Genomic DNA, 128,707 nt, shown 5'->3' with positions numbered 1-128,707 from the left:
TTTGAATATATAATTTATCTTAATTTATTATTATAATTTTTTTAAATTTTAATATAAAATATAATAAATAATTTAATTTTTTTAAATTTTAAAATAATAATAATAATAATAAATAATATTTTAATAATATTTTTTTAATTCAACTCATTTTAACATCTAAACGTGTTTTAAATATTTTTAATACAAATTTAAATACTTTTTTTAGTATTATATGGTGTCAAATCAAATGTGTCTTTTCATTATTCGAAAAGGGCAAAAAAGAAAAAGTGTTTTTTCTGTTTGTTTTAAATGGTCTGATACAGACAGACGGTAAAAGTATTGATATTGGATTAGTTATTTTATTTTTTAAATTTTAATTAATATATAATTTTTTTATTTTTAACTAATTATTTAAAATTTAAAATTTAAAATTTATATTAAATTTGTTATTATATTCTCTATAATAATAAAATATTATTATTTTTTATTTTTTTATTTTTATAATTAATTAATTCTATTTTCATAACCTCTTATAATCTCTAATAATCATATTCATTTTCATTTTTACAATCCAATAAATAAAATTTCATCACACGATATCAAGGAAAAGAGCCGCAGGAGAGAGAAGGAGTCGAAATATAATAAATAATGGGTTTAGACTTGCTACAGGACTTTTCATCTTTAAAAAGAAAAATAAAATTACTGTAGCTCATATTTAAGATGAAAAATCTTTGGCTAATTTAATATGGTCAAGTTATTGTTAAAATTAATCAAATATAAAGATAAAAATACATTTGGTCAATCCAATATCAATGCTCTAATATAAAAGTGAGACGAAAAGGACCATTTTCATAAATTAAAAAAAAAAAAAAAAACACAGAGAAAATGACAATTGAGGTGCTATAAATTTTGCTATTTGGTTATATTTTTGGCACGTCTCGCTTTCGACTTTAGAGGTTCTTGGTCTGTGTATGTAGAAGATGTGTCTATGTCAAGGGAGCTCATGAATCCTTTTATTAGCATTATGTTCGTGTAATTATGGCTGATAATGCAGGTGTTCATGATTGTCTCGTGGTCTCAATTTCAACGTCTTTTCCCGATTACCCAGCTCACAAGGAACAACAAAAGTTTACGAATGAATTTAAAATCAACTCGGCTTGTTTTATTATTTTCAATTATATATATATATATATATATAAAACCATATCAATTATCTCAAATTAATCATTAATAAAATCTACTACTTATTTAATTTTTCATAAAAAAAATTTTAAATTCATTTCAACTTAATTCATACATTTTAAATTAAAAAGTTAAACGCATATCAACAGGATCTATAAAATACTATTATTCACAAATCAACTCAATTTTTCTCAATATCCAAATGTAGCCTTAGTAATCTATCATACATGTATATAAGTTGTTGGCAGCCTGACCACTCAATGGCAGGTTTGGGGCATAAGATGAGTCATAAAATTTTCATTCAATCACATTCCATCTTATTTCTAAACATAATTTAAATACAAAATTTTTAAATTAATCATTACAACTTTTTTAAAATTTTAAATAAAAAATAAAAAACAATTACAACTTTTTTAAATCCCAAACAAAAATAATATTATAAAACTATATTCTTATAATATTTTAACATTATCATATTTTTTATTTAACTTTTTTTTCTCTCATTTCTCAAAATCTAAAAAATACTCAACTTAAACTATCTCACTACAATTTACAAACTATCTTACTACTACTTACAAAATTCTCGCTCATCTCAACTCAAACTATTTTTTAGGTTGTCTTGTAGCAAAGATTGCAATAACATTCCCCACTAAGCTCCACAATTTAAATTATGACTCTGTTAAATATAACATTAAATCAGAATTTTTATCTGATTACTATCCCGATTAGATTTTATAATTATTAAATTAAGATATTTAATTTTCAAGATATTATCTTCTCTTATCTCAACATAACTTTTTATCTATACTTTGTACTCTAACACACTTAAAAATAGAAAAGATGTAAACATCAAAGTCTTTCTCGCACTTTCTCTTATCCATTTTCTTATCCATTATATTTTATTTTTCATCCGACTCTAACCATAAATGTTAGACAAGTTGAGTTTTTAGAAAAAATTTATTCTCACTCTATCTTTGTGTAAAGCACACCTATTAAAACGCTTACAAAATATAGTTTAATTTGAAAAATAAATTTAAAATTTGAATCTTACAAATCAAATCTTACCATTCAAGCGATGTGAATGGTGTGCTCTATACACCAATTTAAAAATTAAGACTGGGCAAAAACTTTGTAACTCCAACTTCGTTCGACACCAGCTCTGATTTTGTTAGAATCGTAAATCGGAATCAAAGTCAGAATTGGAGAACGAAGATGGTGGCTGAGTTCAAGAGAGAGGTGAGATGAGTTTCATTAGGCCGAGAAAATGGTGTTCTCAGAGATGCTATACATGCAGTATCTTACTATCTAGCATGATAGGCATCTTTTTAAGTTTTCCCTTCTCGCTGGTTTTGTACACAAGCAATCTCGGTTTTAATTCCCTTGCTTTACATTGGAGCAATTCATATTCAAGTATTAATATGCTGTGTTGGTACCTAATATAGATGCCAATGTTTTAAATCGCCTAATTTAATACCTGCAAACCTCTTAGCAGGGAAATATATTGTTATGGACAATTAATATTAGTAGTCATTGATCATCGTCATGTGTTTCTTAATATTGGAATTATATCCTCAGTAGCTTAAATTCATCTTTTATCTCTTGATCAGTACAACTGAAATTTATTTTCAAGCTTTTTGTGTTTGAAAGAGTCATATGTTACCTTTAATAACCTAAGTTGATAATTAAATACGTTCATATCAGGGATCCATCATCCCGCTCGTAACACATATTTACTAAAAAAAAAAAATTGCTTTTGTTTTACGTGATTGTCACGTGTAACGAAATGTGAGGTGGATAGCTCTATGAGGGAGATAGTGACTAGGGACGGATTGGAATAGACTAATGTTTATTTAAAAAACACTACATGTTTTTTTAGTCAACAGATTAATATTTATTTCTAAACATTAGAATGGACAACCGGAAGACAACCATGCATGCACCCACCCACCATTCAAGAAATAGAACTTTTCATCATGAGTCCAATTCAACTTTATTACTTTGATTGGTTAAGCTCCACTTATCGTGTAGAATAGACATTTTTAAATCGTGATGGGAAGTGTTCGAACAAAATGAGAATATATGATATTCTAATCATTAAAGTTTGTAAAATTAAAACACTATTGTAAATTGACTAAACACGTACCAATTTAAATAAATTAATAATTTTTCTAACTTCCAAATTCAATGGTATCATGCCATGTAAGATTCCAAATTCAATGGGCCTGCTACCTACCCGACAGGTAGCAACGGCCGGCCTCCCTTGCTCCTACCCTCTTGCATTTGTTCTGTTGCATGAAATGATAGATAGGAAGGCCATTAATCATCGCCGAGTCTTGCTCCCTAGAATCATTTAAAAAAAAAAATTTTCCTTTCGGAATTAACTTATTATCAGCAGTTAAATTAAAATTGAATTAGCAAAATTAAAACAAAAAAAAAGTAACAACAATCACACACATAATACTAAAATTTAAGTGATTCAATTCAGTGTAAGCTTATGTCCACTATTAGGGTCGGTTTTAATGAATTCACTATTAACAAAAGTGGAATACAAGAGATCAATAACAAAATCTTCAATCCCAGAGCCCCAATACACCCAATAAAATCTCATAAATCTTATAAAAAGATCTCCTTTTCTCTCTCTGTAAATCTGATTGCTCAAAATCTCAATACAATGAAAAATAACATGTATTTATACTGTACAACGTGGAAAACCCTAATTACGAACATTCATTCTAGCGAAATTATCAAGTAAACAATTTACGTAGCGTTCATTCGAGCTAATTATCCAGCGAGTGTTGGGTGAGCAATCTGCTTGGGTTCGCTCAAGCGAACTGTCGAGCAGACGTCGAGAGAATAATTTGTCTGGGGTTTGCTCGAGCAAAGTGTCCAGCCAAAGTTCACTCGAGCTGAGGTTGAGCCACAGTCAAGTCAAGTATCTGGAATGACGTTTTCAACAGGAATCAATCCACACTCAACAAATCTCCACCTTGACTTGAAATCCGTCAAGCCTAAAATAAAATTCATTAAACCAAGAGCAAACCCCCCCTCCTCCCCACCCCCCACCCCCCACCAAATCCCTTAAGGGAATCACAGAACCCGAATACCAATCAAGTCTAAACAAAGGTTGAACTTGTATACTGAAATTAGCTTCATCATCATATCTGCTAGATTTTAAGTGGTAGCAATCTTCTAAATTGTTATCACACCCTCTGTAACAACCTCTCGAAGAAAATGAAATTGAAACCTTATTGTTGCAGCAAAACCTTTATCTTTATGTGTCATAAACTGAAACTGTTCTGACTGTCAAATTTCTTTACTTCAAACTTTGGCATAGCCATCTCTCAAGATCTCACACAAAGTCTGGCGCTCTAATACTGGTTTGTTGGGATTAATTGGTTATCAACGGCTATGTTAAAGTGAAATAGCAGAATTTTTTTTTTTAAAAAAAAAAAAGATAATCACACACAACACTAAGATTTAAGTGGTTCGGCTTAGTGTAAGCCTACATCCACTGGTGGAGTCGGTCTCAATGCATCCATTATCAACAAAGGTAGAGCATAAGAGATCAATCACAAAATCTTCAATTTCAGAGCCCTAATACATCCAATAAATTCTCAGGAATCTCACAAAATGATCTCTCTTTCTCTCTTTGTATTCTTGCTCAAGTCCCAATATAATGAAAAATAACATGTATTTATATTGTACAACGCGAAAAATCATAATTATGAGCATTTGCTCGAACTGTGTATCAAGCGAACAATATGCCTGGCATTCACTCGAGCTGACTGTCGAGCGAATGTTAAGCGAACAATTTGTCTGGGATTTGCTTAGGCAGACTGTCAAACATATGTCAAGCAAACAATCTGTCTGGATTAAACATAAGAGATCAATGTAAGCCTACATCCACTGGTGGAATTGATCTCAATGCATCCACTATCAATAAAGGTGGAGCATAAGAGATCAATTACAAAATCTTCAATTCCAGAGCCCCAATACACTCAATAAACTCTCAAGAATCTCACAAAATGATCTCTCTTTCTTTCTCTGTATTCTTGCTCAAGTCCCAATACAATGAAAAATAACATGTATTTATATTGTACGATGCGAAAAACCATAATTATGAACATTTGTTCGAACGGTGTGTCAAGCGAACAATATGCCTGGCATTCGCTCGAGCTGACTATCGAGCGAATGTTGAGCAAACAATTTGTTTGGGATTTGCTCAGGCAGACTGTCAAACATATGTCGAGCGAACAATCTATCTGGATTAACTCGAGTGAAGTGTCGAGCCAAAGTTAACTCGAGCGTCGAGCCAGGGTCGAGCCAAGTCTCTAGAATGATGTTTTCAATAAGAATCAAGCCACACTCAATAAATTATATCCATCATTTTTCAATTATTATTATTTTCACACAATCTTTTTATTTAGTGTCTAATGATTGAATGATAAGCAATGAATGGTAAATATTTAATACTACATTAATAAAAATAATGATATATAGCATTTGCGTTTCTCAGAAAGATTGCACGTGATATATGTGCATTTTAAACACCAAACAAATCAAACCTTACAAAAACCAAACGATACCACATGTCTAGAATCCAAACAAACAAAACCATACAATTTCCAACCCTAATTCAAAACATGTTATTCACCTGACCATGAGAGATGAGGCTGACAGCTAAGATTTTAAAATCATGGTTGACACGGCACAAATAAATTCACTATGATAGGAAAAAAATTAACAATTAAATAAAATATGATTAAAACAAATCACCAACCGTAAGGATAAACTAACCTTTTTTAAAAGTGAAAGAAAATATTAAAACATAACTTTTTATAACACATTATATAATTATGTTTTAAAATAAAAGATAGTTTAATAAAATATTTTATAAAAATAACATCATATTATAAAAATAAAATTATTTTATAAAAACGTTCCTCATTTTAATATATTATAAAATATATTAAAGTGAAAACCCGTCGGTGACTCAAGAGTTGTGCAGTGTCGTGTGTACCCAAATATAAACAGATCGTGTCGAAAGGCGACTCTTTGTAGAAATTAGGGTTTTCAGGTTCTCATCTCTTTCCATTGCAGACATGGGAGGAGGCAACGGGCAAAAGGCAAAGATGGCACGCGAGAAGAACTTGGAGAAGCAAAAAGGCTCTAAGGGTAAAATTCTTTCGCATCCTTAGTCCCTCGTTCTTTTTTTGAAGTTTCTCCGTTGTACTATGCTTGGTTTCTGGGAATATAACCGCAAATTTAAACAAATTAGACATTTTGCGTCTTAAGTTCTCACTTTCTAACACAGAGCTGAACTTTGTAAGAGCATATATAGTGGGTTTTACTGGGCAATCAAGATAACGTGGAGAATTAGTAAATGATTTTTGTTTTTAGATTCCTTTTTCAATTTCATATAAAAACAGCCGTTTGGGGATCGTCCATTTTTCAATCTAATTTCAAAGATCTAGATATCTTTGCTGTGCTTAATTGGGTGATTTGATTGATTTTCTCAGGAAGCCAGCTAGATTCAAACAAGAAGGCGATGTCAATCCAGGTATTATTTGATTGATATCTTTATCGAGGCCGCTCTAGTCCATTTATTAGTGCGTAACTATTGAAATTTAGACCTCTCTATTGTATACGTCTTGTGTAAATGGTAATGCCTATCATCCTCATCAATAAAGTTTTTATTACTTCAAAAACCTCTCTCTACAAGTTGTTACCTTGATTTAAGAATTTTTCAAGAAAATCTTTAAAACAAACCTATCTTGCTTTGAGCTTCCCTTTTTTGTGTGTGTTTTTTCTTTTATAGAATTTGAGTTTGTTACCAATCTCCAGTTACTGTAGCTGTGGCTGATACTTTGAAGAAATGATTATGTGAAATGATTAGTGTGGAATAACTTAAATCAGAATAAGTGCCTATTTTGGCATGAGTAGTTTTGAGTCTTTAGACAATAGCAGCATTTTATTTGGTACATACAAGCATCCCAGGTTGATGTGAAATTGTAGCTTTTTGGGCACGAGTAGTTTTTGTATTGCTCTTATTAATTGTAGCAAATCAAATTTTCCTGCGCATCTGGAATGCATGAAATCGTTGCCATATTCCCTCGTGGGTTTAAGGTGAAACATTGCAGTACTAGTTATCTCTATAACAAATCATTGGTCGAGAATATGATCTATTGGTGCAACTGTATCTTCGCTCAGCTAAAATTGTCCTGCATATCGTACTTCCTTTCAATTTTTTGGTGAGTCAGTAATGTTTTTGGTGAAATGTTCAATGCAGTGCAAGGTTTGCATGCAGACATTTATGTGCACCACTACCGAGGTGAAGTGCAGGGAACATGCAGAAGCAAAGCACCCCAAATCTGATGTTTATACTTGTTTCCCTCATCTCAAAAACTGAATGAAACCAACAGAGGAATGTGGAGATGGGTTAAGAATATGTAAATCTTTCTATTACAATTGAGTTAAGTCCTACAGCAAGGTTGCTTTATGCATGTTGTATTACTGTCTGCATGAGTGAGGGAAGTGAGTGATGTATTTGTTGATAAAGTGGAATTGAGTGTTTAATTGTCATTCGTAATGGAAACTTGTTTAATTATGATGAATGAGTGCCATTGTTCATGAAAGGTTGGAAGAGTCTGTATTCGATCCATGCATCTTCAATAATGAAGTTGGGTTACGAAGCCGAGCGTGGCTATTATTAAACACTGATGGGTAAAACATGATGTTGTAATTTCCTCCTCTTAGTATAAGAAGGCATGTATGATTGTAGTCTTCTCTGGCACATCTGAATGCATTATTATTTATATCCTCAGCTGTATGAGAAATCATCATTCTTTTCTGTTTCAAATTTGCACAGGATTCAGGAGGTGGCAGAAACTAGTCTTTATAATCTCAGCCACTCTGTATCTCCACTCAAGGAAGGCTGGTAGACATTTTCCCTTCTGTAGTTTTACTAGAACCGGTTATACTTGACTGCCTGGCATGGCTGCCCGCGGCCCCGCACCATTGTTGCTACTAACCTGGGTTGGTTTTTCAAAGTTTTGTTAGGCAACTGATTTGGTTCCAGTTTCAATGATAGACCCATTGAATTGGTGTTATCCCATATTCCCATGGATATGTGGAATAAATCCTGTGCATCCATCTTTCTTGGAATTGGATCCATTCCGGATTCTGTTCTGATAGGTTGTGCCACAAACATAGACATCCGACTCTTTTAGGAATACGTTTTTTTCTACTCACTTAAAATAAAAAAGAAAATAAAAAGTGAAATAACTAAAGAATTAAACATTAAAATAAAGATTGAAAGAGTAATGATCGCTTCTTATTCTACACTACGTCCGTCTAGAGCAGGCCGGTTGTTGCCACTTCCCCCGTGGCCCCGATCATCGTGCAAGAGGGGGTTGACCACCCGTAAATTTCTCTACAAAGGGGACCTTGACCAATCGCATGATGGCATATTGGAATTGAGAGTATTGAAGGATGAAGTATAATTCTTTCTTCTAATTCTTGGATTTTGGGTTTTTATTTTTGAAATTTCATTATCTGATGAGATAATATTGGATACGCGGAGCTGAGTTGAGATGGAGATGGTTGAGGATAGAGCTTATGATTCCATTGACGTTTACGTTGATAGAGACTGAAATATTGTTCTGAATCAAAATGAAAAACAACGTACCAACCTGTGCTTAAAACGGATTGACTTTTCTAAAATTGTATAAAACCCAATTAAATTTGTATATATTTTAAAATCGCAAATTCCATTGCAGGTTAGTACTACTAACCTGATCCGGTTTCATGATAAGTATTCATGTACTTGTTCCTAATGAGGGCTTGACAAATTGAACGGTTGCTTTCCTATTTCACCTTATAAACCCCCGAGTTTGAATGTTAGCAGGTACACTCATTAATTGACGACAAAGTGAATGGTGAAGGGCTTCAAAGAAAGACAATAGCGAAATTGTAAAACTTCCGATATCAAGTAGAGGCTTGAGAACACAGATTAATTCAACCGAAACAACAGACTTCACAAAATCATTTAAGAACCCCTCCCTCCCATACACAAGTTTCACTGCCTACTTCCAGTGAGAGGCAGCCATAAAACTTTATAGGCTTTATGATACATATTCCATATAGCATGGCCTCTGGTTTGTTTACATACGGACTCCATACGATCAGAACCTACTGCGTTCGCATCCTGCTACTTTCTGCTGCCCTCACCTGAGAGAAATATGGATGTGACTGCAGTACCAACATAAGCATGGCAGCACTAAGATTAGTTTACCCAAGAATAATACTGAGATTACTGAGCTTGTCAACAAAAAATTCGCATGTCAGGGAACTTTCAATCAAAGGAACATAACAACTATTTCCCACTCGCTCCAAAACAACAAGAACAGCCAGGAACACTCCCTGGCAATATACTATTTCTATTATAGCATGGAACTATATTTTGATTGAACCCTTTTTTTGATTGGCACCGGGTGTCTAGGAACAGCGTCCCAACTAATCTCAAGGGTGCATAGGCCCTTGGTAAGGAGTTTCTGCAAGTGCACCTCAGGTAATTCAAGGGGAAAATCCCCCAGTCCGATGGCCCCTAGAAATTGTTTGCACCCAAGGGGATTTGAACCTTAGACCTAGGGGGAGCATACCCCCAAACCCAAGGCTTTACCACTTGAGCCAACCCGTAGAGGTTTGAACCCTTTTTAAACCCTTTTTATAAGTATTTAATTGAACCCAATGAAGGCATTTTTTTATCAGTAACTGAAGCCAATGAAAGCATGAATTATGTTATCAATTAATATCAACGAAGGAAAAAAAAAAAGAAAAAAAGAGAGAGAGACACATAGTAATGAATTAGAACAAACAGAATTACCATGGCTTCTCTTGCAGTTAGCCTGTCTTGATGATCATACCGGAGGAGCTTATCAAGAAAATCGATGGCCTGCACTCAAATACATTTTAAAAAATCAATCAATTACCTTGATAAGCGAAAATTTGATTCATATAAAAGAAAAAAGAAAATGACCTCAGGGGAAACTAGATGCTGATTATCTGCATTAATAAATTTGGTCCAAGGCTTCCTGCTGTGCCTGCAGAAGGTATTGGACGTATTAATAACAAGTGACCACAGAAAGTTTGAGGCTGCATGTGATGATTTATTGAATGGAAGGGACTTCAATCTTTTGTGTTAATTGCAGCACTTCTGAGGCAAAAATGGACCATTAAATATTATAAATTCTTAAGGAAGTCCTGTGTACTTGGGCTTATGCCTATTCTTGGGAATAAAATCTCTTATTACTTATAAAAAAAAAAAATTCTTATGGAAGTCATGGTTTAGTGAAATTATCTTTTACCAAGTAGCGAAGAACTGACTCCACAAGGTTGAGAAAGCTCATCCCAACTTACCTCCCAACAAGTGCATCAAGTTGAGGATCAAGCTCCAAATGGTACTTATTCAGATATGCATTTAGCTCATCAGTCCCAAGAACCTGGAGAGCAAGCAACTAAATTCATACTGGAATTCTTCTGGGGAAGGGAAGTATTGTAACATCAAAGATCATTTTAATGGAAAGAAGAATTACTGTTTAGCCAAGCCACTTAAATCCCATGAACACCAAAAAAAGAAAAAAGATAGTGAACAGGAGTCATAAACACAGTAACTGCTAATACATTTTTTTCTTTTGATAGGTAAAAGTAAAATTTTATTGATATAAAAGGCATTGCCTAAGTACATTGGTAGTATACAAGGAGCATGCCTAATTACATCTAGGTAGTAGTGAGCGATACAAGCAAGTCATGAAGATTGTCCATATTACAAATAATGGTTGAGGCCCAAGAAAGTAAAGTATTGTAGAAGAATTGCTTCAGCTCATCCACAGTAACAGCTAACACTTGATAAAAAATAATTTAATTTTCTTGTGACAGATGTATATAAATTCTATTTTTTTGCCAAATCAGAATAATCACTACCTTGGCAATTTTGACAAGTTGATCATGGTTGTCATGACCATAAAAGAATGGCTCCTTGCAAAATATCTACATAAGCAGAAACTGAAATGATCAAGCTAACTATATAATACTCTTCTTCAAAAGCGCAAGCACAAGTACCCAAAGAACAACATGCTATCCAAATGACATTTTAAATGACTTTACACCATATGTATTTTACTAGAATCCAGTCATTGTAATTCTTACCATTCCAGCAAACATGCAGCCAAGGCTCCACATGTCCAAGGAATAGTCATAGTCTTGCAAATCAACCAGAAGTTCCGGACCCTTAAAGTATCTGAAAAATAAAATAAGAAAATACTCAATCTTTTCAGAAGGATGAATTTTCAATCTGGAGAATCAGCTTAAATTTACATTATGGAACACTTTTTTAAACATTTAAACCCCTTTTGATCTTTTGCTGTGAACACAGTATCAGACACTAATGCAAATTTAGGTTAAGCATAACCCATAATGAATACACTGCAATTCTATTTGTGCATCCACCCAAAGTATGATTTATAAAAGATGTTTGTGCACTCATTTGTATCTAAAACCACTAATTCCATTTAATATTATCACATACAAGCAATTGTGTTTTATTGTCAATTTGAATTTTCAATTTGAACACTGAACGATATACCTTACATTATATAAGAAAGTTCAGACTATCTTTATTGTGTTTTGTAACAGGTGTTCTATGTACCAGATATTCTCCTCATGTTCCCAGCCAGGTTTTAGACACAAGCATACCCCACATCCTTCTTACAAATGTTCTATAATGAAAACTTACGGTAAGATCATTTAGGTATCGTTTGGATTTGAAGATGAGTTAAGATGAGTTGAGATGGGTTGTGAATAGTAATGAGATGAGTTGTGAATAGTAGTGAGATTTATGAGTTAAAATTGATGAATAATAATGAATAGTAGTGAGATGAGTTGAGATGAATTAAAATGAGTTGAGATGACTTACGAATACAAACTGGGCCTTAATGCAAACTTTCAAAAGATGCATGTTTCAATTTGTAGGAAATTATTAATGTCTTAGAAAAGTACCTTGAAGCCACACGGACATTATATTCCTTGCCAGGATGATAAAACTCAGCAAGACCCCAATCTATCAAGCGAAGTTTTCGCAACTCATGGTCAATCATAACATTGTGAGGCTTGACATCTCTGTGCATTATTCCTTGTGAATGGCAGTAGTCCAAAGCCTGCAATATAAAGTTATCAGAATCAGTCCCGCTGGTAAAAATGCATTTACAACACCAATGGAAGGTCACTACTTAAAGGAAAACAAGTTAAAGAAGTGTTTCAATACATAACAATGGAAAAATTAAAAAAGTGGAAATTTTTTAATCTACAGCGCATTTTCAGTTAACGTTGATGGACAGAAAAATAACAAAAGTTCTCTTTCTAATATAATCATAACATAGGGGTTATTTTTTCAGAAAGATAACAAAAGGTTCTATTTCTAATCAAATCATCATCAGGGGTTATTTCTAAACAAAATTGCTAAACCTATGTATCGCATAGCACAGGGGGTGTTAGACCAAATTTCCCCCCGAAAAAAAACTAGCCACATAATGACTTCACATGGATGAAATAAGGGAAATTTTTTACAACCAAGATCCTGTCAATTATGTCCTCTCAAGAGATATTAAATCCCAAATTTCCCAAATTAAGCAACAAAACTCAAGAAGGGAGCTGGAGAATGCAAGTTTGAACAATCAGCACTCCCGATTCTAAATTTAATGAACGTGATTCCTCTCCTCCCACAAAGCTGTTAACCTTCTATAGTCTTATTTCTTTTCCCATAAAAAATATTGCAGCATCTCAAGTAAGCAATAGATTTACCAGCAAGATTCATAAATGAGCAATTGTGTTGAAGGGAGAAAGTGTGAGCGCATAAATTACCTTGAGAAGCTCATATATGTAGTAGCGTATGTCATAATCAGTCAATGTGGGGTAAAGAACTTTGAAATCTGTACTGTTCACATACTCAAATATCAAGCTAGGAGTTTTTGAGTGCTGATCTCTGACAATATCAAGAAGCTTGACAACATTTGGGCCCCCACAAAGGTTCTGAAGAATTTTTATCTCTCTCTTTATCTGCAAAAGGAAACATAGGCACATCATGCTTGATCCTTAATTGTTATCCGCCTACATTTACAGAGCAAAACCACATGAATGGCAAACAAGAGCAAGCAAAAGAGTACAATATCTTTGTTTTTTGTAAGTAAAATATCTAAATCAATCGATAGATGATCCTCTACAGCTCACACATTTGTTACGAAACACTATGTTCCTCTCACATTGGCAAGGTTGGATTATGATAAATACAACAAGATAAAAAATTCAAACAAAGTGCCAAACCGTGTAAAATGTAGTACTTTAGAAACAAACCAACTCTGCTGAAATGCTAACTGTCCTGAAGGATAGAGTTTCCAATTAAAATTCACCTTCTTTTTCTTGACAGGCTTGAGTATCTTGATTATGCACCGCTCGTTGCTGTTGACATTTAAGCCCTCAAAAACTTCGCTGTATTTCCCCCTTCCAACTTTCCGCACAACCTCATAATCATCTTGATCACTGAAAAGAAGACAGAATTTTCTCAGATATTCAAAGGATCACTAACATAACCACGAAAGAAAGAAAAAATGCATTAACAACGAAAAGTAAAGATACTTCAGCATTACATGAACAACATTAATCATCCCCTTCTCAAACCGAATCACGCCAAATATTCTCTATATACCAACCTCAATCCGATAAATAGAACTTTCACAGTTGGAAATTTTTAAAACAATACCTGTAACTTCATAAATTCAAGTGCTGCCTTCTATAATTCTTTTTTTATAAGAGCGGTTTTTGTGATTATCGAAACCAAGAATTAATCAATTGAATCCATTCCCTTCACACTCAATCTGATCACATCAAGGGGTTTCTCATCTTATTTCACATAGGGCAGAAGATATAATCGAGCTAGGCTAACAATCATAACACCTCACCTCTAGATGCTAATTAATCGAAGAAGATACATAATAAACTAAAAATCTTACGCTCTGCTTGGTAGTTATGAAAAATAGCAAAAACAGAAAAGGATCTTTACTACCTAATTTTAAAAATTAGAAGCTCAGGTTATTAAGACATAAGGCCTATGATTTAAAATCTTAATCTTTTCTGTAATCACCATTAAAATTTTTTCTAACCGACCAAACAAGAGGGCCAATAAATAAACAAAATCAAGAGGAAAAAAGGGTTTCATATTAGGGCTTCCGAAATTTTATACCCCCATTGAACGGAGAGAGACTCGTAATCCCAGTACTCTTTGGGCCGCACGACATTGACTTCAGAGTAAACACGGGCTTTGGACGACATGGCTCCTCGGGCGCGAGAAGACGAGATCTCGATGAGGTTGGTAGTATCGACCTTATTGCTGCCGTTGCTGGAGGAGGAGGTGATAGCTATCGCGTCGTGGGTAGGGTTAGGAAAAGAGGGGTTGCGCAGGATAGGGGACTGCGCAACCGGGGAAACCAAAGAAAGGAGGGTGCAGACTAGGTGGAGGCGGGGGAGGGCTAAAAGTGCTGCATCTCTCATGAGCCGCGCCAGAAGCCCATCACTACTTCCACGTTGCACGATACCAAGGGCAGAAATTATCTGGATTAATGGAATTTATTATTGGATGTTGTCGTTCGTGCTGGTGTGAATAGGTTTGAACTTGAGAATCTGCTGACGTTGGCAAGTGATTCCCCATTTCCATGAAGCTTTTTTTTATTTAAATTTTGAGAAATTCTGTACGTCAGCGATTATTCATTTTTACACTTTATATTTATAAATTTTTTTTATAAAATGTGAAGATATTTTTTATAAAATATAGAATAGTAAATAGTAACTGATAAGAAATTTCTTAAATTTTAAGATTTAGAATTGAAGGGAGAAGATAGATACCAATATATATATATATATATATATATATATATTTAAATATTTATTGAGTATTTTTTATTTTTGCAAAATTTAGATGTATAACAATAAATTTTATGAAAATTACTTTACTTCTCCAGATCCCAATTAGATTTTAAGCGATTTTATCATGCTAGAAGCTAGAAGCTAGAGATATTCTAAACTAATCAACAAAATAAATAATAATGTTTCTCTTCATCTTAAATCTTTATTATTATCAATCATATTTGTTGATATAATGCAATCGAAATAATTTTATATTTCAATCACTACCAGTAAATAATGGGACAAAAATGATAAACTTGTAAGGAATAACAATAATTTTTAAAAGAAGAATAAATAAGTAAAAGAAAAACAGTTTAAAAAGATAATTTTCAGCATCGTATAGGAATTGGACTCCGTTTAAAAAAAAGATATTATTCCATTCGTCATACTTCAATTTTCTTTTTGGAGTTTTGTCAACTTTTATGTTTGATCTGTGATGGATATGTTAAGAGAACAACCCTTTTCACGTCCAGCTGTTATGATATTAAAATCGATTGTCAACCCTTCGGTGGCGTTCACGGTAATACCTAACCCATAAAAATGCTGCTAATCTTCTAATAACAACAACGTCCAAACAAAAAATAACAATCCCTCAGGCGCTTTCGCCTATCTTTTTTAGACGAAGAGCACAAGAAAGATATAGCCTTTATCCTCACAAATTGAGCTTGAAGAAGCTTTTCACGTTGGTCCCGAAGCTTGGGTGGTATGCTCCTTTCTTGACACGCCTTCTATATCTAGCAATCAGTCTTGGGGTCCAGATTTGTCAGGAAACAAACAAAATGCCTACCCGAAGAAGAAATTTTTTAGAACCCAAAGCTTTCATGGCACTTGAGTTTAAAGCATTTGATGGAGTTTGAAATAACCAACCAACATTACTTAAAAATCTACATTACATAAGCCCTGGCTAAGACAAACTCGAACTGGATCTACAACAAGCTGTGGATGGAAGTATACCTCATTTCTAAAAAAGGGTCAAGTCTGTAGAGAATGCAAATGCTTTCATCATATGTTACCCTGGATTCCCATTCGTGCCCTTACATCTTCATACGGCTTTAGGCTGGACTTGCTCAAAATCAAAAACCTCAAACATGAGGCGTCTTACATCGGGCTTCCCGTAAACAGTGTATGCTAGCCCATGAAGGGCTTGTTGAACAGCAGTAGTAGCTGGGTTCCTTAGTCTTCGATTGTGCTCGAATGCATCTTGAACCTGCTCAGAATAAATGATAAAGCTATGGAGATGCTTGTCCCTCAAATACCTCCCACAGAACTTGTTCATGAGAAGCCGCCGGTGCCTCTCCTGTAGCCACAGACCAGGGGCATCTATATGCTTCATCAACAATTTCTCCGCCATCACAAGATCCTAAACCAGACAAAGACACACAAATATCAAGATGTCTCGTTTCCTCCACATTATATAAGGGTAAAGCAAAGTCTGGATTGTGCTTTTAAACCGAGCGATAATGCATTGGTTACTATCATGAGGATTGCATTGCAGTAACATTTATTACCTGGATCTTCTGCCCAACATATTCTAATCGCTCGTAGCAAAAGCGTGGATGCTCAAACTTGTGCTTTGACGGATGTAGAAAACAAAGCTGTATTTCAATGAGAAATAAACGGTACATCAGGATACAGTAGCTAAGTAAAAAGTAAAATTTCACAAATGTCAGACAATTAACCATATATACATAATTTAAACCAGGTATTCGAAAATTAAATTGAATTGACTTCATATATACATATATACATATATATATATATATATATATCAAAAAATACCAAGTCGAAGTTCTGAGCCATATACGAATCATGATGATTGGGAGTTTAAGGTGTTGAGAGATGGTTGATAAAATGGTTCACCAAGTGTACACCACTGAACTTTATCTGTGCATCAATTGTATGGCACTAATCATAGAACAACAAAACAATTGTAAAGGACATCAGGCAAGACAACTTTATCTACAAGCACGGTTGCTTATATCATTTTTCCCTAAACTTCTTCTAAATTTCATCAGAAATGCATTAAAAAAACAACATGCTACAATCAATGGGTAATACACGCATGTGTTTAAGAAGAATGAGGAAAAGTGAAATAAGAGGCAGCAAAAGAAGTACCTGCAACCCAAGTCCAAGTTCAATGTTCCTGGCTTCAGTGATACCTGGAATTCGATCTTTCATTGCTAAGGGGTATCCCAGTGCTTGCATAACTTGGGGTCTGCTCTCATAATCCCATATATTGCCTCTGAACCGATGCATGCCTGGTGGAACGCAGGCCCTGAAGAGCCTTGGGTGTGCAAAAAGAGCCTCTTCTGGAGGCTGTGAAGAGATTAAAAAGAAAAATTATGTGGGATTCCTTCCAACGTGATTAGAGTTAACATTTCAACATTCAAATTGTATTCAGCAACCAAATATATGCAAGACTACCTACTCACTTTAATATTGATTAACATAATTAGACTACAAAATTACTTTCCTTTTATAATTAAAAAATCCAAATTCAAAACGACCAAATCTAGAAACTTGTCCAGTCTAAAACATCTAGTCCATAGTCCACATCTGTCAACCTTGGGTGTGCCTATAATGTGCACAAGATTAGACTCCGTGTTTACATTTGGTGGAGAAATAATACAGAAACAAACTATAGCTTACTTTATAGGCTGCAACATCTTGCCAGCTGAGCTTTTTGCCTTCAAACTCAACAGAGACATAATCTACATCTTCCAGTTGTCTTCGTAATTTTGGTTGGCAGTCCTCATCTTCTGGGTCCATGCCAAACACTTCAAAAAGAACCCGATATACTTCGGGCATACCGAAACAAAGATATATTGCACCAAACAAAGCCCAGAATACAAACCTGCTCCCATCATACCAAAGTTAGAACTCAGTGTGTTTTGCCCGTCAATTATGAGCATTGAACAAATAAAAAATCTATCTTCTGCCTGTCAATTATGAATTCTCATGGGAAAAATCAAACACATCATGGTAAATGATTTTACTACAGCAAACAAAAGACTCATAGCTAACTTTTAATCCACTGCAGGAAGGCAAGATCTTGCTCGACTGTTCTCATTACATAATAGTTACATGACATTTCATCCGTCAGATAGGGTATTCATAGCCCTCAGCAAAAGAATAACCAAGTTCATAGCATAGAGTACTGTACCATTGATAAGTCTAAGTTGAATTTCTATTGACACATTTTTTCCAACAATCAAATTTCCACCTCCAATGGATGGGTAGGAAGTGATTGACTTGAACTAATTCTGCTACCATCACATATACAGTTCTGACGATAGCAACCTCTTGCTCATTAGTTGGGACTTTGTCCTGGACACTTGGTTTCAATAACAAAAAAAAAGAAATATATGGACACTTACTTTTGTTTTTCTATTTCTGATAACCGTGTCTACAGAAACTCATATGGGGTAAATATGGAGCATAAAGAAAAAAATGCAACCATCTCAATGCTCCATGCCATCAGCAACCATATGCCTAATGTACTTGGTTAAGGCATGCCATGTTGGAAGGCAAGAATGTACAATCTCAGAGCCTAACTGTCATTTCTGAGCCTATGTTATTGCTTACTTGATTTTGATAAGAACGATTGCTTATTTGATGCACGCATTAATGAGCTTTAGCTTTCAAAGTTAATGGTTTCCCATTTCATCGAACACTTTGAAATGAATTTATGAGCCTATGTGAGAACGTTTCAAGGCAAGAGTTCTTAACACAAGCAGGTGTATATCTGGGCCTATACTCAAAGGACTAGTCAATGGTACAATTGAAGCCCCTTGGATGCATCATAAAAAGCAAGGACTTCTCCCTCCCAAGCAATGTCGAATCTTATTCACCACCTATACTCCTTAATTCACGACCGATACTCCTCAATATGGGGAATCATAATCTCCCCTCATAAATTCTCAACATCCTCATCGAACCATTCTATCATATAGGTGGCACGGCTAGAATCCCACATTTTTGGTTGAGATTGGCTTTGATACTATTTTGTAATGTCCTAAAGAAGGCCGAAGCCACATTTGAGTATACTCCAAAAGGACTGGTACAATTAGAGCCCTTTGAATTCATTATAAAGAGCAAAAAACTTCTACGTCCCAAACAATGTGAGATCTCATTTACCGCCTGCACTTGCATTAGGCATCCCTATAAAAAGGTGCAGGCATCTGTGAATCAAGCAACACTCTTAAGATTGGCACTCAATTAGAAGTAAATTTATGGGAAATTCTGGCAAGAGACACTCTTAACCTCAATTACCATTACGACCAAATCAATGACGAATCAGATGCACAGCAAGTCTTCAATACCTTTCTCGGCCTTTTGGCTTAGATCAAGTGTAGTATCTGTTCTTATCAGTCTAATATCTGATACGTGGTCCATCAGACCACATCATTTTAGCCTATTCTTGGTAATAAAATTTTCTTATTAACTATACGGAAAAAAAAAAAAAAAAAAAAAGCACAGTACCCACTTCTGGAAAGACTATAACTTTCAACTTCAGTAAGACACCCACTCAATTAATTACCACATTGTTCAACAGCGAAAGTTTTGCATTTGAACTAAAATGAAGAGCAGTAAGAAACTCACTTCGCGGGCGGCTCGCGCTCCTTCCTCTTCAACTTATCCATATCATCATACGGAAACACCAAGTTCTGCAAGCTCGCGGCTTTAATCCACTTGGGCAGGTTCCGCTTCCCAATCAACCCGAAAACCCTCTCTCTCATCGGAGCCGGGGACTCCCTCGGATACCTCTGCAAGAAATATTCGGCAAACGCCAACTCAAGCACGTACTGCCCCAAGAACAGAAGCCTCGAGTGGCCCGACCGAACGTGCCGCGCCTTAGTCCTCTCGCACGCGGGGTGCTGAAAGGCCAAATACAACAAAGTATCAAATTGCTTCGCCGGGTTATCGTCCCCGAACCGCTCGTCCGAGGGCTCCAAAGGGTACCCCAGAGCCTGCTTCGCCTCGAGCAGGTACTCCTCCATCCAGGTCTTGTCAGCGAAGTTGAGCCGCGAGGACGGCAAACAAGAGCTTAACAAGGGGAACGATTTGAGGGACATCTGGGGGCTGTTGAGGAACCGTTGGGCTAATCTCTGATCGTCCAATGGGGGCCTCAGAATGAACCTCTTAGGGGGAAACTTCTTCTTGGGAGAAGTGGCTCTTTTGCGCTCGGCCAGCTCCTTGAGAAGCCTCTGGGGACTGTTCTTGGGGAGTTCTTGTTGTGGGTCGACAGCCACCGCATAGATACGAAGGATTCTCCGCGTGGGGTTGGTGGAATTGCGGTAGGTTTGGATTGGGAAGGGGGAGAAGGAGGATGAAGAAGAGCAATTGTTGCATGTGTGAAAGTGTACGAAGGAAGATGAAAGTTCCATTGAGTAGGGGAATCCAAAGTGTAGGAGTTGAGAAGAATCAAGGAGTACGAATTACCTGATGCAGTGGCATTGAAGCGAAAGGGTTTTCGGAGGCAGTGAAGCAGAGAGGGTTTTGAGGGGGCTTTCGCAGGGATAGCGGATAAGAAACGACTTGATGATGCTATCTACGGGACGGTATGATGGGAGATATTTTACTCGAGAGAGTGGCAGTTTGGGCGAGAGAAACGACGCCGTAATTGAGGCACGTATTTGAGAGATGCCATTCAAGTTCAGCCATATTATTAGATTTTTTTTTTTTTTTTTTATTTATTCGGGGAGGATTCGAATTCAATACCTCCATTTTAAAGATTTGAGTGTTATGCCATCAAGACCTCCGTGATATTATATTTGTTTTTTTAAACCATGCTATTTAGATGTTAAAAAGAAAAATACATCTTTAACTTTTTCTCATTCACATATTTTTTATATTACATCATCAAATTATCAAAAAGTCAAGAGCGTGCATGTTCAATTAAAATTCGGTAGTTAAGATTGTATCGTTTCATTTATCTTTCATCCACTCAAATATGCTAAAATTGATAAATATGCTACTTTGACAATGAATGATAGTTATGATAGTTAAATGAAAAGATCCTCTATACAACTCTCCCTCCCTCTTATCCCCAAGCTTTCTCTAAAGCCAAAAATCCCATCCCCACCCACTTTTGTTGTAAAATATCCCCCATTTGAGGACTTCTTTCTCCCTTCTCTCACACTCTACATCCCTCATCTTCCCATCTTCTCCACTTCCCTTTTCTTCTTTCTTTGCTCTTCTATGTCTCTAATTTCTTTTAGATATTAGATGTTATCAATGTTGCTCATACACATCACTGTAGAAGACCCCACCTACCAATTCACAATACAACATCAAGTGGTCCTTATTTTTGTTGGTGCTTGAAATCCATCTGCTATCCCATTCAGTGACTATCTAGTTTTTTCATCGTAGATCGATATCTTACCCTCACTCCCAATAAAGGTGGATTCGAGTTTCTCTTTTGCTGGGAACTAACGAAATTCATGCTCTCCTATATGAAAATATGGAGGATTTGGAAGTAGAAACATTTATATACCATTGTAGTGCAGTTAGAAGCAACATATGATACCATTTTTAATGTAATATCCTCTGTCTAAAACGTTTCAAAGTCAGCAATCATCTTTATGTTGGTCGCTTTCTGTTCAGTATCATTTTCAGATTTACTTTCCTTATATGCTTTATATATTTTGTCCCGAGATGTATATTTCACCTTACATTTATGTTTCTAGTTTTAATAATGGTAGTTTGCAAAAAAATTATGTAATACTCGGTCCAAGTACAGAGGAAAGCCTAGTCCAGGTGTGAAGTACACCGTTTAGTTCTTTTGCAAGGGATTAGACTATTCTTTTTATTTCCTCTCCCCTGCGCCGACACCCCCTTCCCCTTTCCATTTCTGTTACACCCGTGCCCCATTACCGTTACTTTCATGTCGTACTTTACCCTCTCCAATCCCCACATTCTTTGTGCACTGTTTCTCCTATTTGTGCCCTCTCTCTCTCTCTCTCTCTCTCTCTCCAACAATTGGGTTTTGTGCTACATGCCTCCACCTCCTCCTCCTCCTGCTGCTTCTCGATTTCTTGTTGTCGACAAGCTCCATTGTCGAATTTTTGTTGAACAAAGGTAAGTTTTTCTCTCTCACACTTTTTGTTCACTCTCTCTCTATTAGTACCCCTCTCACAATTACTCTCTCACTCTATTAGTACCCCTCTCACTATTACTCTCTCTCTCTCTCTCTCTCTCTATTTGTGCACAAAATCGCAACCTGCGGCCCCACGTCGTCCACCAATCCACACTGCCACCATATTCCTCTCGTTGACACCGACAAGTTTTTAGTTGCCTCTGTTCATGCATCTTTGCACCAATAAATTTTGTTATCTGTTATTGCCAACACTAATCCCTCAATTTCCCTACCACAGACATTCTCTCGCTCTTTGTTTCGTGTCACGACTGACAGAGGCCACCTGAGTCAACGTGCGCCTCTCACCGCCAAGGGATACATCGATTTCTCTCTATCGTTCGTCCGATTTTAGTTCCCACTACAATGTGTTATCCCACTGTATGAATTTGGTTTTTGAAGTCATTTCTCTATATCACAGGACATCTCCAATGCCACTAGACAGTGTCGCATTGCTTTCTAATTCAACGGGCCACCGCACGAAATTAGGTATGGTAATCTGAGTGTTATAGTCTCGCTTTTTGCACTATTTCTTTTGTGGCATGTATGGTTGTGTTCATTGGAAAATTAGATAGTCTCTATTTGTATAGTAGAACCTGAAGGTTATGTGATGTGGTTTGCTATTTGGATGGTCTCGGGACTTTAATATTATGGATGTAGGAAGGGATGAACCTAAATTGTAGGATAGTGCTTGTTTATCATGACAGAAGTTTATGAACAGTAGGGTGCTAATGGAAAATGGCGAATTCAATGAGGATGGGCTATTTCTTGTTCGGGTTCAAGGTTTAGATAATACACTGCAAGAATCAGGTAAGCAGTGCTCTTATGCTAGATTTTGCCTAAAAATAGACTGAGATTTGCTTTATAAAAACTTGCATGTTTTGTTATGAAAACAACCTTGATCGCTTTTCTGCACTATTTCTTTGTATCTGAACAATAAAAGAAAATTTTTTTCTATCATGATTGGTGGAGGCTTAAACATTTTTGGTATTTTGTTCTCCACTGTTTAGAAGAGCGAGCATTAAATCTGAAAACTTGTATATGATTATATGATATTTAACCGTTTAACACCCTGTTTTGATATGATATGTTGCGTTAGAAAACCTTCTGGCAAGACATTCTGTTTCTGCTTCCATCCCGACCTTACCACAGGTGTAAAATTGTGGTCCCTGTTATTGCGTTGGTACCAACACCTTTGTTTCTGAGTTGTCTTTACTGTGTGTACACTCGGCATGTTGAGAATATAAAGGGAAGATTTCACTTTTGTTTCTACTTGGTTTGACCACTTGGGATAGCACAATTTTACCACGGAGTTAAATATGGAATCTGTTCTCTTATGATGCTGCTCAATTATGCTTATGCTAAAGAACTTTTTGTATATCCTAGAATTAAATGTTTCTTAACTGTCGCTCTAATATTTTGATAATCTATTTTATTCTGTATTCTGTAACTAACTTATGTTTATACATTAATATATATTCACTACTTACTGAATTATTGATAACTCACACAATACCTTTAATATTTTTCAGATGGTTATGATGGTTCAACAAAGAATCAATAATAGGAAGTAGGACAAGATTAGTTGTGCGTAGTAAAATAAGTACCAAAGAGTACAATAGTTTATTGGCCTGAGAGGCTTACTTGGAAGTTTTGTCACTTTCTTGGATTGGTATTTTGGAATCTTGATGGTTTTGTTGAGACTTTATGGAGTTCTTTATTATTATATGTTGGAAGAGTTCGTTGATGTTTTATTTGTGAACGTATACTTTTGACTAGTACTAAAAGGAGTTTTATGTGTTATAAAGTTGTTTCCCTGTGTTATTTGGAGTCTATATATAATTGTATTTGTTGGGATGTGATTTTAGCGGCAGAAACTAACTCCCTAACTCTTCGGATACGAGACAATACAATTTATATAGCAAGAAGATCAGTTTCTTAATTAAGATGACTTTTTAACCTTAGATGTGACCATGATTTTTTTCCCCTCAAGAGATGATCTTTTCAATTTGAAGTTGTAATGAATCCCTCAATGGTACACAAGGATCTTGTTCCGATCAAATACCTAATGATAGATGTCCCCGTCGCCATCACCCCTACATAACACAATACAAAATTGCATCTTCCATGCATAGGTATATATAGTCAACAACCCCCATTACTGATCAGGTCCTACATGACTCCGACCCATCAATATTAAATCTAGCTACAAGTATTGTCATACCAGCACCAACAAGTCGAAAGCAACCGCATGCATGCAATAGTGACGAGAACAACTGCTTCAACAGTATGCAATACTAAATCAATATATAGAAAGGAGATTTTGATCATTCTTTAAATGAAGCTAGCTAGCATGATTACCAAAATACTAGGCAGGCCGGGCCTTAATTTTGTCTATCTGCAACACCCACGTACACTTCTACTCACTACTTACTCGATTCAGAACCAACTCCGTTTCTTGATTTGATTTCTACGTTTGTTGAGACACGTTTTGCAATATTAGTTACGAAAACTAATGAATAGTTGAAGATATGCATGCATGCATATAATATCAGATAGACCTCATGAATCACACGGACATACAAAGACACAATAGCTAGCCACACTCTTCCTCCTTATCGTTGCTAAACTGAAGCTAGACATGATTTGTGTGTCCACTACATTATACATACACACACATAAATATATATATATATATATATATTAATATATCTAGCTATCTGTCTTAGATTCTCCACCACTACATATGTAGATGTAAAAGTTTAGCCAGGATTAAGTGACTAAGTTGATAAGTTCTGGTAGAATTAGGTGTGTAAAATGATAGAGTTTATCCTATCAATAAGTTGGTAATTTTAGATGAATGTAAATTATTGATTAACTTTATCTATAACAATATTAAGTTTATTTAGGAGGTATTAGAGGTTGTTTATATAAGCCATAAGTGGAAAAATTAAGTCCCAAGGAATCTGCACTTATCTAGAGAAGAGGCTGATCTGAAATCTGTTACTGCAGTGAATAGTTATGCGAAATGTCAGCATTCCGTCAGGAGACGACTTCGCGACTGTCATCAGAATCCTACTGAAACTAAAACTGCTTTCAGATTGTTTATTTAAAAGATCCTACTGGTTAAAATATGTAGAAATTCAGATATGCATATTTTCTAGAGTACTTTCTAGTGCACATTTTGGTGAGAAAATTCATTAGAGAATTTTCATACTGTTTCTCTCAGAGAGTGGTACTAGAGTGTGAGAATCTCTTCTCTAATGTTTTATTGCTCATTTTGAGTGCGTGCATACTCCGTGTCGGAGTTAAGGTGATCGAGTTCAGCCACTGGAGTTTAAGGAGAAAAACCAATGTTTGAAGATCATCAGAAGTTCTGGCTGCTACTGCGGTAGAAGACAAATGGGTCATTTGTCTGGTCAAGTAAGAATGTCAATTGACAAAAGTTTTGTAATTAAAATTTACTTATAATTGATTTTCAAATAATAAAATTGACTTTTCTAGATTTAACTGTCCCGTAAGGTTTTACTTTTAAAGAGTTTCCATTCGATATCAATCTTGATGTTGCGCACTTTATTTATTTTATGTATTTGATTGTTTATCAAATTAATTACATATATATACTTGATAACTAACTAATTTATTAAGTAAATTGATAGATATTTACATTGCATTCGTAGGTAATTGGATAATTTCAACGCACATGATAAAAGAAACAGCTTGCAGCTAGGGCCGTATGTTGGCTTCATTATTATATATATTTGTGTGTCCGATGCATAGCCTTTTTTTCCTTTCTGCTATTTGTCGTATCGTGACTTTGGAGTAGTCTCGTACGTAATTCAGTATCCTTTTTCAGAAAACCACTGAATTACAAGCAAATATAGTGCAATGTGAATTGCAGTACCGTAGCTTCCAGGGGACATGCATTCGAATTTTGTGGTGTTGCTTGGCTCGGTTTTGATCTCCTCTTGACATGTTCCATCTTAGATCTTAATTTGTGGCTGAGATACTTTGAAGCAATAATTTACCCAAGTAAAGTAACTAAGCTAGGGGACATAAGCTGCTGATCTGAGGTGACAAGTCCGGGCCATATCATCAGCAATTGCCTGGTGGATAGATTCTACACACTGAAGGTGCCAAATCCTAAAGTCAGCAAGAATCTCGATCGAGTCTATGGAGCTTGTGAAAATTATTGCCTTGATTGTGGGCCTTGTGTATTTATTATTTATACTATACATATATGAATTTTCACACGTCTAGCTACTAATATATAGCTATATAGTTGTCGGATATGCAAATCATAATTAATTTATTGACAGTCCCAGTTCCATGGTCCCTAAGCCTCCACCCGCACATAGGGAACCATGTTTATTATAAAGGGAATCTAACTTTCCATGTAGGTCATGATACTCGTTATCCTGTTATACGTACTTCTAGTTATAAATTGGATTGCTAGAATTGTACTCCCGCGTCAATTATAATATTCCTCTCCCGGCCTGGAAATTATGAAGATCAGGATCTCGACATTTTGATATCTATATCTATATATATATATATATATATATAATTAGGTTTGTGATGATATTAAGATGATACATATTGATGAGAAGTACTTGGTAATTATTCATATATACATATATAATATATAGTTCAGAATATTTTGATCTATTCATTTTATTTATTATTTTTAATGGTGTGTACATATTAATATATATATATATATATAATACAATTTTTTTTTTTTTTTTTGTGCATACTAAATAAACAATCAATATTATTTCGTATAAGTACATTAATTCTTGAGACATGCATGCAGCTATAATTCGTGAAGAACATTATTATCAAAAGAGTAAGTACAGACATATTTTGACCATATTAACATCAATAGGCCCACTGAAATAAGGTATAACATGCTAGCTGGGCTGAAATATTCATTTTATGGACAGATCAGATCATAGATATTGGATATATATTGAAATATAATCCGTCCGATGATCAATCGACATATGAAATAGATAGGCCTTAAATTGTATGATGTGAACGGGCATCCCGGAGTGAGGCCTTTGATGTGTACAAGAGCTTGATCCGTTTTAATAAATTCAAGAACCACAATTATTTATTGAGGAGGGACATGCTATCAGTACTGATCTCTCCATCTCGATCCCTCTGCATTAACCTTGCATGCATGATGGTTATCAAAATTTGCTAGCATTCAATTCTAAATTTGCTACCCTTTTTGGTTGGTGACGGCCATGGGGACACTGGACACTGTCAAAAACTATGCTATATAGCAGTAGAATTTAGTACTCTTTCCCATCTGGCCAAAAACTATGTTGTTGTTAGAGAAATGATATTTGTAGTTATAGAGTGTACAAACGGACACTTTATTTTAAAAAAAAAAAAAAAAAGTAAATATGATATCTAACTCTTTTTTAAAAGGAGTACAACGTTTGCCAAACTCATAGTTGTATATTGTATTACTCATGTTTTTGTCTATCTCAATTTGGACAGGATAAGTCCAACCAGCTGGCCATTCTCTCTCTCTCTCTCTCTCTCTCTCTCATTTGATTGTGTAATTTGTTCTGGCCTACCCTCCCTTGAAGAAGGTTTCTCGGCCACAGAGAGTTGCAAAGCATTTTCGTGAAATCAAGTGGCTTGGCATGATAATTAAGTTCCAAATTAGGATACCTGCAAATTGATCAGACGATAATGATGCCCATTTTTTTTTAATCTCCAAGGGCTCTGGTGTCTGCAATTTAACCCCATTAATTGGAGATGGAGAAGTCTAACTTGTCGGTATATTTCAATCCAAAAAAGTCATAAAACACATGTATGATGTATATTAATTCATATATATTACCCGACCCTTCAAAAGAAAGTTTCATTCCCTCAATCATTCCCTCAATGTTGATAAGAACGTACAAGTACATGCAGTTGAAATCTGAATAATGACAGATGAGTTGTTGGGTTCATGGTATGAAGTCACAGTTTCCAACTGGTCATCACAGTGATCACCAATCAACCCCCCCCCCCCCCCCCCCCCCCCCCCCCGGCGCTCTCATCTTTCTCTTTCAGCATTCTCAAGATCGTACTAAAACCAAAGTTAATTAAAGAGGGATTCATGAGTTTTACAAGGTCACGAATATAACATCATTTACTAGCTAGTCCTGAATATTTGAGTTTTTTGGTTTTAATCATTCACTCTGATTAATATATGTGTTATAAGATTAATGATAACATTTTTTTTTCCTACGCTCATTTCTTAATTAATACTGACATTCAGTCCTGTATGGGTAATCGTAGTTTGCAATGAAATTGCAAGAATGAAAAGAGGAATAATTGGAGGATCAGTACCTTTGTGGGTGAGAATAATTCCCACATGGAAAGTCATACTCGTTAGCCGCCAATTAGCATGCAACTAATCTCATCCCTTCAACACAACTCTATGAGCCCCTCACCACACACTAAAATCTACTGGTTACCCCTGTTTCTAGTAATAATGCCCATACTGCCATTCCTTTCCCTACTTATATGACATCTTTATCAAAACGCAGGAGGCCAATTTTGGGTGATTGACCAAATGGTGAAACGTTGATGATTGTTATTGTAGCTGAAGTGGGATAATGCAGTTATTAGAGAAAGGAGAGCTGCAGTTTCAGCCTCTATTCTTTTAATTGCTGCATAACAGCTCAGTCGAACTTCTTATTGAAAGTTTGAAAAAAGTGTCAAAAAGAAACAAAAGAAGTACAGGGGATGACATGCTCATGGGAGTTGTTTCAGTACCGCAACCTTAGACAGGAATTGCATCTCAGTCTTTCTTTTCTCTTCCTTGCTTCGTCATCCATTATATTATGGAGAGTTGACAATGAAAAGAGGTGCCTCAGTTTCATCGGCTATGGCGGATCTTGTTCAGGAGGAGACTGCAACCACCACTGTTCACATGTCTTCTAAGAAGGAGCTTCTTTCCACTGCCCTGAAGAGAACCAGTGAATGGTTTGCTTCTTTTCTAAATGTCTTCCTAATTGGTTTACTGGGTTTGTTCTAAAACAATGCGGAAATCATGTCTGTCATATCTTCACTGTTTGGTGGATTTTCTTGAAAAGGAAATTAGGTGAAGAAATATTAAAGATGGTGTCTTAAAACTTTTTACAGGATTTTCTCCCAGGAGATCCCAAGTGATGTTACCATTCATGCTGGAGAAGGCTCTTTTTCCTTGCATAAGGTACAATCCAATCCTAATTCCTGCTTTACAGTTTCAAGTACCAGATTATCTTATAGATTCAATAATATGAAAAATACTCGGTAGTTGAAGCAGAACATGATAACAGAAGCGTATTCGATGGCCTAGCTTGTATTCCTTCTGCTGTTTTTATGCCTTTATAACTCCAAACAACATGAATCTAACATAGAATTCCATTTTAATGCACAGTTTTATTGAGTTTTTCTGTTTATTACTTACTTCCATTGCAGTTTCCATTAGTCTCAAAGTGTGGATACATAAGGAAACTGGCATGTGAGTCTAGTGATGCTGACCATTCTGTCATTGAACTCCATAAACTCCCGGGCGGGGCAGATGCATTCGAACTTGCAGCTAAATTCTGCTATGGCATAAATTTTGAGATAACAACAGAAAATATTGCTGCACTACGATGCGTGGCAGAGTATCTAGAGATGACTGAGGACTACGCTGTTGGAAACTTAGTGGGAAGAACTGAAGCCTACTTGAATGAAGTGGCGCTCACGAGCCTCGCAGGGGCGGTTTCCGTTTTACACACGTCACAAAACCTCCTTCCAATAGCAGAGAGAGTAAAATTGGTGAGCCGATGCATAGATGCCATTGCATATATAGCCTGCAAAGAGAGTCAATTCTGCACGTCAAGTAGGGCTGAGGGTGTCAACGAGGGTATCATTTCTTCTTCAGTCTCTCACTCAAAGGCCATTCTTGATTGGTGGGCTGAGGATTTAACTGTTCTTAGAATTGATATCTTTCACCGAGTTCTGATTGCAATGATGGCTAGAGGTTTTAAACAATCTGCTCTCGGTCCAATAGTAATGCTCTATGCACAGAAATCTCTACGAGGTTTGGTGAGATCCTACTCTAAATACATCAAAATTGTTCCACTTCTGTCTTTGTGGCTAACCTCAATTCCAATTTGGTATAGGAAATCTTTGGAAAGGGAAGGAAGAAAATTGAGCCATCACAAGAACACGAGAAGAGGATTGTATTAGAAACAATAGTAAGTCTTTTGCCGAGGGAAAAGAAGGCAATGTCTTTAAGCTTTCTCTCTATGCTGCTTCGAGCTGCAATATTTCTTGAGACAACAGTTGCTTGCCGGCTTGATTTGGAGAAGAGGATGGGCATGCAATTAGGCCACGCTGTTTTGGATGATCTCTTGATTCCTTCGTATTCCTTTACCGGGGACGCATTGTTTGACGTGGATACAGTGCAGCGGATCCTGATGAATTTCCTTGAATATGAAATCGATGGGAACCGCTTGATCTACAATGCAGATGATGAGTATGTTTCTCCTCCACCAAGTGACTTGGAACGGGTTGTGAAGCTAATGGAGAACTACCTTGCTGAAATAGCCTCTGATCGAAACTTATCTGTTTCAAGGTTCATTGGTCTTGTTGAACTCATCCCAGAACAACCGAGGGTGACAGAAGATGGGATCTATAGAGCTATAGATATCTACCTAAAGGTGATATCTCTCACTTTCAAATTCCTTCTTGTACAACATGGTCGCTTTATTTGCTGTTGCTACCCGATTTTGGGAAATAACTGCTCTCCCACCCCCCTCTCTTTCTTACAGCAGCTTCTTTAAGATCTCAAACGATTAAATATGATATAGACCTTAAAAGGTTTAGACGCTAATTAGGTGGTGATCAAAGATGTCTTCTCAAATTATAAGAAAAAACCAAGCAAAGAAATCTGAAATCTAGTAGCCTTATCAATCCACCATTCTGTTTGCACTTTACAGGCTCATCCTGCATTAAGCGACATGGAGAGAGAGAAAGTTTGCAGCTTGATGGACTGTCAGAAACTATCTCGGGAGGCCTGTGCACATGCTGCTCAGAATGAACGCCTTCCTGTTCAAACTGTGGTTCAAGTGCTTTATTATGAGCAGCAACGCCTTAGAGATGTCATGAGTGGCGGCGGCGGCCTCATGGGTGCAGATTCCCCTACCCTACCTTCCAAGTTAAACTTATACTCCACTGATATCCGCCCGGTTGAGGATGAGCTCTCCAGCTTACGAAGAGAGAATGAGGGCTTGAAAATAGAGCTCATGAAAATGAAAATGAAACTGAAAGAAATCGAAAGGTCGACACATAGTTCATCGGCAAGCAGTCCAATGAAAAACGGTCTGCCATCTGCAGATAAGCCTCCCCTGCCTCGAAAATCTTTCATAAGCAGTGTGTCCAAAAAACTTGGGCGGCTTTCTCCTTTCATACGAAGTGATGGTGCCACTGCCAATACAATAGGTCGGATGAAACACAACAAGGATCGCCGGCACTCCATATCTTAAGACATTAGTAATTTGTTTCTGAGCTCTGTTAGTAGTTTAGCTGTGATGTTTAGTGTCATTGTTGCTTTGTTTGCTTGAAAAGAGGACTAGCTGCGGCTTCTGCCTGCTTTTGTTTTCCTCTTTCAACTTCATTTGTGTAAAATCGTTGTAAATTATGTCTGATGTTTTCCACGAGACTTTAAGTTTATAATTCAAAGCTGGAGGATATAAATGGTGAAATTTTTGAGTGTAATCTTACTTATATTCCCATCAAGCTGATGTCTGTTGAAGAAATATCATGTTGGCATATTCACTGACAAGATTTAGCCCCGTTTGAATACAAAAGTTTTTGATCTTATCTCATTTCACCTTATCATTATAATTTTTTTAAATTTTCATATAAAATATAATAAACAATTTAATTTTTTTAAATCTTAAAATAATAATAATATTAAAATATAATATTCTAACAATATTTTATTCAACTTTTAATTTTTATATCAACTCGTTTCATCTCAATTTATTATTCAAAGATTCCAAACGCACTCCATGACCCTTTGGCTATTAAATTCTAAATAAAATAATTTTTATATATAGCTAAATATATAAATATATATAATTGAAAAAAATAGGTTTGGTCCTATTTAAACTAAAGAGACATATAGCCCACAAACTATTTGCAAAAAAGGAATGTAACTAGGGTTAGGTATGGAACAATCTCCCTTATTTACGTCACTTGTAATTTTCACATAAATTTCAATTTTATTGAATTGTTTTATTCTGATAATTGATTAATGTAGTAGAATTTAGACACCATAGATATGGGTTGATTTTATAATTGTGTTTCGCAAAATTTCAAATTTGATTGATCTACAATATATAGAGAAATAATTTATACAAGTCTTAAATAGATAAATTTTACGCAGACCTTTGAAAAAAAGTATACCCCACCTTGAAAAAATAAAAAAAAATAAAAAAAAAATAGTGAGACCCACTTAAGAAAGATCTAGTTATCATCCCCAACACTACACACTAACATGTGATTTGTTATTTTTGTCATTCTATTTAAACAACACATATAGATGTGTAAATATGCGTGTTTAAATAAAATGATAAAAATGATAAATCACATATTGTTTTGTAGTGTGCAGATGATAAGTATCATTTTTTACTTTTTATAAAAGACTTACACAAAACTTATCTATTTAAGATTTTTACCTTGCATTACTCAATAATTAATAAAAAAATGGGTCGTTCTACAGCAACCAACCATTACTCCCACTTGCAGATATCGCTTGACATGATATGATACAAGGGTTTTTTTTAATTTAAAAATAAATTAAAAAGAAAAGAAAAGAAAAGAAAATGGAAACGACATTTCCCTCGTTTCTTTCCCTCTTCAAATCCAAAAACCCCCAACGCCCTAAACCTCGAAGCCTACTCCTCATTTCCCTCCGTCCGGTACCGGCATCTGATGGTTTGTCATTGTTGATGGAGGCGATGGAAATAAGGAAGACACGTTTTCGGGAGTGAGAGGGGTTTGAAGAAGACAAAAACAATGGAGAATGGAGAGCAAATCTAGCGACTGGTGGTTTGCCGTTGTTGATAGAGGTGACGGAAACAAGGGAGAGATGTTTTCGGGAGAGAGGGAGGCCTGAAGAAGATAAAAATAATGGAGAGAGCAAATCTAGTAACTGGTGGTTTGCCGTTGTTGATGGAGGCAACAGATTTTACAAGGGAGAGAAAATCAGGAGAGAGGGAGGCTTGAAGAAGATGAAAACAAGGGAGAAGGGAGAGCAGATCTAGCGACTGATGGTTTATCGTTGTTGATGAAGACGACGGATTTTACAAAGAAGAGATATTTTCAGGATAGATGAAGCATAAAGAAGATGAAAGGGAGAAAGGAGCATATTTACTTTTTTACTTAAAGAATATAAAATTTTTTAATCTATTAAATCATGCCACATGAGATGCCTGGCCAAGTGGAAAGGGCAAGTTGGGCGTAACTTTTTCCCTAAAAAATATTCAAGAAAAGTTGGTGGCTACCTCTATTCTTTGATTTTCGAACTGAAAATGGGATTGTACACTGTGCTCCCTAAACCCATTCGGCCCATAGGGTAAAAAAAAAGCTCTGATTTCTAGATATAGGCCTTGCATTTATTCCCCAAGTGTTGGAGGCCATTCCATTTTATGAAGAAAGTAGTCATGCAGGAAAACAACCTCATAAGTCATAATCCTAGAGAGAGCGCATGCATCTCTAGCCCAAAAACAAAAAGGCTATTTTGCCTCCCGTAACGTACCACCCGTTAAATTTTTTTTTTTTTTTTAACTTAATGATTAAAAAAATAATTTTAAGTGTATTGATATATTTTTATTTTATTTTTTACAAATATTTAAATCTATTAAAAAATGTAAATAAAAAAAAAATTAAAAAACAATAAGCGGTAAAGTGGAGCAGGCTACTCTGAACGGTAGAATAGCCCAACTCAAACAAAAATTAGGACCCGAGTATTGATACCTTCAGAACACCCTCCTCCTCTTCCCTCTTTCTCTCTCACTCTGATCTCCATCTCTCTCTCTCTCTTTTTGTGTTTGAGAGTTGTGTACGATGGCATATATATATATATATATAACAGCCGGCTAGTAAGTTCTGCAGGTGCATCAAATGAAGTCCCTTATCATTTCTGAAATTGCAATATCTTACATGAAAATGGTAATTAGTCACACACACCATTCGCCTATCTCATGAGTTTAAGTAATTAATAGAGCAAGACGTGATATCAAAGATGCACGTACGTAGATATATAAGACGTAAGCGCGCATTAGCTAGTGCCGTGTGACAATTACGGTACCTAGGTAGTGGGGTCTTTGTTAAATAAATTATTATAAGTTTGCTCACTGGTGATTGATGATCTTTAGGGTTTTGTTTAATTTAGAACAGATTTTTAAGATGAGAAAACGATTGATTCCTTTGATGTACGTCACAGAATTTTCAAAGTGGTTCATTTATATAATTTCTTTTATATGATAAAAAATGCTGACACACTCACCATCTTAAAAAAGTTATTCTATGAGAGAGGCTAGGGCCGGACTGATGCTAAAAGGAAATTTACACTCTAATAAATTTGTGACATGTATATTTTTAACAAGTGAGAAATAGAAGTAAGTGTTGGTTATCAAATCCTGTAAGCTCCTCCCGGTGCTCTATTTCTCTCCCTGCCCTCTCTCTCTTCCTCTGCCCTCTCTCTTTTCATCCAAAGGTCTGATTTTTGCCCCACCCTCTCTCTCCCTACAAGCTCTCACTTTCTCTCACCCCTGTAAGTGCTTATAAAAATCTCTTCTTTCACAAATCTACCTTCTTTATGGGTCAATCCCTTTCATTGCTGACAAGTCAATTGGAGAAAACAAATAATCCACAACAACATCAAGCAGTGGTTGAACTCCCTTATTTTTTAAAGTTGAGCCGCATGATTTAAATTGGGACAAAATTACTTGAGATGGTTCCCTTCCTAATTAATTTCCTGATATTTTTCTCATTAGGTTCAACTCATTCTAGGTAGCTCTCCATAGCTTGATCATCCAACTCAACTATGGTTTCTATCATTTGTGACCGATACTCTTGTGCCAGTTCTTGAAGATCTGCTGGTATATCCTCGTACACAAACTTAACACCCAACTCTTCACCTAACCAAATTATAGCTTTCATCTTCACAAGATCAATGACTCCATTCAAATTATCTTCTGAACTAATTGGTATTTGAATCACCAGTGGTTTAGCACCCAAATTTGTCACCATCAAGATTTTTTTTAAAATCGGTTTAGCTACTGTGAGATATTGCAAATGAGAATCATAACATCATATTCACAACATCAGATTCATAACATGAAAATCACAACAACCTAAGGGGTGAGAGAAAATGATAGCTTGAGGAGAGAGAGGGGGGACAAAAATCATGCGGCTTGAGAAGAGAGAGAAAGAGAGGGACAATTTCTTTGGTCGACTTCAGCAGAGAGGAGAGAGAAGAAAGAGAGACGGTGATTACCTGCAATCGGTTCTATTTTTCTATTCATAGAAAGTATACGTGTCGCAATATCATTGAAGGGTGTAAATTAATCTCTACTTATCATCCATATGGTTTGAAGTTTTTCTCTTATTCTATATATTTTCAAGTCAATGTGTATCGCATACCATTTATATTATTTAAATAGTACTAATATTTGATTTGTAATATTTAAATTTTAAAATTTATTTTATAAATTAAATTATAGTATGTAATTAGCAGCTGAATAATGTAAAAGTTTTAGAATAGCCGTACTCATGTTAAAATCAACCTAGTGACTATATACATGCCGGTAAAAGATGAAAGGCAAATTTATAAGTTCATCGATACAAGGAATTAATGCACGCGCAAAAGGATTGAATATCATGATATACATATATATATATATATATATATAATAATTGTGGTCCCTGTAGGTAGAATATATATCATGATGTCCATGAATACAGCAATTACAGATCACGAAACATCCTTGCATTCAGGTAGATGAATAGGCCCTACTCGTGTCTTCCTAGGTGCGGCCGAAAGAGCAATTGCTAAGATATTAATTTAACCCAACCCAACCTAATTTTGTTTTAGCTCTGCAAGGAATAATTAGCAATATCATCAACTCATCAATCAACGATATATTTAGTGTCTTGGCAGTATTGATGGTGTTGCATGGATTATATGCCTGGTTGAAAAACTGAAAATGGGTCACTTTGCAAATGGTGATGGGTTTTCAAGTCAGGAAAAATCGCTTTACACAAAGAGACTCCATCAGTACACATGCATTATGCCAAAAACTAAGCAGAAAATTCCACACAAACATTAGTCATAGAATTAGTCGCTTGCCAAGAAGTTTAATCCTTAAACTCGATCACCTCAACTTGGTAGATTTTTTCAAGTCATGTTCAAACTCAAGACTTGGAAAAGCCAAGGAGCCTGGTTTAGCCTCTCTTGTCTTAGTTGTTGTTCTTCGACATCAATATTGTTTTTGCTTCTGCTATGGTACCCAGATGTCATGTCGGGCACCTTGACAAGCCCCAGTTCATAGCCATTTAACTGGTCTCTTGCCATCTGATGGATCCAAGAACTTGTTCTATTTATCTGACTGGATCCAGTTGAAGAAGAAGAAAAGCTTGGTCCTGAATCTGAGGTTAATGGAGTCTCGGGTTTCTTCCATCTGTTGTAATTTGATGGGCCCAGAGTCAGCTCAATCTCACTCTCCTCTATAAGCTCTAGCACTCCCTCACCATCATCTGGTTCTGCAATATAGTCCTCGGCAGGCTGTTCCAGATCAAGTTTCCAGCTTTGTGGTTTGTGTTCTGCATCACGCTGATGATGATCATTACTATTCTGAATGAAACCAAGTTCATTCCTCAAATTCGATAGCTCTTGGCTCCTTCCAATATTAGGCCTGTTGCTCCTAATGTTTTTCATTAACATCTTCTGGATCCGATATAGACGATGAAGTTCACTTACCTGCAAGGAAAAAAGAAAATCCCTTTGAGGATAGAGAACTCTCAGCCTTACAGAAAACCCCTTCGAGGAAGAAAAGTACCTGCTCCTTGAATGTTTCTTCATGTTTTATCATGGCCATTCTCATGCATTCCCTGTCATATTGGTTAAGAAGCTTCTGATCCATTGAATCTCAAGTTAGCCTTCTGCAACGTTAGATTGCAGCTTCTACCCGAAGAATATGTGCGTAAAGTAAGACTGTACCTGTGAAGTGAGTAAAGAGGTTCAAAGCTAAGAATGCATCAATAATTTGTTATTTATTTACCAAAATAAGTTGTGGTAGCATTATCGAATAACTTTCAAACAGCAATGGATCATACGAATTGATAAGATTAACAGCTTTCCAGTAAAAGCTGTCTGTTTCTTTTCCTGTTCGTCGACTGAGACATTTTGAGCCACACCAATAACTTCCCATATGAAATATCTTCCAACATGACACCCTATCACATCCACCACCACAGTAATGCCTGCATCTCGAGTACCTACTCGAGACTTTCTTTTTTCTTTTTCTTTTTCTTTTTTCTTTTTTTTTGGCCCTTTTTATAACATATATCCATGGTCAAAGCTTTCTTTTCTGTACAAAAAGATCATCGTATACTGAAGGAACTGAACGAAATATAGGGTACGTATAACGGCATTCATAAATATTATGAATATTATGCTTTAATCTTGGAAACAATTTACAATTAATCTAGACCATTCAACTACTCCGCCCGTTATCTGCAGGCCGCGAAGTAGCTGGTTTCCATTTTTTGCTTCGTATACCAATGAATATCATTGAGATTAAACCAGGCCTGTGAAGGATTTCAAAGAAATGATATCACCTTCCCGATTCATTAACGTTTTAGAAAATACTCCATTCTTGCACGAGAAATGTGTTCTGGTATATGCCAAGGTAGACCCTATTTTAGCTAATACATCTGAAAATTAAAACATATAATACCTAAAAACGAGTACGTATACCACCGGAAGAGAGTTATAACAAGAGAGAAGACAAACTAATTTCATTCATTCTCATACGAGTCTTTCATGTTCAACTAAGTACGTAATCTGCGCGTGTATTATTTATCATCTTTCGTTGTGAAAGAAATTCCAGGTCGAAAGTTCTGTGGTGCAAATTCAGCAAGTTAAACTATCACGGAAATAACGATGGCTGAAATTTCGTCTAATTTCTATATACTTATAGATATCCTCCTGGACACAGAGAGAGAGAGAGAGAGAGAGAGAGAGAGAATTAATTTCCTTCTGAGATGGACTGTCTAAGTTGTTCAGAAGATTAAAACATTAACGCGGGCACACACAAATGCATGATAATTTTGAGGAGGATTGAGCGAGTGATCTGAACATGAAGTTCTTTTATGCCCACACTGTATCTTTTGATCCTATACTCCACACCATTGAAGTGATCATATAGAAAAGGTGGCTAAAATGGAGATAAGATACTGACCCTTAATTCTGACCTGTAAGAGTTTCTTGAGCTGATCAGGAGATCAAAACTGATCTCTTGTGTTGTCCAGAAGAAGAAGATCGAAGAAGAAGCAAAGCAAAAAGGAGTCTCTGATCAGTGAAAGAGTAACATCTGATCCTTGTCACAACCCAGCTGCTTGAACAACATGCAGCTTTCTTAGATAGAGAAAGATCACCTTGCCTTCACATTCCCCATCAGTACCAACTGCGCCAAAAGATAAAAATAAAAATATAAGAACAGTTGAAGGATTTAAGATTCTCTCCCCCCACACAGAAACCGAAGTGCTGTTGCATTTGGGGTTTGAGGCATGCGAAACAAATCTCAGTGTCTTTAGCCAATGTGCTTAAAGTATTGTGAAAGATCAGAGGCCAGAGACAGGTCCAGCAATGCAGATATATTAAATTGAATATGATAACAATTAGTATGTCCCTATTAATTATTAATTATATCTAGTTAATTAATTATATAATTTTGAGGATCACAAGGCGGCCTTGTATTGCTCAAGACAATCATCAGAGGAACAGCTTAACCTGTCAATTAAGGCGAATCACATGCACCCTAGAATTATAAATATTTATGTAACAGTTGTCTCAATAATGTGACGTTGCATATAATATATTGATGCACAATTATTATCATCATTATTATGATCTGTATTATATTAATGTCATTAACTATTGGATACATTTAAGTTTTGTTTATAGTACTATACAGTAATTTTATCTAGATTATAATTAAGATATATCGTCTTATTTTCGAAATTAAATTATATGTTCTCTTTGTACTTGGTTAATTAATTTGTATATCAGAAATTTATATAGAGCTAGCTAGTGACAAATTAATAAATTAATAAATTTAGAAACTAAAAAATTTTAAAAAGTATAAAAAAAAATTTAAAAAGATCGTGACTAATATATCAAATTAAACACATCAATTTATAAATTTATTTTTCTGAAATTTTTTATAGTTATAAAAGCATTTAGATCTCCTTTTTAAATAAGGAATTGGATGCGTGGCCACCCGGCCTGATCTCTTGACAAGGAAGTGACTATATATGTACGTACGTATATAGCCTATTCCCTCCCTACATTTTTTTTTTTTTTAAATTTGATTTTCTTTGTTAATTTTTTTTAAGAATTATGCCGCATTCGTGTGAGTTTAGTGACTAATTTGGAAAGTGTCGTACTTTTAGTATTTCCCATATCATATATTATTCTTTAATTATAAAAAGGAAAACAAAAATGTTGAACAAGTTATCAATGAGATAATTCCCAATATTTCCAAGGACGTGCTCCCTGAAATATCAAGATCCTCCAAATTTTATACATATAATATATTTCACAATACATATTATAAAATAATATTATTTTTATAAGATATTTTACAAAGATATTATTTTTAAAATATTATTATGTAAAATGGTATAAAAAAAGTGATTTGTATTTATCTTTTTCAAATTTTAAAAACCAAAAGATGTGAATAAAGCTGTATAGTTTATTAATTATGAATATGATCTCCATTAATTTGAAATGAATGAAAGAGCTGAAGGTGGTGGTAAATCTGGCCCGCCGACAAATAGATCAGGACTGTACGATAAGTGGGAACCTGTTGGAACAGTCCAAAAGTGAAGAACTGGCCACAGGATCTAAAATCAAACGTACAGTTCAGGGGCTTTAAATTTTCATTAATATATAGAAAGGAAAGGAAAATATTAAGGAATAAATTAAGATCAGCATGAATGCATTCTATCTACCTAATTTACAATGTACGATGGATGTATAAGTGATTGGGGAAGAACATGCCAAGTGGACCTTTTCCCTACCCTTGGGGAAGACCCCCCACCATACTATACCTTAATTGGCCACGTTGGGTGTCTAATTATCAATGGACGGTCCAAGCTGTAATTAGTGGTCCGCAGCTAAGATTTTTTATTTTTTATTTTTAAAAAGAAAACTTGTCTATATAATTCTATACACTACTTTTCTAATAGTTATAGGGTAAATTATGTTTGATATTATCACTTAATAGTTATATTTTTTTTTAAAATAATTATATAATATTTATACATTCACGACTGCAACTATCATTTCTATCTTTCTGTTAATGTTGCTCCCCCAATCTATTTATGTTAAAATTGATGATGATTTTAATGATTATCTCTTTTGACTTGGAAATAAAATGCGATTAATAATTATCCCCAAAAGCGTTACGTGGGAATTAATGGGATTTAACTGATTTATTTTTTTAAGAAACAATTTGTCATCGTTAAGATCATGTATGTGCATGTACAGACAGATTGGAATAATAGCATGAAGATCCATCTTAGTCTGTGAATTTGCAAACAGATGGATTTGGTTATATACTAATTTCTTAAAAGTAATTAATAAGATTAATTATAAACAAAGCAATTAGCATATCTTCTCGTACATATCGAGATTAATTAATGAACACTATTTTTTTAATCTTCAAACTAATATCGAGAAGGATGATCACATGATGCTTGTTAGAATAAATGGAATTGAACTACTGCTTGCTGATCAGAAGAACCCTACAATAATAATCCATTAGGGAAAGAAAACAACTTCAAAAAAAAAAGAAAAAAAGGATGGAAAAGAAACAGGAAGACAGGGAGATAGAGAGACACAGAGGCAGTTGGGTGGACATGGAAGCACGCGTTGTTGGTGTGGAGAGGTGCAGTCGTATGGGGCGGTGGGTCCATTGGGTTTGGCGAAAAGGCTGAGCCACGAGCTTGCGCTGTTCTTAATTTGGTCCCACCTTTTGCAGAAAGAAACTGGCGAAAACATTATAGGAAAAGGGAGGGAAAAGAAGGAAAAAAACACAAAAGCAATTGTCAATTAGCTGTGTTTTTAACGTCTACAGTTTCTTGGAGTACTGAGGACGGAGGTCCAGGTATTTTTAATTGTTTTTTTGCGTGCGTCTTGTTTTTTAGTAGCATGACGCAATAAATAGATCAGATGCTATATATATATATATATATAAAATTATATACACCATATTATTATCTTATTTTCATCTCATTAAATATGATATGGCACATTTATCACCATTAAATGATCATATATTTATTACATGCTTCTTTATCATCTAATGATGATGAATGTGCCACATACTACTTAACATGATCAAAATAAGATAAAAATATGATATATAGTATTACTCATATATCTATATATATATATATATAAATATGTATAGCTGCCATACATGTGCATATCCCTGTTTAGATATTATTCAAATATGCTGGTATATATTTAAAGTAAGCTATATATGGTTGTTAACTTCTGTTGATTATATAGGTTCGTACGTACGTAGCTTAATTAAAGAGTGAAATGAAAGTTTTGATTGTATACCTCTTTGTCCCTACCAAGTGTTTCTTTTTAATTAATTCTATTTTCTGGTAGTTGGTTCTCCATTTTCGACCCTAGTTCTTTTAATTAATTGCTTAATTTAACGCTGTATAATGTACGTAGGTAGGAGTTGATGATAGCCATGAAAAGAGAAATATCGTACGTTTATATTAAAGGATTAATATTTAGGACCCACATTAAATATCAACAAGCTGTCATCAGCATTAATATTGTGAATATATATATATAGGAAATTAAAAAAAAAATCATATAAAATAGATAGCTTACAACCCACTTGATGCGACAAAGATTTAAGTTATGTACATCTTGCAATTAATATTTATAGCAGCTTCTATAAAAAATATATATATATTTATGGCAGCTCTCTTGAAATCTAAATAAATATGGAAAAGAAATTATTTATACAAGTGATCGATCACTTCATCATGAAGTGCTATTGCCGTTTAAGCAATCCGGTACTACTGGTAATAATCCAAGTTTCATGCTTGCATTAAAAAAAAAAAGATCATTGATATATTAAAAATTACAAAATTTAAATTTAAAAAAATTAATAAAATGAATTTTGTACATAAAATTACAAGTAAGATTATAAATATATATATATATATAGTATTACTATTCACAAATATATATAAAATAATTCAATGAAAAATTCTTTCAGTTGGATTACTTAATTCTCGGTTGTTTCAATGTGCATCCATATTCCTTAACCTAATAACCAGATAAAGCAAAAAAAGAAAGAAGAAAAAAAAAAAATCTGCAAGGTGGGGCAGAAGGAAAAACAGGGTTCAGAGGAAGAATCAAGTGGGGAGGATGGACCCACAAAACTTCTCTATCGATCTCAAAACAACTGGAAGAAAAAGGACAGCATGTACGCCTTCCTACACGCTTTCGTATTAGCACTATCAGGCATTTTGGAGCTTGGACACTAGCCCACCGTTCTTCTCCGTCTTTTCTCATTATTGCTGCTTCTTCTTTTCTATTTTTTATTTTATTTTTCCTTTCCATTGAGGCAGAGACATTATATTGTGTTTGGTTGTACGTTGAATCAAATTCTAATTTATCTCAACTAATTTTAAATAAATTATTGATGAAATTTATTATTTTTTTAATTTTTTATAAAAAAAATTAAACTCATCTTCACGTCATTTATACATTTCAAACTAAAAAATTAAATCTATCTTAATCTAAAAAAATTAAACTCATCTTCATAAAATTCATAAAACATTACCTTTTATAAATCAACTCAACTCATTCAAACGTTGAAAGGTAGACCTCATAATTTATCATGCCTTGGAACCCTTTGTAGAACCCCTCGTCACCACCAGTACCTTTAGCTCATCAAATCTTAGCCACACATTTCCCCTCGTATCATGTTTATCACATTTCAGAGTTTTTTTTTTTTTTTTCCCTTTTTTTTTGTGGGTTTAAGATAGTGGGCTCGCCAACCTTTTTCTTTAGGGACAAATAGATTAGGATTGGCGTGATCACATGCATGACAAGGACCATAGAAAATTCAATTTGGTCGGTTGTTAAGGCCTCTGACTCATGCTGCACCTTCATATATAAATATCTATATATATATATATATATATATATATTACCTTAACGAATATATATGTTAGCCATGATCAAACTTGAGTTTGCAGGCATTTAATGTGATAAGGCCATGCAGTACGAGCTAATTCATTTATTTATTTTTTCACTTTATCATCTTATGCACGTAAAAATCATGCAAATGAGAACACATCACAGTCTCACAGACAACAGGCCTAAGACGTGATCAGTGGCCTTTAAGAACTATAGTCTAGCTATTTTGAGCATACGCGACCCAAACTTTAATGGGCTTGGCCCAAGGATGTGGACCCCACTCCAAGGACTCCACTTCAATCCTCTTAACAGTAAACGGGCCGAGGCCCATTCTGAGTTAATGGGCCAGAACTTCGACAGCCTTCCATCAAGCTGTTTTCATCACTGCAATAACCAAATTGGGCTGGGTCGGAATCAAGTCCGGCACCAATGGGAATGAATATTCGTCACCCCAGGGCCAGTCTTTCTAGCATGCCACACACAAAAGGAAACAGTGCGTTTTTCTTACAAAATGAAGAGTTGGCCAGGTGGGGTCGAGCGGGAGACGAAAATAAGAAAGGAAATTTCATGACCAGTCCGGGAGATGAAAAAGGATGAGAATCTTTCTTATGGTTGCTCGGCATCCATTGACCAGTCCGGAAACTTTAAATTCCAGAAATCAAAAGCATTCTCAGAGAGAATCACCAATTTGAAGTTGAAAATTAAGATTTTGTTGTTTAGGAGGCCAGACGCTTTGAGCTAGTTAAATCCTAACTGCGACGCAATGTGACTCAAACTTGTGCTTTGGGATGAGTCGGAGAGAATATTTGGAGCGAAGTTGTTGTAAGATAGGGAAAATAAAGCAGTGAATTTGCCCATTTGAGAAACTCGAAATCCTATCAGTACATCAGAGCTGCAAATTTGAAGCTGAATCGAAGAAAGTGTGCTCAAAATGCAAATCCATGAGATTTTCCCAGGTTGGAGAGAGAGAGAGAGAGAGGAGTACAGAGATGGGAATAAATGTAGCTCGCAGAAGAAATTAGCTAATATGTCAAGTTAAAGATTGAATACTCTGGGTGCGAAAATCTGGTTGCAAAAATCTGGGTACAATTTCTTTTTGTTGAATACTTAGTGTGCGAAAATGTGATTTGGAGAAGATGAACAGGTTCACAAAAATCTGGTACAATGTCTTTTTTTCCATCCTCTGTCTTTTTCTTCTTATTTTGTTTTTTATTTATTTTTAATATAATATAACTGTTGATGTCAGAGGGTGTGCAGGGGGTGCGCCAATTCGTCTGTACGTAGAAGCACTGTAAAAATAATAATTGAAAACAAGCTAGGGGATTGTACGTAGACTACATCTGGCAGGCAAGCACATGACATGCAAATCAACATGTGGGTTTGAACGTTGACGGATTGACATTTGGTGGTTCTTTGGCTGTTTGAATCATACTGCACACATAATATATAATTGTGGCAGCTCACGAAATACTTGATGAAATACAAAAGGCGAGGGTCGTTATCCACTTGCGCGCACAAGACTTTGTCAATCGTATTAATTAGGAGCGTTGGGCTTTTATTTAGATAAAATATTAGAGACATCTATCGACCAATGCCACCTCTCAAGTCATTGTCACTAGGTTTTCATTTTTATATATGTCAAAGAGATGCTTATCTTGCCATTACCATTAATTAATTTTATTATATATATATATATATATATATATATCTGTCAAACCGTTATTTTACCTCATTAATTACCCACTAAATTCCTATGACATATCTCTCTATTTATCTCAATATATATTACGTAAGTTAAAACGATGAATAATTTTTTTTTCCTCGATATTATGACCTTTGTGCACACATACGTGAAAGAGAAGTAGTATACATAAAAAAAAAATTATATAAAAAGAATTTACAATATAATATATTAAAACATTTGTCCCGTCAAAATTGATCACCTTGTCCTTCTTCGTAGGGCCCGCCGGCATGCACATGCATAGAGAGTCAGTTCTTCTAATCATTGCTACCCACAATAATTTTCTCAAGAAAAAATTTGATTGGTATCAATTCATGTATTAATATTAATATATAATATATATTTAATGAAATGATATGAATTAAAGATAAAAATAATTTTTATGATATAAAATTTTTTTTTTATTTTTTTAAATTAAAAAAATCATCGATATCCGATTTGATATACGAACTTGCTTGTATCTAATAAAATTCTTTTTTTAATAGAAAATATTGCTCAACTGTATATATTTTGTTTTGAAGCAAAAATTAAACAATATATACTATAAAAATGAGATAAATAATTCATTTATGTGATATTTTTTAGTTGAGAATAGATGAGTTGAGATGAAAATTTAAAGTTATTAGATTATTATTTTTTAATATTATTATTATTTTAAAATTTAAAAAAATTGAATTGCTTATTATATTTTATATAAAAATTTAAAAAAATTATAATGATTAAATAAGATAAATTGAGATAATTTTGAATAACCTAATCTCGAGGAGAAGTATTATTTCTCATGTGTAATGTGTTAATCATAGATACATTGCATTTTTTCTAATGAAAGTGTCCCTTCGAGACTCGATCGCTTAGCTTAGTTAAAAAATATAGCCATCACGTGGTGGAGCCCAATGTTTCTCCTTCTGCCTTTCATGTTTTCGTTGCACAAAATGAAGAAATTCAATTGTATAAACGTAACAGTACCGTATCAGTCACCTCCTATGATTATGTTTATATAATTATAATGTGTATAAGTATCGTGTAATTATTTTAAAAAAAATAGAATTTATTATTAAAAAATTAATTTTTTTTTAACGTGAATCTCGTATTTATTTATTTTTTTTAAAGTAATTGCACAAACTTTATGTACTCATGACTATAATTATCATTTCTCTTATAATTATAAGGAGCAAATAATTAGGCCATGTCATTCTCATTCATTACTACATAGTTAATATATAATATGTAAGAACCTAATTAAGTATTATTATATAAGTTTTCTTATAGATCATCTAAGCAATTGCATGGCTCCGCCTACCCACAATAACTTCGCCCCTAGAGATTTACTTCTTTAAATATTCATACATATTCTTAATTAGACCGACTCTGGTCTTGTGTACGTTCGTATTTTTTTAATCGACCGCCACAATAATCGTTATGGTTTTGGAATCATATGCATGAGAAGAACATGGTTGGTGTACATGTTCTAGCAAATAAAATAAGAAGCAAAAAAGAAGAAAGACATGGCTGCTATGCTTTCTAAAGTTAGGAAGTCCCCTCACCGCTGGAAGCTGCATTCGTAACGTGGATGCTATGTTCTTGTAGTTGTTGAGGGGTGAAATTCACTTTAGCCATCCCATGATCTGTCTCTGACGCTTACACGTTTCTCTTTGGACCACTTTTTGTGAGATATTCTCTTCTGGTACAGAGACCATGTTTTGGGTTTTTCAAACTTCTCGTGCTAAACTCAAGCGTCTGGACAACAAAGTAGTGGTCATACTTGTGGATAAGACATTCGAGGCGGCCAAACGTTGATACACAATAACAGAGCTAAAAATAATGTCTTAATCAAACTCACTACTTTAATAATTATTGCAATAATGATAAATGATAATATATACAAATGTTTCTTTGGCTACGTGAAGATTCTAATCCAAATACATGCTTGTACCCACGGGCCACTCTTCCAGTACTTCTCCTATCTATATATACATGATCCAGTCTTTTCACTCCAAACAATTAACTCGTGGGAGACACCCATATAGTAGAATATAGGAATCTCTCTGTTTTTTTTTTTTTTTTTCCGATCTTCCTCCTGCATAATCAAGCTTTCGGATTTTGGCCTATCAAATGGGTGCTCGGTTTCTTCTCATAGCTGTGTGGTCACTTTCCATTGGCTTCAGCCTCTACCCTCAAACAGCGTCAGCACAATTAAAACAAAACTTCTATGCCAACATCTGCCCAAATGTCGAAAAGATCGTTAGAGATGCGGTTCAAAAGAAATTCAAACAAACTTTCGTCACAGTTCCTGCAACCATCCGTCTCCTTTTCCATGATTGCTTTGTCCAGGTAAAGTACTTTAAAGAACAACGCACGAAACGAAAAAGATTGAGTGTTAATTGAAACCAACCCATTTGTCCATTATGGATTTTATATATGGCTGTGTTTGATGGTTAACATACGTTGTTTTTGTCCAAAACCGTTAGGGCTGTGATGCGTCAGTAATCATACAATCCACTGGAAGCAACACGGCAGAGAAGGATCACCCTGACAATCTGTCGTTAGCAGGAGATGGATTTGACACCGTGATTAAAGCCAAGGAGGCGGTTGATGCGGTCTCAAGTTGCACAAACAAGGTCTCGTGCGCAGATATTCTGGCCCTGGCAACCAGAGATGTCATTGCACTGGTTGGTACTCCGAATTCCAGAACAGCATTTTTATCGTTATTATTCAAACCTCCTCATGTATATGCAACTTAAATGGACTAGGTTTTAGGAGTGTCGTTTCATTTGTTTGCATTTGATGTCTTGACGTGGCATGCAGTCAGGTGGACCATCTTATGCTGTAGAGTTGGGTAGATTGGACGGCCTGAGCTCAAAAGCATCAAGCGTAGAAGGGAAGCTGCCTAAGCCCACCTTCAATTTGGACCAGCTCAATTCCATGTTCGCTGCCAATGGTCTCTCCCAAACGGATATGGTTGCCCTCTCAGGTACGCAACGCAACGCAACACCCTCCAATCATTGATGATGAGTTGACATCGGAGTTGCTCGTCACTTAGGTCCCCTATGCAGGAGTGAGTACGTACGTGGGTTACTTCTGCTAGGGGATTTCTGGCCTCTTATTTTTGTACTAATAATTTCTTGCATCTGTTTAATGATTCGTCACGGGCTAAAGTAATATATGACAAGTAATGAATATCTAATCATTTATAAATGATATGTTTCTTTCAGAAAATGTTACATATATATATATATTAAGCGAGAGAAAAAATATTTGCAATCGTGAATTGTGTAATTCTCGCGTAATAGTTTTTAAAGAAATAAATAAAATATAAGACCCACAAGAAAAAAAATTAATTTTTTAATAGTAGACCCCACTCAATTTCAAAACGATTATGCAACGGTTGTAAAATTCACAGTTGTATATAGAATTATTCATTAAGTATTTAAATTAGTCAAGATTAAACAATGACGTCATAATTTATAATTTTTTTTATATATAGTTGAAACGCACGTAAAACATATCAGTTTTCTTATAATTTGAGATGTAAATTACATGTTTTACGTTGATGGAGCGATGGAAGCTTGGAAAGGGCAGGTAGTTAATTAGCTACGTACGTGTTGATCATATGAATGTGATCATAAAAATGATTTACATGTTTGATATATATATCTATATATATGCAGCTGCGCACACCGTTGGATTCTCTCACTGTAGCAGATTTGCGAACCGGATATACAATTTCAGCCGTCAAAACCCGGTGGACCCATTGCTGGAGCAGAATTATGCGACCCAGCTGCAATCGATGTGCCCGAAGAATGTGGACCCCAGGATAGCCATCAACATGGACCCAAACACGCCCAATAAGTTTGACAATGTCTACTTCAAGAATCTTCAACAGGGAAAGGGACTCTTCACCTCGGACCAAGTTCTGTTCACGGACACAAGGTCTAAGCCCACAGTAAATAGCTGGGCAAGCAGCTCTTCTGCCTTTGAAACTGCTTTTGTCACTGCCATTACCAAGCTGGGTCGTGTTGGAGTCAAGACTGGCCGGAATGGCAATATTCGTCGTAATTGTGCTGCTTTTAATTGATGCAACCAGTCCCACAATATTCAAAAGTCCGAAGCTTGTATGAAGCTACATGATATCAAATCAAAGGAAAAGAAAACAAATAGAAAAGCAGACATTAATTTCATTATATTTGTAACTTGAATAATACGTAATGTCGACTTTCCTTGTAGTTGGACTAGTGAAGTTGAAGACATTTCATGCTGGGCTTCCATATTTATTAAGAATTGTATTACATATACTTACAGTTTTACTTATATTTTTACTAACGAAACTTATTTTATTAATTTTTTTTTTAATTCAAATTTTATGATTTTTAGCATATCAATAACTAACATGTGGAAAAGTAATTTTTTTAAGTACATTTAGTATTTTTCTTTTATTAATGATGAAAAAAATATTTCTCATGTTCGAATTAACGTAAATTAAATTGAAAAATAATATTAAATACTTAATATTATAAAATACTATTCATATTTTATCTCTATCAGACACCAGATTCATGTCCCAATTACTTCAAGAATCCTTTAACGATTAAGCTCAGTCATCTTATCATTACTCTTTTTTTGTTTTTTTATTCCCATTTTTCTAACGTGGACATAAACAAAAGAACAAAAGAATCATAAGAGGCTCGAATTGTTCAACGCTTGACAGCTCAGATTATTGGCATATTGCGAAATAAAGAACATCGAAATAGTGTTATTATATTTGTTAAATCTATCCAAAGACTTTTCCGGATGCGATATAGCAAGCAGGTGGACGGCAAAAGATAGGGCTGCCCCCTTCCCCCGCATTAGTATCATTCATAAAGAGAATATTTGATAAAAATAAATTTATAAATTAACGTATTTTAACCTATATCTTAAATTGTATAATTTTTTTTACTGTAAAATAGATTTGACATATTATATCAAGATAAGAGTAGTACTACACTTACCGAAAAAACATCCGGAATTTACTTCCCGAATAGTATATTTTCTTTTCTTTTATTTTCTTTTTTTTCATATATTTTTTTAATCATCATAAATATTTTTAAAAAAATAAAAAAATTCACAACATCATTAAAAAATATTTTCTTAATCACTAAGCAAAAAAAAAAAAAAAAAAAAAACTCATTTGGAACACTTTTTGTGTCCCGAATTCGGGAGGTTTAGCATTTCTCATCAAGATAAATCAATTTGTTTTTATGAAATCCCTATGTGAATCTATCATCTAAAGAAAAAGATAGAATAAAATCAAGAGAACTGGAATTTTGTGTCATAAATACCTTCACAACTCAAAGATATTGGCGACGGGGCCTGATAATTGTCATGGTGCTTTCTGTCATATGTCTCATTAACCTTTACTTATATTTAATACCTGTAGCTACTCTGCACAGAGATGCATTTGTCGCACATTTATGTTACCCCCGTTACACGCTAAAAATCTGTTTCAAATCTCTTAATTAACAAGGCTCTGTCGCCATGTGCAATTTGACAATGACAAGGTCTTGTTGTATTTAAAGCTGCCAAATTAGTTCATGTCTTGGTCAAATATTGCATAATTTCTTCGATCAAAGAGGCATGCAAGGTACTCTTGATTAGTATGTTCTGGCTGGTAAAATAACAAAAATGCTACTCTCGCCGGCTGTTGGATCCCAACTAGATTTTTATTTATTTATTTAGTGATTAAAGAAGTATTTTTTTTCTAATGATATTATAAATTTTTAAAAAATATATATAAGTATATAAAAAAATAATAAGAATTTTTTATTCTTATCGGGACCCCCTCTTGCTAAACCCTCGGTGGGTATAGCACTGCTAGTAAAAGAATTACGCCTATAAAAAATGTTAGTAGAATCCTTTAAACTTATAGCTCATATATTTTAATTTTTAATTTTTACTTAATATTAAGAAAGTGATTACAAATATAATTATATATTTTTTTATTAATGACTAAAAATTTTATGAAAATACTTGAAAAAAAATCAAAAGAAAAATAATAACAAATTTATAACTCGCGTATGCCCAGGTTTAACGGCGGCCCGCTATCACCATCTTAAGCCTATACAAGTGGTCTGCAATTACAAGGAAAGAGTCAATATCAATCCCAAACCCATCGATCACGTCCATGCCAAGAAATGGACCATAGAAGACTTCTAAAAGTCTTCGAGCATTTATATTTTTGCTTTTTCAGTTTTCACTGTTACAACCATTTCCATTAAGATACGCGTATATGCATGAGCTTTGAGGCACCAGCCATCCGGTAAAAGGGTGCTCATAAATATGAAATATCAGTGACTGAGTCTTGCATTCAGTCATTCAAAGGTTGTCAATCCTACCTTGCAAAGCTGTATACAAACGAAATTTTATGCTGCAACCTCGAATATTGAAAGATGTGCAGTGCTTGATTGAACATAATGCATCAGAACACACCATGGAATTTTTGGTTAAGGCAAAAACTTGACAACGTAAAGTTAATTAACTTACTGCCACGCACACGTCTACACACACGTGGAAGGAAATGCCCCTGCTGACTATTTGGCGAAATATGGTGCTCAGGGACATGGCCGAGTATGGCACAATACCACGCAGCAGCAACCTAGGAAACTCGGAAGTTAGTCTTTGGAGTACTTTGTGTTACGGTTGATGTTTTAGGAGTACTTTGGTTTTTGGCTTCAGTGTGGGTCTTGTAAACAGGGCTTCCCTCCGCCTTAAGTGAGGCTCTATTCAATAAAAGGGAGGTGCCGTCCTCATTTCTTAAAATAAAAAAAAAAAACATGTGTCTACACACACAAAAATGGATGAGTCTTCTCTGGATTACACTCATCTTTTATGAGGGCAAGGCTTAAACTGATAATCCACACCGTTACAACTTTAATGACAAGTTTTCCTACTTCAAATTTCACAAAGAAAATGAGTCAAATGTACAAGCTAATAGGATTGCAACTCGATTATATATCTGCCGGGAGGAGTAGAACACGAAATTGGTGACCCAAATTACATGCACAAATTAATTAATTTCTAAGCCAGACTTTTAGAGATTGGATGTAAGGTTTTTCTGAAAACTTTTAACTGTTTTGAAAAGTTTTTAGAGATTGAATTTTATGGAGCATTGTGAAAGTTGTGGGATACATCCAAAATATGTTTGGATTAAGAAAGTTTTTTAGACATGTTTTTATGTGGGTTTGAAAAAGTCGCAGGGTCCATAAAAAATATGTTTGGCAAGAAAATTTTTGTTTACGGAAATTAAAGTAAATCCTCAAGATGAAAAGGGGAGGAGGTACAGTAGAACCGATCAATTGTGTTTAAGTGCTTTATTTATCTTCATCCCTTCAATTTTACTATGCAAGTTAACGTCAAAAGAATCTTTTTCAAGCAGCCAGTATAAAGGGTAATTAGCCAGCAAACAAGTTCATGGAGTTGAGGGATATCAGTTTTAGAGCATTACAGAAATGATCCACATGAAATGCTTCAAGAAAATCTGTAAAACAACCCTGACAAAGTGCCTGGTACAGTAGAATATCCCCAAATAATAGTGTTCGAGTGCTTCTCCATTTATTTTTCTCCCTTTAACTTTACTGTACAAGTTAACATCAAAGAATCTTAATCAAGAAACCAGTATAAAAGATAACAGCTTTAGAGCATTGCAGAAAGGATCTGCATGAAATGCTTCAATACCTGGCATTGTGGACAATCTCCCAAAGATAAGTAAGCCATTTGATATAGGGAAGCCTTTTAGGTGAATGAGCTTTAATAGGGAGATAGAGAATAAGGCCTTGTTTGTTTTCATAACTTTTCTCAACTCATCTCATCTAATCATTACAATTTTCTCAAATTCTCATATAAATAAAATAAACAATTCAACTTTTTCAAATTTTAAAACAAAAATAATATTAAAAATATTTTATAATAATATTTTATTTAATTTTCAACTTTAATCTTATCTCATCTGCGAAAACAAACGGGGCTTAAAGGTTCAGTCACAGGCTTGCATATTCGGTACAGCACAGCTTAGCCATGCTGATGAGGATTTGTAAATCTTTGCATCATTAGAATTCCTTCTCGCTTTCCTGCAAAGCCAAAATCGACCAACCAGAAAACGCATTATAACTCTTAACCTTGTTTTATCATACTCTTCAATATCCCAATGCTTTTGATCATTAACAAAAACACGGGCACGAAATGGAAATAGAGGCAAGAGTGAAAGAAACTTAATCAGCAAGAAAATTCTTGGCTATACTTAAGATTGTTCATCCGAGCCAGATTTTATTAATGACATTTCTATTTTTCTTTTCAAAACATATTTGAAGCAAAGTTAGCTCGGAAAATGACTGAAATACACTAATCTAAAAGTTTGATTAAATTGTTCAAACAACATCAACGTTTCTTACAGTAGCTTCCCTTGGGTCCCTAGGTTCATGATATAATCACAGCCCTGCCAACAAAGAAGATAGAGGATGCACATAGATGCCAAATTATGAGCATGGTTTCTCTTATCTTATACCACCTTTTGGCACTTTCATTGCAGTCATGTTTCAGTCTTATCAACAGTTTTTCAGATAGATGATGCGCGGGAATGTTCCTTCCAGGTGAGTCCTCGAGTAAATACTTCCTTTTTTTTTTTTTTTTGGATAAGTACTTTCTGTTATTAGAATGTCTAAGATCTAAATGAATTACAACCTGTATAGTGAAGCAAGCTAATAGATTAAGAAACTGTTGCATAGAAATTCATCATTGATGCTTGACTAATATGTAAACTGTAAACAGTAAAATCCTTCAACTCTCTTGGTACAATCAATTACCAAGAAATTAGCTTAGAAAAATATTTGTTGTTCATTTGACTCAGAAATGACAGAAAACAAGTTCATTTCAAAGTTCAATAAATTGCTCATTACCACCGCAACTTTCCTCTGCACCAGCACTTTCCCTTGCAGTGGCTTCATTTTGGTGCCAAGATTTGATCTGATCACTGCCCTGCCAACAAATTAGAGAGAGGCAATGCACAAGGGTACCCAACCATGAGTTTGTTTTGTCTTATACAATACCTTCTGGCAATACCAAATCAGTTTTCGGTCTTCTCCAGAGTCTCAGATGGATGATGTGTAGCAATGTTCAGTGCAATTGTCTTATAGATTAAATACCTTCTGTTATGTGTATATCCAAATTCTAACTAAACTAAAACTGTATAGCAAAGCATCGGTAGATTTGGAACTAATATGTATGGTTTACAACATAAAAGATTGCCAGAAGGAAATAGGACTAACGTGACTGAATTCAGCTGCTCAATCGTGTATATTGAAACATGCAGAAGCATATTAAGTTTGCTGTGACACTCAAAGCTGGATGCTTTCCACCACCTAGAATATAGTTTTGCTGCTGGCATTCAATAGGCACAGGGCTGTAAAACAAACATCTTCCAGATGTTTATATCCCTCGGCATCTGTGTTTTCGAGTTTCAACACACCTTAACCACGGACTACTTGTATCAGCATCAAGGTTGAATTTGTCCTCCTGGGTTTTTTCTTTACATCCTTTTTTCCCTATTCCCTTGGGTCTGATTATCTTGTACGAATTATTATGTTTAGCCTTTTCTTTTTGTTCCCTCGTTAGAAACTAAATTTAGCCTCATGAGAGAAAAAAGATGGAAAAGGGAAGATAGGGGGAGGCCGGGGGGTTTCAAGTATGCAGCACCTTAAAATGGAAGGAATGAATGAGAAACATTATAATAGGGTCTAAATCTTCACCCTCAACTTCTTCAAATTAACTGCCCAATGTATGTGTGTGACTGGGAGTGCATATGAGTGAGAAGAGAGAGATAATAACACTGAGCTGAATAACAATTGTCAACATGGCCATCTATCGGATCTCATGGGATCAGGAATCACAGAACAGTAGGCTGAAAACTTCAAAGGTAAGTTTGATTAACAGGTTAAGAATAACAAAATGAACTAACAAACTATAGATATTAGTCAGAAAAGACGACTGCGCTAGCCATTATAGCAAGATTCTTCCAATTGTTGATATGTTTATACTTTACCATCGCCCCCCCCCCCCCCCCCCCCCCCCCAAAAAAAAAAAAAAAATCATTGAAAGCTATATACAATCTAATCACCCTCATCTAAAACTTCCGATAACTTGTACTAACATACTTGAACGGTACTTATAAAATTGGTAATTTCAAGCTCACTGTTAAGAGTAGATTTTACAATTGTGTTGAGATAACTCATCGAACCCAAGCTTATTGCTTTACCGAAATCATGTGCTAATCAGTTCCAGTTCAGTCTTCTGATGCACGCAAGCAAACCTTCTCAAGTTCTGTTGTCCAATCTGCTCCAAGTATTCGGGGATTCAACTCCATTGCAACACAAAAGTCTGACATTGATGCAAAAAAGGGCCGACTTTGGTTTTGTACATATCTCATGGGCAACGTTCTCCTCACACCAGGTATATCACAATCATGTCTTTGATCTATGTGTTTCTGTACAGACCTTGAACCAGCAAGATCCAAACAAGGCTTTATCAATCTCTTGAGATATACATCAAGGCAATTGTTCAATAAGTTGGCACAATCCACCGAGATGTTTATTCCCTCAGTCTCCAACTTCTGCTCCAAACTCTTCCTTAAGGAACTGGTATCAGGTAGCTCACCACTATTCTGACAAGTCTCTGTGAAAAATGTAGTAGCTGATCCACTGCATAACACCTTCCTTGTTCCTTTAGTATTCATGGGGATGCCAAGAGGAGCTCTAACAGGGCTTCTACTATAAATACTTGGGCTTTCAGCAGCCTGATCAACCTCTTCACCATCTTCCACAGAGCCAGGGGGTCTGCTACCCAAAGAAAGCAGCTCAGTAGCACTCTGCTGCTCTTGAATTTTGGGGATTGAATCTTCACAAGCAACACTATGGTTCTTCCCATGAGGCCCAAGAGGACTCGGGCGGTCCCTAAACTTGCGATCACGAATATTTGGGGTCCTCCCCTTTCGAGAGGATTGTGGAATATCTCGGCATAGTGACTGAATACCGCTTCTCTGATACCCGTTTTCCACTCTAACAGTGAGAGAACCTTCTAACTTGTGGTCCTTTGATGGGGGAGTCTTTGAGAGAAATGCATTGCTTATGATTGATCTAATGAGATGGTTATGAAGACAAACATTTTCTCTCCCAATTTTGTCAATACAAAGTTTATCGAAGTCGGATTTGCTAATCTTAAGACTTAAAAATCTTTTGAGAAGGTCAAAATACTCCTCTGCCTTCGGGCGCCCCACCTTCCTTTCTATACGGGTCTTTAGCTCCAAAGTGTCTATTCGAGAAAAATGCTGACGCACTGGCATTTTGGTCTCCAAACTCCTCACTGTCACCAGATGAAATATCTTTTTCAGCCATATATATATATACAAATAACCATCATTTCACATCCAATCACAAAATCTAAAACCCTAATTTCAATTATCTTTATTGGCAAGAAAATTTCAGTGAAGAACGTCAGCATTGCCTGCAGACTTGAACTAAATTACCCAACTTTGAGACAAGACGATCAACACCCTGATTGTAATAAACCCACAACAAAAGCAATCAGCTAACTCTATGTTGATCATTTAATCATTCAATTCTTTCAATTACAGACCGAATTTTGAGGATATCTACAATCACTCCGAGTCCTCGCCGCTTAATACCCATTTCGCAGAAATAAACATAAAACAAAACAATAAATTACTCTAAAAAAAACTAAGCTTCAATAGGTTTGAAGTCAAGTACAAGACCGTCTTCCGAATTGAATCAGGAAAAAAAAAACGAAAAAAGAAAACCAAGAAATCAGCCCACGCAAACGAAATCAAGAAACCGATAAAACAAATAAATAAATAACCTGAATTTACCATCTGCGTGTTCGGAGCCTCAATGTATTCAGAGTAATTCTTCGATCACTTCCGCATTGTGTTACTATACACAAGAAAGGAAGAGGGGGGGAAGATTAGGGCAAGAAGGGAAGACGGCCGCTTTTTCAGAAGCTTCTTATTATCAAGTCTTGGGGGTCAAACTCAAAGGGCACGTGCGTTTTATAAGTGTGAGCAACTACGGACCTTCGTTGTTCTCTCGACGTGCCAGACACAAATTCCTTTTTTCTCTTTTCCTTTTTCTATTTTTTTGGGGAAATTAAGATTGAAAGATCCAACAAATAAAACCTCGAGGAAGTGTAGATCAGATTTCGTGTTAGAGTAGTTTGAAACTTTGAAGCCCATAACGTTAACACCCGCAGACAAAGTGCTATTGCTTGGTCACCGGCCTGCAACTTTCAACATTTTTTTTTTCTGTTTTCGGCAAAAAATAAAAATAAAAATAAAAAAGGGTGCGTTAATATTCGTGTGGTCACCAACTCCCAAGTCAACAAAAATGCTTTGAAAGTCAGCGGATTGGGTGTGAAACTGAAATGGCAGTTGCTTCAAGTCCACGGGGGCCAATACATTCATGATGAGTGGGGCGGGGGATCTAGTCCTAAATAATTGAATTGGTTGTTAACTCGTCAATTTTCCTGTCAGAGTATATTGTTTTTTCGTTTTTTTTTTTTATGCTGTCTATACGGAGGAAATATACTTACAATCTAACATTCATATAATCACTTTATAAAAAAATAAATAAAATATAAGATTCACATAAAAAAATTAATTTTTTAATTATAGATTTCATTTATTTTTAAAGCGATTACGCGATAGTTACACAATTCACAATTATATATAAAATTACTCGTCTAAAAATATTTGAAAACTATATTAATGTTTATCGTATCGAAGTTATCGTCTTTTTAATATAAGATCAGATTTCATAAATACAAGACAATACTTTCATCTATATTCCTTAATACAAAATTACCGATCCGCATTTGTTACGGCTGATGTTTATGTTACATTAAAGTTGTCCTTTTTTTTTATTATATATAGTAACTTTTTGTTTTATCAGGAAAATTTACACTCTTCACCTGTGATTAACTATCATTTATTTTTTCTTTTATTTTACAGGTCTATACGTTAAGATAAACAAATTAAACTGACCACGTGGCATAATCTTAACATCAAATCTTTAATTGATTGTACAGTTGAAAAACTATAGATAGTTGAGGGTGTAAATATAAGTTTCTAATCATTTAGGGTGCAAGTTAAAAGGTTAAAAGCTAGTGGGTGAAAATTGTATGTCTCCCAAGTGGATCAAGATGATTTAAAGTTATTGTCCCAATTCTAAGATCTCAAATAAAAGAGAGATAGATGTATGAAGTGGGATTTACAATATTTATTGTAGAAGAGACCGATTGATACGTATGAGATCTCTTAAAATTTTTGTCTATTTTGAGAGTATCAATTGAAAGAGAAATAAATTCATGAAGTAAACCTATTTTATGTATTGATTTTTATCTTAAAATCCTTAAATTCGAACAAGAATTTACTGAAATTTTTTCTTCAAGTAGCTAGCAGCTGATAACTATTATATATTTGCGTGATGTCTTTTAGGTCCTCCAACAAGTGGTGGACTTAAATATCACATCGTAATTTTCAACTACTTATTTCTTCTTGAATAAAAAATAGAAAAAAGCTACAAACAGTCGCCTAGTATAAGCGCAGGGGGCAAACGACGACTAATGTAGCAAAAATTGAAAACACACCGTTTAGTTTAACCCCCATAAATTCCAGTACTCTGTTCTTGTTGGAATCATCTCTTTTGTATTTGAACAAATATTCTGAGAGTAGGAAATGCAGTTAGGGATGGTGAGCGCATTGGAGACACTGTGTGGTCAGGCTTTTAGGGCAAAGAGGTACGACATGTTGGGCATATAGGTCATGGATTGTGCTCTTCCTCTATTGCATTCTACTCTTGCCCATTTACATTTTTGCCGCTCCAATTCAAAAACTCTTAGGACAGTCCGACGAAGTAGCAGAGTTGTCAGAGTTGGTGGCTCTCTGGCTCTTACCGTTGCTCTTCGACTTTGGGTTTCTGTTCCCAGTGCAATAGTTCTTGTAGTCCCCACTCAAGACCTTTGTGATTGCTTGCGCGTCTTTGGCAGCTTTAATAGTCAACCTATTGAGTACATGGCTCGTCGTTTATGTGTGGGATTTTGGGCTTGTTGCTATTTTTGTTGCTTTGGACATCTCTTGGTGGGTTTTTGTCCTTGCATTGGATGGATACGCCATGTTTGGTGGATATCCTCAAACTTGGACTAGATTCTCTTTTCAAGCCTTTTCGGGTCTTTGGGAATTCATCAAACTCTCTATTGCTTTGGAAGTCATGCTCTATGAATGATTTTCTTTAGTTTTCTTAGTAAGTTTTGCTTCTTCATTCTAGGTTGTGATTTGGGCATGTTTTAGTTGATTGTATCATTTGTCTTTCCAAAGTCACAATTAAAAAAAAGAAAAACTTTAAATTTCTGGCCTCTATTTCTCATTAGAAAGAAGCCCCATTCTCCAACTCCAATTTGAGACCTCAGACAGATCTCATTACCAACATTCGCATTGGCAGCGGCAAGGGATTTGAACTGCGCCCCTGCAACAAAGTTTAGAAGCGACCATTTGCCCTCAAATGCCATTCTGGTGTCTATGGCTATACTGGGTGATGTAGACGAGAGTGAGTCTAGTTATGACAATGATATGAGCACTAGTTCAGAGGAAGAGGTTTATGAGAGCAGATATTCTCTAGATTCATCGCCACAAGACGAAAGGATTCCCAGTGGTACTACTGCTCATAGATACGGGAACCCAGAGCAGAGGCTGCCGCATTATGCTAGTAAAGGGATGGAACCAGCTCAAACGAGCATGAAGACGAAGAAACACACGCAAGATCAAGATGATCGAACACGAAGAAGAAACCCACCTGAAAGCTAGACGAAACACGAAAGCTCTGTTTTGATTTTTCTTATTTCTTATTTCGGGCATTTTGTCTTTTTGTCTTCTTTTTTTTTCTGTTGATGTGGCATCAGCAACTCCCCACCTCTTGCGCAAGCGACTGTACATAGAAGAATTGTAAAATATAAGTTCAAACATTCTATTCTAAATTGCAATATTCTTGTACGTTCTATTCTAGTCTATTTTACAAGTAAAAGAGAAATACAAAGTGCAGGAAACATCTATTCTAAATAGCATCGTTTAGTTTTATTCTTCTCAATTCCGAGTTTACAGTACCACAATATAAATTAATTGTTTCGCTTTTTCCATATCATATATATTATAACTTCTTCCAGCGGAGAGTTTATAGTTTCAACGTGAATGATCATGTCCATTTTTACAGCATAGAAGATCTTAAATAATTTATAATGCTGTGTATAAATTGATTAGAGCTAGCTAGCTAGCCCTTCGTACGTTAGCAATTGTAGCTAGGATGGCATTTATAATTAATCTTAAGCTGATTTTTTATAGGCAATAGTAGCATATATATATATATATATAATGTAGAGAAGATCAATAAATAAAACTATTATATTTGAAAAGCGCAATAAGTTTACTTAGGATGTCAATTAATTATATGTGCAAAGATGATAATAATACTATATATATATATATATATAATCCGTTCAAATAAATATAATGCAAATATGATCTTTATTCCTTTTAATTTACAGTTTCATGTATAGATTAGCCATACAAGTAATTATCTCATTATATCATATCCATACATCATTGCAAGGCAAAACTTGTTAAAATGGATTTTTAGACAGATGGACTGGCTACGAGCCTGCAGATCTCCTACAAAATAAGAAAATGATGATCAATATTAGAGTCCGACGATTTTCAATTGTGACTAAGACAATATGTAATTAAGTTATAAGTTAATTATTCTCTCTAGCATCTTGATGCCGGATAAAATAGAGATTAACTATGACAACTAGTTCCAACAGATGATCAGCACAGAAAAGACAAGAGATTCTTCCAAAATACAGAGAAAACAACTCTAAATAATATTAATTAATAGTAAATTTTGAAATTTTCTTATGAAGCCCACAAGTCGGACTTAAATAGCTGCAAAATTTGAAATTATGATATTTTTCAAAACTGAAAAAATATAAATTATTGTATGAGAAATAAACACATAAATAAACAAGAATCTTGCCAAATATTTGGCCAAAATCGAAATCAGAATCACTCCTAAAACTTGAAATCAAATATTTACTAATAAAGCAAAAATGAGCATATACAAATATAGGATTTGATGAAAAATAACTAATATGGCCCTTAGTCCAAGGAATATGTTAAGTTTTTCCTTCTATATTTGTATAGATTCATCTTCTTAAAATAACTTCAATGCAATCAACGTAGAATCTTATCTGGATACCTCATATCAATTTGGGTTTGTATCATTCTCACCAGGTTGGAGAGATTCGTCCTTGAATTCTAAACTTTATTGTCTCGATCTTTTGGGTGTCCAATTAGACCAATCTTTCTTTCATTTTCTTATATCATTCCGATAATCATGAAAAAACTCAAAATGATTTGATCGGATCGAAGTAAAATAATATTGAATATCTTATACTCCAAAATTAAGTTTATTTCCCTCATCTCAAATCCAAAAAAAAATGCACAGGAGAAGTTGAAAAAAAAAATCTTCAACTCCAAGAAAATCAACATAGTTAATTTTTTTAAAGTTGTTTCCTAATGTTCAAACTTCAAAACTTCACCACCATTTTCTTTTTCTAAATTTTCTATATTTTCAATAAAAATAATTACCTCATCCACTAGGTTATCTTCATCAGGATATATATATATTTATTTATCTTAGATTGGTATAGAGTTCCACTCTATGGAAGAATATCCATCCTCAAACTCTTCTTCCTCAAAATAGTAAATCCACTCAACCTCATGCAATAAATCAATGAAACCTTCAGCCTGTAGAGTACCAAAAAATTCTGGTAAATCAACTCTGAAACCAAGGTCCCCATAACGCTCTTCTCTACCACGGTACTCCCAAAATAAAGTACACTTGTGATATGGGTTCTCAAAACTAGAATTAAAATCATGATCTTCCATCTCACGATCATCGATATCCTGCGCCGTTAGATACCGAGCTAACTCTGCAACCTGTCTTTGTAAATTCTCAATATCACATCCTGAACGCTACGATCAAGGTGCAGGACTTCCTCATTTGGAACCTGCCCATGATGACCATGATCACGACCACCAGCCATGGAAACTGATGAGATATCACTCCAAGAAAGATGTTGAAGCTCTAATGCCAACTGATGCAGGACAAAATAGAGATTAATTATGACAGCTAGTTCTAATAGATGATCAACACAGAGAAGACAAGAGATTCTCCCAAAATACAGAGAAAACAACTTTGAATAATATTGATTAATAGTAAAATTCAAAATTTTCTTATGAAGCCCTCAAGTCGGACTTAAATAGCTACAAAATTTAAAATTGTGATATTTTTTCAAAAATGGAAAAATCTAAATTATTGTATGAGAAATAAACATATAAATAAACAAGAATCCTACTAAATATTTGGTCAAAATCAAAATCAGAATCACTTGGAAAACTTGAAACCAAATATTTACTAATAAGGCAAAAATGAGCATAAATATAGGATTTGTTGAAAAATAACTAACATTGCCCTTAGTCCAAGAAATATATTAAGCTTTTTCATCCATATTTGTGCAAATTCATCTTTCTAAAATAATACTTCAATATAATCAACGTAGAATCTGAACCTAGATACCCCATATCAATTTGGGTTCGCCTCATTCTTATCGGGTTGGAGAGAATTCGTCCTCGAATTCGAAACTTTCTTGTCTCGATCTTTTGGGTGTCTAATTAGACCAATCTTTATTTCCTTTTGTTGTATCACCCCGATGATCATGAAAAAACTCAAATTGATTTGATCGAGTCGAAGCAAAATAATATTGAATATTTTATACTCCAAAATCAAGTTTCCTTCCCACGTCTCAAATCCAAAAAGAATATTTTGCTTAGGAGAATTGCTCATCACATCTAAAGGCTAGGCTATAGTCTCACCCAATTTGGAGCTGAAAGATTTTTGTTGGGAGGTAGCTAGGAGGGAAGATGGATAAATTGCGAATGTTGAATGATCCATCTTTAATGTAGGAAGTAGTAAATTACAATATAAAAGCCAGGGAAGGTTTGGATGTTTGGGTTTGGAAGCAATGATGGAAATTTCAATGAGGCCTCATTCAAGCTAATTTATTCATTTTTAAAAAAAAAAGTGTTATATATTGAACACCGTCTTGCCACTTAGAATTTCAGTGTATATTTGGAAATTAAAGCTATGGAATGGTGCTATCCCTTTTGATAATAAGATACAAGCTTGTGATATCCCTTAGTTTTTAAATGCAGTTTGTGTTCTATAGCTGAGGAGTCGGCCGATATTCATTTACTTAATTGGTTCCTGCTTATATATTGTATCATCCATTTGGGTTTATTTTGCACAGATCTTTGAACTTTCAAGATGTGTGACTATGGGATGGAAAGATAAACTTGGTACATGGTAGTCTTTTTTAAATAATGGCATGCAGTCAGATCTCTTTCCATGCATGCACAGATGGCTCAATGTTTTCTTCTTTGGGAATTGTACGTTGGCCCGAGAATCTGCTCGGCATAATGATATTGTTAACCTGACCTCTGTCATTTATATTTAGAAAGTTAGAAAATGGCTACATGATATTAATTTCTTCATTAAGCCTACAAAAATTATACGTACCAGCAAGATGCTTCCTATCTTATGATCACTACACATCTCAAATGTTGAAATAAAAGTAAGGAAGCCATTGCAAGTTAGTTGGATGTTTTCTCCTTCTGATAACATGAAGTTGAACGTAGATGGTGCCTCAAAAGACAATCCAGAGCATGCTGGATGTTGCGGTGGTGTTATTAGAGACTATCATAAAAAAAAAAATTTACATGGTTTTTCTTACCAACTTTAGCTAGTAGAGAGTGCTGCATTAATGCTTGACACAATGAATTTCGATTACCCTCGATATTAGGCCGAGATCAGACAAATTAAGACAGATGCCTAGCTAGTACTTTAAAGTGTTGATTAATTGTCTTGTCGGAGACGAGCGAGTGCAAGGAAAACAAAGAGACCGACAGGAGCTTCCCGAATTCTATTTCATGAAAAGATAGTGGGCCCGAAGAAGTGACTTCTAGGGTCAAATTATTGAAAGAGTACAGATGATCAGATATGGAAAAATCTTATTGTAAAGAATTTTGCGCATCAAATCGTAAATTAATATTAAATATAAGGTATGATTTTTTTTTATTAAAGAGATTATATAAGTACCGATATATATCATATATATATATATATATATGTATGCTCGATCCCAATCCGGCCATGTCCCGATGTATAACTTAATTAATTAGAAATGTCTTAAAATTGGAACATGCATGGGCCGAGACCCTCGTGCTCATGATTACATGTATATGCAAACACCTAATCAGTTTTGGAACCATTAGAAAAGTAAGTGTCCAAGATTCTTTGGACGATCTGTCTTATTATTTGCCCGACCACGTGCGATGAAGAAACTTGGGGTTTTAAAGTCTTATTCCTACGTCCGGCAACCTCGATCCATGAGCATCCACCAGTAATTCACCACAAAGAAATTAAAAAAAAAAATGAAATGGATTAATTTGGTCCTGAGCAGAGATTCCGACAGAAACTTATTCAAGCCAACTGGCATGCTTTGCTAGCCAAAAACAAAACAAACAGAAATAAAAGGATCGGAGGTAGCTAGCCATTAGAGATCTAAAAGGAGCTCATGTCACCGAGCGGCCGCTAAATGCATGCCAATTAATTAATACTTGCTCAAAATTGAATCAATAAAAGCTCCAATTAATAATATTACCTCGCTCGCTCAATATTCCTGCATATATATATATATATATATATATATATATATATATATATATATATTCAATCTAAACGTGTAGCTACCAATACATGATGCATATATGATGCTCAATATTAGAAAAGGAAAAACAACAAAGAAATTAGGAAACCGAAATAACTAGGAACTAGTCATGATCATGCATGCATGTAACAAACGATTAAGAAGCTGTTGTTTTAATAAAGTGCTTGTAATATATATATATATATATATATATATATATATATATAAAACTTTTGGCTATATATGTTTAATTTAATTTCATGCAGACTAATGAATTAAGGGAGTCGGTTTAATTTATCATGAATTAAGGGGTTATACAGGATGCAGTTTGATGATCAAGACATGAAGATTAGATAATGATGAGTCTGATCATGATGGCACATGCATGATATATCATGATTGATAAGATTGGCACATGATACACCACAGTCTGCTTATAATTAATTAGCGCCTGACTTAAAAGAGTAAAATTGGCTAGCTAGCTAGAATATTAATGTTCTTACCACATGCAGCTGATCATTTACATGCACCAAATTGTCTTCAAACAAAAAGGTCTGAACAATTACAGTACGCGGCCATGCATGCTCCTTCGATCTCTAAGATTTTGCGAATTTCGTAAGAATGAGCAAAATCATGTACAGGAACCAAAAAGATTAGAGATCTATGCATGGCCGCCGGAGATCGACTTCTTTAATTAATTAGCTAGGTTGCTGGGTTATAATATAGCTACAAGAAACCGTATCAAATAGATGATAAAAACCTTCATGATCACAATGAGCTAACTCTCATCTACTCCAAAAATTAGGTGTACTAGATTAAGATTTAGAACCTAATTTAAAGAAGAAAGAAGAAGATTAAGATTAAAAACATGATGAAAGCAAGTCTTCAAGCTGCAGGCAACCAAGCAGTGGCAAACACAACATTATGTCCTTTCCATGTAAGAACAAGATTGTCTTCTTCCTTCTTCAATCCCCACCCGGCTGCATGCTCGTCTAGCATGGCTTTTACCTCCGACACTGCATCCTCCCCAAAAGAGATGCCACGAAAATCGGCATTTCTCATTCGTTGCACCCACTGGCTTCTAGTTTCAGGCCGCTCAACCCTGTGAAAACCCTCATTTGCTATCACATTCTCAATCTTCCAGCAAATATTTGCTTCGTACCACTGCCTCTGCTTACTTCCCGTAGGAAGAAATGTATCCATACTATCATATGGTATCCATAGATAATTAAACGCTGACCTTAGCCTAGACACCACATCATTTGATGTCAAATCCGCATCTTCGTCTACTAGAACTACAATGGTTGGGTCTAAACTCCGAAGCGATTTGAGAAACATTGTCCGAAAAGAGGAAGTGGTGGAGGAACATTCAAAATCATAAGGGTTAGAGTTTGCACTAGGAATTGCAACGTTAACGGTTTCTTCTGGGATGTAATGAAGCATCATTTGGCAGTTAATAACTAGTGCCTCACCGCTTTCGGGGTATACTAAATGTTGAACCCGAAGTTGTTCGATCAAGGTGGCAAAACCGTCTTTGTAACTTGAAGGACTCACTCTAAACTCCATCATAACATTCTTGGACCTTGCGAAATTAACCAACTTTGAGCCCAATTCCTCATACGAAAGGTCGAGCTTTGGTGGGACGTCTTCCATGGCTGTAGCTACGGTGAGCTTGACTAGAGGAGGGACCTCGTGACGATTAGCTATAGCATCAATCAGTGTAGGAATCTGCATGCAATGCGTCAAGCTTAAATCAACGATGTGAATGATTGAGTACCCTTCAACGGCTTCTAAAATTGCTGCGTTGGCTGCTGTGAATCCAAACCGATGCCAAGGGGTCAAGTCCACAAAGCTAGCAAGCTCAATGATTGAGAACTTGTGCGTGTCTATAGCAATATTGCTATGAGCGTTGGCCATGGCTGCCAGCATTTTGCAACTTCCAGTTTTGGCTGCGCGTGCAATAAGAGCTCGGAGGAAGCCGCAAGTAAGGCGCTGATTTGAGTCCCCATCTGGGGTTGCTATGTTGTTTAAGACCCATAGGATTTGTTGGGCTAGAGTGGCATCGTTGCTTTCAATTGCATTGGCGCAGTGTACTAGTAGTTGCTCCATGCAATTGGCATCACCGAAACTCCTCAAGGACTTTGATGTGGGAAATCCAGGCCATGGCCGAGTTCTATGAAATTGGCTTTTGTTCATGGTGGAATTGGAAAATGGAGTCATTTGGTGTAAGGATTGTGGTGGAGCCTCAGTGAATTGCATCGTGGAGAGAGAGAGAGAGAGAGTACAAAAATATTATGGAAAGCAGCAGAAATGAAGAAAAGAAAAGAAAAGAAAATGGAATTTAGAAATCAGAAATGAGCAGAAAGAGAGAAAGTGACGAGACTAGTAGTGGGTACCTTTGCCAATGGGAAACGACAACAGTGGTAAATTTTACTAGTACGGTTTGGGAGAATTCTGCAAGTGAATCGAATACAAATTGACAGTACAGCTTTTTCTGTGAGGATTTTATTGTTCTTCCTTGGGGAAGAAAAAGGGACTGCTCAGAAGGGGGAAGCTCTCATCCCAAAAAATCTCTGTGGAAGTCAAATCGTGCAAAAGATCAAACGCTTCCCGTGCCAGCTATATCCCCAGGCTTTTCAGTTGCCATGCAGGGATGCAATGAGGCTATAGAAGAAGTGATTGAACAACCTCTTTCAAGGCTACAAAAGGGTCTTATCTCTCTTATCGATCAAGAGAGAGAGAGAGAGAGGTGTGGTGTAAAGGAGAGGAGATGGGAGATGAGGAGGTACTTGTGTTGTGTTGGATTTTGGAGGCATGTGAAGTAGCCGGCCAGGGGCTTGTCTGGTTGTGGAAGTTGAGATTTTGTCCTGTAATGGTGTGGTGGGGATCGGAGGCAGTTCATCTTTGGCTTACTCACTCACTCACGGGGCATCTTATCATGACCAAATCATTTTAATGTTCTACTTTGCTAGCAGCTAGCTTATGCAGGTATATATGAATACTGTTTCCCTTTAAAGTTGTCTGAACTTTTTTTTCGCTTTTTTAAAACTACTTTCTATTTTGCATTTGCTTGATTTCTGATTTCCCCGTCTAGGTGTTATTGATTTACAATATGGACATATACTCATTGTCAGAAGTAATTCTACGTATAATCGAGAAGTATATAAATATCATATAATTTTTTTAAAAAAAAATAAAAATTTTATATTTTATTTATATTTTATAAAACGATTACGCGACGTTTACCTTAACGATATACATAAAATTAGTCAATAATTTTGGTTGGCTCCCCATATTCTAGAGAGAGAGAGAGTGTGTGTGGTGTCATTGTCAAAGCCGGCCAATTAGGATGTTGGAATATTAGCTTTCGATCTCTTTCGTTATTCCCCCCCCCCCCCCTTCTCCTCTCTCTCTCTCTCTCTCTCCAGATTTCTGAGATCTTATCCACGATGATCAGAATTCACAATAGAAATGGAGGACCAGTTTTTATAGTTAATTAGGATATTCACTAGAAATTTGAATTTGGGATATTAAGATCACGAGGAATATATATATATATATATATATATATATATTATATAATATCATGGTCCCTACTCCCTAAATGTTGTATTCCTAGGTGAAGGGCTGATCGTGTAGGTCACATGCATTTTATGTATACCATTTTGTTCCCTTACTCAAACACTTGTTCCCCTCACAACCGCAGCCCCACTTTAAATAGACTACTCAAGTACTACTCAACCATGCCACCTCACACACAATTAACCATACTATATATATATATATATATATATATAAGATGATAATGCTGCCGACGATCACAAAAATAATAATGTATTTTTTCTGAGCATTGATAATAATATATAGCAACAAAAGGAAATTTAGCTGACTTTAGAAAGAAAGGACCTGATCCTTTTCGGCCTACCCAAATTAGCTTGAACAAAAAGACAAGTACGACTTACCATCTTTTCCCCATCGACTTATTATTGTTACTTACTATTTAAGACTTACAAGTATCGTAGATTCATAGTCCAAACTAAATTGTATAATCACGAACTGCATAAATATCGTACAATCATTTTTAAAAAAATAGAATTTATTATTAAAAAATTAATTTTTTTTATGTAAGTCTCATATTATTCACTTTTTTCAAAACGATTATACAAGTACACGATTACACAATTCACGATTACAAATATATTTTCTCCTTATAATTTATACAAATCATTACTCTAATTCATAGTCTCCTTTTCCGAGAGTTATCTGCATAGAATATAAGTCATGTCATTAACTAGTTTCCTGTTTTTTATTTCTCAATCCCTTCTCTTTTAAACTAAATCCATGTCTGATTTAGTAATTAATATTCTGTAAATGTCTCAATATTTAATTAGTAGTTCTCCATGATCCTTGTTTTCTTACCATAGTAATTTTCACACTATATACAAAATTTTCCCTGTTCTAAGTTAGACAGTTTGTCTGTACGTTATCAACGAGAGTAGACGACAAACTTTTCCATTCTTTTCACTGTTCAGTGCAACAAATAATAGTTAATCGTTACGAGGAGCTAGCTTTCAAAAAGCTAGCATGCATACAGCTAAAGGCCGCTGGAAAATATAAAAAGAATCCAGGTGAAGAGAATAAGGAAAACCATGTAAGTTAAATGTAGGAGTGATTTTAATAATTCTGCATGAGAATTTTGAGAAGGATTCCTAAGCTCGCGGTACAAGGACTAGAGGACATATGTGCAACAGCAAACATTTCAACCAGACTTTTTGGAATATCCGATCGAGAGGGGAATTTTGTGGTATCCATGCATGGTCTTCGGCTTTCCATCATTAAGACAACGCAAAATCCAAAGTTGTAAGCATGAAAATAAATAATATTTTTAAGTACCATGCATGTGCTTTAGCCCTAGCTGTAGATACCCAAATTTGATAACAAATTAAAGCTATAAGCATTGTTGGGTGTGGAGTCTGGTTCTTTATTCGAGCGAAGGCAATTTAAGAATTCGCTCAACTACATATCGTTTGAGCAAAATTTAGGCAGAGAGTCCATATTCGAGATTCGTTTGATAGATGGCTTGAGTCAAGATCAAACAAAAAGTTTGCTCGAGTCTCACTCGAGTGAATATCAGACAGAAAGTTTGCTCAAATCGCACTCGACACCTTGCTCAAGCGAATAACTTGGAAATTTGCAGCCTTAGGATTTTCACTACGCCGTATATATATATATATATATATATATATATATATATATATCATTTTTATAAACAGTGAAATGTGATTTTTGTGAGGCAAACGGACCAAAATGCTTCAAAAACTGGATAGACGTGCTAGAGAGAGAGGGAGTGATTGTGAGGAGAGAGAGATCTTGTATTCTTATTGTGTACTTCAACTTTCTTTTGAATAAAAATCTTCTGTAACTCCGTGAATTTAGACACATTACTAAACAACGTAAATTTTGTGTTGTATGTGATTTTTCAATAGCTTTATTTTACTATTTTCTTCTTTTCCTTTTTCCCAACAATAAGCACACTCATGAAATAATTAGGTTTATATATGCTAGTTTATTTAAGGAATTAAAACTTAATGACCCGGAACATGATATAGAAGCGCCAGGGTGTAAGACTACCAGCTTCGAACATTGAATGGCAGGAAGGACAATCCGTCTCTTGTGCAAATTTCTTGACTGAGCTGTCAAGATTTTACCTGGTACGTTCTATACAAGTTGGAGATATAATTGAAGTAATTAAATTTATTTTTTTACATCACTTCAAATTTTAAGATAAGTTGTGATTTAACGTACGTATATAGTATCAGAGTATATAACTGGATAAAATTAATTCTACTCAAAGGAGTTTCCTAATGACTGAACTGATCATAAAAAAATTAAACACCGCGAGATAGATTAGAGTGATCATTTGTATGTTAATCCATTAATCAAGAAATTGTTGTCTTTTTGTGGGAAGAAAACTCTATCCTGAACATTCAACTTTGTCATTCACATATTATATATATATATATATATATATATATATATATTATATATTATATCAACGATCTAATTAATTGGACAATTTCCACATGTTCTGGGAAATAAATTAAAAAAAATGATGTTTTTTAAACTACGTATGTTTGGATGTTGAAGTAAGTTGAGTTAAGTTGTGAATATATTAGTATTTTGTGGGTCCCATTGAGATGAAGTTTAAATTTTTTAGATTGAGATGGATTTAACTTTTTTATAAAAAAAATTGAAAAAGTAGTGATGAGTTGAGATGAGTTGGGTTAGAGTTGGGCAACGGAGCCCTGCATCCCCTTTGCCCACATCTAGAGCTCCTAGCGGGGGCGGGTGGCTGGGAGGGCCCAACCCCTCTCTGCATTTCCCCTGCCCCGCCCCCACTTACATATATATATATATATATATATATATATATTATATGTAAACATAAATATATATTTATATTTTACAAAATTATGTATATATAAATATATATTACAATTTGTTAGACTTGTTTACAAAATATGCATTAGCAAATTTAAAAACTACATAATTTAAAAATTAATACACTACAATTTACACAAAATATACACTAACAAATTTAAAAATTATATAATTTTTATATTTTTAATTACTTTTGGACTTAAAAATAATTTTTAAACCAAGTAAAATGTAGTATTTTTTTTTTTAAGTGGACGGAGGCGGGGAATCCACCCTCACCCCGCATCCCAGGGGCATGGGACGGGGGTGAAAACCCTACCCTCTGCCCCATGCGAGGAAGGGGTGGCCCCTCCCTGTAGGGGACAGGTAGCACCCCTAAATTGAGTTTGATTCAACAACCAAAGACAATTTTAGTGATTCTTCATAGAATGACAGAGATTGGATAATATATAATTATTCATGAGGCACATTTTTATATGACTATTTTGTATTAATTCCTTCCTTCATTGCTGCTGCTGTAAATCTTTTTGCAAACACTCATTTTTTTATATCTCCTATCACTTTTGTTATCTGTAACAATTCACGATGGGGTGATATTATCCATGAAAATTTATTTTTCTAAAATAATAAAAAAAAAGATAATCCAAGAGAAGTTAGTGTGGTTTGTAGGCTTGTAGCATTATTATTTTGCTTCTTTTTTTTTTTTTTTCTTTTTTTTTGCGTGTGTTTTTTCCTTGGGTTGCCAGAATCACGCCGGAACCTGGGCCAACATGGCTCAAGTCATTAATGTTTTTTTAGTTTTCACATTGGTATAGGCCCAACTAAGCCGTACGTGTTTGATGACCCGCCACAACCTTTCTTTAGGCCGTGCCCATAACAACCAAAGTAGCAGCAGGCTTGGATGGGCTTTGTAGGCCTACTTCTCAGGGTGAAGCACTGATGCTAAAGTCATTCACCCATCTAAAGAAGGCCCCATACGTAAAGAATTTTAATGACCAAAATGGTTGGCCCATAACAAGTAGTAGAGACTGAAATAAGGATAAGATCAAGCTTTCAAAAAGAGACACAGACCAAACTCTCTACACTCGACTGTAAAAAAAATAAGAAATTCACTCAACAGTAAAAAAAAAAAAAAAACTATAGTTAGAACTTAAAAACCTGATAAAAGAAAGACACTGCACAGAGGATGTCATGAACAAAAGACCTCTATTGCGTGGAGTTTCTAGCATTCTAATTTCTAACAAATATTTGAGACTCTTGTCCTGATCAGATCGTACGTATTTGATATAGCTTGAATGAGAGCATTCAGAGCACCTTCAGATGATCCTTTAGTGAATGATCATCAACTGTCCCAATGAAATTCCTTGTCATAATTAATTTGCCTAGTTATGTCAAACCCAGTTTCAGGATTCCTATACATAATTCTGTTTTTAAGACAACTGATCTCATGGAAAAGGTACGTACGTACGTACGTGCATGGTCTCTAAAGAGAAAGCTAGTAATGATCTTGTCTATCTGCAATATTGAGAATGGATGTATTTTTTCTCAATTTTCATTGTTTTTGTTTGGGTCGTTTCAATAGATCTGTATATATGGATTAGCCACGTACAATTAATTTGAAATTTTACAGAAGCTAAACTAGTTAGGGTAATGAAAAATTTTATTCATCATCTCTATGCACCAGTACATGCCACACTTTTTTTATTTTTTTTCTTATTAAATATGTAGTATATGGATGATGAGTAAAAGAATTTAATAAGTTTAAGAAGAATAAAACTAAAAAAAATTAATAAAAAAAAGTGTGGTACATGTATCTTGGGTTGAGATAATGAGAAGCAAAACTCTCATATATTTAATATATGATCTTTTGCGCTCTCAATACCATGACAGTGGACGACGGAGATAGAATTCATGTGATCAGGTACGTGCATGGAATCTTGACCCAGGGAGAAGAATAACATTATCATCAGGCTATACTGGCTAAGCTTGTTTCCTGTGATGATCAGATTCTTCTTTAATTTTTATTTGCTTCAATGAAACTACATATTAATCGGCGTCTCTCTATCTCTTAAGATACAAATTAACAGAACCTCAAAATATGCTAAAGCAGATGATCATGATTTATAATGTGCAAAAAAAAAAAAAAAAAAAAAAAAACCAACCTTAGAACTCAATGATAATGAAATTGAGGGAAGGGATGGTCCTTGCATGCATGGTATATGGGTCATGAGTCATGCCGTGGCAAAAGTAACGTTCGGGGAGAAAACATTCTGTTTAACGTCAAGCAGTCAGCGACTCAGCATGCAGGGATGCGTGGATGCATGTCCCCCCAGGGTTTAGGGGCATCCGAGGAGGTCGGGTCAACCATCTCGGCGCATACTGGACTACTCCAATGACTCTTTCGTCCGTCTTTCGGGCCTACCTCACGTGAACTCCCATGTCTTCCACGCTTCCCTGTCGGCGGCATCTACACTCGTCCTCTAACTTACCGTCGTGTCACTTTCCCATTGAACAGCACATATGTTTTCGTCTTTTTACAAGGGACATTTTCTTTCCACTCCACCACCACTTTCAACTTTTGCCGTCTGATTCTCTGTGTTTTTTTTTTTTTAATTTTTTTTTTCTTTTAGTTTTGTTTTACTTGATAGTAGTGGCTAGTTTGTCACATCTGCATAATTTGTAAGTTTATTATTGATATACCCAAGGCACTATAATTCATGTGAAATTAATACTATAGCTAGCTAGCTTTTACATACGTCAAATGTTAGCATTAAAAAAGGTTAATATATTAATTTTTTTTTATAATTATAATGAATTCCACCCCAAATGATATGTTTTCACGTCAACTAATTGTAAGGAGGTAGCACCATCAAAATAATATTCTATGCTTAATTTACACGTACGATATTGTCCTGTCTTTTTATAACTAGGATAAAATATGCTGATAAATTTACATATATATTGTCAGTAAAGAAGGATGTACATTTTTTGTGCAGTATTTGATACATGCACTTCCTCGAGGTACATACATTAATAATGATTAAGGAAAGGAAAAGGAAAAAGAAAAAGGGAACCACATGTATGTATGTATATATGTCTTTCATTTCTAATCCTAAATGACTAGATTTGTGATAATGACCAATGGGCTAGCTGGCTGGGCTCACTACTTTAAATTGAATCAACGACACTTTAAAAAAAAAAAAAATTCTTAATTAATAATATTAACTCCCAGGGGTCGAAAGGTTACACCTAATTAATTAATTTTGAATATGTACTAACGTACCCCTCCCTTTCTTCACAGTTTTCCATTCGGAGAAATGTACAGCAATTAGAATGGGATCCAAAAACTCAATTATATATGAGTTTCTCATGACAATATGCAGTAGGTAGCAACGAAAGAGGAAAAAAATGAACCAATTAATTAATTAGACCGAAGTGCAATAACCCAGAAATGGAAGTAACAGCAGTTGGGGCATTGCCATTGTGACACAATAATTAATTATAAACATTATTTATAATATAAGTGAACAAATTAAATATAGTAAGCTGCCATATTCCAACCAGATCACGTGAATCGTACAGAACCAGTATGGTATATATATATATGACAAGGATAATCCTTCTAATTGATTAGGATATATCGAGTTTAATTAATGCTGGATATATGCATGCATGATGCTTGCATAGTAAGTATGCAATATTAAGTTAGAACGGCGGGGTCTAAAATTCAATTAATCCTGCTGTTGTCGACACAAAAAGGAAGAATATATATTATTTACTCCATTAATGTACGCATATATACCAAGCTAGTATGTAGATATATAGATCCAATATATAATAAGGTAAAAACAAAATGCAATATATAATTAACATTTCGTAAGCTTTCATGATATATATATATATATATCGATCAGAAGCATCCAAAGATTAAAGATATTCAAAATCGGTGTAAAAACATGATGATCAGTTCACGTACGTTGCATTGTGGAATAATTCTACACCATGATTGATCCCTATATATGATAGCATATATATGTAAACCAAAGACATGCAGCAGGTACACAATTATATATAGATCAGTTATGTATAAGGAACCCATTCAAGACGAGGTAAAGTAATTAAAGAACGTCGACGAATGAAGAATGAAACAAATGGGTTTTGTAAAGCCAAGGATGGAACCGGCCAGTAGAGCAAATTAATGCATTCGGAATCTCAAAATCCAACGTGGATATAGCAAAGTGGGGTAAACGTCATCCCCATTAACTTTTCAGGTAGACCCAAAGTGCCAAATTGCTTGATGATTCCCAACTTGCATTAAAAAACAAAAAAAAAAAAAGTTCCATTTATTAAATATTTAAGCTACCATCATCCCCAGTAGTACTTCCTGGTGCCCACACTTCAACTGATCATTGAAAATGATATTTTTTGTAAGTTGCATATATACGTGGCTATTAGGGTTTTGCTATTGAATCAAAGCTAGCAATAATGTCTGCATGTACTTCTAGGTTTAATTTTCACCAAGACTTTTTGTGGCTATTACGGTTTTGCTATTGAATCAAGACTTTTTGTTTCTGTTTCAGCTTTTTAATTCTTCGTACACAAAGAAACGAAAAAAAATGATAATATATATATGTATATATATATATATATATATATATATATAAAAGAAAAAGAAGGAAACTCATGAAACTAATCATTCTCATTTCTTTTCCCTTTGTCGGTGTCCCCCAAATTCTGGCTCATGAAGACAATAGGGACCAGCTTACTTTCAGCTCCAGCCTTGAGAGTTGTCGATCGACAGATTTACCACAGCTTGTATGTACAGGCGCTAGCGCAGTACTTGATCTGTAAAGATAAGAGTACTCTTTAGCGAAGCTCTAATTATCTCTCTTTCCTGGTAATTAATGTATATGACTTTTATTCAGCAGATCTTGCGCGTTTAAGATATACTTTAAGCTTAAGATCTACTTTAAGCAGCGGAAAAAAAAATATACTGCATATATAAATAGATTACACAAAATAAATCGATAAATTGATATGATTTCATAAAATTCGTTAGATCTATTTTATAATAAAAGTAATTTTACAATCTGACGTACCACATCAAGCCACATTAGTTTGTAGATTTATTTTTGTATAATCACTTTGTGACTAAAGTATTTAAAAAAAAAAGAAAATTGCATTAATAAAACAACAACTTAGGCTCCGTTACTTAGACTGAAAGTTCAGTCTAATTTTAAGTTGAGTCTAATATTCAAACACCTAACTTTTAAATAATTAAATTCATCTCAACTCAAAATATTTTTACAGATGGGACCTACAACATTTTTCAACTCAGCACCTCTTTGCACCTGAGATACACAACATTTTTCAACTTCCCGACCCATAAATATAATATGATCTAAACTCATTTTAAATAGATTTTATAAAACTCATTATACCATCTCTACTCAGATTACAATCACACGTCTATATATAATTTATTGCATGTTCTTGTCAAATAATTTACATTTCATGTGCGCCCTCTTTTTTCAAAAGTTAGAGAGGGGGGGGGGGGGGGGGGGGGGAAGCTCGTCGCCAGAGCTGGTCATGATGAGATGAATTAGGAAATTCTGGATAGACGTTTATTTGTTTTGGTTATAATATAATATTATTATAATTAAATTAAATATATCCAAGTATAGAAGCAACTTGACAGAATCGATATTAATTAATTAAATTAAAATCATTATTGTCGCCGGCCACCGATGACTTGGCCAAGTTGCAGAACTACTGTTCTTCCCACGAGAAAACCTAAAAATGGGAACTCAGCTTTAGGTATTGCTCATCTTCTAATTTATCTTTCATGATTATAATAATTAATGTGAATATCATTATAAAACTAAAAAGGTTTAGACCGGACCAAACCGGACTGGCCCCATATTCAAAGCTGAGTGATTTACTGTATATCGAATATAATCATATATATATATATATATATATATATATATTTTATGGGGTTTGATCTGCACCAAGAAACTTGGAATTCCTCATAGCAATGGCCTAAATTCAATGAATAGGCTTGAAGAACGGTGGTGAAATCCGCGTCACATGAACTTCTCTCCCATTAGGTCCTGATTAGAATAATTTTGCTGGCCACCCAACACCATCTTATTCTCTCCTCTCCACGTGTTTAGTTTTCTCACTAATTATTTTTCCATTTGTTTATACTCTATAAGGTATCGTTTGGATTCGAAAATGAGTTGAGATAAATTATGAATAGCAGTGAGATGAGTTGTGAATAGTAGTAAGATTTGTAAGTTAAAGTTGATGAATAATAATAAATAGTAGTAATATGAGTTGAGATGAGTTGAAATAAGTTGAGATGACTTACAAATACAAACTGAACCTAAATGTTTTTCATTTCAAACTAAAAATTAGGTGGCATCGGATAAAACACGAATACCGTATATTTAAAATATTAAATATATTTTGACCGAGGTATCTAATAAAATCGGGAAAAAGAAAAAAGCAATAAATATAAGAGATATGAGCAAGGAGGTATACAGGAGTGGTTGTACACTTATATATGAATATATGAGGGGTAGAGTTAATTTTAGAAGAGACAATGAACAAGTGGATGGAAGCTCATGAGGTGGGTGGTGGGAGCCCAAGTTGTAGGAGAGAAGGTTCCGTGGGGCCCAATTCAAATGCGGCGACACGCAGCATTTCAGAAAAAGCCGAACCCTTAGCCGAAGCAAACTCATTTCCACCCAACCAACCAATCAAAGCAACTCTCTCTCTCTATCCCACTATCGCTCTTCTGCTGAGTCTTTCTTTTTGTCGTTAAAAAGAAACAAATGGTGGGTTGACGATGACGTGGACTCCACCCACTGGTTCCCCAAGATAAGAGGAGAGAAGAGGAGAAGGAGACGATGCCCGCAAGTGGAGAAAGATAAATAAATATTTATATAAAAATTTTATGTGTATACTTTATTTTTTATTTTATTAATGTGATTAATTGCGTTATTTTTAATTAATATAAAATAATTATTTTAACAAATTATATTAATATAATATACAAAAAATATATAAAAATAACAGGACTCATATTTATGTATATTATAAATATTAGGTTGTATTTAGATGTTGAATTGAATTAAATTGAGTTGAGTTAAGATAAGATGATAAATATTATTAGAATATTATTTTTTAATATTATTATTATTTTAAAATTTGAAAAAATTAAATTATTTACTATATTTTATATTAAAATTTAAAAAAATTATAATAATAATTTGAGATGAGTTTATATTATAAAATCTTAATTTATTCAAAGAAAGTAAAAGAAAGAGAGAATACGTAAGGACAGCCAAAATCGACGCTGACAAAAATCCCAACTCTTGGCTTCCCCATTGGCTGAAAGGGACGCAGAAACCGCAAACGTTGTAGGTCCCACTATTTCTTCTCCTAATCAGCCCCACCCCGTTCTTGATACCTTCTCCGTATCGATACGCCTCTTTCCCTTCACCAAAAGCCGCAGATCCCCATACCTTAATTCCGCCTCTTTTTTTTTTTTTTTTTTTAACGCAAGAATTAAGTTTATTTAATATAAGATCGCCTTCATGATCTCATATTTTAAATCTTTTGAGTCTAGATTGTGCTTAGTTTATATCATAATTCACCGATTCGACCTTTTATATATATATATATATATATATATATATATATATAATTTAACTCTTTGGATAAGATCTACACTCTTGAGTGTTTATTTTAGAGGAATGTTACAGAAGTTTCGCGACGCTGCATAGTATCATGAGATCAGATTTTGAGCCTTCAATTGGTTTTACCGTCCAATCCTGCATATTAAAATTATATTTATCTCGACTTATCTCAAATTAATTATTTATAAGATTTATTCTTTTTTAACTAATTTATAAACTCATTTCAATATACTTCATATATTTAGAGGATGTTTGAAAACAATTTACATTTTATCACATCTCATCTCATCTTATTTCATTTTCAAACATCATTTAAATATAAATACTTTTAAACTAATCATTATAACTTTTTAAACTAATATTACAATTTTTTCAAAATTTAAAACAAAAAATAATTTAATGTTTTCAAATCCTAAAACAACAATTCTATTTAAAAAATTATATTCTAACAGTATGTATTTTAACTTTGTAATATATTTTATTCAATTTTTTCTCTCTCATTTCTCAAAATCTAATAAATACTAAACTTAAATTATTTCATTACTGTTCACAAACTATCTTATTACTATTCACAAAATTCTCATCTCAACTCATTCTCCAAGCATTCCCTTAAACACATATGTCAACATATTTACATTTAAATATATTTCAATAGGATCCACAAAATATTAATATTCTTATATTAAGTCAGATCATCTGAGATTATCTCAACATCTAAATGCAATCTAAAAGATCTTTAGATGAATTTTCTCACAAGACTAACAACTAAAACCACTTTCATTATGAGTTTTTCTTACACTACACACTATCGTGAAAGGAAAAATATTATTGTAAGGTCTCTTCGCTACGTATCATTCACGTAATATAATTTGATTTATAATATTTAAATTTTAAAATGTATTTTCTAGGTCAAATTATATTATATATGTAGATAGCTAGTATACAGTGTAGAAACCTTCGAATGTAGCTAGCTACTCGATTAATGACTTTTGATCTCATCATATTTTTCTTTTACGTTTTTTTCTTTTAACGATCAGCACCTATATTTTGAAAATATTGAAGCAAATGTAATGGTCTCAACCCCTACCTCCGGTATCTTAAATTATTATGACAAAATTATTGCCGATAAAAAAAAAATATTACTTGTATTTTGGATATATATTATATACAAGTAAATCATGACACGTTGCCTGCGAAGAGAAATAGGGAGTCTTTACCTGGATTAATTCATTCCAGTATGCTTAGAAAAAAAAAAAATTCATTTCTGCCGTATTATATATAATATTAATAACAAAAGGTACAACCGAAGATGAGCAAACGTTTCTCTAGTTTTCCACGACGAAAAGGAGAAGGGAATGTCGTACAGGTACATGATCAGCCATGATGTATGAATGTATATATACACATGCACCAACGTCTCATGTTTATCTACTTGTACAAAAAAGCGAACGTCTTTGATTAGAGAAATAAAAGAAAGAAAGAAAACGATCATCGGATGGAATGGAATCATTGGACGCATAGCTTATTCGCCACGTAATTTTTGAGAGAAAGAACATTGATCATTGCTCAAGCCTCAGGGTTGGTCAAACGTACATCACTACCCACACCACTTGCGAATCCACGCAGAGAGAGAGAGAGAGGGGCCATGGCCCCTCATAAGATTTCCTAAAATCTTTCTACTGTGTCTCTATCTTTCCCTTCCATTTTTTTCTCCAATCCAACTCATCATGTTAACTCTCCGTGTGTTTGTGTGTGTATAATATATAATATATATATATATATATGTATTATATACACCCACCCCTAGTCCTATCAAATAAAATGTGTATATCTCCAAGTTTACTAGCATAAATATATACTGATCAAAATAATTTGGAGTACTTAGTTCACAAATAATTTTTATAAAAATAAATTTATAAATTAAAATAATTTAATATGATATGTCAAGTTACAAAATTTATTTTACTGCATATTTTTTTTATATATAAGAGAATGAGATTTCGAATACAGATTTTTTATTCGAGGAATCGAATCATATACCATTAAGCATAGACTCTTGACATACCTGACATACAATAAATCAATTTATGATATCTTTACACCGATCAATTTATGACATCTCTGCATTTATCTAACTTTTCTTTCTTATACACCAGAAATTTGCGACTTTGCCCTCCAAAATCACCATGGCCATCCTCACAGACTCTGTAAAATGAATGTGGATAAGCAAGTAGGTCATACCATCCTCAAGTTGGTCCCTACACGTTTATTGAGCAAAAGGATTAGGAAAGCTGTTCTCAGGTTACGGTCATACGGACAAATAGAGTGCCATATGCTCTGACCCACCTAAAATTCTGACCATTTATGATTCCTAGCTAGCTCTTAAACCGAATGCATCCACTCATGAATTTTTTGATAAAACGCAGAACAGTCAAAGAAACAGAAATAATTATAATCATTATTCATGTCTCGTAGTCGTAGCTACATGATACAAGATACCAAGAAACCCAGGAAAGGAAAATAAAAAATAAAAAAAAAAAAAAAAAAAACATCACCGACAAAACTATCATCTTCCTCTCTCTCTCTCTCACTCTAATGACAAGAAGGAGAGAAATCCTGTGCCGGTAATTCACAAAATCTCGCCGGACTTGAATTCCGGGAAAACTTTTTCTCCCAAAGAAAGAAGAAAACGAAAACTGAAAGTAAAAATCTAGTTCATAGGGGCATTACGGCGATCTCGCAAGCGTTAAGAACGGGATGTTCACCCATTTCAAACGAACAGGTTGAGGAGGAGCTTTCGCTCCCCTCCATGTCCATTTTGATCTGCCAAGCTGCTTTCGAAGCACGTGGTCGTCACGGACTCCTCGGAATTCATGGAGGGAGTGCCCGGCCGCCGGATCTCCGGCTTCTGGACCGATAACTTGGCTGGGAAACTGGGAGTCAGACGGAGATCGAGTGCGGTCGGGTCTTCGGGAGATCGCTTGTGCTTCGGGGAGACCTTGGGCCGGGAATTCAGACTCGGATTCCCTAGTCTCCACATGTCCGTACAGGTGACTTCGTCGGCCTCGGATGTTTCATCGGACGCTGGAGTCGAACTCGGAGCACCCCCAGAGTGAAGAAGCTCAGGAATCGGACGCAACGCGCCGCCTCGTAGGACGGTCTCGACAGCCGCCTGGCACACGTGCCAGTTTCCAGTCCATAAAAGCCCGACAGCGCCGTTCACGGGATTCACGGTACGTCCACAAGCTTCAAACAACAAAGACTGAAACAAAGCTAAAGTACACCAAACAGAGCAAAAAAAAGGAAAAAAAAGAAGAATCAGAACGAAGACTTACTAGCATGGTAAAGAAGACGAAACAGAAATAGAAACGATCGAAGACACGTTTGTCATATCTGAATGAATATATATTTTAATCCGTATCAGGTTCTTCTAAATTTCTAATCTTTGACAAAACACAGATCCATGTATCTAGTATTAGACGCTCGCAATACGTACGTACTCGCACAACTTGGAGGTGTATTAGATAAAGGAAGTAATATTTATATATACCAGGTCTCTGGGACTCGGGGACGTTGGATATGAAGGACATGAGGCCGGCACGACCGAAGAACTTGGCGACGAAGACGGTGGCGTGTCCTTGGGCTTCGGGAGTCTCGATCCACTGCAAGCAAGGGCGTAGTACACACGACTCGCTGCAACCCTTTCGGAGAACTCTGCATCCGTTGCAACTCATGTCTTCTTCTAACCTTAATTCACTGTGTTTAATGTTTCGGTTACTTAATAGTCAATGATCGAGACTCGTTCTCTCACATGAAATTCAACTACCCCAAAAACTATATATTGAGGAATGTGATTATACCATATAGCGCAAGGAAAAAGGACCAAAAGGCTTTCTGGTAAAAGGAAGAAGCTTGGAACGGAGATGGAGAGAGAGAACGAAATTAAGGTCTGGAAGAAGACATAGGAGGATGATATATATAAATGGGAGGAAGAAATGGAGGGGTGGGGTTTTGATTTAACTATAGTTGGGTTAGTTGGGTAGTGGGTTGGAGAGGGTGGGGGCACACGCACAGAGTACTGTTTGTTTTGTTGGGAGAGAACAGAAGAGAGAAAGGTCGCCGTGTGCTTGTGTCTATGAGAGAGAGGGAGAGAGAGAGAGAGAGATTCCAAGGTATTGGGCGCGAGCGGCTCCGTGTCTCCGCGGATGGATGTTCCTCCACCGTTGGATTCTTTCTATAGCTTTTGTTTGGTGGATTGGGATAATTGATAGTGTTGGGCTACCTCTTTCTTTTTCTATCATTTTTTTTTTCGCGTCCGCATTCCTACCCTCATTATTTTATTTTATTTTTTTTAATCATACTACGCATAGTCGTGATATATATAACTATTATATAATTATTTTTAAAAAAAAATAAGATTTATAATTAAAAAATTATTTTTTTATAAAAATTTCGTATTTATTCATTATTTTTAAAGTAATTATAGACACTTAAACATTCATAATTGTAACTATTATTTTTATTTTTTTTTTCACCGTATTTAAAAGTTGCAAGGTTCATTGCGTCTGAGAAAGCTACGAAAACGGGTCCTTTTAAAAAAAAATTGTATTATTATTTTTAATTATTAATTCTCATGGTCGATGCACATCACATGTATGAAAATATTCGCGTGTTTGTGTGTGAATGTGGGTTATTATATTGCAAGTGGGGGGTGAAAGATAATGGTATTTTAAGGGACTAATCATTGAGGGGTTTTGTGTGAAATCAGGAAACACAACCATGGTTAGCAGGTGCAATCTATATTAGGTTTACTAGGGATAATTTATGTATGCTGCTCACAAGTTAGGTGGCACAGTTGGGAAATCAAATTAAACTTTGTAATTAAACTTTTAATTACTTTTAATACCCTTTGAGTTTAACTATAATCGACATTACGTGATTTTACGATGTCATGTAATATTGCAAACCCACGTATACCGAACCCAACTGAAGTCCATCTCAAATTCATGAGCCCAAACTTGCCCATCAACCCAAGTCCAGCTCTTAATATCGAGAAATAATAAATTATATTCTATTTAATTTGATTTTTAATATTTAAATTTTAAAATTTAACCAGAATGGTAAGGATTCTAACTTCGATCGCCTGCTTATTTTTTTCAAAAATAAGAAAAAAAATGTCCATTTTCACAAAAATCTGATATCTGTTTGAAAGAGTTGAAATGAGTCTCGTCTCGTCTCGTCTCGTCAAACTTGTATCGGATGGAAACCAAAAGGCGAGACAAGGAGTCTAAAATAAGAGGGGATGGATGGCGGAGGTGTAGACAAACGTAGTGCACGCATGTTATGGTAGATGAGTATAGATTTGGGTTGAGATATGGCATGTGCTGCAGATTGCAAAAAGGGTACAATGAATGACTTAATTATGCGGCGCGTGAAGTGTCGAAAGAGGACAAATTCCTTAGAATGGCCTACTCACTCACGATGTGGCATCCTTATCCTCTACGCCCCCCCCCCACTTGCTGCTAATTACCATGCACCTGTCAAAACCTACACTGAGTCAGTCAGAAGGCTACGTATATAACTAACTACTCTTTAAAAATAAAAAATCTTCCACGCGGCTTATTTAGAAAGAATTAATACCAAAATTGAAGTTAAAATCACGCAATTTTAACGTTCCTGCATTTCATGTGCAAGTGATACATTTATATGTTCTATGTCATATCATTTTCTCCAATCGTGATTGTAGGAATATTACAGCAAAATCTTCGGAGCAAAGTAATTATATCTCAGATATGATTTATTAATTACTTTTTTAAACCATTAAGAGGATAGATATATAAATGTTTCAGAGAGATAGACTCGAGTTCTTTAGTACTAGTGTTGATTTTGATCTGTTCATTGTTTATGCAATCTTTATGATTTTCTGCTCTTACCCTTTCTCTTTCTCTGGCAATCACAATAATTTGATATCAATTTTTTTGGTTTTTTCCATTTTAACTTCAATATTTTCCAACTTTAATCATGGGAATTGACCGTGTCTTCACTGTCTTATTGCACGTGTTTTTATTCATGCTTAAAATTTTACTACTCATCATTCTCACGTATTATATTTATTTTATTTTTTAATTTTTTTGGTTTTATTATTTCCTAACTAGTTGAATTCTTTTACTCATTATTCATACACCACATATTTGATAAAAGAATAAAAATTAAAAAATTATGTATGATGTATGATATAAAAATAATGAGTAAAATTTTTCTTCACGCTTAAACTCTCTAACAATACTTAAATGGGATTATTTAATTACCAAGAAATTAAGTTGTAAATCTCACCAAATGGTATTATTTTACACGCTCTATAAGGAAATAAAATAAAAAAAGGCTCGTACCTTGTAGTTTTTATAATAGAATAATAAACTACGGCATCAAATGTTGATGTAAAATAAAAAGAAGGGTCAAAAAAGGAGGATTCTTCGGCTTTGCATTGGGTTCTCCTGTCTTCGTTCTAGAACCAAAAAAAAAAAAAAAAAGTTCGTACTTGTTTATGTAGAGAACATGAATTATATAACAAGGATATTGAACAAAAGGCCGTGTAAATTAAGTGATATGACCTAGTCCTGCCATAGGCCGGTAGTAGATGGGATCGAGCTTATTTACTTTTGAGGGAAAATTAAGAGAAATATTAGATTATAAAAAAAAAAATTATAAACTGATTGTTGATGACTCTTTACGTAACTTGACGCCACCTTCATCTATCCAAAATGTAGGAAATTAAATAATCCATCTGAATTTGTTTGATATACAAACGTCAATATGTAATTAAGATGCATGCATGCCATGAGAGACTTCTGGTTTCTCATTAAACAAGTCCGAGCCATTAATATATATAGAGCACATATCAAGAATGGATTGCTCTGATCGAGTAAGGCAGCAGGGTTTGATCTCTGTTCTTCTTCTCTTCTTCTGTGTGTTTCTTTTTTTTTTTTTTTTTTTTGAAATGCTTCTGTTTTGTTTGTTACAATAAAATCTGGGACATTTTCGTTACATTGAAAAGAAAATCGACAAGTTTGTTTGGTTACTTGAGGTTGAGGACAACTCCAATTACATATTTCAATAGGGTATTATTTAAATATTCTGAATTATTCTAATCCTTTGTTATCATACAAAACCACGTTTCAACTTAAGATTTTTTTTTTTCAAGGAAGAATATATTAGTGTGCGAATAGTTTAAAAATACCCTATATCAGTAGCCAAATGAAAGCACCTATACCAGCTAGTTGACATGAACAAACAGGTCATGCCTGCCCCAGCCACCCCCCCCCAAAAGAAAAGTCCTACTTTCATTTCCTTGCAATAATGCTCTGCCAATTTATTTATAATCAGATAAGAACTCATGCAGTGAAGAAAGTAGTACAATATCTATGAATAGTTTCTGGGGACCAGCTGATGATCTGACGTAATTAAAGCAAAATAGAGAGATTTTTTTTTATTTTTTCCTGTGTCTGTAAGAACAAACAAGAGTTCAAATCAAAATCCATCAAGAATTTGCTGGCTATATCTTCAAGATTCCGATATGTGGGGTCCTTTTGTGAGGTAAGTTGGATTAGCTTGAAGCCATGAGTTTCTATTCCAAAATGATGATTGTACCCAACTCCATCGATTCTATACATCGATCTATCCCCAATCTAGTCCAAATTATAATGTTTTAGATCAGATAATACACCACAAAAATCAGCTTTGATCAATTTGATGTAAGTGCGGGGCATTATTCCTCGATGAGGAGCTGAACGTTACTCATCTTTATGTACTGTTTAACCTGAACAGAAGCCCATTGCACAGTATGGCATTCTCTTCTTCTCTCACCATATATATTATATACGAGTAAAGTAAAGAAAAGAAAAGAAAAGAAGATAACAGTGCCAAAAATTCATTCACGTTTAGGTATGTGGTCCATCCATCCACAATGGAGGAGAAGCCAGAATTAAAAGAAAAAAAAGGTCCCACTCAATGGTACCTATCATGGACGTCAAAATTTTCAAACGAAAATGAAACCTTAGGTGACTCTTCTTCCATCAAAGGATGTATTGGTTCACAAGATACGTACCCAACTTTCCTTGTCTTGAGCAAGACCACGACTGAGAATTTGGACAGAGCCATCAGCCATGGCTAGATATATATGGTTGCATGGTCCAACCTCCAAGACTGGTCCAGTGGTTGTGCCTCATGTAGATGTGAAGAAAAAGCAATGGCAGCAGAAACTTCCTGATCTGCACGTACAACCGGCGGCACCCGGAGCCGGAGGTACCTCCCGTTGCTGAGGTTAAAACTAGGAGAGGTTCTCAGAGTGAGATGGTAAACTTCAGTGGAGATGCTATTACCCATGCAGGACTACTCTGCAAAGGATCATATCAAGCATGCCCACCCATCTATATTGTGAGTTCCTTGTAATTTATTAGCTTTGTACGGTATTTGAAAAATTTTCTAGTTCTAGTTCATCAATCTTTATAAGCATCATTGTAAAGCCTTATCTTTCTTTCAAGATGAAAACAAAAGGTTTCCCAATCATGCATGCCGGTCGGTACAGCCTTTCGCAGTAGGAAATTTCCTCCAGACATTTAAGTTTGCTTAATGTTGAAAGAACTAAAATGATCAACCCAGGGCATTATCGTATAGATTAGGCGATTATGGAGTAAATTCAATAATACGGGGGGCGAGAAACTATGAAGCTTGTAAGGGGAATTTGAGGGGATAGCTAGCTGTTTATTTCTTGAGTCTATAATTTCCTCTACTGATATCTACAGATTTTCCTGCCATGAATAAACACTAGGAAACAATCCTCATTAAACACGAATATTTGTCGGAAATACTCAGGTGGAGAAGGAAGTCCTCTTTTTTTTTTTTTTTTTTTTTGTGCAATTTTTTTTTCCCTCTTTTTAGAACTGATTATTGGATATGAAGGGAAGGAATATCTATCAAACCGTTGAGGGCCCTTCCTAATGTCCTTCGTAGCTGGATTTCTTAAAACTCATTTCCAAAGTGCTTTCCGGTTAAGATTAGGGTTCTTTTTTTTTTTTTCTTTTTTCTATTTAATCATTGTTTATTGAATGTGACAATGATTTGAGATGACAATCCTAAGTCCTAACGTTCTCTTAGTTTTCTAATTATTTATTTTTAACATGATTCCATGAACATGTTGGTCGCCATGTCCCAACATCATTCTTCCATGAGTAAATCTATTCTTCTATTTTTTCATCATCATCTCATTATCTTATGATGTGATATTAGATAATAAGTTCACAAGTTAAATATAATTAATAATTTCCAATCATCTAATACCACATCATAAGATGATGAGAAAATAATGAGAATTGAAATAATGAGTAACATTACTCTTCTTCCATATCTCGAAAACTGGAGGTGCAATTGGACAAAAAAAAAGCGTAGGTAGTTTTGACATGATTTAAAACAAAGTCTACACGGAAATCCAAAGAATATCTCTGCATTTTTTCAAGTGCGAAGCTCGTGTTTTTCAGACTCGTTTGGATAGTAAGATTAGATGATTTTAGATAAATTGAATAAAATAGTGTTCGAATATTATTTTTTAATATTATTATTATTTTAAAATTTGAAAAGGTTGAATTATTTATTATATTTTATATAAAAATATAAGAAAGTTGTAGTGATGAAATGATTTTTATATTCAAATGAGCTCCCAAACTTTCCAAGCGCTAGTGGTATCTGTGCTTTTTGTTGAAAGCCGGGAAAGACGTCAGGGACCATTTCGAAAAATCGTCACCATGGCTCCTCCCAACTACATGATACATCGACTAGTGGTGATGGGTCCCCTCAACCTCCTTTTGTCCAAATAAGGCTACTGAATTACCCCTAAAAAGTACACAGCAATAATCCCATGCCATGATCTTCTCTTCCACTAAACTCAACATGGCTCCTCCCAACTCTAAAAGACTAGTGTTTTTGCCCATAGACTTGACAAATAAGCCATAGGAGCAAAACTTTCCTGTCCAAAACCATTGGCATTCTCATACCCCAAGTTTCAGAGGTAAAAGCTGGGGACCGGAGGTGTCATTAAAGATGATGATTCTGCACTTGATTTGAAATTCATAGACCTCTCAGCAGTAACTGTAAGGATGAGCTTTAACCTATATACTTGAGAAAAAGGAACCCTAGAGGGGGTATGTTGCCATCGACCCCATAAGAAGAAACTACTAATTGAGATTATCTTATATCCTACGAGCAAGATAATTTTGAGTAGGGCAATGATCACTGGTCAGGAAAGTGGTCCAGGTCCATTACCTCAGCGGACCGATCGGAGTTGTGGATGAGGATGGGTTACCGGCCAAGCCAGGCAATCTTCTGGTAGTCAAAATATAGATCTTGGGTCTTCTACCTGGAGATAAATGGGGTTAATATAGCAGCATTTTGACACACAAAATGGAGGTCGTTTCCTGACTTGACCATTTTCCCTGCGCAACCAGAGCTATTTGGTATTTCAATCGAATATATATGCCTGCTCACGTCACATACCAGGTAAAGTTTCTACTTTCTATCTTCCCTTACCTGCTTGTAAAAGCTTCAAATGGTACTACACTACTTACACCTATGCAGAGAAAAGGAATAGAATGCATTTCATATTTTAAACTATGCATATAAGTTAGATTTGTAGGCACGACTTACCCAACAACTGAAAGCCACCACCTTGGAAATGTATAATACATCGAATACACGAGTACAAAACCACCTTCCATTCAGCAAGAAGTAGTTATTCATTGTCATGGTCATATGTAGATTTAAGAAGGCATTCCAGAATGGGAAAAGATTGTTGGGGAGGCTGCAGAACAATTCCAGGAAGAGAGAATGGTGGAATTGTGACATCAAAGGGGTTCAAGATATACCTCCCAGCATTTGTAGACAGCAAATCTCAGTACTGATGACAGAGAAATGTGACGTTGAACTCTCATTCTGTGGACTCAAGCACATTTTTTATCTCTCAAATTGATAATATTGACAAAAAAAGTAGACTTCTTGTGATACCGAGGATAGTTTCATGAGTTCGAAGATATTCTAATTGAGTGTATTATTAGAAAAACTAATTTATGATTCTTAAACATCTTAAGAGCTGAACTATCTAAACGTCCTAAAAAATGCCACTTTAAACCAAAATAATATCACTTTTGATGTCATCCACGATGTTTGCCTATCTTGCTAACCTATAAAATCATCAACTACGTACCATGCACAGAACATAAATCTCACAACATTTGTTTACACTTGCATGCTTTCACCTATTATAAACAACCCTCATTCTCCGTTTATTTAAATATGCAACATGTTGAATAAAAGAATGAAACAACTATTTCCATCACTCAATGTATTGATTACAGCTTATTGCCTAACCAGGGCATGATGCTTGTTATCTTGTTATTTCAGGTGTGAACTAATCAGAGGTGGAATGAAAGAGTGCCTTATGCCAATGGGTCTCACTCCTCTCCATGTGAACCTATCAAGGTAGTGGGGGGCAACACTACCTTGATGCAAGTGTTGCTTACCAGTGAGTAGTATTCGATGCAGTTGACCACCCCTCCAAATTTGGGCACTCCAAAGAACAGGTTTAAGTTCTCTCTCTATGTCGTAACAACAATGCTCACACAATGTCATGCATGCACAGAGAAGCACCCAAAACATGCATATGGTAAATTAGATTTAAATTGCATTTCTGATCTAGCAGATATGATAGTGACTATCAGGTTCATGATGCCCATGCGGAGAAAAATTTCTGGAATAGTTGATTACTTGATTCTCCTAATGCTTGCGCTTATCCCGACAGCTATCTGACCAGGTAGCCCTTTCAATAGACTAAAAGGGATTACCTATTTTGAACAAAATATTCAGCTTCATCAAAATTACATGCCATGGCACTCTTGAAGACTACCAGATTTGTCTTTTATATAACAGCTGCCACAGTTCCAGGGACATTAATTTTGTAAATTAGTCAAATAAAATAGGATCCAAAGGAAAAACAGCATCAAGTATATCATTTGAAAGCTAATCACGTTTCATAAGATCCACTGGTTCATTCATAGCAAATGAAAAGTAAATTAGTTATAAAAGCATCCTCCATAAGATGTGACTATCTAAAAGGAGTTTTAAAAGGCTGATATGAATCCGTTACCTCGTTACCTACAACGTCAATTCATAATTTTAACTAAATACTTAAGAGGAACACTACCATAGTGTAAGATGCACTTAATAATATATTGAAAGCGTTCGATGGTGTTGCAATGATGAACATTGAATTCCAGAAGCCCAAAGCCAAAGGTCTAACTCCACGCTCAACACCTGTAGACAAAAGAGTCCTACAGTTAGGATATGATGAAAGCAGATAACCAATGACGTACTGAAAGAGAATAATAATGTGTCATTTTCAGTCACAATTCCAAGGAAAAAAGAATGTGTCACCGTCAACTGTAGGCCATCATATATTACAAACATGTATACCTTGCTGTGTAAATAAATCAAATTGTCCGAAAGCATAGCAGTTAGTATATGGAAATATAAGAAAATAAAATGGAATTTTCCAAGGAAAAAAGAATGCGTCGCCATCACACTGTAGGCCATCATAAATCACAAACATGTATACTTTGCTCTGTGTAAATAAATCAAATTGTCTGCAAGCATAGCAGTTAATATATGGAAATAAAAGAACATAAAATGGAAATGAACTGTAGTTAATATATGTCTCAAACTTTGGAAAACAAAAGGAAGAAAACCCCATGTGCTTGCAACTGAACTGAAAATAGAAATGGCACCAAACAAAAAAGATTAACCATACCGGCTTTCCTAATTTTGAACTGATTAATTCCCTCATTTTCTCCACAGCATGTACAGAGCAAGCTCGCAGTTCAACTTCCTCCTCACTACCTGGACCTATTTCACTATTGGCTTCAATCATGCTGGCAAGGGTTGAACTATATTTTAGGGCACCAAGCTGTCGAAGCACAGCTGGAACAATATAGTCCGCCATTATGGTGATGGAACCAATGTCATCAAATTCTCCATATGATTGGCCTTTAAAGGCACCCCATAAATCTGCTACAAATATCTGAGCTCTTTTATACAAGAATACCTGGTGGCCTTTGTATAGCGAGTGGTCTCGAAAGCCTAGAACAATTTAGTTTGTTTGAAATCAGATATATAACCATATAAAAACATATTCATATTAAACAGATGGAGAATTTACGGCAGACAATGTGTACACACAACCAAAAGAAAGAAAAGAAACTATGAGCAAGTGATACCGGGAAAGTGACGTGTAACAAGAGCCACAAGGTTCAAAGCTGATTTTCCACAGGACTTCACCAGATTGGATGCTTTGCCATCGAAGCTTCTTTCCAGTTCAAAGCCAACCTAGAGCGTTGGAGTTAACAATATCAAACAACTAATTCTGCTGATAGCAAACTAGATATCTAAGAACTAGAACATTTAGAAACTTGCAAGGACTGCTCTCAACAAGGGTGAGAAACACACAAGAGATGGTGTGACAACGCAGCAATTAAAACTTTAGTAAGTACAAGTATTTGACCTCATGCAGTAAACGAACACGTTCCTCCTCCAAAGGAAGTGGTCTGGGCCATTTCAACAGCTCACGTAACTGAGGACCTGACATCATACAATGATCCCATTACTTAACTATGTAATCAAATACCATTTCATCTCTTATAGAGAAAATATTTCCATAGTCTAAGATATACATTCCATACACAAACGCATTTAAACAATTGGGGTCCATTTGGATACTTAGAATATTTCAGTATATCTATGAATAGTAGTGAAATAGTGTGAGTTAAGGTGTTTTATTGGGTTTTGAGAAATGAGAAATAAAAAGTTGAATAAAAATATTATAAAGTTAAAAAATTATTTGAATATAATTTTTGGTTGAATCTTGAAAAAATAGTATTGTTTTTTGTGTTTTGTTTGGAGTTTGGAAAAGTTATAATGAATAAGTAATGATTAAATGAAAATTTTGAAAATTTGAAATTGAAAAATGTTTTGTGTGTTTTGGAAAGAAATATCTAGTAACAGTTGTGTTGCCAAACGGGCCTTTAGTTTTTTCCTTAAAATAAACTCATTACAATTTTGTACTTTTGAAAATCTAAACATCAAAATCCTCATCCCAAAATTCAAATATTAGCCCTTTGCAAACATTTTTAGCAGGCAAAAATTCTAGGGACAACCGCCCCTACGTCCCCGCCGAGGAACCGGCTTATGTGGCAAGCTGCCACATCAGCAACTAATATTAAAAAAAAAAAAACAACGAATTGCTTGAGGAAGCTTGCAAGAGAGCGCGAAACCATAGAGGGAGATCTCATCGCCGTCGTGCGTCTAAAAAAATCTGGTGGTTCAGTCCGCACATGGTCGCCGTCCCATTGTTGCGGTCGTCGTCGTCACAACCTACAGAGAGGGAGATCTCTTCAGACTCCAATCTCTCTATTCCTACTTATTATTACTTGGTTCTCGAATCTCTACTAAATAATATAAACGCATCCTCTGTAACATTCCATATATGTACGCGTCCCGTATCGAGAAGAGTTTTGGAGAAAGAGAGGGAGAGAAAGAAAGAGATACACAATGGCCAACGCTGATCTGGAGAGAGGAGGGGCAAAGGCCAGGAGGGTGAACGACAATTTCTATGTTGATAACTCGGATCACAAATGGACTTCTTGGTTGATACCAATCTTTGTGGTGGCCAATGTTGTTGTCTTCGTTGTGGCCATGTACGTCAACAGCTACCCAAAGAACAATCTGGGTTTTGAAGGGGGTTGTGTGGCCAAGTTTCTTGGCCGGCTCTCGTTCCAGCCTCTCAAGGAGAACCCTCTCTTTGGACCTTCTTCTTCTAAGTGAGTTTTCTGGCATATCAATTTCCTGTGTTTTACCCATTTGTTATGAAGTGGGTTGGATTTAATTTGTAGGTTTGCTGCGTCTTTTATTTTTTTTGATAAGTAATAATCTTTATTGATGTGAATGAAATTAGGCAGTGCCCAAGTACACAGGAAATATACTAAGAGAGGCACCTAATTACATTCTAATAGACTAGAAAGAAGATAAGAACTCATGAACATTCCCTCCCCTCAATACAATAGCAGAAAACCACTGGAAAATAAAGAATACAAAAAAGTTCCAGATTTCCCCCATTGCACGCTCCTTGTTATTAAAACATCTGTCATTCCTTTCCAACCATAAACACCACATTAAGCACAAAGGAATCATTCGCCACACGGCTGCTAATTGGGCACTACTATGAGACATATTCCAGCATGCTAATAGGTCCACCACACTCTTGGGCATAGCCTAACTTAGCCCAGCTCTACTAAGAATACCAGCCCAAAGCTCCCCAGCCACCTCACAATGTAAGAGCAAGTGATCTACCGATTCTCCACTTTTTTTACACATGTAGCACCACTCCATGATCACCATACCTCGTTTTCTTAAATTGTCAACCGTCAATATCTTCCCATGAACAGCTGTCCAAGTGAAAAAAAGTAACTTTAGAAGGCACTAACACCTTCCATATACTCTTCCATGGAAAGAAAGTGGGCTGTAGGACTGTCAAAGCCTTATAGAAAGATTTAACAGTAAACTTCTCTTTCCTCATGTGAGTCCACAACATACGGTCTCCCCCATTGACCCCTAGCTTTGCTGAATATAAATAACTGTAAAACTCTGCCAGCTCTTCTAATTCCCAGTCCTGAGCATTTCTTGTAAAAGTGACCTTCCAAGTGACCATCCCATTGGCACGACATAGAACTTCTGAAACTGGGGCTTGCTGATTTCCAGCCAAATTAAAAGCACCTGGGAAAGCCAGGCAAAGAGGACTCTCCCCACTCCATACATCGAACCAAAAGCGGGTACGTGTTCCATCACCCACCTCAAATTTAAGATGTTTTTCAAAGGTATTCCACCCCTTCCTTATGAATTTCCACAGGCTTACTCCGTAAGTCCCCCTACCCTCCTTAGAGCACCATTCCCCCCACTCACAACCATACTTATGATCAATAACCTCTCTCCACAACGAATTCCCTTCCTTATGATACCTCCACAGCCACTTCCCTAAGAGTGCCTTGTTGAATACACACAAGTTTCGTACCCCTAACCCCCCATTCGCCAATGGACAGCTCACCCTTTGCCAACTCACAAGGTGAAATTTGGATTCCTCCCCCATACCACCCTACAAAAAAGCTCTAAACAACTTTTCTAACCGGTTTGCCACACCCACCGGTAATGGAAATAGAGAAAGATAGTAAGTGGGAAGGTTGGAAAGAGTGCTTTTAATAAGGGTTAATCTCCCCCCTCTCGATAGATATAGCCGTTTCCATCCTGAAAGTCGTTGCTCAACCTTCTCTACCACCCCATCCCAAATGCTCTTTGCTTTGAAAGACGCCCCTAAGGGGAGTCCAAGATATGTCATAGGGAGAGAGGCAATTTTGCAACCTAGTAACTCCACTAAAGAGGCTATATTGTTCGCCTCCCCCAAGTTCACCTTGAGTCCCGAAACAGCTTCAAAACACAACAAAACTGCCCTTAAAGCTTGAATCTGGCCACTTACAGCATCACAAAAAATGAGCGTATCATCTGCAAAGAGTAAATGCGAAATGGAGCTGGTATTACTATTGCTGTCCACTGAAAAACCAGCAAGAATTCCCCCCCTTACAGCGGCCTCCACCATACGACTCAATGCCTCCATTACAATGACAAAAAGGAAAGGGGATAGTGGATCCCCTTGTCTCAAACCCCTGGAAGATTGAAAAAAACCATAAGGTCTTCCATTGACTAGGACCGAAAATCGAGCGGTTGAGACACAATGTTTAATCCAAGCATACCATCTATCTCCAAAACCACATCTTCTAAGCATATAAAGGAGAAAATCCCAACATACATGGTCATAAGCTTTCTCCATATCGAGCTTGCAAAGAACCCCCGGGGTGCCCTCTCGCAACCGACTATCCAAGCACTCATTTGCTATCAACACTGAGTCCAGGATTTGCCGCCCCTTTACAAATGCATTTTGAGGTTTGGAAATGAGTTTGTCCATAACCAAACTCATACAATTAGCTAACACCTTTGATATGATTTTATAAATCCCCCCTACCAAACTAATAGGCCGGAAGTCTTTCAATTCATATGTACCGGCTATTTTCGGAATGAGAGCAATGAAAGTAGCGTTTAGTGACTTCTCAAACTTTTGACTAGAATGAAAAGTATTGAAAATCTGCATCACTTCCTCCTTCACAATGTCCCAACTCTCCTGAAAGAAAGCCAAAGAGAAACCATCCGGACCGGGTGCTTTGTCTCTGCACATACTTTTCACCACGAGATGCACCTCCTCTTCATCAAAAGGCCTTCCAACCATCCAGCTACATCCAAATCCAATTGAGCAAAGGGTAAACCATCTAGTTTGGGGCGCCATTCTTCTTTTTCAGCAAGGAGATCCTCATAATACTGCACTATGTGGTCTTGGATTTCTTCAGAAGAATGTAACACACTAGGACCAGAATGGAGTACTTCAATGGCATTGTTGCGCCTATGTGAATTAGCCACCTTGTGGAAAAACTTAGTACATTTATCCCCCTCCTTCAACCAAAGTGCCCTTGATTTTTGCCTCCAAGATATTTCTTCTAGCAACAATACTTTCTCAATTTCTGTCACCACCACTTTCTTCCGTAATAAAGAGTCCGCATTAACTACCCCTTCCTCCAAAGCCTGCAGCTCATCCCAAAGGATATTTTTCTGCACTTCCGTATGTCTAAATTCTTCTTCATTCCACTTCATCAAGTCATACTTGAGAGCTTTAAGTTTACCCGCCACTATGAAACTAGGGGTACCCTCAAAAGAATAACTGTCCCACCAAACCTTTACCTTATCCGCAAATCCTTCAACTTCCAGCCACATATTCGGAACAAACACGTGGCAGCCTTTTCTGACATAGGTCCGGAAAATGCGTCTCCCAAGAAGAGGAGACTAGAAATCTGTCCAGCCTGGACCCCCCTGGGCTATTGGACCAAGTGTAGGCCCCCCCAACCAACGGAAGATCCACAAGATTCAGATCAAAGATCAACTCTGAAAAGGCTTCCATTGCCCCTGATGATGTAGAGGCCCCTACCCTCTCACTAGGGAACCAAACAATATTAAAATCTCCGCAAAAAACCCAGGGTAAATCCCATAAGGAGTGAAGACCTACCAATTCCTCCCACAAAAAGCATCTATCTCTTTCTACATTGGGCCCATAAACACCCGCTAAAACCCACAACCACCCATCCTCAGTGTTCCTAAAAGATACAGCCATTGTGAATTTCCCCATGCAATTCTCGACCATCTCCACCACACGCTTATCCCACATTACCAACACCCCTCCCGAAGCCCCCGATGAGGGTAGAGAACACCACCCCACAAAGGAACAGCCCCACAAGCTTCGAATTATGTATCTACCAACGCCACACAACTTAGTCTCTTGAAGGCATACAATGTCAGCCTTCCAACTCCGAATGAGGGATCTAATACGGAGACGTTTATTCACGTCATTGATCCCCTTACATTCCATGAGAGGATTTTAGGTTTCATTAAATAACGAAATGCCTTTACCCTTCAACCTCTCCCTCCCCACACTTCCCTCCTTGTTGTCGTAATTAATAGAGCATTTAAGACGTTTCAACTACCGGTCCCGTTTCACTGCTGATTTCAGAACCATAGGTCTCCCTGCCTCCATTGCAATCAACAGGGCCTTAAATTGTTCTTCATACCCAGCAAATGAAATTCCCACACACTCTTGAACTTCCTCTACTTTTTTTAACAGCCAATCGTCTGTTATATTGTACACTGGCTTTGGAGAAATAATACGTAACGGGATAGGACTTTCCAACTCATCCTTATCGCCTTCAAAGCCGCTGCCCATGAGCTGATCTGTTGGTTGGACCATAGAATCAGCCTCCTTCAACACTACTGAATATGACCCAGTGCCCCCATCGATCCCCCCTTCCATATCCTCCACCCACAAGTTCCGAGTGTTACACCCTTCATCCACCTCCCCATCCTCCAAAGTTTTCCCAACAGGCTCATCATTTTCGACCTCCACTGCCTTCAGAGCCTCTTCTTCCACTTCCACCAACAAGGGCAGTACCTGAGCTACTCCTGAGCCTTCAACGGTGGTCGGCGACATGATCTGGGCGTACCCCGACGTCGCAGGGGCATCGGCTACCTCTGTCGCACCCATCGTTGCAAGTCCCGAAATTAGATCCATGACCATCGCCCCTGAAACTTCACTCCCCAGTGGACAGAACTGTTGCAATAACGTCAGAGAGACCTCAGAGCCCTCCGTCGCAACTTTTTGTGCTAGTTCCGATGAGTGAGCACCTCGACATCCTCCGTCAACCTCCATCGCACCTTTCTCCCCTGTTTCTCAGAGCTCTGCCACTGTTTCCAGCACCCCAGGTGACGACGGGAGACCCACCCCCTCTGACGGCGGCCCTTGGTCCATTGTCGGCGGTGGGTGTTGAGGCCCACCCGACGACGAAGGAGTTTCGGCCCTTGGAGGCCGACGTCTCCAAGCAGTCTCCACGGCCTGTCGCTTGACAGGCTGGGCCTGTTGAGCCACGCAGGGGGCCTGCTGGGCCTGCTGGGCCTGCTGGGCATATCCTGGCCCATATGCAGAGAGGCCTTTCCCTTTGGAACAATCCAGCCCCAAGCCCAACTCCCTCCAATCCCCCTCCACAACACTGCATTTCACTTTCTCCAAATTACTCTGCAGAGTACTAATTTGAGCCTGCATATCTAACAAGAAACGAACCATACCTTCCTTGTCGAGGCCATCACATCCCCTGCCATCCTCCCCACTACTCTGCACCCCAACTAAACCACCATCCCTCCCATGCATGTCAGGACTAGAGTCCAGTCTAACAGTACCTCTAGTAATGTCCAGATAACTTGGTTTCTGTAAAGCATCCATGCTGCCGCTGGAATGAGGCAGCACTGCCGTCGACTGGAGTTGTTGAGGCAGCACCTCCCTCAACACCTCCATCATCCTCCTCCATCCCGCTCCCTCACGATCCTCAGGAATGAAAATACAGTTCCGACGGCCCCCCTGTTTATATTCCACCAATGCCATGAATGCTCCTTGAGGATTGGAACATCGTTGAGCTATGAATCCCCTATCTCCTTCCCGATGAGCTGTGTAGAACTCTCTTCTCCTTAACTTCAAGCAGTCGTCCAGTGCCTTGATAAACCAACTTGTTGCAGCTGAACCCAAGTGCAGTTTTTTTACAAACTTCCAACCACGTTCAGTGATAAGCACCCCAGAACCATCTCTCACCACCACAAAAGACTTAAATTCACTGAAAACAACATTTGAAGCTATCTTCTTCCTATTCATACCCTCACCCATCTTAATCAACTAAACTACAGAACCAATCAACGTAACAAAGCAACAAGATGCATGTGTACGGAGAGAAAAGTTTTAGGAGAGAGAAAATGAAGCCTTCACATATAAAAAAATCAGCAATACTTGAAAGCTGCTACGTCTTTTATATGTGTTTGGAAATGAAATTTGGTGTTTGTCTCGCTAATTAGGATGTTGGGCTTGTTAGGGATGTTGAGTTTTGTCTAATATCAATGAACGCTTTGGGAGTTTATGAAGTCTTTTTTCTTTTTATGTGTGTCAGTATTTGTTCTTGAGGTAATTTCTTGTTCTATGTCAGCCTGTGTTTTAATTCTTTGGTTGGAGATCTTCTTCTCGGGTCTAGGCTCCTGGAACTAGAAGATTTTGTAGTTTGTTTATTATTCAACTATACGACGTTTATGTGGACTGGAATTTTGAACTCATTTTATGGATCACCGATTCACCATCTATCCTAATGAGGAGTTGAAACAGATACATGTAAATGATCCTTGTTTGTCATACTTCCATCATAGCTTGCTAGTCAACGCTATTACTTTATCATAAGCAGGTTTGAGATGGTCTATGGATGTGATATTCCATCTTGAAGTTCAAATATCGTAGTCAATCTCATGAGCCGTTAGCTGGAGTCAAGCAATTTGTGTTTTTGTTTTGATTTCCCTCCTTTCCGCGTATAGGATGTTTCTTTTTTTTTTTTTAATAATATTAGCTACTGAGCCAGTTCCGTGGCGGGGACGCAGGGGCGGTTGTTCCTAGAATTTCTCTTTAATACAAATATCCTTGAAAAGAAACCATAGCAATTGTACAAGATATAAAAAGCATAATACCGGTGTACTTTTGCAGACAATCAGCATCGAACGCAGATCTTTCATTTTGTAGAGCAGCCTTTAGACCCGAGGCCAAATGATCATAACTTAAATCCTTATCTGTAAACAATAAACAATTGGGAAAAAATAAGGATGTCAGAGCAAAAAAAAAAATTAAGAAGTGGAAACTCGCCAAGGCAGAGCTCTTCAGACTACCCAGGGGAGAAAACCACAGCTACACAAGCGCACCCTCGAATCCAGGGAAACTTCTAGTATGGAATCAAACCCAGGATGTCTGAGTCTACAGCTCATTCACAGATGCATTTGTAAGTTCCTACACAATATTGAGTTAATGCACGTAAACTAAAGTTCATGCCATGGAATGTTAAAGCCACATGACAATCAACAAAAGCAAGTACAGAGAACTTGCCCTTGCTGGCTGCAATGCTTTGATTCTAGTCTCTAGATCTCGTAAACAAATTAGGGGATCGGAAGTTCTGTTTCCAATACAAGCCGATCTGCAAGTGCATTCAATTAAATTATAACAGGACACGGCTGCTTTAGAGCTTTTGGCACCAGAAAATTTAATTAATCATAACACCATGCTCAACGAAGATCAGCTCAATATTCTCTCCTCACTTCTTCTACATTTTTTTCATCCGTAGGAAACACAGGCCATAGGGTCTTGAAACCATGAACCTACTCTCCACCTAACTCTTAGAGGAGGAGGAGGCGTTGTTTGAGATACGGCTCATTGGCGAAAATCCCCAAAGCGTGACTCAGTTTATCCACTCCCTGGTATGAATAATCTGGCTACTTAAACTATATGCACCATGATCAATTATATAGCATTTCTGCATAAACATGATGAAAGACTAATAATGACTGTCATTTCCAGAAAATTACAACCAACGAAACCCATTTACAATTACAAGCACTTCAGTCCAGCATAGACAACTCTTTGGCCATTTAATAAAGTACAATTAAGTATACTTCAAAAGAATCGAGCGTCTTTGTTGAAAAAAGAAAAATATTTTGAAAACAGGTCGTCGCAAAATTTCTTGTAGCTCTAAAATCAGTTTCACTAGAACGCAATAAAAATAACAAAATTAATATTAAATACCATAAAAAAATAATTCCCGTAAAAGAAAAATAGAATACCAGGCCAAAAACAGAAATTCATAGCATCGAGCACAAACAGGTACTGAACCGTGAGCGGGCCATTGTCGAAATAGTGAATCCCTTCGAAATCCCAATCCACTTTGGGAATAGTGCCAATATTCTCCACGATTTTCTCAATCCCTGCACGAAGAACAGAACCACCTAAACCTCCCCCCGAAAACGCAGCATTGCCATGTAACCAAACGACCACGCTTTTGTATGAAATTGGAGAGATGAATACGAACCTGTGGAGTCGACGTGCACGTGAGAGGCGTGGCTGGCGACCCAAGCCGAGCTTGCTCTAACATCGTCCATGGCGTCTGAGGGGGCGGACCACACTGGGTATTGGTATAGTGTTTTTAGAACCCTAAAAATAACAGAGGACAGAGTAATTATGATATGGTTGAGGTGGGCGGACGAGGCGGTGTGGTCCTCTTAATTCGAAGTTTCCCGCTTTTGTTAGTTTTCTTGCTCTGGTCTGGTCTGGTGGCTTTTTTTTTTTTTTTTTTTTTTTTTAAACACTTTTTTTGTCGTTTTGACCAATCTGCCACCGTCAATGTCTCAAATCTCACTGATTCGGAGGATCTTCGGGCGACGAAGTTTCCGGAAAAGAATAAGCACAGGTTATTTTTGCAAATGAGATAAAAATTAAAAGTGAAATTAAATATTATTAAAATATTTTTTAATATTATTTTTATTTTAAAATTAAAAAAAAAATTATTTATTTTATTTTATATAAAAATTTAAAAAAATTATAATAATTATATAAAATAAGAATAATTGTGAAAACAAATGAAACTAATTCTAAACTTACTTAATAATGGATTCGATGAATTTTTTTATTTAATAATTAAGAAATTATTTTTTAAATAATATTATGAATTTTTTAAAAGAAATATATAAGGATATAAAAAAATGAACAGAAAAAATCAGAAAAATAAAATAAAATAATGAGAAGATTTAAAAAATGTAAAATAAAAAAGTGCCCCAGCTGATCTTAATTTCATCTATTCAATTAAATGACCTTTCAACTCCTACTCATTATTCTTTTGTTAAGTTCTAATTGTAATAAAAAGAAAACTATTACATCTATAAATAAAAATTATAAAATGTCATGTATTAATTAGGATTTTGAGCGGGAGAATTAAGCTTCAATCCCTCACTTTTTTACCTAATTGTAAAAAGTTGACCTTAGATCAACTTTATAATGATCAAATTTATAATTTAAAGTATCATATCAAATCATATTAATTTATATTTAAAAATATTATATCAATTTATAAATTTATTTTATAAAAATTATTTATATATTAAACATTTTTCTAATACAAATGATCTATTTTGAAACAAGATTTGAATTGTATCAAGTTGAGTTTAAATTATATGCGAGTCAATTTTAATTTAATTCACTTAATTCAACATGTCAACTTTTTTTAATTTTAATCTAGGAAAATTATATACACTATACTATCATCTCACTTTTATTCCACTAAGTAAGATGTGACACATTTATCATCATTAAATGATCGTTTATTACATGCTTCTTTATCATCTAATGATGATGAATGCGCCACGTACTACTTAATATGATTAAAATAAGATGAGAATATGATATATAATATTACTCCTTTTTAAAATGTTTTTTTAATAATGGCTCCGTTCTTTTGTCTATTTTTCATGTTTGCCAAAAGACATATAACTTGATGGCATAATACTCAAATCTTCAAAATGGAGATCTTGGGTTTGACCCCCCTCCTCGACTCAAAAAAAAAAAAAAAATAACCTTCTCGCCACTTATAGGATTAATGACCTTTCCCCCTAATCAATTTGTATACATATAAAAAGTTGCTGACAAAATACATAAATGTAATGTTAAATACAGTCTTGAAATATGCAATCTCTACATATTTATTTAAAAAAAATATATATGTTTTGCTAGTAAAAAATAATTTTTTCAGATATGTCTCAAATTTATCTATTTTTTTAAAAAAGAGTGCATGAAACTTACATACTCTATAACTGAAAATGTCATTTCTCAACATGTAATGATTATTAAAATACTTATTTCAATGGTAGAGATTTTTTTTCATACTTTTTTTTCTAAATTAATTGCAATTTTTACGTGTTGAAGTGAGCGCAGAACATCAAAAAAAAAAAAAACTTAATTATTCACTCTTGAACCATTATTTTGTGAGTATTAAATATTCTCACAATGATATTTTAAATTGAGAAATGATTTGGGATCTAAATTTGTGTCTCAAATGGTATTTTTTTTTTACTTAATGATTAATAAAGTATTTTTTAATGATGTTGTAAATTTTTTATTTATTTTTTAAATATTTATAATGATTAAAAAAAATACATTATTCGAGACCCAAATTTGGAATCCTCTTCGACAGCTTTAACGGAACTCTAATTCATCAAACAGTTGAGAAATAATTTACATTTTTTTTTTTAATCTTAGATATTGTTTACATTTTTTTTTTTTTGTGCCTAGATATTGTTTACATTAATATTGAATATCAAAGCCATAGCCGCCTATACTGTCTACCAAACCTTTTTAAACGAGTTTCATGTCTCGAAAAAAAAAAGAGAGAGAGAGAGAGAAAAAGATAGAGTGTATAACCAAATGTCGGTCCAATGATAGGTGGGCTGAATGTGGACAGGATTGGCCATCTGGTACACTTTTTCGGTCGAATGCGAAACCTTATAGGCCCGCAAAACTGCGATTTCAACGACGGCCGTGCGTGAATAATCTCTATTTTTCCTCTATTTGTCTTATAAAAAATAGGGTACGCTTTGGAACGGTCTGGCTGCTTTTTTGACCTTTAACAACCTACAATAAAAATCTGCCACATCAGTAAATTCATTCTAAGCATGATAAGCTTATCACACCAGAACCCAAAACCCAAAAGTCAATACTTTGAAGTTCCAAAGTGGACTAGTCCTGAAAAGTTGGAGGCATCACTACTCTCCTCGATCCATCCATGGTCGTGGCTGCAAACCGAACTTGCAAAAATCCATTCTCCCTTTTAATTTGGGCTAACTGAACCTTCTCTATCTCTATTAAGTTGTGTTTAGATGTTAAAATGAATTGAAATAAATTAAATTTTTATGAATAGTAGTGAGTTAAGATTGTTGAACGAGTTTGATAGGATCCACTTAAAATAAGTTTAAAATATGTTTGAATGTTAAAATGAGTTTATATATATTTATGGAAAGTTATAAAAGAAATATATCCCACCATTATTTTATACTGTTCACATTACAGTAAAAATAAAAATGGTTTCTGTATCTGGCGCCAAATGTAACAAAGGAAAAATATCAAAGGATTTGACACTGTAGTTTAGATGCCAACGAGAACATGCAAAATGGAAATAAGGTTGGATGCCATCGGGTGTTTTTTTTTTTTTATTTGAATTTTCATAATAGTATTCATAATTTGGTACTCTTTGATTTTATGAAAATGGATTTATTTTCTTCTGCGATGGGTTGGGGAAGAAGAATGATGGGAAAAGAGAGACGGAGAGAGAGAGAGGGTAGAGTTATAACGGTCCAACGGAAAGTAAAAATAATTTAAAGCTGACAGTGGGTTCAGTCAGGAATCTCTGCAAAAAGTAGACATGTTATGTCTATCTATGATTTAAACTGAGTTGAATGATAAAACTCAGTTCAAAATACATTTGGATGGCAAAAGCAGCTCAAATTTGAGCTGAGCTGAGCTGTTTTTGACTTCCAAACGAAGCCTTATTCTCCAGCTTTTCAGTGCGACTCATGAAAGCTTTTAGCCGTGACTCAAGCTGGCAAATGGCTTAAGGTTTGTTCCTCCTAAAATTAACTTAGGGCTCATTTGTTTTCAGAGATGAGATGAGATGAGATGAGATTAAAGTTAAAAAGTTGAATAAAATATTATTAGAATATATTTTTTAATATTATTTTTGTTTTGAAATTTGAAAAAGTTGAATTGTTTATTTTATTTTGTGTAGAGATTTGAAAAAATTATAATGATGAAATGAGATGAGATGTTTCTTAAAAACAAACGAGGCCTTAATTCTTCTTCTTAATTTGATGGCCGCCTCATTACCTTATAAAATTCCTATTCCATACTAAACCTGCATCATCAATCTTCCATATATTCTACTCTCTCTCCCCCATGTGAAGCATCTATAATTTTAAATGTACAAAAATAAATACCTGATTAATTCCTTCCCCAGCATTTTCTCAAGAAGCAAACAAAGGCTTGTGTTTTTGGTTTTAGCAAACATAGGCTTGCTTATTCAGCTAAAATGGCGTAGACTACTAAAGAAGAAACAGGTCAACTAAAGCAAAACAAAGATAAACAATTTTACTCGAAGTTTCCAAAAATAACGAAGCGAGTGAGAAAATCAGAGCTTTTTTCAAACAAAAAAAGTTAACAAAAATTTGAAGCGGCGAGCTCACGAGGAGAATCTGCCAAAAATCAGAGGAGATAGAGCTCCGATTTCTCACCGACGAAGGAACCTCAGGTGGACGAGGGGTTGGGATGGGCCACCTAATGTTGTGAGGGAGACGAAGAGATGCGAGAGACCGATGGTGAAAGGGAGAGATCTAAATGTGAGAAGGGATTAAGATTTGCTGTTGTACGGCTCCATTATAGTTTAGATGGAAAGTATACGTGGCATCAATTTATTTGGAGGCTGCTTTTTAAAATGTGTAGGTCGGACTAATTATAAGATTAACTCTAAAAAATATCAATACACAATATTTTTTATAATATTTTATATAATTATGTTATAAACTAAAGAATATTTTTATAAAAATAACATTACTTTAAAAAAAATCTTATTTTAAAATACAATTATGAAATGTGTTAGGTAAGTATGCGCTATAGTAAATTTGAGACTAAAACCGTTTTGTATATGATCTTGGGGTTTTGCTATTCCAGCATATTTTAGGTGACTATTTATGACTGATATGATATATACAAATTATTTAGAATCAGTAATTATAATAAATATAATTAAAGAATAAAGATAGCATTTTTTTCTAAATTCCATATATCTCAACCATACTGTATAAAGAAAATAATTCCCACTTGATCTATTTTCAGTGCACCTAATGCCCCGATAGCAAAAAGTAGATTTTCAGGTACCGACCATTATGTCATTAGAAAAACTCTATGTTTGTTGATCCCACATCCCCACACGTTACCACAGTGTTGGGTTTTATTTTATTTTATTTTATTTTGTATTCTTTCGCTTTTAACAAAATTTGAAGAGAGAAAGGTCGGAGAGAGAAGCCAATGATACTTTGAGGAGAGAGAGAGGATGATGAGAGCTTGAGGAGGGAGAGAGAGAGATCAGAGAGATTGAGGGGAGAGAGAGGTTGAAGGTGAAGGTGATTGTGATAGGTCTGACATAAAGCTGAAAAAATAAAAAAGTGTGGAGTGCGTGGATGACTAATCTATAGCATAACTCTATATCATTATCTTTTAGGCCGTTTTGAGCAGGATAAATATATCATGCCTATTTACGAGTTTGGAAGAGATTTAACACCACCATAAGGGTTCGCGGAGTGCTGCCTTGGGCATAGATCATGGTGACCTAACAAATCACTTTGGCCCAATAGAGTTCATGTCGGTTTGTTAAGGACATGAACGCCCGTCGTTTATCCTGAGACAATTAAGATATTCACTCATTCAAAATAAGTGGATAACCCATAGGCTCTAAAGTTCAAATTTCAAATAGTGGATATAATAGTTTATCTAGGCCATCCTAAAAAGGCAAATTTTTTATTTAAAGAATCCAATTCCATTATTGAAAGCTCTCGAATAATTTTACTCTAAGAAGATTCAGATCGTTACTGGCTTAAGTGTTAGAGGAGCATCGTCAGACCCCTGAAGCCATCTTATTCTTTGGTTGAAGGAGATCGAGAGTGCATAATAGTGAAATACGTCCTTAATAGAGTTTTTATTCAAATTCTATTTTACTACTATTAAATTTATTATTAATGTGAAAAAATCTTGAATGAGAAGCCGTATACTTCCACACTAACTTTTAAATAGAAAAATTCTGAATTTAATATTGGTATTGGTGCTACTAATAGGATGTATTTGTAATCACAGCCTGCCATATACGAATTTGACAAATAACTAAGAAAAAATTAATGGCCCACAAATATATAAAATCGAAAAAAAAGAAAAAAGAAAAACAAAACAAAGGGTAAAGAATTTAGGCATCCTTGGTGGTGCAGCTGTTTTATTTCCCCTATTTTGCAAAGATTTGATGGCCATAAGGCCTTTCCAGTACTTCAGGCTTTCCCACCATCATCATCATCATCACCACCACGACCACCACAGCTATCTCCTCTCTCTTTTCACCACGCCATCTCTCTCTTCCTCCTCTATCTCCCTCTCTCCTCATCTATCTCCCTCCTTCCCCTTCTTCCTCCGCCTCTTCGTATCCTCCGCCACATCCCTCTCTCGCTCAAAGCAGCAGCAGCAGCAGCAGCAGCAGCCGCAGCACCAATCCCCCAGCCAACACTATAACCCGCCTTCGCTCCCCCGCCTTCGTCAGCTGCCAACGCTATCGGAAACCCTGGCGCAGAAGATCGGTAAATCCATCCGCCGCCCTGGCGCCCCCTCCAAGGCTAGGGTTTATGCTGATGTCAACGTCATTCGCCCCAAAGACTACTGGGACTACGAGTCCCTCACCGTCCAATGGGGGTACTTAATCTCTCTTCCTTCGTTTTACGTGCGTATTTTTATGTATAAGAACATGTATGTTCCTAATTTTATAATAATTTGGAGTGTTTGCGTTGCTTTCCAAAACAAAATTTTTGTAATAATCTTCCGTGGTGGAGTATTTGGTTTGCAATTTTGAATAAAGTATAAAAGTGGAAAACTTTGGGTTTCGAATTACGAAATTTGGTTCTTACTGTGGAGCTGGAATGTGTGTGTTTAACGGTTTATATGTGGTATTGATTGGTTATATAGGGAGCAGGATGATTACGAGGTGGTGAGAAAGGTTGGGAGGGGAAAATACAGTGAAGTATTTGAGGGCGTTCACTGCACCGATAACGAGAAATGTGTTATTAAGATTCTTAAACCGGTAAAGAAGAAGAAGGTGAGTTGCATGATTTGCATTGGCTTTGGTTCGGAGTTTTATACCTTGGTCTTCAAATTCCATGATATGATGATAGACGAATGCTTCGTATTTTTGGAATTTTATCATTTTAATGCTTGCTATATATAGTATTTGTGGTCTGTTTCAAAGATATTGCTATTGTGATGGTGCTGGATTTGATACACACTAATTGATTCAATCTACCATCCTTTTCTGAACTAGACATAACGATGCTTCTGCATCATCGAGCCATTGTATAATTTTGGAAATGATCGAGATTTTATTAAAAACAACCTAAAATGCATGGCTACACGGGAAACCAAGCCATTTTATATTTGAATTATTTACGTTTCTGTTTCAATATTATATTAATTTTGTTCTAAAGACTCACTGTTGGTAAACTCACCCCTTTTTTCCTTTAAGTTTCCATTTCAATATTATATTAATTTTGCTTTAAAGACTCACTGTACTTATCAAAAAAAATTTTGGTTTAAAGACTCACTGTTGGTAAACTTACCTTTTTTTTCCCCCTTCCCACCCCCCATACAAAAAAATGCAGATTAAGAGGGAAATAAAGATACTACAGAATCTTTGCGGTGGGCCGAATATTGTGAAGCTGCTTGATATTGTTAGAGACCAGCAATCAAAGACCCCAAGTCTTATATTTGAACATGTGAATAATACAGATTTTAAAGTGCTTTATCCAACACTATCTGACTATGACATTCGATATTACATCTATGAGCTTCTAAAGGCAAGCTTACTGTCCCCTTCTGTTCCCCTTCATTAAGATTAACGAGTTGCAATTATCATTCTTACCCTCATTTGTAAGTCATGTTCCATATCTCCTTTTTGATGTGTGGTGGAACCATGGAAGCATATAGACATATTATGTAAATTTATTTTTTCAGACTGATTCTCATTTTTTTCTATATTGTTCAGAATTTTCCTTTTATTTATTTTCCTTTTGAGGCTTGGATTTGGGGCTAGATTGTTTAATGATGAAGCTAGACCTAGTTAGCTTTTACTTTACAATCTTATTTCAGCAACAAAGCTGGAGCAGAAAACATTTTGAATAATGATGTTGCAGTTTTCATTCTTATCTTTGACAATATCAATTGTTTTGGATTTAATAAAAGAAAGCGAACATACAAGGACTGCTCATAAGATACAACAACGCTCCCACTATTGATTTCCATTCTTCAACTTTGTCAATTGGACTCATATAACTGTAGTTGATTTTCATGGGATTTACCTTGGATTTTTTGTGGTGATTTCAACATTGTTCGGTTCCCTAGTGAGAGGGCGGGGACATTTACGTTGACAAGATCAATGGAAAACTTTTCAGAGTTGATTTTTGAGTTGAATCTCGTGGATCTTCCTTTGGTGGTGGTGGTGGTGGTGGGGGGGGGGGGGGGGTAAAGGTTGGATAGATTTCTGGTATCCCCTTCATGGGAGATGCACTTTCCACACCTATGTCAGAAAAGGTTGTCACGGGTATGTTCCCATCATTTTCCAATTTTGCTTGATTGTGGTGGCATTCATGGTGGTTGGCGTCCCTTCAAATTTGAGAATATGTGGTTGGAAGTTGATGGATTTGTGGAGAAGGTAAGGGCTTGTTGGGAAGCTTATTCTTTTGATGGAACACCTAGTTTCATAGTGGCGGGCAAACTTAAAGCTCTAAAGGTTGACTTAAAGAAGTGGAATGAAGAAGTATTTCGACATACGGAAGTGCAGAAAAATATTCTTTGGGATGAGCTACAAGTATTGGAGGAAGGGGAGGTGAATGTAGACTCTTTGTTAAGAAAGAATGTGGTGGTATCCGAAATTGAGAAAGTTTTGTTGATGGAGGAAATATCTTGGAGGCAAAAATTAATGGCGCTTTGGTTGAAGGAGGGAGATAAATGCACTAAGTTCTTTCACAAGGTGGCCAATTCTCATAGGCGCCACAACGCTATTGAAGTCCTTCATTCAGGCTCAAATGTGTTACAGTCTCCCGAAGAGATCCAAGACCATATAGTGCAGTACTATGAGGAGCTCCTAGCTGAAAAAGTAGAGTGGCACCCCAAACTTAATGGTTTAATTTTTGACCAGCTCAATTCGGAGGTAGCAAGTTGGTTGGAGAGGTCGTTTGTCAGAGAGGAGGTGCATCTAGTGGTGAGAGGTATGTGCAAAAATAAAGTCTCGGGCCCGGATGGTTTTTTTATGGCTTTCTTTCAAGAGTGTTGGGAGATAGTGAATGAGGAAGTGATGCAGATTTTCCATTTTTTCATTCTAATCTTATGTTTTAGAAGTCATTAAATGCTACTTTCATTGCTCTTATCCCAAAGATAGTTGGTGCCCATGATTTGAAAGACTTCCAGCCTATTAGCTTGGTAGGTGGGATCTACAAGATCATTTCAAAGGTGTTAATTAATCGCATGAGTTTGGTGATGGACAAACTCATTTCCAAACCTTAAAATGCTTTCGTCTGGGATCAGCAAATTTTGGACTCTGTTTTGATAGCGAATGAGTGTTTGGACAGCTGGTTAAGAGAAGGCATTCCGGGGGTCCTTTGCAAGTTAGACATGGAAAAGGCTTATGATCATGTGTGTTGGGATTTCCTATTCTATATGTTGAGAAGATGTGGTTTTGGAAACAGGTGGTGTGAATGGATTAAACACTATGTTTCGATAGCTCGGTTTTCGGTTTTAATCAACGGAAAATCTTGTGGTTTCTTTCAGCCTTCGAGGGGTTTGCGACAAGGGGATCCACTGTCACCATTCCTCTTTGTTTTAGTAATGAAGGTTTTGAGCCGCATGGTGGAGGCTGCCGTTAGGGGGGGATTTGTTGTTGGTTTTTCAGTGGGCAATAACAGTAATGGTGTCAGTTCCATTTCTCACGTATTATTTGCGGATGATATACTTATCTTCTGTGACGCTGTTAGCGACCAAATTCAAGCTCTAAGGGCAGTTTTGTTGTGTTTTGAAGCTGTTTCAGGACTTAAGGTGAACTTGGGGAAGTCAGAATTAGTACCGGTGGGGGTTGTGAGCAATATTGCTTCTCTAGCAGAGTTGTTGGGCTGTAAAATTACTTCACTTCCTATGAAGTATCTTGGATTCCTCTTGGGGGTGTGATTTAAATCAAAGAACATTTGAGATGGGGTGGTAGATAAGATTGAGAAAAGATTATCGGGGTGGAAGCGGCTATATCTATCAAAAGGGGGAGGTTAACATTTATTAAAAGTACCATTTTTAACCTTCCTACTTACGACCTTTCCCTCTTTCTATTACCGGTGGGAGTGGCTAATCATATTGAAAAGTTGTTTAGAGCTTTCTTGTGGGGTGGCATGGAGGAGGAAATCAAATTTCACCTTGTAAGTTGGCAAAGGGTGTGCTGTCCGATTGCGAATGGGGGATTAGCGGTGCAAAACTTGAGCATCTTCAACAAGGCCCTTCTTGGTAAGTGGTTGTGGAGGTATCAAATGGGAGGGAACTCGTTATGGAGAGATAATTGAACACAAGTGTGGTAGTGAGTGGGGGTGATGGTGTTCTAAGGAGGGTAGGGGGTCATATGGAGTAAGCCTATGGAAAATTATTAGAAAGGGGTGGAACACTTTTGAAAAACATATTAGGTTGGGAGTGGGTGATGGAGCAAGACTTCACTTTTGGTTTGATGCTTGGAGTGGGGAGAGCCTTATTTCCATTGTCTTTCCAGTCGCATTTAATATGGCTGGAAATCAGCAAGCGGCAGTTTTAGATTTGTTGTGTTGTGCCAATGAGACGGTAACTTGGAATGTCACTTTTGCTAGAAATGCTCGGGATTGGGAACTTGATGATATGACAGCCTTTTATAGTTACTTGTATTCAACAAAGGTATGAGGAAATGAGGGTGACCGTATGTTGTGGATTCATACGGGGAGAAAAAAGTTTAATGTTAAATCCTTTTACAAGGCTTTGACAGCACAACAACCCACTTTCTTCCTGTGGAAGAGTATTTGGAAGGCACTAGTTCCGTCTAAAGTTACATTTTTTATTTGGACAGTTGCGCTTGGAAAGATTTTGACAGTTGATAATTTAAGGAAGCGGGGTATGGTGGTTATGGAGTGGTGCTATATGTGCAAAAGGAATGGAGAATTGGTAGATCACTTGCTTTTACATTGTGAGGTGGCAGGGGAATTATGGGCTGGTATCCTTGATAGAGCCGGACTGAGTTGGGTAATACCTTTGAGTGTGGTGGAATTACTTGCGTGCTGGAACATGAGGCATATCAGTGCACAATTGGCAGCAGTGTGGCGTATGATACCTTTGTGCTTAATGTGGTGTCTATGGTCGGAAATGAATGATATGTGTTTTAACAACAAGGAGTGTGCAGTGGGGGAATTTTTTTATATTCTCTCTTTTACAGTGGTTTTCTGCTATTGTATTGAAGGGTGTGAATGTCCATGAATTTCTATCTTCTTTTTAGTTCACTAGAATGTAATTAGGTGTCTCACTTTGTATACTTCCTGTGTACTTGGACATTGCCTAGTTTCATTCTATTCAATAAAGCTACTCATTTACTTATCAAAAAAAGTATATTTTTGGCATAAAAAAAAAAAAAATTGTAAAAAAGAGATAATAACAATAGGCAAAAAGACTAACATCAAACACCTCAAAACTGAACAAGAAATAACATGAAAAAATATAAAGGGGGATGGTGCTCAAGAAACACAAGATGCAGTTCAGAACTCCCACAAGAAGTCAGAACACTAAGACAGAACAAACAACAAAAAGATTCAAACCAGGCCAAGAAAAAAAAATACCCCTAGAAGATCACAGCAAACCTAGAATACCATAACAACATCCCACAAACAAAAATGTTTGCAGCTTCAAAATAAGGAAGTAAATTTCTTGAATAAAATAACAAATTCTTGAGATGAAACAATCATCCGAGCCCTTGCATGAAACATAATGCCTACATAACACCTTTCTGCTCCAGAATGAGAACCATGCATACTTTCAAGGTCCAATCTCAATATCCTCATCAAACCTTGTCAAAACAACAACATTGCCCAAATCACTCGAGAACCAAAAATCTCCAAATTGATGAACTAAAAGTATCTTAAGGGTATGTTTGGGGCATGAGATGAGACATAAAATTCACATTTCATCTCATTTCATCTCATCATTACAACTTTTGTAAACTCCCACACGAAATATAATAAACAATTCAAGTTTTTCAAATCCTAATTCAAGTTTTTCAAATCCTAATTGCCTTGCACTCTTTGAAGAACTTTGGGTTTTATATTTTCTAAAATCTCACTCAGAGAGATTTTTGAAGGTTTAGTGGTGATGGGAGCCATAAGGGGAAACAACAGGGAAGAATATCACAAACCAAGGAAGTGTTGGTCAGGTTAAACTCTGATTGCTTTCTTGTTTAAGATCTGAGGCATTGGGTGTAGTCAGATTTCTATGCCTTGTTCCCCCCTTTTTTATGTTAATTGTTTTATACACAACACTTTCAAACTAGTCAAAATATTCTGCTTAAAAATTGCGCCTTGATTTTTCGTAGTGTTCACGTGCACAAACTGGTCCACTGATAATCTAACCCTTATTTCTAACTTGGGGGGAGTCTTGCATTTCTATTGATTGAATCTGTAGGCATTGGATTACTGTCACTCACAAGGCATTATGCATCGAGATGTGAAGCCCCATAATGTAATGATCGATCATGAACAGCGGAAGCTTCGTCTTATAGATTGGGGACTTGCAGAGTTCTATCATCCAGGGAAAGAATATAATGTCCGTGTTGCTTCAAGGTTTGCTTTCTTTTTTGGAAAGATCTTGATTTATATTTGTGCGCATGTTTTCTCTCTTTCGAAACTACCCTATTCTCTTTTCCTTTTGGTTTGTAGCATCTAGAAATTGCCTGATAGTTGCATCTTATTTGGGATCTATTGGGGTTATTATTTGGGATGGAAGAGGAAATTTCTTTTTACTTTTTGATGAAAAACTAATAAATTAGCGACAACTTGAACGTATCTGATTTGAGAAATTGTAGATAATGGATTCCCTGCTGCAAAATTCATCATTTCGGATTCGTGGGTTTAGTCGTTGGTGTTCACTTGTCTGTCTAGTCCTTGATTGCATCTTAGTATTGGCCTATTGTGCCTCACATTACTTTGGGTGACACATTCTTATAAAAGAAAAAAATGTTACTTTGGGTGGCACAGGAGATTGCGTACTCTTTCATGGGCAACTCATTTTTTGAAGAGTGGAAGTAGAAAAAAAAATAGAAAAGAAAAGTGGGCAACTCATAAGATGGGGGAAATATTAATAAAATCACATTCAAGGAGTTGTAGATATTGGATTAGATGTTGCAGAACTTATGAGTCTAGTTTCTTAGGTTTTACTATACCTTGTTAATTTTATGTTGAGGTGAACAGACATTTGTAAGAAGAGGTAATGTGATACATGTAGTGTGTGTTGCACATTTTATTTAATTAATTTGACATCCTTTATAGTTAGCTCTAATTTTAATTTGGGTTTCATATCGAAAGCTTTAATTTATGAAATTGGAGTTAGGATCATTATTGGTTTAGAATTCTATAAATAATCCTTAAAAGTCAAAGGTTTAAAGATAAGCAAGTGGACTAGAGTAAATGCTATTTAGTGAAGAATCACTGAGTTATGGATGGGAAATAGCAAAGAGTTTTTTTTTTTTGATGAGTAAGAAGACAATTTTATTAATACGAACGAAATAGATGAAGCCTATGTACACAGGATGCATAAAAAAGAAAACATCTAAATACATTCTAGAAAACAGAAAATGACAACAGAAGTCATGAGCAGAAGCTCCATTAAGCGCTAAAGCAGAAAACCATTGTAGTAAAGAGTACACAAAAAAACTCTAGATTTCCACAAAGGTGCGCTCCTTATCATTAAAGCACCTCTCATTACTTTCTAACTAAATGCACCACATAAGACACAAATGAGCCGTCTTCCACACTATAGCCACTTGAGAGCTACCATATAACCCGTTCCAACATGCAAGAAGATCCACCACTCTCAAAGGCATCACCCAAGCCAACCCAACTTGGCTAAAATCTCCATCCCACAAGGCCTTAGTGACCTCACAATGCAACAGTAAGTGATCCACTGATTCCTCATGCTTCTTGCACATGAAACACCACTTCATAACAATAAGGCCACGCTTCCTCAGATTATCCATTGTCTTCCAAGTGAGGCATATAAGAAAAGCGACTTTGGAAGACATGTGAGTCTTCCAAATGCGCTTCCAAGGAAAAGAGGGGCTATGCTGAACAGTCAACATCTTATATATGAACAAATTGTGAACTTTTTACTTCCCATAGGCTTTTGCCACAACATCTTATCTCTCTCATAACCCCTTATTCCTAGGGAATATAAGAAGCTGAAAAAATTTGAGACATCATCAAGTTCCCAATCCTGAGCATCTCTAATAAAACAAACATCCCACTGCAAAGAACCATTAGAACGAACTAACAAATCAGAAACAAAGGCGTGCTGATCAGAAACCATATGGAAAATAGTCAGGAAGACCCTATTAAGGGCCCGATCTCCACACCAAACATCAAACACACCCATATTTTCGATCAATCATCTCTCTCAATAATGACTCCCCTTCTGCTTGATATCTCTACAACCATTTCCCCAACAAAACCTTATTGAACAATTGCAAATTACGAACCCCCAACCTCCATTTGAGATAGGAGCACAAACTTTATTCCAACTAACAACATGGAGTTCATTTTGCTTGCCCATGCCGCCCCATAGAAATGCACGAAATAACTTTTCAATCTGATTAGCCACCCCTGCAGGCAATGGAAATAAAGAGAGAAAGTAAGTTGGAAGATTGAAGAGTGTACTTTTGATTAAGGTAATTCTACCTCCTTTTGATAAATACAACATCTTCCAACCAGTCAACTTTTTCTCAATCTTCTCAACCCATCCCATCCCAAATAACCATAGCCTTAAAAGAAACCCCCAACGGAAGGCCTAAGTATTTCATTGGTAAAGAAGCGAACCTACAGCCCAAAAAGTTCGCCAAATAATTTATATTCTGCACCTCCCCCACCAAAACCATCTCTGACTTACCCAGATTCACCGTAAAGCCCGAAATAGCTTCAAAACATAATAACACATCCCTTAAGGCTTGAATTTGATCACGATGCACATCACAAAAGATCAGAGTATCGTCTGCAAAAAGAAGCTGAGAAAGTGTGATAGTCCCATTATTGACATTTCCCACCGAAAATAAACTCCCCCCCCCCCCCCCCCGGCGGGGCCCTGACAGCTGCCTCCATCATTCTATCCAACACCTCCACAATGATAACAAATAGGAATGGAGATAAAAGGTCCCCTTGTCTCAAACCATGAGAGATGTGGAAGAAAACACGTGGAGTACCATTAACTAACACTTAAAAATGAACAGTAAAAACGCAATGTCTAATCCACACACATCACCTCTCCCCAAGCCCAAACATATGGAGAAGGAAATCCCAATTCACATGATCAATTGCTTTTCCATATTCAACTTACAAAAAACACCAGGGACACCCTCCCTCAATCAACTGTCTAAACATTCAGTAGCAACCAAAACAGAATCAAGTATTTGCCTTCCTCATACAAAAGCATTTTGGGGCTTAGAGATAATTTTTTCCATAATCATACTCATACTATTAGCAAGCATCTTCGAGATTATCTTGTAAACCCCGCTTACTAGGCTAATAGGATGAAAATCCTTCAACTCAAAAGCCCCAGATTTCTTTGCAATGAGAGCAATGAATGTGGCGTTAAGAGATTTTTCAAACTTATGGAAGGAGAATAATTCTTGGAATACCCGCAACACATCTACTTTCACGACATCCCAACACTTGAAAAAGCAAGAGAAAAGCCATTTGGACCTGGGGCTTTATATTTGGCCATCCCACTAACCACCTGAAAACCTCATTTTCATCAAGCGGTCTCTCCAACCAACTTGCACTTAGTGTTGGTTTGGGGCACAAGACAAAATACAAAATTCTCATCTCATCTCATAATTATACCTTTTTTAAATTCCCATGCAAAAAATAATAAACAATTTAACTTTTTCAAATCTCAATTCAACCTTTTCAAATCCCAAAACAATAATAATATTAAAACATAATATTTTAAACTTTCAAACAAAATACAAAATTCTTATCTCACCCCCCAAACCTGCCCTTAAGAGGATTTAAAGAACCAAAATCCAGAATATCTAGATTAGGCCTCCAAGCTGTTGGTTCGGATAAAAGCGATTCATAAAACTGCACAATATGTAGTAACTCTATGGTGTTATAATGCCGATGAGAGTTAGCGCATTTATCACCCTCCTTTAACCAAAGAGCCATTAACTCTTACCTTCCAAAAATCTCTTCCATAAACAAAACCCTCTCAAGGTCAAACACCACTTCTTTTTTCCTCAACAATGCCTTCTCAGAGATAACCTCATTTTCCTTCCAAACCTCCAAAATATGCAGCTCTGGTTGTCAATATTCCCAAATACTTCACAGTTCCACTTCTTCAAATAAGACTTTAAGGCCTCGTTTGAGATGAGATGAGTTGAGATTAAAGTTAAAAAGTTGAATAAAATATTTTTAGAATATATTTTTTTAATAATATTTTTGTTTTGGAATTTAAAAAAGTTGAATTGTTTATTTTATTTTGTATGAGAATTTGAGAAAGTTGTAAAGATGAGATGAGTTGAGAAATTTCCTGAAAACAAACGAGGCCTAAAGCTTTAAGTTTACCAGCAAGGATAAAATTGGGAGTGCCTGAAAACTGATAAGAAGACCACCAACTCCTAACCTTATCAACAAACCCATAAGCTCTCAACCACATGTTTTCAAACTTAAAATACCTTAGACCCCATGAATACCACTACAATCTTGTAAAATGGGAAAATGGTCTGAGCAAACACGAGAAAAATCTCTTCTGCCACAACTCTGGATAATGAACCTCCCATGATGGAGATACAAGAAATCTAATCAATCTCGACTAACCTTGACAATTGGACCAAGTGGATGCACCCCCCTACAAGGGGTAGATCCAAGAGCTCCAGGTTGAAAATGAACTCCCAAAAATCCTTCATTGCCGAGGACATGCTAGGATCACCTGAATCACTTGTGAACCAAGTAATGTTGAAGTCTCCACTTATACACTACAGCATGTCCCTATCCAGATTTGGCCCATGCACTCTCGCATAAGCCCACGTCCACTCATCCTCAACATTTTTAAAAAAAATGCCATCGAGAAATTCCCATTGCACTTCTCCACCAACTCCACCACTCTATTGTCCTACATCACAAGAACACCTCCATAAGCCCCCGAAGATGACAAATAAGCCCAACCCACGTAAGAATATCCCCACAAACTCCAAAATGATACTTCTATCAATAAAATGCAACTTGGTTTCCTGGAGACAAACAATATCCACTTTCCAACTTCGAAGTAGCGATCTAATAATAAAACGTTTGCTGGAGTCATTGATCCCCTTCACATTATAAGAGACAATTTTAGGCTTCATGTGAAAAATAAGGAGCCCTGCCCTATCAATCTGTCCATCCCAACACTTCCCTTTTTAATATCATTATTAATGGAGTATTTAAGTCTTCTTAATTCCCTATCCTTCTTGGAAGCTGACTTCAAAGCCGAGGAATGTCCAGATTCTATAGCAACAAGAAGAGCCTTAAATTGCTCTTTAAACCCATCACACTATATCTCCACACAATCCTATAATTCCTCCACCTTTAAGACCCATTTAGAAGCATTATTAGATGGAGATTTAGGCAGAAGAGTGTGATATTGTAACGTCCCAATGGAAGGCCCAAATCACATGGCTTATATTCCAAAAGGACTAGTCAATGATATAATTGGAGTCCTATTGGAATCTTATAAGGAGCAAAAACTTCTCATTCCCAAGCAATGTGGAATCTCATACACCACCAACTCTTATCCATATCATATAGGGTATCACAATCTACCCCCCTTAAATTCCCTACGTCCTCGTTGGGTCTGTCCATTGTAGGCGGCACGACTCAAGTCCTACATTTCTGGTTGGGATAGTCTCGGATACTATTTGTAACACCCCAATAGAAGGTTCAAACCACATAGCCTATACTCCAAAAGAACTAGTCAATGATATAATTGGAGCCTCATTGGAACCTTATAAAGAGCAAGAACTTCTCATTTCCAAGTAATGTGAGATCCCATACACCACCAATCTATATCATATGGGGTATCTCCATTGGGGCGTTACAAATGATATCTGAGCTTATTCCAACCAGAAATGTGGAATTTGAGTTGTGCAACTTATGACGTGCTGGTCCGACAAGGACATTGAGAATTTAAGGGGGTAAAATTGTGATACTCCATATGATAAGGATAATGGTAGGTGGTGAATGAGAAATTTTTACTCCTTATAAGGTTCCTGTATCATTATAGCGGGTTCAACAATGGATTGGATTCTGAATAAAAATAATGGGTTTCTACAAACCCTTGGGACTTTCATATGGAGAGCTGGGAGAATATGAAGACCAATTTAAAGCACTACTCACTACAATTGAGGCGAGCCACACGCTTGAAACCAAATCTAAGTTTAAGAAAAGTAGGGAGTTAAAGAATCTTTCTTGGGCAATCAACTTCGATACTAAGGGAGCTAGCTCAAGTCGAGGGAAGGCTAAAGGGAGGGCTTTGTGAAAACGTTCTCGTAGTGGGATGTTTGGGTAGAGGATTATTTTCACAGAATCTAGGGGATGGGGTCGGGGAGGTGTATCGATAGTTTTCCAATTCGAGCTTTGTGTATTTTGGGTAGGTTTTCATAGGCTTTTGGGTCATTAGGGGCTTTCTTGTATGGGCTAGGTATTTTTCTTGTATACGTCCAATGTACTTGGTTACTCCTATTGATATATATATATATAATATTATTACTTATAGAAAAATAGGTTCCTGTATCATTGACTAGTCATTTTGGAGTATAGGCCACGTGGTTTGAGCCTTCCATTGGAGCATTACAAATGGTATCAGAGCCTATCCCAACCGTAAAGGTGGAACTTGAGCCGTGCTACCTACGATTAGGGCTGCAAATGGTCCGGTCCGGTCCGGCGATGGACCGAATGTTTTCGGTCCATCATTTTTCCGGACCGAACACCCAAAGGGACCGGACCGAAACGGTTGGTCCTTTCGGTCTGACCGGACCGTTTATCACCCCTACCTATGATGGACTGGCCCGACGAGGACATTAACAATTTAAGGGGAGTAGATTGTGATACATCATATGATAAGAATAAAGGTAGGTGGTGTATGAGATATCACATTATTTGGGAAGGTGATGTTCTTGCTCTTTATAAGGTTTCAATGAGATTCCAATTGTATCATTGACTAGTCCTTTTAGAGTATAAGCTATGTGGTTTGGGCCTTCCATTATGACATTACAAATGTTCGATGGGCCCGGACCACCCGCATCCCCATCGAAGTAGTCCCTCTCACAAAGGACCAATTGCAAATTTGACTCATCCGCACCCTCTCCAAATGAGACATCCTGTTGCACTACAGAAATATACAAATCCGAAGTGGAAACCCTGCGTTCCATCTCTGGTTGACGAAAGACCTCAATAGGAAAAATAGGCTTAACAGCTAGAGGAATAGACTCCAATGGATTTAGGCCCTTGGCCATAGGGACCATAGACAACATCGGGCTTAAAACCCCTCTATTTTCCACCTCTCTGTCATCATTCCGAGGCACAAATCCCCCCTCTTCCACTTCTGGAAGCATTTTTTATTCCAACACACCACCAAGAGAGTTGCTGGCGACTGGTGAATTCGTCTGAACCAGTTCTGTCGACATCGGAGCAAAGAATTGATGCCAACATGTTAGAGGGAGAAACTGATACCGGTACGCTTGAGACAGAATCGACATGAACACCCATTTCGGGGTTTTAGGCAAGCCCGACCCATCCACATTTTTCTTTTTCCATTCGAGACCACAACCTTCTTTGGATCCACCCCGAAACCCAGCCCACTAGCTGCTGTCGACTTCAGCTTATTCCCAGAACCCACCATAAATCCCTCAAGGCCCATAGAACCCAAGCCCATTGCCAATACAACATAAGCTCTATTTGTTCCTTCTTGCCCAATAGGGTGCTCTGCATGGCCATCAAAGAGAACCCCTCACCAACCCTTGACGAGCCACCCTTGGAAAACCAACTGTCACCCTTGAGTGCATGGTTCAAATGCAATCTCGGTTGCACCACCTCCCCAGCGGCCACCCTACGGACCTCCCACTAGTCCTCCACCACCATACACGGAGGCACCATCCTCAAAACCTCTGCAAAAGACCCCTTGCTTCTTACAATAGATGAAGAGACCTTCACAGGTGCTCTGTTTTTCATGCTCGAAATAGAGGAGAAATCGACAGCCTCCCTCACTGATTCTGCGAACCTCTTCCAACCCTCGCCCTTCGATCCTTTTGGAACAGCGATGAAACCATGCCTCAGTTCATGCCCATATTCCAACAACGTCATGTACCGGCCGAACCTATTGTTACATCTTTGCACCACCAACACATGATTCCCCTTCGAGTTTTATAGAACTTTGAGGAGCCTTCAGACGCTCCACAAGCTCCCACCGTAGATGCCAATCAATCCATAGCAAAGGTGTCAATAGAAATAAACTTAGTCACCCTACGACTATTCTCAGTAATCCTCCACCATTTTCACGCTTGAAATCGAAAAGCTTTTGGTTGATACAAATCTTCCAACGCGAACCCATCATAAAAAACCAGAACCAAAACAACCCAACATGCTCATAAGCTATAGCAAAGAGTTATAAAATAATCAGGAATAGATTAATGTGACTTAGGGATGGCAAAGAGTAAGTTTTGTTGTCTTGTCCCATCCACAAAGGAGAGGTATATAAGGTGGGTGAACTGGATGGCATTGTAACAAAATAATTGGAAATTTGTATTGCAATAGAAGCACATTTGCCTTGGATGAATTTCAATTTTTTGGGATCAGAGAAACTGAGTTTTAAAGACTTAAAGAATGATAAAAGTAATACTAGTTAAAATTAATGAATGCTATTTAGTTTAAATTGTGCAGATCCAAGATTATATTTTTATCATTTGGGAATCATTGATTTAAATGGTTAGTTTAGATTCCACTCATTTATGGAAGAAGATATATTGCATACCTATGTATGTTAGCAGCAGTAGTTCTTGGTAGACCAAAGTCTACTGGTTGAGTTTTTTATGATATAGAAATTGAAAATTTGGGTGTCTTCTTTAATTAATAGATGTCCTTCTTCTATCATCACCCGACATTGTTTTGCAGATATTTTAAAGGTCCTGAGCTCCTTGTTGATTTGCAAGACTATGATTACTCCTTGGACTTGTGGAGCCTGGGCTGTATGTTTGCCGGAATGGTGAGCATTTTCCTACCCATTTTAATTTTTATTTGGTTGGCCATATCTCTAAGCATTGTGGAGATGGGCTTTATATTTGACATTCTCCTTGTACATAGTCATTTTGGCGTGTTCAATTGGCTTGGATCAAGTGGTGGGCCTCCTCTCTGTGAAATTTCATTCTAATTGTTTTCTTATGCAATCCTTAGCCCCTATATAGTGCACTTTTGACCTTGAATGGTCTGCAAATGGTATTTTGTGTCCAAGTATTAGTATCGTAGGTATGTTTTGGTAAATTTGTGTTCATGTATATATTAGTGGTTCTTCTGTGTGCCTATTCACCAATGGGTGGGGGATAGCTGCGTCTTTTAAAGTTTGATACCTTGTCAAGGTACGTGATGCTTACTATTGAGGTTTGTGCTATACAGATATTCCGTAAGGAGCCATTTTTCTATGGGCATGATAATTCTGATCAGCTGGTCAAAATAGCCAAGGTAGGCCTAGTTTTCTTTGGAGGTTTGTACATATGTTTTCAAACGTCACATTCTTTTATGTGAAACAAATCTTAGCTGATGGGTGTCACAGCGAAGAGAAATATCGAGTTCAAAGTTTGTATTTTTTCTTCTACCACAGGTGCTTGGGACAGATGAATTAAATGCTTATCTGAACAAATACCGAATAGAGTTAGATCCTCATCTTGCAGTCCTTGTTGGGAGGTTGGGATTATTCTCACGTTTCTATCCTTTTTTATTTTTTATTTTTAAGTTTGCTGCTATCAGGAAACATTAGTTTTAACAGAGTCAAATCTTGGTTATTGAACTGAAATAGGCATAGCCGAAAACCATGGACAAAGTTCATTGATGTTGAAAATCAACATTTGGCTGTTCCTGAGGTAGAATTCTTCATTATTAGTGATATATATGTACATATTAAATTGTCCAAGTTTAAAGTGTTCTCTTTAATGCGAGTGCTTTATATTTTTTTAGGCTGTCGACTTTGTAGACAAGCTGCTACGATATGATCACCAAGAGAGGCCTACTGCAAAAGAAGCAATGGTAACGCCTAATCCTTAACTACTAAGCAAAAATTACACCGCTACTGTACACAACTAGTGTTGCTGTCTTTTACCATCATTCTATATTCTTTTCATTATTTGTCAAGCGTTGTCACTGGAAAGTGAGAATACTCGGATGGTTCTTGGTTACCAAGATGAATAGTGAGACTTTTCGGCTTTCGATCTACCACATGAATATGAGTGACTCTGTCCCAATGAAGTGGACTGTGTATGTGTGAATTATGATTATTGGGTTTTCAGTCACGTGTCTCTGAGGATTAAGTTTTCTGGTCTGTTCTTAGTGTGGTCTTGTTGATTCTGTTATTCTGACGTTAATACCGTCCGTATGTTTCTTCAATTTTTAATTTTATGACGTTTGTAGAATATATGGTAAGTGATGGTGATGTCTTGCAGGGACATCCATATTTTTACCCAATAAGAAACGCAGAAAGCAGCAGAACTCGTACCCAGTAGATTGAATTCCAGATGCTTATCAAGGTATGGTGTCTTCTTTTTCTTGGTCGGGACCTTTCTACCAGGGTCGCAATTAGGATGGCGTGTGCACCATGTGTTTTTTTCTTCTTTTCCTTTGAAGTTGGTAATGGAACCGTCAATTTATTGAATTCTATAATTTTATGACAAATCAGGTTTCTGTAAACTTTCTATATCTGTTCGTGTGTGCTCTGAAGTTGTGAATGTAACTTAGACCCGATCCCTGGCTGGATTGTCGGCTCTGGTTTATTTTGTTTTCACCTTTCTCATGTAAAACATTCACATGTGCAATCTCTACTATATATATTTTTTTCACAACTTTTGGAATGAATCAATCAATATTCATTGAAAGGGAAGGTTTTTTTTAAAAAAAAAAAAAATCCAATCAGATAATATTTTTGTTAAAGATTCGGATATATTATTATGGTGGTTCGGATGTTATTAATAACGTTATGCTATTGCATATGGCTCATTAATCATCCGTGATACTCTGTGGATATCTATGTGGTTGGCTAAAGAAATAAAAATCTTTCTCACTAGACAAAGTGGTTTGGGCAACGGCCCCATATGTCCAATGGGCTAGTCTTCTGCATGTGCTCCTATTCATTTGGTACCCTCATATTATTAATGCAGCTTCCCAACTAATTTGAAGGACAACATATGTACAATTGGACTGATCCTTAACGCATCCTACATTAAACTCAAAACAAAATTAAAAAAAAAAACAAAAAAATGGCCTACCTTTTTAACATATTCTTTGTTTATGTTACGGAGTCCCTTACAGAATTCTTTTAATCATTACCACTAAACCAATTAGTAATTTGGAAATGATAGTTGGCCCCCCCCAATTGAAACTACTTGATCATTTTCTTTATTCTTTTAAATTTTGCATTATCATGAATAAAATTTTATTTTTCTTATAAATTTTTAGAATAATTGTTTTTTAAAACCTGAAAACTAAAAAAATAAAATAAAAAATTCAGTCAATTGCGGGCCTTGTAGAAGAGCATCCTCAGTAGCTCTTTCGGGTAAAAGTTAACATGGGCATGCAGGAGTTTCTCATTTTAAGATTGTTGTTTACTTTTGAACGTTATTACGATATTGTTGAAACGGTTATCCCGACAGAATGATTGAAATGGGAAGAGTATTTTTATCCCAATGTGACGACAAACTTTGACATTCTAATTATGCAGCTACCCAAAATTACTTCAAACTATTCAACGTAACGATCCTTCTTATCATTTAGTGAAACAATCCAATGATATATTGGAACGACCAAAATACTTATTTTGGCAGGTGCATATATATATATATATATATATATATATATATCTATTATATAAGAAGCCGCATGAACAGTAATTAACAGTTATTTTCTTGTCCTTCCAAGTTTGTTCCGTGTGTGTTGTCTTTTTTGTCCTGTTACTTTATTCTTTTGTATCAATTTCTACGAGGATATAAATGTTTTGATAGAATGTGGAAGCACCAGTTGTTACTATAAGAAGATGAGAACCGAGCCCTATTTTGTCTCTTTTCTCATGTCTTCTCTCTTTCGTCTCTATTCTCTTTTCTTTGCTCTCCTCCTTCACTCTTTATTTCGCATTCGTGGGCGTCCTATCGAGAAACCACCAAATACCAACACCGAAGCCCAGTAGTTTTGTTTGACGCTTCTTCTTCCACTAATGTCTTCTGTACAATCTCACAATAATTATCTTCGTCACAGCAACTTAAGCACAACACAATCTCACCGTAAAATCATAACAAAATCACATCCGTCATTGCCAATCACAAAATCATGAATTTGTACAAAACGAAAGCTAAACACTATCTGTTGAAATTTCTAAAGATTCACAAAAAAAAAAAAACAAAAAAAATACCCATATACATAATATGACGGCAACCAACAGAGGTTGGGTATAAGTAAAAAAAATTCAAACACAAACCAAACCTAAAAACAACCAGTGAGATGTTGAAATTTCTACAAGTTGAGTAAAAAAATTATACCGATGTACACAAAAACAAACCAAATTAAAAATCTATCGATAATATATGTAGATCTAAACAACAAAATAAGATATTCCTCAGATTTCCGTGCGTGGTGGGTGAACATCATACCCAATCGGATTTGTACAAAAAAACCATTACAAAAAGTACTAATTTGATTTTTCTCACACTATTACAAAAAATATCACTCGGATTTGTACCAAACAAATCTCTTCGAATTTCTAAAGATTCACAAAGAAAATTTCTAACAAAGAAACCGACACAGAGAGAGGGAGAGATGAAAGGAAAAAAAAAAAGTCCGTTTTGAGGACTCCAGACAAAGAGATGTATAGATCTCAAAAAAAACAACGCAAATCCAAAAAAATCCCTTCAAATTTGTATAAACTCACCACATATATTATACTCATTTACACTGACATATCGATGTACACCAAAACAAACCAAATTGAAAAACCATCGATAATAAGTGTAGATCTAAGACATCCTTAGACCCAGACGCAATGGCTGTCATTTTCGTCATCTATGTTGAAATCACAAGCTATTTTCTTTGATTTTATACAAGTTTTTGGTTGTTCTTCGTCGAGAACTAAGTGACATAGTGGAAGGGCTCAGGATATAGTGGTGAGGGTCGGCATCAAAGGAGAAAAATGAAAAAGAGAGAGAAGAGAAAGAAAGTTAGGATTAAGTGAAATTTACTATTTACTATTCTTTTAATAATCTTTAAAGCTATTTACTATTTATTTATTTATTTTTAATTTCTTTCTCTGCATATCAGGGCTTCAGGTGCTATGTGCAAGGGCATACGTGCCTTTTAAGAGAGAGAGATATATATATATATATATATATGTCTCTTATCACTAGCTCCTCACTAGTGTGTGTATATATATATATTTCCTATGTAAAGTTGATTTTGTTGAAAATGTTATCTCAACAAAAATGATTGGAATGGGGAAGAAAGTATCCTATCCCATCCGAATCCAACAACAATTTTGACATTTTAATCTCGTCGTCGAGATTATTTCTAATCATTCAACATAACAATTCTCATTGTCGTTTAAATGATATATTCGAACAACCAAAATACTTTTTATGGAAGGCGCATATTTTCATTTCAAACAAAACCATTTAGTCAATCCAAAATTACCAAAATTTGGAGAGGGGAGAGGGGAGGGCTAGTGAAAGAAAACACTAGACTTTATAGATCAGAACTTCAATAATGTATAATGAGAAGGCTTTACTTCTGTCACTCCAAACCTATAAAACTATCTTATATCAACTAGTTCTCAACCTTTCTTATTGTAGATAGTTTTACAATGGCCAAAATATATATATATATATATATATATATTGCAATATATCAATTAGGATGTGTATACTAAGACCAGCTTGTTCTAATTAAACAGGTGATATTTGTGGTCAGATTTGAAAGATCACATTTTTCTTTTTGGGTAAATTTAAGATTACATTCAAACAACCACTTTAGGATAAGTATAAATCCCTCACAAAGTTTTATGTCAATTTGGTCACACGGAGAGAGAGAGAGAGAGTAGGGGTTGACATTAGGCAGACAAAAATCCCCACTTCCACTAGAAT

At 35.8% G+C, this 128,707-nt stretch overlaps 11 protein-coding genes, 3 long non-coding RNA genes and 1 pseudogene across 19 annotated transcripts; 7 read left to right on the top strand and 8 right to left on the bottom strand.

Annotated features, from left to right (window-relative positions):
- The first annotated feature begins 6,141 nt into the window (after positions 1–6,141).
- Positions 6,142–7,875, top strand: LOC121254084 (uncharacterized protein At2g23090-like). The gene is made up of 3 exons (XM_041154049.1): positions 6,142–6,336; positions 6,681–6,721; positions 7,451–7,875. The coding sequence occupies exons 1-3, from the start codon at positions 6,264–6,266 to the stop codon at positions 7,568–7,570; spliced, it is 234 nt and encodes a 77-aa protein (XP_041009983.1). The 5' UTR covers positions 6,142–6,263; the 3' UTR covers positions 7,571–7,875.
- Positions 7,876–9,122: 1,247 nt separating this feature from the next.
- LOC121254073 (casein kinase II subunit alpha-2-like) lies at positions 9,123–14,885 on the bottom strand. Its single transcript, XM_041154039.1, has 10 exons — positions 14,453–14,885; positions 13,623–13,752; positions 13,078–13,272; positions 12,217–12,374; positions 11,368–11,458; positions 11,143–11,208; positions 10,579–10,661; positions 10,199–10,262; positions 10,046–10,114; positions 9,123–9,411 (listed from the first exon to the last, which is right to left on the bottom strand). The coding sequence occupies exons 1-10, from the start codon at positions 14,758–14,760 to the stop codon at positions 9,352–9,354; spliced, it is 1,224 nt and encodes a 407-aa protein (XP_041009973.1). The 5' UTR covers positions 14,761–14,885; the 3' UTR covers positions 9,123–9,351.
- A 731-nt stretch (positions 14,886–15,616) lies between these two features.
- LOC121254063 (ribonuclease III domain-containing protein RNC1, chloroplastic) lies at positions 15,617–20,733 on the bottom strand. Its single transcript, XM_041154029.1, has 5 exons — positions 19,774–20,733; positions 17,821–18,025; positions 17,287–17,487; positions 16,680–16,766; positions 15,617–16,531 (listed from the first exon to the last, which is right to left on the bottom strand). The coding sequence occupies exons 1-5, from the start codon at positions 20,556–20,558 to the stop codon at positions 16,214–16,216; spliced, it is 1,596 nt and encodes a 531-aa protein (XP_041009963.1). The 5' UTR covers positions 20,559–20,733; the 3' UTR covers positions 15,617–16,213.
- Positions 19,490–19,608, top strand: LOC121243641 (annotated as a pseudogene).
- A 1,983-nt stretch (positions 20,734–22,716) lies between the features above and the next one.
- LOC121254056 lies at positions 22,717–24,166 on the top strand. The gene is made up of 2 exons (XR_005938562.1): positions 22,717–23,116; positions 23,839–24,166. It is a non-coding gene; the product is annotated as an uncharacterized LOC121254056 (long non-coding RNA).
- Positions 24,167–28,854: 4,688 nt separating this feature from the next.
- LOC121254048 (BTB/POZ domain-containing protein SR1IP1-like) lies at positions 28,855–32,065 on the top strand. The gene is made up of 5 exons (XM_041154016.1): positions 28,855–29,299; positions 29,459–29,528; positions 29,777–30,391; positions 30,469–31,008; positions 31,288–32,065. Exons 1-5 carry the CDS (start codon positions 29,172–29,174, stop codon positions 31,831–31,833), a joined length of 1,899 nt encoding a protein of 632 aa, XP_041009950.1. The 5' UTR covers positions 28,855–29,171; the 3' UTR covers positions 31,834–32,065.
- Positions 32,066–36,613: 4,548 nt separating this feature from the next.
- Positions 36,614–39,226, bottom strand: LOC121254025. Of its 3 annotated transcripts, none has more exons than XM_041153991.1 (3): positions 38,834–39,226; positions 37,417–37,577; positions 36,614–37,337 (listed from the first exon to the last, which is right to left on the bottom strand). In XM_041153991.1, the coding sequence occupies exons 2-3, from the start codon at positions 37,498–37,500 to the stop codon at positions 36,756–36,758; spliced, it is 666 nt and encodes a 221-aa protein (XP_041009925.1). In that variant the 5' UTR covers positions 37,501–37,577; positions 38,834–39,226; the 3' UTR covers positions 36,614–36,755. The 3 variants fall into 3 exon arrangements, with proteins under 3 accessions (XP_041009925.1, XP_041009932.1, XP_041009939.1); XM_041153998.1 differs by having other exon boundaries at positions 38,821–39,215; XM_041154005.1 differs by lacking the exon at positions 38,834–39,226 and adding an exon at positions 37,694–38,487.
- An 8,247-nt stretch (positions 39,227–47,473) lies between these two features.
- Positions 47,474–49,853, top strand: LOC121254015 (peroxidase 73-like). The gene is made up of 4 exons (XM_041153980.1): positions 47,474–47,892; positions 48,030–48,230; positions 48,367–48,532; positions 49,230–49,853. Exons 1-4 carry the CDS (start codon positions 47,674–47,676, stop codon positions 49,634–49,636), a joined length of 993 nt encoding a protein of 330 aa, XP_041009914.1. The 5' UTR covers positions 47,474–47,673; the 3' UTR covers positions 49,637–49,853.
- Positions 49,854–55,423: 5,570 nt separating this feature from the next.
- Positions 55,424–57,772, bottom strand: LOC121254003. Of its 2 annotated transcripts, none has more exons than XM_041153960.1 (2): positions 57,460–57,772; positions 55,424–56,946 (listed from the first exon to the last, which is right to left on the bottom strand). In XM_041153960.1, exons 1-2 carry the CDS (start codon positions 57,470–57,472, stop codon positions 55,871–55,873), a joined length of 1,089 nt encoding a protein of 362 aa, XP_041009894.1. In that variant the 5' UTR covers positions 57,473–57,772; the 3' UTR covers positions 55,424–55,870. The 2 variants fall into 2 exon arrangements, with proteins under 2 accessions (XP_041009894.1, XP_041009901.1); XM_041153967.1 differs by having other exon boundaries at positions 57,470–57,770.
- An 8,389-nt stretch (positions 57,773–66,161) lies between these two features.
- On the bottom strand, positions 66,162–68,236 carry LOC121253992 (scarecrow-like protein 32). The gene has a single exon (XM_041153948.1). It carries the CDS (start codon positions 67,729–67,731, stop codon positions 66,358–66,360), a length of 1,374 nt encoding a protein of 457 aa, XP_041009882.1. The 5' UTR covers positions 67,732–68,236; the 3' UTR covers positions 66,162–66,357.
- A 13,818-nt stretch (positions 68,237–82,054) lies between these two features.
- Positions 82,055–83,575, bottom strand: LOC121253981 (LOB domain-containing protein 37-like). Its single transcript, XM_041153939.1, has 2 exons — positions 83,167–83,575; positions 82,055–82,889 (listed from the first exon to the last, which is right to left on the bottom strand). Exons 1-2 carry the CDS (start codon positions 83,348–83,350, stop codon positions 82,387–82,389), a joined length of 687 nt encoding a protein of 228 aa, XP_041009873.1. The 5' UTR covers positions 83,351–83,575; the 3' UTR covers positions 82,055–82,386.
- A 3,550-nt stretch (positions 83,576–87,125) lies between these two features.
- On the top strand, positions 87,126–92,757 carry LOC121256460. Of its 3 annotated transcripts, XR_005938995.1 has the most exons (4): positions 87,126–88,049; positions 89,326–90,164; positions 90,423–91,243; positions 91,363–92,757. It is a non-coding gene; the product is annotated as an uncharacterized LOC121256460 (long non-coding RNA). The 3 variants fall into 3 exon arrangements; XR_005938991.1 differs by lacking the exon at positions 89,326–90,164; XR_005939002.1 differs by lacking the exons at positions 87,126–88,049; positions 89,326–90,164 and adding an exon at positions 90,306–90,341.
- Positions 91,689–102,491, bottom strand: LOC121256453 (queuosine salvage protein-like). The gene is made up of 7 exons (XM_041157258.1): positions 102,290–102,491; positions 102,045–102,185; positions 100,905–101,003; positions 93,217–93,293; positions 92,933–93,041; positions 92,467–92,795; positions 91,689–91,973 (listed from the first exon to the last, which is right to left on the bottom strand). The coding sequence occupies exons 1-7, from the start codon at positions 102,357–102,359 to the stop codon at positions 91,881–91,883; spliced, it is 918 nt and encodes a 305-aa protein (XP_041013192.1). The 5' UTR covers positions 102,360–102,491; the 3' UTR covers positions 91,689–91,880.
- Positions 100,342–100,896, bottom strand: LOC121256469. The gene is made up of 2 exons (XR_005939005.1): positions 100,524–100,896; positions 100,342–100,465 (listed from the first exon to the last, which is right to left on the bottom strand). It is a non-coding gene; the product is annotated as an uncharacterized LOC121256469 (long non-coding RNA).
- A 5,748-nt stretch (positions 102,492–108,239) lies between the features above and the next one.
- On the top strand, positions 108,240–125,428 carry LOC121264849 (casein kinase II subunit alpha-like). Its single transcript, XM_041168164.1, has 10 exons — positions 108,240–108,747; positions 109,018–109,147; positions 109,707–109,901; positions 114,769–114,926; positions 123,495–123,585; positions 123,993–124,058; positions 124,198–124,280; positions 124,393–124,456; positions 124,551–124,619; positions 125,033–125,428. Exons 1-10 carry the CDS (start codon positions 108,308–108,310, stop codon positions 125,090–125,092), a joined length of 1,356 nt encoding a protein of 451 aa, XP_041024098.1. The 5' UTR covers positions 108,240–108,307; the 3' UTR covers positions 125,093–125,428.
- The last annotated feature ends 3,279 nt before the right edge of the window (positions 125,429–128,707 follow it).

This window comes from Juglans microcarpa x Juglans regia, chromosome 1D (genome assembly GCF_004785595.1).
Source record: "Juglans microcarpa x Juglans regia isolate MS1-56 chromosome 1D, Jm3101_v1.0, whole genome shotgun sequence".
In the NCBI taxonomy this organism is placed as follows: Eukaryota; Viridiplantae; Streptophyta; class Magnoliopsida; order Fagales; family Juglandaceae; genus Juglans; species Juglans microcarpa x Juglans regia.
This window is presented reverse-complemented; position numbering and strand designations above follow the sequence as displayed.

Bases quoted from the DNA above. Each gene is read 5' to 3' on its own strand.
- LOC121264849 (XM_041168164.1), top strand. From the start codon at position 108,308: ATGGCCATAAGGCCTTTCCAGTACTTCAGGCTTTCCCACCATCATCAT. The intron at 109,148-109,706 runs GTGAGTTGCATG...AAAAAAATGCAG, and splicing joins AACCGGTAAAGAAGAAGAAG to ATTAAGAGGGAAATAAAGAT. The intron at 124,620-125,032 runs GTAACGCCTAAT...GATGTCTTGCAG, and splicing joins CTACTGCAAAAGAAGCAATG to GGACATCCATATTTTTACCC.
- LOC121254063 (XM_041154029.1), bottom strand. From the start codon at position 20,558: ATGGAACTTTCATCTTCCTTCGTACACTTTCACACATGCAACAATTGC. The intron at 18,026-19,773 runs GTGAGTTTCTTA...TGATGGGAGCAG, and splicing joins GAGCGCGAGCCGCCCGCGAA to GTTTGTATTCTGGGCTTTGT. The intron at 17,488-17,820 runs GTAAGCTATAGT...ATCTCTTCACAG, and splicing joins AAGATGTTGCAGCCTATAAA to CCTCCAGAAGAGGCTCTTTT.
- LOC121254073 (XM_041154039.1), bottom strand. From the start codon at position 14,760: ATGAGAGATGCAGCACTTTTAGCCCTCCCCCGCCTCCACCTAGTCTGC. The intron at 10,263-10,578 runs GTAAGTTGGGAT...TACCTTCTGCAG, and splicing joins CTTGATGCACTTGTTGGGAG to GCACAGCAGGAAGCCTTGGA. The intron at 9,412-10,045 runs GTAATTCTGTTT...TTGGTACTGCAG, and splicing joins TAACTGCAAGAGAAGCCATG to TCACATCCATATTTCTCTCA.
- LOC121254048 (XM_041154016.1), top strand. From the start codon at position 29,172: ATGAAAAGAGGTGCCTCAGTTTCATCGGCTATGGCGGATCTTGTTCAG. The intron at 29,529-29,776 runs GTACAATCCAAT...CTTCCATTGCAG, and splicing joins GCTCTTTTTCCTTGCATAAG to TTTCCATTAGTCTCAAAGTG. The intron at 31,009-31,287 runs GTGATATCTCTC...TGCACTTTACAG, and splicing joins CTATAGATATCTACCTAAAG to GCTCATCCTGCATTAAGCGA.
- LOC121256453 (XM_041157258.1), bottom strand. From the start codon at position 102,359: ATGGACGATGTTAGAGCAAGCTCGGCTTGGGTCGCCAGCCACGCCTCT. The intron at 93,294-100,904 runs GTATTATGCTTT...GTATGATGTCAG, and splicing joins TTGTCTGCAAAAGTACACCG to GTCCTCAGTTACGTGAGCTG. The intron at 91,974-92,466 runs GTATGGTTAATC...TTTTGTCTACAG, and splicing joins GTTCAAAATTAGGAAAGCCG to GTGTTGAGCGTGGAGTTAGA.
- LOC121254015 (XM_041153980.1), top strand. From the start codon at position 47,674: ATGGGTGCTCGGTTTCTTCTCATAGCTGTGTGGTCACTTTCCATTGGC. The intron at 47,893-48,029 runs GTAAAGTACTTT...CAAAACCGTTAG, and splicing joins TCCATGATTGCTTTGTCCAG to GGCTGTGATGCGTCAGTAAT. The intron at 48,533-49,229 runs GTACGCAACGCA...ATATATATGCAG, and splicing joins GGATATGGTTGCCCTCTCAG to CTGCGCACACCGTTGGATTC.
- LOC121254025 (XM_041153991.1), bottom strand. From the start codon at position 37,500: ATGGATCAGAAGCTTCTTAACCAATATGACAGGGAATGCATGAGAATG. The intron at 37,338-37,416 runs GTACTTTTCTTC...TTTTCCTTGCAG, and splicing joins AAGAAACATTCAAGGAGCAG to GTAAGTGAACTTCATCGTCT.
- LOC121254084 (XM_041154049.1), top strand. From the start codon at position 6,264: ATGGGAGGAGGCAACGGGCAAAAGGCAAAGATGGCACGCGAGAAGAAC. The intron at 6,337-6,680 runs GTAAAATTCTTT...TGATTTTCTCAG, and splicing joins GAAGCAAAAAGGCTCTAAGG to GAAGCCAGCTAGATTCAAAC. The intron at 6,722-7,450 runs GTATTATTTGAT...TGTTCAATGCAG, and splicing joins AGAAGGCGATGTCAATCCAG to TGCAAGGTTTGCATGCAGAC.
- LOC121253992 (XM_041153948.1), bottom strand. From the start codon at position 67,731: ATGCAATTCACTGAGGCTCCACCACAATCCTTACACCAAATGACTCCA.
- LOC121253981 (XM_041153939.1), bottom strand. From the start codon at position 83,350: ATGAGTTGCAACGGATGCAGAGTTCTCCGAAAGGGTTGCAGCGAGTCG. The intron at 82,890-83,166 runs GTATATATAAAT...GGTGTACTTTAG, and splicing joins CCCCGAGTCCCAGAGACCTG to CTTTGTTTCAGTCTTTGTTG.